The sequence below is a fragment of the Carya illinoinensis genome, chromosome 3, assembly GCF_018687715.1.
Source record: "Carya illinoinensis cultivar Pawnee chromosome 3, C.illinoinensisPawnee_v1, whole genome shotgun sequence".
In the NCBI taxonomy this organism is placed as follows: domain Eukaryota; kingdom Viridiplantae; phylum Streptophyta; class Magnoliopsida; order Fagales; family Juglandaceae; genus Carya; species Carya illinoinensis.
Window position 1 is genome coordinate 3,660,725 of NC_056754.1, and position 141,332 is coordinate 3,802,056.

A 141,332-nucleotide genomic window follows, 5' to 3' on the forward strand; every position below is an offset into this window, starting at 1 on the left:
TTCAGTATCCCCATTGACAATAGCCCTGGGTCGGATGATTTTGGGTCTGGTTTTTTTAGGGTTGGTTGGGATTTGATTAAAGATGATTTATTGGAAGCCATTTATGATTTTTTTCAAAACCATTTGTTTCCTAGATATTTCACGGCTTCTTATATTGTCTTGATTCCCAAGGTGGATAATCCTAGTAGTTTTGATAAATTTAGACCTATTAGTCTTTGTTCGGTGGTGTATAAGATTTGTGCTAAAATTATGGTGGGTTGGATGACAAATTTGCTTAACAAGATGATTTCGCAGGAGTAAGGGGCTTTTATTCCTGGTCGGAGTATTTTTGATAATATTAGTCTTACCCAGGAGATGGTTCATTTGATTCACAAGAAATCTAATGGGGGTAATGTTTTAGTGAAACTTGACATGTCCAAGGCTTATGATAGGGTCGATTGGAATTTTTTGTTACATGTCTTGAAGGCTTTTGGTTTTTCTCCCAATGCTTGTGATCTTTTTAAATCTTGCATATCTACGACTTGGTTTTCAATTATGATGAATTGTACTTCCTTGGGCTTTTTTAAAAGTGAATGCGGGTTGAGGCAAGGCGATCCTCTCTGGCCCTATTTATTCATTATTATGCAGGAGGTGCTCTCTCGCTTACTTAGGAAGTCTTTTGAGAGTGGCAAAATTGGTCAGTTTTCTCAAGGCCGTGGCACCCCGCTATTTCTCATCTTATGTATGCGGATGATATTGTCATTTTTGCTAATGGTGGTAATAGATCCATGAGAAATTTGATGAAAGTCTTAACTCTTTATGAATCTTGGTCTGGTCAAATGCTTAGTAAAGAAAAGAGTGCTATTTATTTCTCAAAAAAAATCACTCATCGCCAGAAATCTTCTATTCTTTACACCACTGGTTTTTCTGAGGGTCTTTTCCCTTTTAATTATTTGGGCGTTCCTATTGTGGTGGGGAGACTCAAAGCTTGTGATTTTGGTGAGTTGATTGGTAAATTTAATAAGAAACTTGCAGGTTGGAAAATGAAAATGCTATCTGTTGGTGGTCGGATTATTCTTCTTAGACATGTCCTCTTGAGCATGGCTATTCATCTTATGGCGGTTTTAAATGTCCCTCATATTGTGCTCAGGACTTTGAATAGGATTATGAGTTCTTTCTTTTGGGGTGATTCTGCCGGTAAAGGAAAAAGAAAATGGGTTTCTTGGAAAAATATATGTATGCCAATTGAGGAAGGTGGTTTGGGTATTCGTGATTTTGCAGATATGCAAAAGGCTCTTCAAATGAAATTTGTTTGGCGTCTTTTTTCAGGTAAGTCTTTATGGGCTGATTTCTTTAGAGTTAAATATATGCGAAACAATCATTTATCTCTTCTGACGCCTACAAAGGGCACTCGGTTTTGGAAATCCATTGTTCATTGTATTCCGGATGTTTTAACTAATTCCAAATGGTTAGTGCGTGAAGGGAACATCTCCTTCTGGTTTGACAATTGGGATGATGGGGGTCCTCTTAGTACCCTGTATCCAGTTATTGAGCAGCCTCTTCTTAAAATTAAAGATTGTCGTATTGATAATAGATGGGATATCCCTTTATTGGAGAGGCTTGTGGGTTATCAAAAAGCCTCTGAATTGTATCAGTTTCTGGCTAGAAGGAAGGATGGACAAGATGTATTAATTTGGTTGAAGGATAGTGATGGAAAATTTTCGACCAGTAGTGCTTGGGATTGTATCCGGGTGAGAGCTGCTCCTTTACCTTGGGCTCAATGGATTTGGCACAACTCTCTTCCTAAGAAAATATCCATTATGATGTGGAATGCTTACAATAATTGTCTGAGTGTTGATGAAAAAATAAGGTTAGTTGGCATTCCTTTGGTTTCTAAGTGTGATTGTTGCCATGTGGGTCATATTGAGGGGTTGAATCACGTGCTTTGCACTGGTGATTTCGCTCGATGTATCTGGTGTATGGCTGCCAATCACGTTGGTGTGCAAATGGGTGTTTTTCCGGACTTGGAAGGAACATATTAATTTTTGGTTTCGTCGGGCAGGTAAGTCCTCTCAACTCCGCATTATTTTTGGTATTCTTCCTTCTATTATTTATTGGCATCTCTGGAATAGGCGATGCAAAGCTTGGTATGATAATAGGGCGGAATCAGTTGCTTCAGTTTGGCAGGCTATTAAACTTTGGATTCGTAAGCTCATGAACTTGAATATGAAAGTTTCTTATGTTTCTAATAAAGATGTTGATATTTTGAACAGATTGGATATTCCTGCGGTTTATCCGAAGCCTAAGATTGTTCGTGCGGTGAGATGGTCAAAACCCTTGCAGGGTTGGGTGAAACTAAACACTGATGGCAGTAGCTTGGAAAATCCTGGGCCAGCAGGTGCTGGGGGTATTATTCATGATAGCTCTGGTAGGCTTCGAGCAACGTTCTCTATTTTTCTAGGCCAGGGTTCTAATAATTTTGCTGAAATAAAAAGTTTGTTGGAGGGAGTTAGGAGGTGTGTTCAGTTAGGTTTTCCTCAGGTTCAGATTGAGACAGATTCTCAGCTTCTAGTTAATTGGATTACTAAAGGTGAGTGTAGTATTTGGTACCTTGAGGATTTTTGGGAGGAATTATTTGCTTATTTATCTTGCATGGAGTACCGTGTGAAGCATGTTTATCGTGAGGGTAATGCTGTGGCAGATTTTCTAGCCAAGAGAGGCTCTAGGGGTGTTGAGTCGGATTGGTATACGGATAATGATCACATGCCGAATCAGTTACGAGGTCTTCTCAGAATGGACAGAATTGGTCTTCCTTATTTGTGCATTTCATAGTTTTTGTCCCAGGTTTGTTTGCTCTTCTCACATCTTATAATTTGTGTCTTTTATTGTATGTGTTTTGTTTTTGCAGGTTGGTTTGGTTTTATGGGTTTTCTAGTTGAGTTTTTGTTCCTTATTTTTGGACCCTTTGTAATTTGTTGGCTTTATAGTTTTGGATTTTTTTGATGACTGGGATTTGTTTTTTGCTATTATTTGTAATTCCCAGGCATCTGAGATGTAACTACGGTTTTCCTAAGCCATAAGTGAGGGCTATCAATAAAATTGGGGTACCGTCCTCTTCTTAGAAAAAAAAAAAAAGAAAAAAAAAACTAATTATCTTTTTAACTAAATGCATCTAAAAAATAGAAATTCAGTATTTATAATATAAAATGCATGCATCACATAATACAACCCACTTCATATTACATTATTTGGTATTTAATTACATTACAAAATACAAAATTACAAGCCATTGTATTATCATTAGTTCAGTCAAAAAGAGCATTTGCACTATTTTACCAGATCCAGATCTCCTTCCCTGCTCCATTTGGATCTTCATAGTCAAAGTATCGACGCACCTAATGAACATCACATGAAACTTTTAGTTATATTCAATATAAAGTTCACTCAATATCCCACTCTTAGAGCACGACGATCATAATAATACTAATAATAATTTAAAGAAAAACTCTCAAATGGCAAACCATCCGACAATGATGTACAAGATCTTTACCTCGTTTCCAATTTAATAATATAATTTATATATATTATTGATAAAAAAAAGTAGCTCATCCAGTGGTAAACAATCAAAAGTATTTCACCAAAACAATGTCGACAAATGTAAAAGGCTACTGAGATGCTGCTAATCACAAAAAAAGTAGTCCCCCAAGAGAAGCGAGTCTATAGAAGGTTATTAAATATATTGGAAATAGGGAGTACATATGTTGTATGGTGAACTGGAACAAAAGTTAGCAGACCCATTATTCTCATCAATAGATTCAACACCATCACATAGCTAGCAATTTTAAATGGAAACATGGTTAATTGAAAAAGAGCCTTATGAATAAGCATCTTAAAAGTTTACTCATCACCGCCCAATGTATGCACAAATCTATTATAAAAGTTTAAAAATAGAGGATGGCAACATGCAACTAAGACTTACCACCAAAGTGGCCGAAGGACCGCATGCAACATGTGGAACCAAAACTAGTCTTGCTAATATATCCTCTGCCTAAAGCAAATTAACAGAAAATCCTGTTTTAATCTGAAAATTAGAAAAGGTGCTTTCTATAGCCGCAATTTCATCAAGATCAGTAATTCAGAGCACAACAAAGTGGTACTATTAGTAAATAATAGTTGTTGTTAAAGAACAAGATAACACCAACAGAAGGGCAAAGTTGTTACATTCCAATAGAAAAAAAAAAATAAGAGAAAACACTAGTGGATGTATGAAAAGGTAGCGAAAAGAGGTGAATTATGGGCTTTGCACCACAATTTTCTTGTCTTTGCAGCTATCCACATACGTTTTGAAGACTATAACTCCATTGTTTTTAAGGGCTTATACAACATATGAATTTTATGCTGCATAAAAAACGTATAACTAGAAGCTGCAATTCATTTGATGCATCCTTCTGAAACTCAAGATCTTGACAGCACCGGGAAGGCAAAGAACTTAAACTCATGGACTTCATAAATAGAAAAATGCTAGCACCGAAAACAAAAAACCCATATTCATATGTTCTTAAACTATGTTTTTTTGTTTGAAAAGTAGATCTCCACAAAATAATACAAGAAACTAATTTTCTAAGAACATCAAAGTCATTTATCAAATCTTCACGATTCAAAAAACAATCCAAAAAAAAAAAAAAACCCAAATACCATAGCACATCAAGGATTCTAACATCTACAAATAAATAGAAAATATAAAGCAAATTAGGGGATCAGATCTAATAGTAGATCTAGAACAAAAAAGCAAAAACAACTCAAAGCCACGTCTAGAGTAGATCTAAGAGTATTAGGGTTTCGGCACTCGGCAGAGGAAGGCTATGGTTTCGACACTTAACAATTCAAAACTCAAACCCATGATAGAAAATACCACACATGGTCGCGGAATCTTGAAGACGTGTGTGTGTGTGTGTGTGTGTGTGTGTGTGTGTGAGAGAGAGAGAGAGAGAGAGAGATGGAGACGACGGAGCAATGGAGGTGATGAAGACAATGACGCGAGAGAGAGATGGAGACGACAGAGCAACAGAGGTGATGAAGGCAGAGGAGGCTAGGGTTTTGGTGTGAGAGTGAGAGTGAGAGAGGACATCGACTCAAGTTGTAGAGAGAGAGAGAGAGAGAGAGATCTGGAGTGTGAATTCTGAGAATCTGAATTCTGAAGGATTTCCCTTTGAATTTTGGCCGTGTCGTTTTGATACGGGTTTAAAATAAAATCTCGAGTACCGGATGTTAAATTTGGATTTCGAATTAAAAATTCGGTACCCAGACAAGATAAAACCAGTTTTAATCATACGGGTACCGATCCAAATATATTTCGGGTCGGAATCCGTAACTGGAAACTTAGTTATCCAGGTTTCGGGCTGAGCTGGACAAAATCCAGTTTGGATGAACAACCCTACTTGTCTTTCTCCTTCCTGAATTGCTTGGATTAAAAATTGTTGAAAGGAGAGACTAATGCGAAAGAAACACTTCACAACTTTGTAAGAAAGTAGATGCTTGTGTTTCTCTTCTTAAGCCATGGATAATTATCACAGCCTTTCGATAAGCATATAATTTCTGCATGTAAGCCACCAATATTCCACCTTATGATAGTTTTTTTTAGATTAATGCTATATACAATCATAAAATGTGTAAGCGTCGTGCAGTCGTTTTGAAAGAGTAAGGTCTATTATTAAAAAAATATTATTTTTTTAATGTAAATTTAGTATTTATTCATTTTTTTTTAAAGTTATTATGTGGGATTTGTATAATCACAATTGTAATTATTATTTTTCTTTTTTTCAACGAATAGTCCAACGGCTTGGAAACTCTGTTTGCTAATGTAATCACAACAAAGAAGCTTTACATGCCGCAAGATTGTAGTATGGAGCTTATGTAGAGAATCATTTACGTTAACAAGGGGGAAAAATGGGCAAAAACAGTTGCAGATCAGGACTGCTAGCTAGAGGCCAGACCACTGCAATAAATTGGTGTTTAATTTAAAGCCATGCTTTCCATTCCCTAGCAAATATTTCACAAGTTCTCAACTTCCCATCACGATAGTCGAGTTTGTGAATGCATTAATACATAAAAATTGTTGAAGCTGACATGAATGTTCCAGTTAGCCTTGTAGTTGGGTGGCTTTCGGAACTCCATGTTCATGGATTAGGATCCATGCTGGGATAATCCATCTAGTTTGAATGATTTGGGTATGAAACTTTGGAACTAGAGACAATTAGATATCTTTGTGCGCATGGAGCGACTTCCACAATTATTGGATTTAATAGTTATGTTTAGATATTGAGTTGAATTGAATTCTCTATGAATAGTAATGAGTTGAGATAATTGATTGAATTTTGTAGAGTCTTCTTAAAATAAGTTTAGATATATTTAAATATTATAATAAGTTTAAATGTATTTATAAAAAGTCGATTGTAAGTTTTACGTGTAAAGAAATTTAATTAAATAATATTTAATGATTTAAAAATTATATATTTAAATGATAAGTTAGGCTAATTCAATTCCTATGAGCTCGACTGTTTCCATGATGCAAACGTAGCTTTAAATCAGACCAACTCAGATAAACTCCACTAGAAAGGACAGAATCTTGCATCCCATCATTTCATGGCTAGGTAAGAACTCATCTTTTTCGATTAGATCATGATAAACGTTTTTACTGTTGGAAATTTGGACCTCCAAATTCACCCCCCTAGGATCTACCCTTTGCAGGAATAACAAGAAAAATAGAGAAATAATAACAACACAAGAAATTTACGTGGAAACTCCAAAACAGGAGAAAAAACCACCAGACCCAAAGAAGAAAATTCACTATGTGAAAAATTGTTACAATCACACAATTTTTCTCCTCATCACACCCACAAAGCTATCCCACTAGTAAATCTTTAACTCTACACCTCTTCCCCTTTTACAAAAGGTTAATAGAGGAATTTAACTAAAGTCAAAAGTTACTGGATAAGCTTTCAACTGGTGCACTTAAACTAAGAGGCTAAGCCTCTTATCTATAACCTCAAAATTCTGCCTTTCACTTATTTCCCACCGGTGTGGGATTACATAAGTCACAAAATTCAACAATCTCCACCTTGTGACTTTGACTGGTCCCACAGCCAAACTTCACCTCAATAAAGATTTTCATAGCTTTCGCTATCATGCTTCACCATAAAAGCATATCCACTCAGAATAAACCAATTCCAAGCATTTCACTTCAGCCCATGTCGAAAATAACCTTGCTGAAAACTATGGTGTAACTTCCACGTTTGGCTCTCCTGGAAGTTCATCAGCCATCGACATGAATTTCCACCACACACCCTGCATCAATGCCAAACCAATGCCTGTGTGCAAACTTGTGGACCCGCTAATATTAACACATCCTCTATCATGGCAACTTTGGGAATTAGCGGCATGCCATGAGGATGTACATGTCTCTTTTTAAAGAGCAAAATCTTCCATGGAGAGAGACACAATATTAGCATCAATATCAGTATCTCCATTTATTGATTTGGAGCCACTTGCCAAACCTGCTCCAGCCCTTGGACAATTTTTCTTGACGTGCCCAGATTGTCCACACTCCCAGCAGACTATTTTTTTCTTCATGGAGTTCTTCATCTTCCCATTTCCAGCTGCTACCATCGCTAAGTTCTCAAGTGAAACATTACTTCCACTACTTATTCTTCTCTCTTCAAAAAAGATTTTACTGGTAACTTCTGAAAAAATTATTTTCTCCTTCCCATGTATCAAAATAGGTTTCATGTGCTCATAGGAAGGTGGAAGAGACCAGATGAGTCTCAAGGCTTGATCCTCATCATCAATTTTAACTCCAATAGCTTCTAGCTCAGCGACAATGCCATTGAGAACGCTTAAATGATCTGAAATAGTTGTACCTTCACTCATCCGCAGTGTATGAAACTGCTCGTTCAGGTACGCACGATTTGAGACGCCCTTTGTCTGATACAACTCTTCAAGTTTTTCCCAGAGTTCCTTTGCCGTAGATATTCCATGCACATTTGCAAGAACATTTTTGGCCAGGCACAGACGTATCGCACTTGCTGTTCTCAAATCCAGATCCTCCCAATCTTCGTCGCTCATTTTAGATCTGCTCCTTTCACCAGTCACACTAGTACCAGTGCTGACTTCAGGTGTTGGTCTGCCCTTCAATGCCTTGTGTAATCCTAATTGAATCAAGACATCCTTGACTTGTACTTGCCACAAGCCAAAATTGATTCTCCCATCAAATTTCTCCACCTCAAATTTGACAAGATTTGAAGGCCTACTTCCTGACATTACTTTGATGAATTTACTGTAGAAATGAATAGTACCTCACTAAGTCAGTTCCCAGGAAAGATTGGAGGGTCACACTGGACATACTTAAAATTTCCAATCTCCTAGACAGAACCTCCTTAGACTGTACGTATCCACACTACCACACCAAAGCTCCACCCCACAAAAAGAGCCTAGTGGCTCTGATACCAATTGTTGGGAATTTGGACCTCCAAATTCACCCCCCCTAGGATCTACCCTTTGCAGGAATAACAAGAAAAATAGAAAAATAATAATAACACAAGAAATTTACGTGGAAACTCCAAAACAGGAGAAAAAACCACTAGACCCAGAGAAGAAAATTTACTATGTGAAAAATTGTTACAATCACACAATTTTTCTCCTCATCACACCCACAAAGCTATCTCACTAGTAAATCTTTAACTCTACACCTCTTCCCTTTTTACAAAAGGTTAATAGAGGAGTTTAATTAAAGTCAAAAATTACTAGATAAGCTTTCAACTGGTGCACTTAAACTAAGAAGCTAAGCCTCTTATTTATAACCTCAAAATTCTGCCTCTCACTTATTTTCCACCAATGTGGGATTACATAAGTCACAAAATTTAACATTTACTACCAATTGCTGTAATGATGGCAGTTGCGCATCATTATCCCTTTGCCGGCCACTTGGGATCAATCAAATTTCATTTTTGGTGTTATCAATCCTACTTTTTTCTGGTCTTTGCGTGGGCTGCAATTTTAAATTTTATTAATTTTTGGCTTTTGCCTACACGATAAATTATTAAATATTTCATTTCAACTTTTTGAAATAATTCTGATTTTGACTAAATTTATAGTAGTATTTTTGTTTATTTACGTATTTAGTATTCATGCAATAATTTAATTTTTTTTATTTTTATAAAAACAAAATCATAATTTCGAATTTTTATACTATTTTAGTTCGATTTACGGTTTCGTAAAATAATTTTAAATTTTATTATTAATTAATAGTTTTTATTTTTATTTTTTGTGTATAGCATCTTTGTTCAATCTCACTCCCTAATCTCTGTTAAATGATCAAACCGGGAGAATAATCCTAGTTCTATCCGACGCCATCTACGCAATCCCGTGATGCTTATGACTCAAACGTATGACCTATTTTAATATGGGTGGTTATAGAGTTACTATCCATTTATTATTTACAAGATATTAGAAATTTTTTTATTTTTTATCATTTTTTAAATATTTTTTTTTAAATCTTTAGCCATTAAAAAAAATTAAACAAATAAATAATTTTACTAATAGTTACTTTCTTAACTATTAAATAAAATAAAAAATCAAAACCAAAATCAAATATAAAACAAATAGTATTATTTTCTTTTCAATATATAATACGTAGCACCAACCTACTATCGATGACATGAATCTAATCTGGGTTGTTACAAAAAAGAACGCCAACCACCGGGGGCCTCCCACATCTTCTATTAACTTCATTTAGATTCAAATCATCTTAATTTATCTTATCTCATTAATATAATTATTTTAAATTTTTACATAAAATATAATAAATAATTTAACTTTTTTAAATTCTAATTTAACGTTCTTAAATTTTAAATTAATAGTAATATTAAAAAATAATATTTTAATAATATTTTATTTAACTTTCATATTCTCATCTAATTTCTTAATCTAAAATTGCTGATTTTTTTTTATCAAGTCATGGCTGATTTAATAACATAAAAGATCTTTCTCACAAAAATTAGAATGTCATGCGATTTGGATAGTGAGATGAGATAGTTTTAAATTAATATTAAAAGTTAAATAAAATATTATTTTTTAATATTATTATTATTTTAAAATTTAAAAAATTAAATTAAAATTTAAAAAATAAATTATTTATTTATTTTTATATAAAAATTTTAAAAAATTATAATAATTAGATGAGATAACGATGGATGGATGGATTCTCAATCCAAGGCGTCTAATGTCCACACTTTCGTGAATTTAATATGAAAATGTGTCTACATGCATGTTTTTATTCCTGTCTATCCATACATATAAATAGCCGGCTCCACATTCATTGACATCTCAATTGTCTGATAGCCTCATCTCCTTCTTCCTAATTACCTGAAAGTACTCCCTCTGCACCAATGGCAGCCCCTTCATCTTTTACGATACCCTCCCACAACAAAGCTTGGGTCTACTCTGAATATGGAAGTGCTGTTGATGTTTTGAAACTTGACCCCAATGTTCCCGTCCCAGAAGTGAAGGACGACCAAGTGCTGGTCAAGGTTGCTGCTGCATCCCTTAATCCTGTCGATTCTAAGAGGATGCGTGGGTATATTAAGGCCACAGACTCCCCTTTACCCGTGAGATATCTTCCCATCTTTCTGATCTTATGCCGTTATGCAACTCTTTGCGTTTTCTTTCTCTCTGTTTTTTTTTTCCCCCCAAGATTTACCTAATGCATTTATGTCATTGAGCTTGATTTGTTCGAGGAGGAACATTTTTTTTTTCAAAGTAGGTAAATTGCACTTAAGCATTCAAAACCAAGGTATTTGCAATCCCTTTTAACCTTTTTTAATTTTATCAATCAATATCCAAGTTATATGATTCATGGTAATCTTTTCGAATAATTCTTTACAAATTTTGTTATATTTAATCTTAATTTTTACATGCTTGTTACATGATTTCAGAAAACAAACAAAAAAATGAGTATATAGTGGGACTTCGGAGGATAAGTTATTCAATTTAAACATAAGAAATATTGTGATTGACATGATAAAGTGAACATTACATCAACCATTCCTTGGTATCACTGCCTTAATATGCTCAGTGGCGAGGATTAATTGTACATCTTCAAAGTATTATATTTTATTGTTTTCTGTTGTTATTTCGTATAGACTGTTCCGGGATATGACATTGCTGGTGTGGTGGTGAAAGTGGGAAGCCGAGTAAAGAATTTCAAGGAGGGAGATGAAGTATATGGGGATATCAATGAGGTAGCTTTAGAGCAACCAAAAAGATTTGGATCTTTGGCCCAATACACTGCCGTGGAAGAGAGATTATTGTCTCTTAAACCCAATAGCCTAAGTTTTGTGGAGGCAGCTAGCCTTCCTCTGGCTATTGAGACTGCCTATGAAGGCCTTGAACGCACAGGATTTTCTGCTGGTAAATCCATCCTTGTTTTGGGAGGTGCTGGTGGAGTTGGGACACAGATTATTCAGGTATACATACACTCTTTCATATTCCATGCCAGAAATTCCTCATGCCAGCCATCCTACAAAATTAATCTTTTGGTCGTTGTTGCAATTTTTATGGTCATTTTACGTATCTCACAATCATCATTAATCTTTTATTAACCTTTATGGATTTAAAGTTACCCTCTTTCCGATCTTACAATCCTTTGTGTATTTGATCATTTCTGTGTGAGGCAGCTAGCAAAGCATGTTTTTGGTGCATCCAAGGTAGCAGCTACTGCAAGCACTGCGAAACTGGAACTGTTGAAGAGTCTGGGAGCTGATTGGGCGATTGATTATACCAAGGAGAAATTTGAAGACTTTCCTGAGAAATTTGACGTAGTATATGATGCAGTTGGTAAGACTCTGAGTTCCCTTGCTTATAAATAAGCATAAGTTAGACAATTCTGACTTCTGAGTGTCATTGCCTTGTGACGATAATCAACCTAAAACAAATTCGTGTCCATTTTGGTTCGACTGACACAAATGTCAATGGTTTTCTCATGATATTTTTTCTTGCCAATATAATTTGAGTTTTGTGTTCTAAAGATTACACATAAGATATTGAAGATTGATTTTAGTGTAAACAATAACAGGGCAGGTTGACAGGGCGGTCAAGGCGGTGAAAGAAGGTGGTCAGGTCGTGACAATAGTAGGTCCAGAAACTCCACCACCAGCAATCATATTTGTACTCACTTCTAAGGGTTCAATCTTAGAGAAGCTGAAACCTTACTTGGAGAGCGGGAAGGTGAAGCCGGTGATAGACCCGAAAAGCCCATTTCCATTTTCTAAGACTGTGGAAGCATTTTCCTATCTGGACACTAACAGAGCTACTGGAAAGGTGGTCGTGTATCCCTTCCCTTGATAGAAAACATGTCAGTTTCAGCAATATATGTAAAATTAGCAAGTCCTCGTCAATGCATTAGGACTAGTAATAAGGGAGTGTGGCTGTCCAATGCCATCCATAGTTATTGATTCTCTAATGCATATATGTTTATGGCTTGTGATGTTCAGCTTTTGCATCCCTACTGTGTCTTTCTAGTTGCTTGTTTTGTGTTGGGTTTTTTTGGTAATGAATAAGGAGGAGGAAAAGAACAATAAGAGTGTAAATTTGCTGTGAGTCGTTCATCTGAAGTTTTCAAATGATGTTTGTTAAAGCCTAATCTGTTGGTGCTGCTTCTAGCTTTTGAAGTGGATATGTGCTTGTGTTTAAGCAATATTTGGAGGCTGAGTATAAAGGGCACCCAGCTCGTGGTATTGAGCATTGTTTCAGCAATATCTGATTACATGACTTCTTGATGTAATACATTTTAAATGATTTCATATATAATTACTTAAAACGTCAATAAATATGATTGAAATAATAAACTCTATAATGAAGAATGGCGTTACTTATTCATAAAGCATGAATCTAGAAAATAATGATCAACGAGTTCACGTAGACCTTCGATTAAGGTGCCTGAAAAGGCAAAAGAAAAGCAAAATGGGCCTGTTCTCGCAGACCATCGCGTCCTACTTTCCGAAGCATATGGGAGTTGAGACTCCTGACAGCTAAGTGGGCTCAGACCGAAATAATAGAAGAAAAGCAAGCTGTGTGGGCCGGATTTTGTTTTTTAGGCCCGAACGACAGAAGAATGTCGTTTGCGGAGGACGACATCTACAACTAAACCGCAGGTGAGATATGTTGTTTTAGAACTGAAAACATGTCGTTGGCCAGGAATAAAAAAAACAATAGACATGGCCTAAAACATTGTCTTATAGTTAAGACAACAGCGTGCAGCTAAACCCCAGGTGCCAAAAGCATGCATGTAGCCTAAAATTAAAAACAATACGGAAAAGCATTTCCTTTTTATGTTCATGTAAAGAACAAGCTAGAAAATGATCGTGAATAAACGACAGAAAAAGGACATCATTGGATATGTTCTTGAAAGATGTCATGAGGAGGCCCATTAACATAAACGGCAGAAAATAAAGGATAAGGTTCTCTGTATGTAAGAGTTCAAGTTCCTGTGTGTAAGCTACATCCATGCATGAAAACTAGGCATTATAAGTATAATGCATCATGTCATGTTATTATAATATATTGATCGACGCGCATGAAGATCATGACTTAAGCGCGCGACAATATGCAAGCACGTTAACTTAAGGTTAATTTGAATAGTAAAAGTATTTCATCTCATGTCATTTCATCTCATTTTATCATTATAACTTTTTAAATTCTTACATAAAATATAAAAATTCTATATGCAATCATTTTTACGGATTTTTTAGGCACTCTATTAATGTGATTGATTGCATTATTTTTTTAATATAAAATAATTATTTTGATTAATCACAACATGCAGTGAAGTGCGTAAAGAATATGTAAAATTAGTGATTATATATAACATAACTCAATATTTTATTAAACTTTTAATTTTTATCTTAACTCATTTTATATCAACTCATTGTCTAAATGTTACCCTAATGTTCACAGATTTTTAACTTCTAATTTTGACAACTACTTGATGATCTGATGAGGCACGTAGTATGTACGTGCAATGAGAACTGATCCCCCGGGGCGATTCATGTAAATTAATTGATGGATGTCTAATTTGACTTCATTGACATAAAACATCATGTCTAGTGATCTATCTAGTTGAAGAAGAGTAATCATACGTACCCCACAATACATTTTACAATATTTTTTACATTAATACATATTATAAATTAAGAGTATATTTATAAAATGATATTATTTTTACAAGGTAGTTTATAAAAATATTTATTTTAAAATATTGTTATATATATAAAATATTGTGAAAAGTAACGTGATTATCAATTTTCTTTAGAGATCCTAGCTAGCTAGTTAGTTGAATAATATAAACGACAAAACATTAATTCCATTTTAATATTGTTACTCCTCTTAATTAATTAAGAATATAGATCATCTACACTCGATTCATGGATAGTTAATTTGAGTTCAGATAGATATTATTGATGCCGATCTTGATCGGTAACTTAATTAATTAGAAAAAATATAGTTGTAAGTACAATTGTGTACTAATTTGTGCATCAATATAATGCGATTGGTCAAAAAGCAGATTTTATTGAAAATAGTGTTAATTTAAATTTTAAGTATGAGTATTGGTACACAGATTAGTGCACGATTGTGCTTGTATATAGCAAAACTCAATTAATTAATGATCTGCTAATGATTTATTGAAGAGTTCTGACCTGCAGTAATGGTAATGATCAAGGTAGCTTGCATATTTTGGAAGTAGTACATGATGATATCTTCAATTCCCATAATATTTATGGTTATTTTCTAATTTTTTAGTCATATATATATAATGCATATTCAAGTATACAACTTCTTATAATATGATATTGGCTGGCCTGATCGTCTGAGTTCAATAAGCAGCATGAGTACTATCCCTGGCGAGTGGAATCCAAACACCAACAATAGTAATCTGATCTTGAGATTTCCAACATTTGTTCTGGGGTCATGATCAATGCCCTTTCAAAGTTGTTTCGGTTTTGTGGATCAGAAGCCAGCGGATAGTCCTCTAGTTTATGAACTTGGGATCTCATTCTGGTGTAAAGCCTCATTGTTGCTACACAATCCTCGTAAGGATCTTGTATCCCAGTTTGAATGTCATACCTGTAGATGTGGACGCTTATGAATTGATCAATACGCTCTTGAATTAACGAAAATTTGACTTGTAGTGAGACAAAAGAAATGAGGAGGAAATGATAATTGCTATTAGTTATGGTACTTGCCCAAGATATGCATGGGTTAAATACTTGAGTGAGTTGCTGCTCAGCTTGGTTGTTTTCATCAATGGAGGATATGTTGCAGTATCCCTGATGTTGTCAGAATTATTAAGATGTCAACAAATTAAATTCTTATCATAGATTGGTGTAATTTATTCAAACAATCTCTACAAATTATCCAAGAGTCCAAAGGGCAATAAAGAAGATCAAGATGAAGGTGGCATTGTGATTAATTTTAGATTGTTAAATCACCATTTGTCTAAAATGGAAACTGATGGAAATATATAGATTTAATTATATTTTAAAAAAATATTTTAGCCATAAAATAATTACAAAAAAATAATCCTATAAACTGACGTGATTTAATATAATTCGTCAGACTATAAAATTATTTTATTGTAAAGTAAATCTAATAGATCACATGAAGTCACGTCAGTTTATGAGAATACCATTATATATATAATTTCTTTATGGTTGTAGCAATTATAGGTGCTACCTAGCCTGCACCATGTGGGGGATGGCTTTTTAGCCCCGCCCCACACCCCCGATAGGCGGGAGTAGGGTCAAAGAGCCATTTGCCCTGCCGGGGCCTACACCAATCCATTGGGTCTAAAAAAAATATTTTTAGGTTTAAATTTATTTATTTATTTTACCCAAATTATAATATAATTTAAATTATAAATTAAAATTTATAAATATAAAAAGAATTTAAACTCATTAAAGTTATATTTTGGATGTAGTAAGTATCATATTGCTTAAATATTACTATTGTATTGCTTTGCCCTCTTATATAAAGGTTGTGAATACAATTTCATATTTTTAATAAATTATATATATCTATATACAATATATTTATATAAAAATATAAAAATATTTTTTGATATATGCGGAGTGGGGGCGGGTCTGCTGGGGTCATCCGGCCCCCCACCCCCACATGGGTAGTAAGTCTCATATTCTTAATACTTTTCTCACTTGTGGGCTAAATTCTCTTAATGAGTAAGTTCGGTATGTGAAATATTTAAATATAATAATATATGAATTCATTACTTATCCTAAGAATTTAAACTGATAAAAAGAAATAAATTTAATTATTTGTATTAGATTTTTAACTTACGTGTTCACGAAAATTAAGCTCCTTCCGGTCAAGGTTCCTTATATTTTCTAAGCTTACAAATATTGCTGTTGATAATTTGTTTTTAAAGGTTCCCAGAAGGAATTCACCTGATCATGATTGCTGGGTATTGAACCTGCAAACGGTCGAGGTCATGATTCAAACCATGACCCACCAGAATTCTGGCCCTTCCGCCTTTGGGTCGAATTTTCCACATTCGTTCCCCATTGCAGAGGAAATCTTGAATTTTCCTCTGCACTTGCCTAAGTGGCATTGCATCCCTTAAATATTCCGGACGAATGCCTGTTGTTTGATACCTATAAGTTTCATGAGAAGGGTTAACCTACTGCATATAATTCGCTATTTATTATAAATAGTTTGAAAATCACCGATATTAAGGATAAGTTTAGAAAGTGAGATGAAATAAAAATTTTGTTAATAGTAATAAAATAGTTTGTGAATAATATTGAGATAGTTTCATGACTTGAGTAATTTTTAGTCTTTGAGAAATGAAATGAAAAAAAAAAAAAAGTTAGAATAAAAAATATTATAAAATTAAAATATTGTTATAATATAGTTCTGTAATATTATTTTTGTTTAGGTATTTGAAAATGTTGTAATTATTTTTTATTTTTTATTTAAAAGTTTAGAAAAATTATAATAATTAGTTTGAAAATTTTGATTTTAGATTATATTTGGGATTAAAATGAGATAATATGCAATAAAATTAAATGAAAATTTTGTATCTCGTGTGAGCCCCAACCCTGCCCTAAGCTTTTGCAGACATATCGTAGTACCTGTAGCTTGTAACCGGAATTGGTGGCTTGACATAAGTATGGAAAATAATGTTTTCAGACTCATCAATCAGGCAGACCCTTGCACACATATCTAGGGAGCCATCACTGCCACCGCCAACCATTTTGCAGGCGAGTGCAACCACTTGTGGCCCTCTTGTTCCACCAGTATCAATAGTTAAATTGTCGCGAACGCCCAAGTTAGCGGCCAAGCTTGCAAGGAGGCCCTAGAAAACGAAATAGCATATTGTGTAAAAAGATATATTTCACAGGTGATCTAACAATTATATATTATGAAAGTTGTAAGGTCATTCATATATAAAGAAAGGAAAAAAAAAAAATTGAGAGGATTAATATATATTTAACAGCATCAACGCTCGAGAATTGGCATCTTTCTTGGTGACTCCCGCGAGCATTCGGGCTATCTAGGATAGCTAAGCAGAATCTGCATCCTCGAATGTTGAAAATATTTCTGCATTCTTGTTTTGGCGATAACCCTGAAAAAAGAAAGTATGATCAATACTACTACGGACTCTCGATTTATCCTAATTAATGAAATCGAGTTATTGGAGCTTCTGCTATATATGCTGGATAATTGCAGTACTTTACCTGTAAGATGTTCCCTTAAAGATTCAAAAGATCTGCAATGTTTCTTGCAGATTCCACAAATAGGTTCATGAACCGAGTGATATGAGGTCTTCATGTGTTCCACTAGGTGCTCAAATTTTTTGAATTGTCTGAAGCACGCTGCGCACTTGTTCCTGTTTTCAATAGTCATCAAGGCGGTACGTATATATTAGCAGTCAGGCGCATTTGGACGTTTGAAATGAAAAGCAAAGTTGAAATATCTATATCATATATAGAGCTAATCTAATTAGTTCAAGATAAATATATATGGTGCACTGCACGTGCGCTAGCTTGTCATGGGGAGAGAGAGAGAGAGAGAGAGAGAGAGAGAGAGAGAGCGCGCCTGAGCCTGAGGTTTTCTGATGACTCAGTTCTGTTGTCCATGATGGTTGCAAAAAATCAGTTGTGTCTATCTAGTAAGAAGAGTAGTGTAGACTTGAGGAAGAAGGTAGGGAAGTGAAGGTATTTATATTAGTCAGGGCCGGGAAGAAAGTACCCTCCAACTTGAGTGTAAGAATTATTCTGGAAGGCCATTCATGTTGCCTGGATTTTGGAGTTTCTTTCTTTCTCTGCCGCATGCAGTTGATCATCATGTGGTATCATCCTATCATATATTGAACATTCGTAGTGATCCAGATGCTTGGGGCCCACCGTTCAACCAGAATAGTTTTCTTGCCACCCGATTCCTCTCTCTCTCTCTCTCTGCGCGCACAGCCAAGATGCCTAGCTATAACTTTCCTTTCAGAGTATGGTTTCTGCCTGCCAAGGTGAATTCTGTATTTAATGACGTGACGTTCTACGCAGCATTTTCATCTGCTTTTATTAATGTTATTGAGGACTACAGTATTTGAGCAAAATGGAACAAAATAATGTTTCTTTTTCTATGCATGAAAGGCACATGAAGCAATATTTCAGCTGACAAATTAAAGTACCGATACTAAGGTTATTCTCTACTTTAAGGACACGAATCTACTTACTAAAAGAAGAAATAAAGTAACAAGAGTCTAGCTGGAACAGCAATATTATTTGTCCCTATGTTAGAGGTCATGTTCTGCGATCGCGAGTAAATAGTTCTACAAACGAATGGATCGGATTGAATTGAAAAATGTACAAATTATACCTTTCGTCTCCACTTTGTGAAAAATCGTTAGGATACCTGTGACTTGATTGGTGAAATAGAATCTCTCTTCAAACGTTCCTGTGTTTGATTTGCATTGAGACGTGGGAGACAGAATATTATATATTAATTGGAATATAGAAAATTTATATTTCCCATAATATTGTCATGAATTGTATTGAGTCACAAACACATACAAAGTCTAGCAATTTTAGCTCATGATTTGCTTTGTAGATCTCTTAGCGCCATCAGAGAGTATATATATATACGGCGCGTCCCAATTCCTAATTCCCGGGAGCCCTCGATTCCCCCTCCCCTCCTTTCTCCGTCGGGGGGCTGGCAATTGACTTGAGATACATGGAGAATGTCAGCAAGCTTGGACTGGGAAGAGCCGGGGCCAATTTTAGATTCGTTCTTGATCATGCTTTGATTAGGATATATATATCCGAAAGAAAAAGTTGCATATATATAAGAAGGGAACATTAATTTATCAATGATTCTGGTCCATGCATACTGCCACGATGACTATTATCATTGGCGTCAGTACTATTCGAATGTCAAACCAAAAACTAAAGAGAAGCTGTTCCTTTCACAGACAGTGATTTGCCGGGGAGATAATCACTGCATCTGCAAGCATGGGGGACCGGAATTTACGTATTCTTTCGTTTCAAAGGAGAGAAAATGGGACAAAATAAAAAGATCACTTCGATCCATGCTATATATGCTGGATATATGGTTGATGTGATCAGATGCGCCCAACCATTGCAGATGCGTGTGGCCAGGAAACGCCCGGCCCGTACGTAATTAATGCTTCAAATAACACGGTCATCATGAAGTCTGTTGGAAATATGTTCTTGAATCATGATGATATAAGAATATTAGCTTTCGAATAAAATAAAAAGGATTAATATCCTGTTTTGGACTTTCTTTAATTAATAGCTCTATAAATTATGAAAGATTTGTGCATGTAACTCTTAAAATGGGAGTGCCCATTGGAAAAGATAGAAGATAAAGTGAAAAACTTTAAATTACTGCCCACTTTAAAACAGTGGGAGTGCTCATGTTCTGAAATATTGAGGACATTAATGATGTTGTTTTAAGCCTTTAAGGAAAGCAATGGTACTGTTAATTTTAATTTGTCTATCAACAGTACAGAACCAATAGTCCAGCCTCATCAATTAAAAGAAAAGGCCGGCCGAAGATTTTTTATTCTTTGAATCAAAATTGTCAAAAGAAAAAGAGGGTGGGAAGAGAATCATGGTTGGAGGAGGCCAGGGGAGTGCCCCAGCCGTCCCTTGAAAGAGGATCCTAGCTAGCTAGGATGATCCATTCTACTTAGTATCTCTGATCATTAAATATATTACCAACGCTAATTTTATAGACTCATCAAATATTTGAGAAAATCGTACGTAGTATATCATGAGATCAGTGACTGATCTTGGAAAATTACACCTTAAAATCCACATTCAACTTCATGATATTGGCTCTAATCAAGTGATCTATTTGAATTGTTTATAAATTTATCGAAAGTCTATATATAAAACACAAAACACCAGAGGCAACATCTTAGTACTGTACGTGTGCATGCCGGCCTGCGTTGAGCAGTACTGTCAACTGTATTGATCAATAACCCATTCATGCACCTAGCTAGAGTCTAGCTCGATCGTAGTGATCATCATGATTGCAAATTAATGTGCAATTATATATTGATCATATATATATAATGTTCACCGGCCGTTATATTCTCCTTCGTTGTCACCATTCATCATGATCATTGTCAATGTACGTAACAACTCCTAATATTGATCCCACTCTTTAATTTCCTTATTCATCATTTTCATATATACCTTTTGATCAGTACTGGCCGGTAAAAAAGGAGATGGAAACCAGAGTTGACTCCTTTGAAGCGTACTACGTGGTCGATCGTGGTGATATATATCATTAATTACGAGGCCATTGTTATATAAATGCTCAAACTTTCTTCGACCAAGAAATACATGATGCATACATGCGTCAATCAACGATCGATCGAGATCTTTAAACATTTGAAAAGATTCAGATTTTTTTTTTTTTTTTTGTTTCTGAGCAGACACATGATAACCTTTTTAAAAAGATAAATGATGCTTCACTGACGAAAGAATGCACGTATGCCACAAGTATGTGCAAAAACAGGATTCTCGGGATCATACTTCTAGTCCTCCGATCCTCAATCACATGCAACTTTATTCCCGTTGACTAAATTCTCCCCACAAGTTCTAGGGTTAGTGACTCACAGTTAACTAGGTATAGAAACGTGCCACGTATATATTCATGTATGCATACTCAGTACGAACGTACTTCGTGTTTTCTCTCTCTGATTGTGGCTAATGATCATCATGAGTGATTATGTCCAAATTAATCTTCATAAAATGTTCTTGGATCACTAACGCACAGTACCCCAAAATATATAACACTGCCCGCGGCATTGCCATCAGCCATAACAAAATATTAATTATACTCGAGATCGATGCATGTTAATTAGAGTACAATTCTTTAACACGAGTTTTTCCTTACTCGGTACAGGCCGCACCCTCACGGCCTGATCATCTAGATCTGCTGATGATGATCTCCATCGATATTCAATGCCATCAGCCAGATCTGTGAATAACAAGTTATTAGCGCGCTATTATATGCATATATACATACATACGTATATACAGGGGCAGAACTAGGATTTGGTATTTTGGGAGATTATTGACAAAGTCGTGTGGTATGTGTGAGTATAAGTAATACATATTTTTGCACATGGTTATATAAAAAATAATAATCATATGTCATAAAATTATATACAAAAAAATATGTCTATAATTTTCTTTAAAATTTTTGAAATTTGCTAAAGACCATTACAAAAAGAAAAGAAAATGAAATATCAACTTAGGATTTCTCCTCCAAATTAAGCTCGATGACGATCTTTCATGGAATAAAATTCATATATTATCATATTTGAAGTGCAATTCTTGACAATTTCTTTCTTAATATAAACTAGCAAATGATATGTAAGAAACCTATCTTCCATTCGAGTACGCAATCTAGTTTTTATAAATTTCATGATAGAAAATGTTTGCTCAGTAGTAGCAGTAGAATCATGAAGAGTTAATGCTAGATGAATTAATTTGTCAATCAAATAATAAATTTTTGACTTTTTTGAAATTGTTAATCCTCTGCATAACTCAGATAATGTAGACATATTTTGAAAATCTAGATGTGTCAGCATATCAAGTTCATAATGCTACAATTGAATTCTCAAAAGGAATTTTTCTTACTCAGTAAAATCATGTGGATAAAACTTATCAACTAAGGAAAAATATAGTTGCAAGCATAATTGTGCACTAATCTGTGCACCAATGTGATGTGATTGATCAAAAAGTAGATTTTATTGAAAAAAGCGTTAATTTAAATTTTAAGTATGAATGAATCAGTATTGGTACACAGATTAGTACGCGACCATGCTTGTATATAGCAAAACTCATCAACTAATTTGCATATATCATCAATTTTAAATTATTTGTATGCACCTTTAAAGTTTAATGCAGCACTAAGAATGAGAAGTTCCATTGTATGGTTGTTAAATTAATTTATTGTTCAATTCTTACAATTGGAAGTCTAGTATAGCAATAAATATATTAATCCTGAAATGATGCTTCATTGTTGTCAATGACTTGTCAACTTGACGATGAGGTTTGGCTCAAGCTCTAGATCCATAGATTTAGAACATTAACAACGAAGATGAAAGGAAATAAAATAAATTTGTTCTTGCAATTAAATAATAATATACATTAGTGCACTATACATGTTTAGATTAACATACCCGAAACTATAAATCTAGTATTACTGGTGGAGACTACTTCAAAAGAAAATCAACCGAAAACTATGGTTTGTATTGCTATGCTTTGGATCTAGCGTTAGTATTGTAGAGAATGAAAAGAAAACTTAAAGAGACGTTGTATAGTAGAAAAAGAGAGAGGTATCGGTGATGGATTGAGTAATTGTGTAAATTGTAATTGTTAGAATAATCACACACCGAAGGCTGCGTAGCCTGTGTAATTGTCATTGTCAGAATGGTTCAAATTAAAATTGTGTTCAGTTAGTACTTAGTAGCATGTCAGATCACTAAAGTCTAGAGTTAGAGTGAGGGTGTTTCCGTGTTTGAGTATTATGTAGAGTCAAGGGTGTTAGGTAAAGTGAAAAGTTAGCCGTTAGAGGCTAGACTGAGGGTGTCCGATGAAGTGAAAAGTTAGAGTGGAGACTACATGAGTATTGTTTGGGGGGGGGGGGGGGGGGGGGGGGGGGGGGAGGGGGGGACAATTTCAGTGAAAGTTTTGGAGACCTGAGTATTTTTCAATTATATAAAGAAAAATTATAATTATTTACATACTATATTAATTTTTTTTTTAAAAAAAAATTGGAGGGCTACCACCCCCTACCTTGTATACATTTCCTTCCCTGCATATATATATATATAGTACTCTTATGTAGTACTTCATGAACGCTTTGAAGTCATTAATTTGCTGCTCTCGCTGATCTCTTCTCTTGCATGCGTTACGTGGTACGTACGTACATGTTTGGATCGAGAATACTGCTCCCATTTGGTCGGAATTGTTCGAGCGACCCCGGCCGGAAGGTACCTGCCTGATTCGATCCACTAGTCCAACTTGAACCGTCTGGTCCAATTATTCGATCCAAAGTTCTTTAAAAGCAATTGATTAGTAACTATATATATATAAATTAATGCACGGCAGGAGTGCATGGACTCTTTCAAAAAAAAAAAGACTTTTGGGATGCATGATTTATAATTTACATATATATATATATATGCATGCATATTGTAATCGACGTTAAATCCTTTTCAGATCCCCAGACTAAACACGTACAGTGTATGCTGATCAACCTTCGACTTTGAGTCTTAATTTTGTGGGTACGTACGTACGTAGGTACGTGCACATGATGATGATGATGATTTACCTGCGCGAAAGACCGATCTAGTACTTAATCATCCACTCATTATAAAATCTTATAATTAAATCTGGTACTATTGGACAGCAACGTTCAAGCTGATCAGTGATTTAAAAAAAAAATATATATATATATATATATAGAATAAGCAAACAATATATCATCATCAAGGAACTTGCATGATTACGACTTTTTAAGACCAAGATCGATCATCTTGAGTATAGTTTCATGTGCATGCAAATTAAACTGTAGCTAGGCATGCATGATGATCACCACACCATGCAATCCAGCTAAAGAAAAGGAAAAATAGCCCAATATATATATATATGATAGATATATACATTATTATATATATATATATATATATATATAGTTTTGCAGTTTATTTTTTAATATAATACTATATGATTATAAATTAATTATAAGCTCCACCTGCATCTTTTTCATCTCCATCGATCGGTCTCTATATATTTTTTATCAGTTTATATTAGCTAGGTGTGGGTACATGGTGATCAAGTACTACTAATTACTTACTTATCTATATATATATATATAGCATTATATAATATGATGATGAATAGGAGTATTAATTAACGTTGATTTATCCGATGGTTGGTGCAATATCAATCTAGATTCCCTACCATGAAATTTAACAGGTCACCTACTGATCATGATCATCGTCGTCGTTAATATATATATGCAATTAATTCTAAGTAAAGTAATTAATCCATTGTTCTAAATCCTATATATTCAATTCGTCTGATACATGAAGTCTACTGAATATGTAATTAATTGTGTGCCACAAGCGCGCAATATATATCGATGATGATCTATCAGGCCGCTCGCCCCACCCTAGCTGTGATCGCATATATACACCACACTAATCTTTAGGTTTGACAGTACTACAGACCCATGCAGCGAAGGTTCCATACCATCAATATATACGTACGCTGCAAAAGGTTTTTTGGACCAGATCGATAAAGATAATGCTTGATCTCGATCTAAATAGGTGAAGTACTGTTCGAACCAGCTAGCCACTCCTATATAAAAAACAAATAAATAAAAAAATACGTACTAATATTTATAATCTTGTCTTCAAGTATATATAATATATAGTTTCAAAGAATATATATATATAGGTGCTTCCAACATTAAAATGATTTATAATACTATTTCTTTTATTTTTTTCAGTCCATTGTTAATTATTAGCTAGTAATTAGTGACCCTACATATATGGATTCTTTCGCTATTCTTTAATAATTAAGAAGTCTATAATATTGCTTTTAAACAGTAAGAAGTCTTTTGTAGCGATTTTAGTTCTTAAAAAAAATATTAAATGCAACAAACGAAGCAAGTGTTACTTCTGATATGGGATATTTGCAGCGCTATTAAGAGCTTTTGCAATGATTAAAATCGCTAGAATTGCTCAAAAGCAACGATCCTAATGGAAATTTTATATTCCATTTCCAGCGTGCTATTTTATTATTTGCAACAAAAATATATCGTTACAATTGATGCTATTTGCAACGTTTTTTAGATATAATTGTAATTAATCAAAAAAGAAAGGATTATAATGTCGAACGTGCAAAGAACTAAAAAAATGCTGTAATTGAAGTATTACAGCATTTTATATTAGTATTTGCAACGATTTTGAGTGTTGCAAAAGACTAAATTTCTTATAATGTTATTATATATTATGGTTGAGGTATTTATCCAACTACTGCTTTATTAATTTGGGAGTACTGCCTTATGGAAATATATTGTTTATAATAATGGTTCAAGTTAAGATCGGACCCTTTCTGGCCATAATAAATATATATATATATATAATATATATATATATATATATAATATATATATATATATATTTATATTGCTATTTATTTCTAGCCCCCGCAAGTATTGGTCATTGGTAAAGAATTGTGGGGGGCAAAGTAGTCTGTTTACTGATTGGTGACAATTAATGGAGCCAATTTAAATTAAAAATAAATTATATTCATATATTTTTGAAAAATTATATTTACAGTTGTGAATGTGCAAGCACAACACAAATATTTTAATAAAAATGAATAAATACGGAATTCATATTAAAAATTTTAATTTTTTTAATGTGGATTCTATTCTTTTTCAAAATAAATGTACAATACTTATATACTCTACGATTATATTTAGTATTACTCTATATATTTTTACACCCTGATTATTAGATGTTAACATCACGTACGTACCCCACTTTCTTAGAGTAGAAACTACACTAAATAAGACCTATATATCGTGCAGGAGAAATTAGTGTAAAAAATTAATTATTTATAATAAATTGGACCGATCAAATAAAAAATAAGAAAATAGTACGTCTTAAGCTTATTATTTTAAATATATAAAAGTGGTACTCATCTATATACGTAATCTCAACGAATTTAAATTTTATTAACTGGCCATGGATAGTTGTCTGTGTTTGGGCCTACGTAGCCGTCCGGTTCAGGGCCCACGTTATATTTTACTTTTAATATTAAGCTAGCTAAACCCAAACAGCACTGGTACTACGGCTGGATGTGGCCCACGTGGAACCTTGAAAAAGCATCTTATCATTAGACTCCAGCAAAAATTAAAAGCTGAAACCTTCTTTTGCCACGTGGTAATTTCCGAAATTCTCAAGCGGACACAATGCGGTCACCTGATCATGTCCGCACGTCGTTTTGGCGTTGAAAAGCCGTTAATCCCGCCAACTTGCAACATCACAGCCAGGATTTTTAAGCAAATTTTCATTATTTTTTATTGGTTTGTAGTTTTTTTCCTTTTGAATCATCCCTCAGTGGGATTGGAGTGGGAGAGAGGTCGCCTTCCTCATTGCTTCAACATTCCAACTCTCTCTGCAACCCCACACCTATACATATAGCATCTGTACATATAGTAAGAACATAAAAATAAAAAAGAAAAAACCCATTTTGTCCCCATCCTTCTCTCGTAATTCTGCCTCCATATCTCATATATAAGCATTCAGAGACATATCATCTCCCCAGGCCTCTCTTCTATCTTTCTCTCTGTACATATATAACACCCAGAGATAGAACTTGAAAAGTCAAAGCCTCTTTGGCCTTCTTTTTCTTGGCACGTTAATGAGGTATGTTTCTTGTATCGTTTGTATATTTTGCTTCTTCTTCTTTTCTTATCTTTTTTTTTTTTTAAAAAATCATTTTTGATACCAAAGTGCATTGACATCTATTTCTAAGGATGACTTATTTACGTGTTTTCTATATTGCATCGTTTGTTTAATTTGCTAGCTTTTGGCCATTGGAGTTTGCTGACTGCGTAACTGTTTCAATTTTCCCCTGAATTATGTTATTCTTTAGTGCTTAGTCATTGAATTTTAAGTACTTCTCTAGCTTTCGAAGAGCCCATTAAATATATATTTCATTCTTTCTGGGTTTTCATGCACCGGATCGAACATTATGTCTTTGTTCGATATATAATAGAAGAATCTGGTAACAAAATTTGTGGGGTGCAAATGGAAGTTGGTGCTTGGTCATTGTACTCTTTTAATATGGTTTTGAACTTGATGTTGGATTGTCGCATTTGCTTTTGATGGGAAAGTCAGCATCATATACATTGAGTTACTAATTCGTAGCTAAGATTTTAATTTGTAATTCATTCTGTATAAACTACACACTACACAGGTCTAGTATGTTGTTTCTCTCTGATAACTGCTTTCGTTTTCTGGTTCATTTTCATCAGTATAGACACAGAGCGATGCCTGGATTAACTATGGATGCAATACATGGGCGGAACAGTGTGCTAGACCAAGAATTTAATGGAAGCCAAACATCGAATGAGGAAAGCTCTCTAAGAAGTCCGCTGAGTACGCAAAGTGCTCAAAGTGATTCCATTGATCTGGCTATTGATGGCGTTTTTGACACCTCTATCGATCACCTGTATCACAATGTTTGTGAGATGCAGAGCTCGGATCAGTCACCCTCAAGGACTAGCTTCGTGTCATACGGGTGGGAATCAAGGATTGATTCAGAATTGCGTCATCTTGTTGGAGCTAGCGAGGAATTTGAGGTAGCAAAGGAGGTGCTCGTAGAAATTAGGGAAATGAGTAATGGAGGTGACTTGACTCCAGAGAAAGAGAACGGTTCTGTTGCTAAAAAGTCGGCAAAGAAGTCTAAGACCCAATTTGCTAGTCCTAAGCAGCTTTCTCGCTTACAATTGGACTCTGGAGCATCAGCAAAATCAAGTCCCAGGAGTAAATCTTCTCACGAGAGGCCTCCCATCGATAAGAGGTATGAGAAGAATCCCAGAAAGGTGAATGCAGTTTTCGCCATGAAAAAGCAGAGAAATGTTGCTTTACTTAAAGAAAAACTTCGGAATGGAGTCGAGGATCCTCTTGTGGCAGGACTAGATAACCCTGAACTTGGCCCGTTCTTGCTTAAACAAACTAGGGATTTGATTACCTCTGGCGCAAAGCCTCAGAAAGCTCTTGTATTGGCTCTCCGGGCATTGAAGTCGTTTGAGATATGTGCAAACGGGAAGCCCAGTTTGGAGCTGGTCATGTGTTTACATGTTTTGGCAGCAATACACTGCAGCTTAGGCAAATACAATGAGGCAATTCCGATTCTTGAGCGCTCAATTGACATCCCAGTAATAGAGGACGGCCCAAATCATGCACTAGCTAAGTTTGCTGGATGCATGCAGTTAGGCGATACTTATGCAATGCTAGGTCAGATCGAGAATTCGATACTGTTTTACACAGCAGGTCTTGAAATCCAGAGGCAAGTATTGGGAGAAACAGACCCTCGATTTGGTGAGACATGTCGCTATATAGCTGAGGCACATGTTCAAGCATTGCAGTTTGATGAGGCCAAGAAGCATTGTCAGATGGCTCTTGACATCCACAGGAAGAATGGTTCTCCTGCATCTCTTGAAGAAGCAGCAGACAGGAGGCTCATGGGACTTATCTGTGATGCAAAGGGAGACTATGAAGCTGCTCTTGAGCACTATGTTTTAGCAAGCATGACCATGGCAGCCAATGGCCAGGAAATAGATGTAGCTTCAATTGATTGCAGCATTGGAGACGCGTATCTATTCTTGGCTCGGTATGATGAAGCGGTATTTTCTTATCAGAAAGCACTCACGGTCTTTAAATCAGCTAAAGGAGAGAATCATCCAGCTGTTGCTTCGGTTTTTGTTCGTTTAGCTGACTTGTACCACAAGATAGGGAAGTTCAAGGAATCCAAATCTTATTGTGAAAATGCACTTCGAATCTATGGAAAGCCTTATCCTGGGATCCCCTCAGAGGAGATTGCCAGCGGTCTTATCGATGTTTCTGCTATCTATCAATCTATGAACGAATTGGAGCGGTCACTCAGACTACTTAAGAAGGCTTTGAAAATATTCGGTGACGCCCCTGGTCAACAAAACACAATTGCAGGAATTGAGGCCCAGATAGGGGTCATGTATTTTATAATGGGGAACTACTCTGACTCATACAACACCTTGGAAAGTGCCATTACCAAGTTTCGGATGAGTGGAGAGAAGAAATCTGCACTGTTTGGGATTGCTCTTAACCAAATGGGACTTGCCTGTGTGCAGCGCTATGCAATAAACGAGGCTGCAGATCTTTTTGAAGAAGCAAGAAGTATACTGGAAAAGGAATATGGGCCATATCATCCAGATACATTAGGGGTCTATAGCAATCTTGCTGGCACTTACGATGCAATGGGAAGGTATGTTATGTTTTATCAAAGTGACTGATGTGAGTTTTTATTGTTTTGCACCATTTGCTCTAATCTTTTCTGCCTCTGCTTTGTTGTTGATCATCGACACAGCATTTTGCAGGGTATACCGTATATCTACACTCGTAAGTATAGATTCTCTTTATTTGAACTTTGTAATAATATTTTTGTGCTTTCCAACTTAAAATTTTGCAGGCTGGATGATGCCATTGGAATTTTGGAATATCTCGTTGGAATGAGAGAAGAGAAGCTAGGAACAGCAAATCCTGATGTGGATGACGAGAGGCGGAGGTTAGCGGAGTTGTTGAGAGAAGCCGGCAGGGTCCGGAACAGGAAAACCAGATCACTAGTTACACTCCTCGACACCAACCCTGACATCATAAACGACAATGGTATTAAGGTATTGTAATGCCCATGATGTATATACATATATGTACATATGCTTGTTTGTAAAAGATCTTTCAGATGAGGGTTAGGTGTGGTTGGTTTTTTTGATGGGTGCTGGGCCTGTTGGCAAATTCGGAAAAAGAAATAAACAATAATAGCAGCTACGAGCATTCTTCCTTTGTATGTCTCCAATCTCCATGTCAAAAAAAAAAAAATTGGTTGAACATCATTTTCTTGTTTTCAATGTTGATGAAACTTCACTTTCTATTATTGGTGCACCCGCTGTCTATTAGCAATTTATGGTAATTCTTTGTTCGGAAAATTTGTACCGAGTTCAATTTTCAACACCCACGAGCTGTGATACAACTCCTGCTATTCAAGATTCCGCCGCGCTGTACTACTAATGTCTAATACCAAGGCAAGTTTAATGCACTGCTTCCAAACCTTTATACACTTGGGTGGTTGTAGATGGACTGCAGTTGTCTCGAGGTGAAAGAAGATCTGTAAACATTCACAGGACTCAAAACTGACTGACAATTTTGATTGATCAACTAAAACTCAATAGCATCCGTGAGTATCCATGTCCTTCCCTTTTTCTGAAAGTTATAAGGATGGAGAATTCCCAACAACAATGAAGCTTCTTTTAGCTTTTTTTCCTTAAAAGATAATTTTTAGTAAATAGAGAAATACATCAGGAAAATAGTACATACGGTACAGAAAATAAAACCAACTTTTGGTCGCCTTGAAAGTTTTAATGTTTTCCTGATTGCAAAATCAAGCTACTAAAACTCAAACTCAAAATTATTATCTCATCATTACATCTTTTTTAAATCTCCATATAAAATATAATAAATAATTCAACTTTTTCAAATTCCAATACAACTTTTTTAAATTCCAAAACAATAATATTATTAAAAATAATATTTTAAACTCTCATATCAAACTCAAAATTCTCATCTCTACCCTAAACCCAGTTCTCGTTTCACACTGCGTATTCAGGGGACTATTCAAAAAGAATTTTTATTACGAGTGATGAAGTAATGAATAACAGAGCTTTACACCTATTCGAAGAAATGCTTCAACGAAATTAAAGTCTGTGTAAAACTCACCATTATATTACTATTGCTTTTCCATATTGAATACAACCACAACAGTATTTATTTATAGGCATATTTATCCTATATTTCAGACTCAATTACATAAAGAAAATAATAATAAAAGTCCTGTATTCGGTTACAAATATATTCGGGAATCTTCTACTTTATTCTAGCACGTCTATTGTGCAATTCTGTTGAGAGTTTGTTGCAGAAGCTTCTTTGGATGCTGAGTCACTATATGCTCTATTAACGAGCAGTATTCATTAACATACTGCAATGTGCTTACAAATTCTTGGGATGATTACAAGCCTCCCGAATTGAAACTGGTGGGTCAGAGAAGGAGCCGTTGAGAATTCGGGTTGCAATCCATAGGTTGGCTGACTCAGTGTAGTGTATGCCATCCCAGCTAATGTGCCTTGATGGATTCTGACATAGATTACCATTAACTATTTCTTTCTTCCCACAATCAATAGCGGATCCATTGTAACTCCCACAACAGAACTCAAATGGATCGACAAAACCTGTCATCATCAAACAGTTAAATATTAGATCTGCAATGGGTAGTGGATTATTATCCCACTGCTACTGATGCTTGTAGATAAAATTAACATTACCTTCATTCTTTGCATTGCTGATCAGTGCATATTTAGCGGAATACATGTCGACATGTGTCAATGCTGCATCAGGGAGCTGTGCCCTCAGTTTAAACACCATGTCCTTGAGCTGCCTGTTGAACTCCTGAGCTATCTCATTTTGAGGCTTCACGCACCCATTCTGATCCAGATTACCAGGCTTTGATCGGTCATTTATAACTCTTATTGGCAAGCAACCGATTGGGCCTGTATTATGTACCCAAAATATTCTTGCACCTTCCTTGTACAATTGCTGAAACAATAACCAAAAGAATGGCTAGAATTATCAGTTATTTTCGAAATTGTTTAATTATAACCATCGGGTGGTGTTTGCTTACATGTACTGCTTGGGACAACTGGCTTAAGATATCAGGGATGGAAAGTCGAACTTGTTCTAAGGTTGTGTATTGAAAACCATAGTACAGATCGTTCTGTCCAATATCAAATATGTAAAGAGCCTTTGAGAAGTCCTTGGGCCTTGGGAGGCTGCTTTTGACTGGTGGGATCTTTCCTGGAGCCAAAATTTACAAATTCAATGCTCATTGTTAGTAAGCTTTCAGGACCACAAAAATACTGTATTTTGAAGCATCTTTTAGCACACAAGGTACAGTGAGTGAGAGAGGGCGTGAGAGAGACTGACGGTCAAGATGATTGTTATACAGAGCTTCTGTTTGAGATTTGAAACGCATGAACTGGGAGATCTGAATCCAGAGATGGAATGGACTATACCCGCCTGGACGAATGGATGAACCTCCTGTTGCAAAATTTGCACCATGCCTGAAATCCGTCCCGATCGAGTCCAAGTATGCACTCAGGTATGGTGATTTCAGCTCCTCGGCTGCACTGAGATCGAGAAATAAGTAAAACTACACAAGCACACATGCATCGTATAGACACCTTTTCCTTTTCGTCAGCTATACACACAGCCAGCATCACTTGGACCCAAACCCAGAATGATCATAACTATTAAGCATGCAAAGTGACGTTCTTATACAATGCTAATTAAGTATTTTAGGCCAAAGAACCATTTCGTGTGAATCTTTGTATTTCCATAACCGATAATTATTTCTCATCAGCCCCTTGCTACATAAGAACTCTTTGCATAAAATGAAACTGCAATCAGAGGATTAGCCCAGTTACCTATAAAATCTAAGATGAGACGGCCATCACAAACCCTTCCCGAAGGATGTCCAAAGAAGGTTTCTCCATTGGGTTCATGAAACTCTGACAATGCGGCGGATATTCCTCCGGTGTCCGAGTTTGAGTCTCCAAAGTTGAATATTGCTGGAAACTTGCATCTCCGTGGACCGCTGCCGCCCAACACCACCGCTGGGAGCACCAAGAAGCCCACAACCACGAGCCGCAACACACCACATAGCCTCATCGAATTTATGGTTGTCCTGGCAATAACCCTTGTCAGTATCAAAAGAGTCTCACTATCATCTTATCTATACTTCCGCGACAAGAGTCCATGTCAGAGTTACCGACATGTTGTGGACTTCGATTTTCCAAGATGCCGGCTTTTGGCATTTGTTTTCAAGTAACGATAAATGTACAACAGTCTTTACAATGTTTTTATAATTGTGCTTTAAAATAGGATATTTATTGATATTATTTTTATAAATTATTTTATAAAAGTATCTTTTTATTTAAAATATAATTATAAAAATAATTATAAAAATAATTATATGTCTATATTTTTTATTGTTTTGTAAGTAAACGTGTAAATTATTTTTTATTTTATTGCCACCAAGAATCTGCTAACAAAAGGTGAATTTGGTGGAATCATATGCCGTTACAATCGTGTATAACCTGTTTCGAATTTTCCATCTCAGCATCTATCTCCAGGTGGTGGATTGTAATAACGATTTTCTTCTATTACAAGTGAGAGTAATCAATAAAATCGACGTCACGTTCTCTTCTTAAAAAAAAAAAAAAAAAAACAGAATTTTTCACCTTAACCTTCTCTATTTTTTTCCCGAAATAAAGGATAAAAATGAGAGAAATATCATTTACATTAATATTGAGTTAAGCATTAATATATTGTACTTACATTATACACTCATTTCAATGCATTGATGCAATATTTCCGATAATTGTGGAATTCTTGTAACACAAAAGTTGATCCAATTGTTACAAATAAGGTCACAACAACATAATATATTAAAAGTCCCATAAAAATGACAAACAATATCGCATTAACATTAACAAAATAAGATGGGAATAGGATGAGAATGCTTAGCATTTTCGAAGACAAAAACCCCATGCCCTATGGTCAAACGGTACCTTATCACCTTGGGTTTAGGGAGGGAACACATTTGTTATGCTTCTTGTTCTCTGTGTAGACTGCAGAGAAAATGAATCCATTGAATGCTCAAACATGCATGGATGGCATATAAGTCCAACACTCACGTGGCCTGCATATCTTTGAAGATATGGGAAGAGGCATAAATTATTAACACCATAAATGGACTTACACAAGCAAATTGGAAGCCAACAAATGCTGCAAGACACTACCAATCTAGCCTCATCATTCTACTTTCAGATATAATGTCAAAGAACTAAATTTCCATCACGGGTGCATTATTATTTTGCCATAAGGGCTGCTGTGTAGCTGTCGTGAACTCCAGGAACTCTTCACGGATGAACAGGGCAAAATAATTGTTGGCAGCCTTTTGCTTTCCACCGGATGAGGAAAATCAACCGTGTAGTGTAGTCCACGGCTTTCGTGTCTAGCAAGAGCACTGCTGACCACGAGCTTTGCACAACAGAAAAGGTTCCTCATTTCACAAGCCTCAAGCCCAACCATTGTTGGAACCCAACCACTTTTAAATAAGTAATCCTCCCAATTTGCCTCCAACTCATCAATCTTTTGCTCTGCAAATTCTAGCCTCGTTGTGGATCGAACAATTCCCACGTATTCCTGTTGTGCCTCCGGTCTGTCTAAAAATCACACAAGATAATTTTAAAGTGATTCAGCAAATTACTTACGTCCACTGAAACCTTTTTTATAGAATTTGTACGAGATTTACAAAATACTCTACAAAATTCTATTTCTCTCTCTCACGTTCCTCTTTCTCTCTTCACCAATTGCACTAATTACACTAACAGAGCTCTCCTTTTATAGGAGAGTAATGGGGGGACACACACCCACTCCTCTTGACCAGAAGAGCCTCTGGAGGTGAGTGGGTAGGTGGATGGTTGGTGAGCATGGGGCGAATGAATCAGTTTGTAAGCATCTTTGTATGACACACTTGGGTGGAGGGTGTGATTGTTGAATAAACCCCCAAGTGTGAAATGGGTTTGGGTTTGCAGCCACCCACCCCATGCTCACCAACCATCCACCCACCCACTCACCTCCAGAGGCTCTTCTGGTCAAGAGGAGTGGGTGTGTGTCCCCCCATTGCTCTCCTATAAAATGAGAGCTCTGCTAGTGTAATTAGTGCAGTGGGTGAAGAAAGAAAGAGGAACGTGAGAGAGAGAAATAGAATTTTGTAGAGTGTTTTGTAAATCTCGTACAAATTCTATAAAAGAGGCTCCAGTGGACGTAAGCAATTTGCTGAACCACTTTAAAATTGTCTTGTGTGATTTTTGGACAGGCCAAACCGGAGCTCTGATACCAATTGTTGTGCCTCCGGCCTGTCCAAAAATCACACAAGACAATTTTAAAGTGGTTCAGCAAATTGCTTACATCCACTAGAGCCTCTTTTATAGAATTTGTACGAGATTTACAAAACACTCTACAAATACGTTCCTCTTTCTCTCTTCACCCACTGCACTAATTACACTAGCAGAGCTCTCCTTTTATAGGAGAGCAATGGGGGAACACACACCCACTCCTCTTGACCAGAAGAGCCTCTGGAGGTGAGTGGGTGGGTGGATGGTTGGTGAGCATGGGGTGGGTGGCTGCAAACCCAAACCCATTTCACACTTGGGGGGTTTATTCAACAATTCCCACATGATTGATTGCAATTCTTTCCTTACTTTCCTTGTCCCTAGCATCACTTTCAAGTGACAAAGGAGCAACTGGTCTAGCCCACCAATTTGAAGCACTAAGATCATGTATAGAGCTCTTCATGTGATCAATTGAGGGCTGGACAGCCCTTCTTGCAAAAACTAGTGCTTCAAGCAAAGAGTTACTAGCAAGTTTGCTTCGTGCAAACCTGTGCATGCAAACTCGCCCGCCACATATAAGCCCCTGACATTTGTCTTCCCCTGGAGCCCAGCACGTACACCCCCACACATGTAATGGGCAGCAGGAACCACTGGAATTGGTTGGTGGGTTAAGTCCACACCATACCGTAGGGACTCAGCAGCAATGTTGGGAAAGTGGGAGAGAATTTTGTGCCTGGGATTGTGACTTATATCGAGGAACACATACTTCTCATTACGCTTTTTAAGCTGGTCGTCTATACTTCTTGCCACCACATCCCTGGGAGCAAGGTCTGCTCTTTCATCATACAAGGGCATGAACCTTTCCATTCCTAAATTGTACAGGATGCCTCCGTCACCCCTAACAACTTCAGTGATGAGAAACGCATTCTCTCGAGACTTAATTGGTTTGATGGGAAGGCCTTCATCAGCTAAGGCAGTTGGGTCGAACTGCACAAATCTTTGCACCAAAATAACACCAACAAATAGTCAAGACTATTAGTTCCTCTTACAGCTTCAAATAAATAAACAGGCACATACATGCACTAAATGGGACCTTCTAATACTAAAATGATTCTTGGGCACGCAAGTGGGGGTGAAATTCGGCTAACTGGTAAGGCAACAGCAGCAAAACTCTTACAAAATCATGAAAAATGATGGCTTAAATTCTTCAAAGCTCCTAAACAGAGGCAATATAGCCTATCCAGAATTGAGTTCTACCCATTGAAAATACAGCATTCAATCACAACTGGGAGATTTATATTAAAGATTTATATTTCCAATTTTATGCACCATGCTGGAAGATGACCTTGCTAATTCAAATGTCACAAAAAAAGGGCATTAGAAGTTTGAAGTTGGGATCTTTGAAACTCTTGCAGAATCCTTGCACGATTATAAATTAATTGTAACACAGCACTTTATATATGTTTTCGGTATGATAGCTATAACAGAGGGTTCTTTAATTTCTGAAGACAGTTGATTAAGCATTATAGTATTATACTCACTCCATATTGGACATCACGGTTAGAGCCCGATGGGCCATGGCCATTCCATCTCCAGTGGTTACCTGTAATGAAGCAGGAAAAAAAAAAACATCGTACTCATGATCGAGCAGGTTTAATACGAGATGGTGGTTTACTATACATATAGGGTCAGGTTCCACCATTTCTCTCTATTATAGTAAGTGTGTATGGAGTTACTACAGTAATAAACAGTGAATTTTCTTTTTGTATGTCAAGTCCGTAGAAATGAACAGTATCAATTTTTTGGTGCAACCGTCCGTGTGAAACAAAACTAATAAGTTCCCCCTCTTTCTTTTTCCTTCTCATTAATTGCATCAGTGCAAAAGTCTTTCATCTCTCTCATTTTTCTCTCTTTCTTTCTTTCTTTATCCAGTAGCCTGTTCTCTAAATTTGAGGCAAAACGCCGGGCAGCAATTCTTCTTCAATGAGCATGAATCAACATTAAAAAAAAAATGACAGAGAAATAATTTAATAAAATTAATAGACAATAGGGTATTGCCAAGTAGAGGTTTTTTTTTAATCTTTGTGGACTTGGTGGGTTGGTGGTCGGTAGGGTAAAACAATAATAATATATTTAGGAGCAGTCCTTACTTACTTTTTAGAAAGAAAAAAGGAATGCAGGAGGTCTAGACCTATGAATTAACACTGAATTTTATGAGAATCGATCAAAAAGACATGAATGAGGCCCGAGAAGTAGAGTATACCACATAATTTATCAACAAATCTTGTAAGATGAAGTACCAAGCGGGTTCTTAGTCTTCGGTATCATCATAGGGATTTTAACGTGCACGCGGGACGAGTGGACAAGTATTTGATACATAATGATTTTTTTTTTTTTTTGAACTTTATTATAATGGATCTATATATATATATATAAAAGGTCAATGGGGTATCTTTATCTTTGTGGACTTGGTGGGTTGGTGGGGTAAAAAAATAATAATATATTTAGGAGCAGTCCTTACTTACTTTTTGGAAAGAAAAAAGGAATGCAAGAGCCCCTAGACATATGAATTTACACTGATTTTTGTTAGAATAGAACAAAGAGAAATAAATAAAGCATAGGAAGTAAAGGTACGCATAGCCAGATCTAATTCTTCATCAAACTGATGGAGAAATGTACGCATTTATTTATTACTATTTATTATTGTAGATCATATAAAATCGAAGATCCGTTTATTAATGTTCATGTTAAAAATATTTAACATGTGGTATCAGAGCTTTAGGTTATAGATTTTTTATGATCTCGATATAATATTACCCATGCCGTATATCACTTTAATATTTCTTTTCGATCATGAAAGATAAAAATACACACTGCTTTGTCCCGATAATATGCATCCATCTGCTACGCCACGCATATGCATAAAATTATAATTTGACTCTGCATATGTATTATTATCGAACGGGTATTCATGATCTGTATATGAAATATATATATATATGTGTGTGTGTGTGTGAAATTGCACATGTGAATTTCTGTATGCATTTGAATTGCTCCCAAAAATTTTAGAAACTCTAAACTGTTCTATGATTAAACCGAATGATATTGTTTTCGGGTTTATTTAAAAAAAAAAAATAGAACACAAATCTGGCCGCTGGGTCTAGTTTTACCACCGTGTGTGTGGTGGCCGTGGCTCTCATCGACTGAGGGAGGTCAAGCGCCAGGAGGAGGTTGAGCTCCTCCTTGTCGACGTCTCTGTAACGGCGGTAGAGGGCTCCATAGCCCACTACCGAGGTGTTTGCATGGTTATTAAAAAAAAAATGGAGAGGATGGACCTCGGCGGCGGATGGTGGTTGGGAATGCCTTGTCGTTCTCCTGTTCTCCTCTTCGCCGGCGAATACCACCATGAGTTACCTGAGATGAAGGTGCTGTGTATTTGTTGAGGGAAGGCATTGGTGCGGCGCTGAGAAATCTGGAGGAAGAAAAGTGATGTGTTTTTCATTTAGGGTTTTATGTTATAGACTTAAGGTTGTGGGCTTTGGGTTGTGGGCTTCGGCCCAGTGCATGACAATACACTGCTTTATGCTATCTGGACTATGAGTTGACTGGGCTAAGCCCAATCCGAGAGAAAAGAAGCAATCGGGCCTATGGGCCACTGATGTGGCCCAGCCCAATAAAAGAACCAAAAAAAAAAAAAAATGGAGAGCAATCGGGCCTGTACACTACCTCCGGCCCAAGTCAACACGTCCAATTGACTTGGTCTCGGACCGGATTGCTGAACCGGTCCGGTTCAGACCCGGACCGGACCGGTCAGATTAAAATATTATTTTAATATTAAAAAAAATGTTATTTATTTATTTTTTATTATTTTTTATATACATGTTATTAATGTTATTTACATGTATGAAAATTTTATTATTAATAAATTTATATGCATGTTATTATTGTTAAATACATGTATTAAATTTTATTAAATGTTATTTGCATGATATTATTGTTAAATACATATATTAAATTTTATTAAATGTCATGTGCATATTATTATTACATACATAAAATACATGTATGAATTGGCTCTTATTATCATGCTATATATAATTATTTATCCAATATGGACAAATGATTTTCATTAAAATTAAAGAAAAACTTGGTTGCCCAAAGGTACAAGATTTTCTTTAATTTTGGTGAACAATCATTAAATTCCATAGTAAGGTGGATATGATAGAGTGAACAATTTTGTGTGTCAAGATCTACTCCCAAAGGAGGGTTTTGATGACACTACTAGTTCATCCATCAAAAGAAAAATTGGAGGGAACAATTATATGTCAAAGTTTACTCCCAAAGGAGAATTCTGATGATACACTTAGTTCATCCACAGAATTTAATATTGGTGAGAACACTTTGTGTATTAAGATCTACTCCCAAAGGAGGGTTTTGATGACACTACTAGTTCATCCATAATTATTTAAATTCTGATTATTGTTTATAAGTATCTAACTCAAAGCATTATGTGACGAATATTTTCTTGCAGTAAATGTACCAACATCATTACATTCACAAACTTCATAAGTTCCTGTTTTGAATGGCTCTAATTTTTCTGAGTGGGTTGAGCGATTCAGATTCACCTTAGGGGTTCTTGACCTGGACTCATCCCTTACAAGTCCAAAACCCCCACCCCTCACTGAAGAGAGTAATGGGGATGAGAAAGAGTCATTCAAACAGTGGGAGAGATCAAACAGGCTGAGTCTAATGTTCATGAAAATGACCATATCTGAAAATATTAAAAATTCACTCCCTAGTGTTGAGGATGCCCAAAGTTTTTTGAAAAATACTGAAGAGAGATTTAAGTCTGCAGATAAGTCTTTAGCAGGAACACTGATGGCTAGACTTACCACCATGAAATATGATGGAGCCAAAGGAATGCAAGAGCATATCCTTGAAATGACAAATATTGCCGCCAGATTACAAACCCTGGGAATGAAAGTAGAGGAGTCCTTTATTGTTCAGTTTGTTCTGAACTCATTGTCACCTCAGTATGGTCCATTCCAGATGCATTATAATTCTATTAAGAATAAATGGAATGTGAATGAGCTGGCAAGTATGATAGTTCAGGAGGAAGTAAGACTGAAACAACAAGGGCATTATTCTGCTAATTTTGTGACCAAAGAAGCTGGAAAGAAAAAGCATCATTATAGTAAAAAGAAACAAATTGGACCACCAAGAGGAAAGGAGCCTGGAAATGTTAATCAGGTTCAACATAGTAGTACCAAATGCTACTGGTGTGGGAAAAATGGACACATGAAATCTGAGTGTCAGAAACGTAAGGCTTGGTTTGAAAAGAAGGGTAAGCCTCTTGCCCTTGTATGTTTTAAATCAAACCTTGTAAATGTTCCTACTAATTCTTGGTGGTTAGATTCAGGTGCTAATGTTCATGTTTCTATAACCATGCAGGGATACCTTACAAGCCAAACACCAAGCCCCAGTGAGCGATTCATTTTTATGGGAAATGAGAATAAGGCTGAAGTTTTGGCCATAGGGACTTTTCGTTTAGTTTTGAGTACTGGTCATTGTTTAGACCTTCATAACACAATTTTTGTGCCTTCTGTGAGGCGTAATTTAATTTCCCTTTCTAGACTGGACTCTGATGGTTATTCATTTTCATTTCACGACGGTAGTTTCAATTTGTTCAGAAACTCTTCATCTATTGGTTCTGGGTTTCTTTCCGATGGTCTTTATCGACTTTGTCTCGATAATACATTTATTCATAATACCTATACTCATAACCATGAAATGTGTATTGGAATTAAAAGAAACATGATGAATGAACATTCTTATGACTTGTGGCATAAGAGATTGGGGCACATCTCCAAAGAAAGGTTAAAGAGATTAGTAAAAGAAGGGATACTTCCGCATTTAGATTTTACTAATCTTGAAGTATGTGTGGATTGCATTAAAGGAAAGCAAACCAAACATACTAAGAAAGGTGCCACAAGAAGTAAAGAGCTTCTTGAAATAATTCACACAGATATATGTGGACCATTCTCTACTGAATGTTTTGGTGGAGAAAATTATTTTATCACCTTTATAGATGATTTTTCACGGTTTGGATATATCTATCTGCTACATGAGAAATCTCAAGCTATTTCAGTATTTGAGGTATTTCTCATGGAGGTGGAAAAGCAGTTAGATAGAAAGGTGAAAATCATCAGATCGGATCGAGGTGGAGAATACTATGGAAAGTATGACGAATCGGGTTGTAACCCTGGCCCATTCGCCAAACTTCTTGAACAACGTGGCATTGTTGCACAGTACACGATGCCAGGGACGCCACAGCAGAACGGTGTTGCTGAAAGGCGTAATCGTACTTTATTGGATATGGTCAGAAGTATGGTAAGTAATTCTACCTTACCCAAATCATTGTGGGGTGAAGCCATTAAGACGACAACTTATATCTTAAATCGGGTTCCTAGTAAGTCAGTTCCAAAAACTCCTTTCGAGCTATGGACTGGTAGGACACCAAGTTTAAGACACATGCATGTTTGGGGTTGCCCAGCAGAAGCGAGACTTTACAACCCACATGAAAAGAAATTGGATCCTAGAACAGTAAGTGGGTACTTTATTGGCTACCCAGAGAGATCCAAATGGTATAGGTTTTACTGTCCTAATCGCAGTCCGAGAATAGTGGAAACAGGAAATGCCAAATTCATTGAACTTGGCGAAATTAGTGGAAAAATAGAACCTAGAGATGTGATCATTGAGGAAGTACGAGTAGATGTTCCCATACCTACATCCTCAGAAAAGATAATAGTTCCTCTAATTGATCATCACAGTGATACATTGGAACAAGAAAATGATCACCCATCTCAAAATGATAATATCACTGATGAACCAAGTTTGGAGTTACCAGAACAGATAGTCTTACGCAGATCTCAGAGAGATCGGAGACCTGCTATTTCAGCAGACTATGTGGTATATCTCCAAGAATCTGAATTTGACATTGGGACAAGTGAAGATCCACTAACATTTTCACAAGCTATAGAGAGATGTAATTCTAGTAAATGGATCGATGCCATGAAAGAAGAGTTGAAATCCATGGATCAAAATCAAGTTTGGGATCTCGTTGAGTTGCCTAAAGGGTGTAAAAGAGTCGGGTGTAAATGGGTCTTTAAGACCAAACGCGACTCTAAAGGCAACGTCGAACGACATAAGGCCAGACTTGTTGCTAAGGGTTTCACCCAAAAAGAAGGCATTGATTACAAAGAGACCTTTTCTCCAGCATCTAAAAATGACTCTTTCAGAATCATTATGGCATTGGTGGCTCATTTTGATTTAGAGTTACACCAGATGGATGTGAAAACAGCTTTTCTAAATGGAAGTTTGGATGAAGTGGTCTACATAGAGCAGCCAGAGGGCTACTCAGAAAAGGGCAAAGATCACCTAGTATGTAGGCTTAAGAAATCAATATACGGGCTTAAGCAAGCTTCCCGACAATGGTACTTAAAGTTCAATGATACCATTACTGCCTTTGGATTTAAAGAAAACATCGTTGATCGATGTATATACCTAAAGGTCAGTGGGAGCAAGTTTATATTTTTGATCCTGTATGTTGATGATATCTTGTTGGCTAGTAGTGATCTTGGCTTACTTTATGAAACCAAGGGTTTTCTATCTAAGAACTTTGAAATGAAAGATATGAGTGAGGCATCCTTTGTGATCGGAATTGAAATCCTCCAGGATCGAAAACAAGGACTATTGAGATTGTCTCAGAAAAATTACATAGAAAGAGTTCTTGAGAGATTTGGCATGAAAAGTTGTTCATCACTTGATACTCCGATATCAAAAGGTGATAAGTTTAGCCTATCACAATGTCCTAAAACTGAGTGGGATCGTAAAGAGATGGCAAAAATCCCCTATGCTTCGGTTGTGGGAAGCTTGATATATGCACAGATTTGCACGAGGCCAGACATTAGTTTTGCAGTTGGCATGCTTAGGCATTACCAGAGTAACCCAGGGATGTCTCATTGGAAAGCAGCAAAGAGGGTATTGCGATATCTGCAAGGAACTAAGGATTACCAGCTTACCTTTAGGAGAACTGACAACTTAGAGGTAACTGGATACTCAGACTCTGATTTTGCCGGTTGTTCTGATAGTAGGAAATCTACTTCTGGATATGTTTTCCTACTAGCCGGTGGAGCGATCTCATGGAAAAGTATGAAGCAAACTATCACTGCTTCATCAACAATGGAGGCTGAGTTTGTGGCATGCTTTGAGGCCACAGTGCATGGTTTATGACTGAGGAACTTTATCTCAGGGCTTGGAGTTGTTGACTCTATAGAAAGGCCGCTGAGAATTTATTGTGATTATTCCTCTGCAGTTTTTTTTTTCCAAAAATGATAGGTATTCTAAAGGTGCTAAACACATGGAGCTCAAATACCTAAGTGTCAAGGAGGAAGTACAGAAACAGACAGTGTCCATAGAACATATTAGTACTACGCTTATGATAGCAGACCCATTAACAAAGGGTCTAGTAGCGAAGCAGTTTAAAGAACATGTTGACAGAATGGGTCTTATGATGTAAACATGTTATTGAGCTCGTAGATGTTTTATTTTATTTTGGACACTTAATGATATCTATTATGGTTGTTTTGTTTCTGTTTTTCTTGTCTTTCCATTTCTTTGTACATTGAATGGTTTGGAAGAATGATGACAAGATAATGTCTGCAACATACATGAATTGGAACCCAAGGCATTACGATATTAGCCTTAATTATCCCAATTAAAGATCATGGAAAATTAGTTGCTGGTGTTGTGGTACATGGAAGGGAATTTGTTGATTATATAACAAAGGACCGCCATGACTCGCATCAGTAGTTGATTTAACATTGATATTATAGAACTCATGTAACATACTTTGAGCTATGAAAGTTTCAGGAAATGAATTTGCGCAGTATGGTTAATTTACTGTAATAAACCCATGAACGGAAAATATTATTTTATGGACGTATGGGCCAAGTGGGAGAATGTAAGAGTTTTATTTAAACTCTATGTCCCACACACCCATCTTAATAGAATTTGAAATAGCTCAAATCTATCAGATTAAAGATGAGTGATAATGAGATAAGAAAAATATTAAGAGATAAGATTAAAAATCTATCTCTAATTATAGTCAAATACAAACTCTTAGATTTCTTGATGGTCAGAAATCTATAAATAGCACTGAGGGATTAAAGGGTTCTCACCTACAACATTAGAATGCCTTTTGTCATCGTGAGACACTTGTAAGGCGAAATTGTTAGGGTGATCCTTCTCTCATAGCCAGATATAATTCTTTATCAAACTAATAGAGAAAGGTACGCATTTATTTATTATTGTTTATTATTGTAGATCATATGAAATCGAAGATCCGTTTATTAATGTTCATGTTAAAAATGTTTAACATCTTTTTCCCAATCTTACAGGTCATGCAGAGTATCAAGGTTCTCAGAAATCTAAAGATGTAAATTTTCCCTATCTCCATTTAATGAGTATTGGAAGCCCCTTGGAACTGTTACTTCATCATGCTTGAGAGATGGCTCCACAAAATATTTTGATTTTGCTGTTATTGGCAGTGGAATTGCTGGCCTTCGCTATGCTCTTGAAGTTGCAAAACATGGATCTGTCGCTGTGAGTACCAAGGCTGAGCCTCATGAGTGCAACACTAATTATGCTCAAGGGGGTGTTAGTGCCGTGCTTTGCCCTTCAGATTCCGTGGAGAGTCACATGCATGACACGATTGTAGCAGGGGCTTATCTATGTGACGAAGAGACTGTCAGAGTTAGTCAAATCTACTAATTTGAGACCACATCATTCATTTATGATGAGTGTTAATCACCACTGCCTCTTGCAGAAAGGTCGAGCCTTTTCTCTAAGCTTGGTTATGTCATCCAGGTTGCCTGTACAGAAGGACCTGATAGAGTCAAGAGAATTGATTGCAATGGGTGCCTCATTTGATCATGGGGAAGATGGAAACTTGCATCTAGCAAGAGAAGGGGGGCACTCTCATCACCGAATCGTTCATGCTGCTGATATGACTGGAAGGGAGATTGAGCGGGCTCTATTAAAAGCAATTGTCGATGATGCAAATATTTGTGTGTTCCAACACCATTTTGCAATAGATTTGCTAACTTGTCAGGTCACTTTTCAACAATTTATTTGGACAAATTTTGTTTTACGTTGTGCTTTATGCTCTCCTATATGCTACCCTTTTGGAAAATGATTTTAGGAAAGCAAATATAAGCGTCTCTTAGATGTGGGATTAAGACACTGTTTCAGTGTTGAACATTCTGTGTCGCCTTCTTATTTCATTACAAATTGAGTAAGACTACGCATCCGCAACTGTACAGCTGCACACTCTGCACACCATACGTGACGTCATTTTTAATTTTTTTTTTTTTAAATTCCAAACGTGCGTTTTAGAAATGTAAAAACCTCATATTTCGGTTGGCTGAAATGAAATAGAAAATTTTGAATTCCTCCCGCGAAACCCCTCCTCCCTCGGCCCGGCGTCACCTTCCTCCGCCCAGCGCCACCGGCGACGCCGTCTCTCTCCCCAGCGACACCGAGCGACGCTAATTCATACAAGAAAGAGGCGCCACTGCCTGGAAATCATTGAACGGAGCAAACAGTTGGAGTGCAAAGACCCCCGTCCCTCGCCGCCGTCGTTGATCATACGGAGGTAAAACATTTTCAGACCAATGAACTTCCATATGGTTACATTCATTTTGTGTACTGGGAGAGGTGAGTTTTGGGTTTTGTCAGATGGATATTTTGGATTAGGGCATAGAAAAAAAAATCAGTTTTTGCACCTCTGGTTTTGACCTTTGTTTTCAATTATTTGGTTTCACATTTTTCCCAGGTGAAGTTTGTGACAATGATCGAACTGAACTTCATGGACGAGATAGACGGCAGCTTCTTCAACCACATCGAGGACCTTGTAGATTTCCCGGTCGAGGACATCGACATCGACGCAGAGACCGGGCTGGGCAGCGCAGACGGAAAATATTTCCCCAGCCTTTGGCAGACCGAGTCAGGGTCATTGCCTGGCTCCGACGCTGTCTTCTCCGCCAACAGTGCCTAGGACCTATCCGCCGAACTCTCCGTTCCGGTGAGTATCTCGGGCTCGTGCACACACATACGACAGCATTTTGGAGGAGCTCTGTGGCTCACGGTGAGGAGAAAAATCCTCTGTTTCAGAGAGCAAAAACAGAGCACTCCCTCCAGTGGTTTTCCGAGGCTGGCACGGTGGTTCGCTTGGTCTTTTGCGGCGTGCTTGGCTACCGTTGATGGTGACCAGATGCGGTGCTATGGTTGCACTTGCTGAACTTCATATATGGCGGCCCAAAGCCACAACTTGCTGCTTTGCTGTGATCCCGAAAGAAAGGTGGCGTGCAGTGGGTCTTTGGGCCTCGATGAGTGGGGGTTGCTATTTCCGGCAAAACCCCTCTTCCGTCGCACTGAAATAAACCACTCAGCGTTAAAGTATGATTTTTGAGAAGCTGTTCTTACTCTCTCTTCAAAAAAAATTTTCGAGTTTTAGAAATCTACAAATATAAGAAAAAAATAACACCAAACCAACTGGGCTGAGAGTGGGACGAAACGATGAGAGCGCATGAAACGGTGAGGCTCGAGATCTGTTGGCGATAAGGAGCAAACGGGTTGGGGGAGGCTCAAGCTTTGTCCAGCGATTTCAAAACAGGTTAGCGAAATGAAAATGACAGGAACGTGCAGCTGGGCAGCTAGGGACTATTTCGTCATTTGCAATGTGACACGTAAGGTGTGTTTCGGGGGTTCTCAAACAGAGGCTGCTCCCAATATTTATTCTTACAAATTATCCGTATAATTGGTGACGTGGAATATGTCCTTAACAGAATCATTCTATTGGGATCCATAGACGAACTTTGATTGGTTTAAAAACGTATTCTGTAACATAACACAAAAAGATGCATGTCTCTCGTATAGTGAGCCCATTAGTAATAAAATTAGGCCAAGCCTAGTCTTATCTGTTCTTATACGGAATGTTAAGAGTAGGCTTGTGGAGTGAACACTCACAAGCCTACTCTAAGTATGCTTCTCCGGAAAGAAACTTCTAATTTTATAAAATCCATATTTTAAGGTCTATTTAATTATACAGATGAGATAAAATGATATGAGATATTTTAAATAATAATAAATAAAAAATTATTATTATATAATTTTATAATATTAATTTTATATTAAAATTTGAAAAAATAAAATTATTTATTATATTTTATATGAAAAATTAAAAAAATTATAATAATAAGTTGAGATGAGATGAGTTTTTTAATTTTATATAACCAATCCGGACCCTAGAGTTTCATATTGTAAGAAAATCCAATCAGGTTTTGTTAATGTAAAATTCAAAAGAGGCTCGTGCAACAAGTCATAAGATTTTAATACGAGAGAAATAAACTTATAACAATAATAAAATAAAAACATTGTTATTTCTAATTATTTAATACCAATAGAAAAGAATAATAAAAAGATAATAAATAATATATTTTTATTCAATATTTTCATAATTTTGTGACGGTGATAAATTTATAAATTAGAATAATTTAATATATAAAACTTACTATCCCTACAAATAAATTTAATAAAAATAATTTAATGCATGAATTTATTTCTACGAAATATTCTCATCACTAAAGAATTTATCAAGATATCCTAAAATTCGGTTAAAAGCACTTTGAATCCGAAAAGTTGAAACAGTCGCGAAGCTCGGGAGAGATGTGGTGGAGAGACTTTATAGCTTTCGGTTCCCGCAACTTTCTTCTTCTTCAGACTTCACTCTTTTTCCATTTCGACTTTCAGGGTCGATTAGGAAACCCTAGCCATTTTCACTGTCATAGAATTTGAAAGAGAGAGAGATGGGGAACTGGGTGCACAAAGAGCCACCACCGCCAATGGTGCTGGTCCCACCTCTCTTCGATTTTCCTCCTCTTGCTGCCCGTACCAGGTTAATCCTAACTCACTCCGATTACCAGTCACAATCATAAAAGGATGTAGCAGTTTTTATTTACGCTTTTCTTTTCTAGTTTATTAATTTGGCCAGTTCAATTCCGCGCGTAAAGTTTAAGCTGACAAAAATTTTTCTGAATTTGATCTCATCTTATTCCAAAAAATAATTCAAATATAAATTTTCAAATTAATCATTAAACTTTTTCAAACTTTTAAATAAAAAATAAAATATTATTCTAATTTTTTCAAATTGTTAATAAAAATAATATTTTTCACTTTTTTTCTTCATTTTATAAAATCTAAAAAATAATCAATTCAATCTCTCTTGTTACTATTCACAAACTCTCTTATCACTATTCAAAAATTTTCATCTCATCTTAATCGCTAAACCTCCCCTCTTAATTTTTATAACGTCTGCATCATTTCATTGAAGGTGCAAGAATTTGAACTTTGAAGGACTGAACTGCATGGAATTCTTGGTCATGTTAATGTTAAAAATCCCTTTGAACGATTTGCTTGGCCAAACGGATTGTTGCTCTGCTTAACAGATATGCCTATATACATATGTCTACAGGATTACCTATATAAATAGATAATCCTGGTAATGGTTTTAGAATTTGCAATAGATTTAAATGACACATCTGTGACGCGATGCAGGATGTTGGAGTCATCGTATAACTTGTTGTTTGGGAAGCTTGCATTGAAATGCCTGTTTGAGGACTATTTTGAAGAAGCAAGGCATTTTAGTACAAGAATCATGCTAAAGCCAATTGATGACCCTCACGTGGATTTGATTGCTACAGTATCCATTAATTTTTTTTCCCCATTTTACCAATTTATGTCGTTCTAGTACAAGACAGATAATTTTAATATATTTTTTTAGTTTTGTTTATTTTATTTTGGATGCTTTTGTTGAAATATGAAGTTTGAAAATCAGAACAAGCAGAAATATTCTCTTAACCATTGATCTATTTAGGTTTCATGTCCAGTCGATTATAAGCCCGAGGAGAAGATTGTAGGAAATGCCCTGTTTCGATGGCAAAGGTATAGTAAAATGATTTCTTGTTCATCACGTCTTATCTGTTTGTTGTACATTCTATTCAAATTATGTTATTGAACAATGCTGTTATAATTTGTTCCATAAGCAGTGATCTTGATGATTCTCATACATTCATGGATCTTTTTGTGTCAAACTCTGATCGGTAAGGAGCATTTATCCGAAGTACATATTTTCGTCTTTAAAAGAGGTTACACCTCACCCCCAATCAGTTTTTCCATTATTTATGCCTTTATTTTTTAAACACTGCTGTGCATGCCTTCACTTCAGGATTTTACAAATGAGGTCGAGCGCTTACTACCCTAAATATGGATTGGGAGCATTTGGCATCTTTCCGTTGCTACTGAAGAAAAGGTGGGTTCCTATCAGCAAAACCGTATATATGGTTTCCCCAGTTAGTTGGCACACAAAAGATCAGATGCACTTCATTGACAAAACTACTAATCCTGCAGAGTATCCTCTGAAGATTATGGTGTTTTAGGATTGAGATACGGCTCGGGAAATTTATCATTTGGAGCCACATTTATGCCTTTATCTTGTAAGTGACCTCAAATTTAGGACGGTAAATTTTCATTTTCTGCATATATAATTTATGAGGCATGGTTCCTTAGAATATATTTTATTGTAAACACACACTTAGGTTTCGTTTGGTTACACAGATGAAATGAGATGAGATGAAATTTAAAAGTTGAATAAAATATTGTTAGAATGTAATTTTTTAATATAATTTTATTTTGGAATTTGAAAATTTTAAATTGTTTATTATATTTTGTTTGGGAATCTAGAAAAGTTGTAATGATTAGATAAGATGAGATGAGATAGTTTGTGAAAACAAACCAGGCATCTTATGGATTTCTGCTCAAACTCTTGGCATAACATTTTTCTGTAGTTTTTATTTCTTGTTTAATCTAAGCGATTAAATTTTAGTCAATTGTTGTTAACCATAAACTATATTTGGAACTGTTGATTCAAAGAACTTATGAAGAGGGTTCGATACAATGGATAAGGCGTGACCCCCTGGCTGCTACAGAGGTTTGGAGGACCCTTTTATTCTTTTTTGCACGTCACTTTGCAACAATTTTTTTTTTTTTTTTTAATTTTTATTGGTGTAAGTATGGTTGGGACTTTGTTTTTAGACACCCGAGACCAATAAAAAAATTTATAACAAAACGTTTTGACAGATCTTGAAAGAACACTTATAAAATAAAACATATCTTGAAAGAACCGGACTAAGTAAATAATTCTTCATCACTCCCCCCCCCCCCCCCCCCCTCTCTCTCTCTCTCCCTTTTCCTGCAATGGAATAGAAGAAAATAGAAACTGATATAACACTTGTGCATTTGAAAATTGAAATAAAAACTATTATCCTATTATCTTATCCATGTTTGCTTCATTTAGCTTTCTGCTTTGCAGCTTTTGAATTCTCTTTGATATGCTCACAACTGAGCATGTTGAATACGAGATGAAAACCTCTCTAAATGTACTTTACTCATCATGCTTTGCAGTGAAAGATGAATGCCCAAAAAGTGCTTGGTTGGTAAGCAAGATGGGAAGACTAACTGCTGGGGTACAATATGAGCCAGAGTGTAAGCTTTACTGAATTAAATCACTTTTGGAAAATCTCAATTTCAGTACATTAAACTTTTTATACTAAATCAATAGTTAGGTTTGAGAGGTTTTTTCTTGATAAGCTATCAAAGGAATGTTTTTCACCCGTGAGAATGCTCTGCATAAATGTGTCATTTGACCTATACGTTGAAGATGATTGTTCTGTAGAGTTCATTAGGGATTTTCGAAATTCCTGCTAGCATTTGATGTTGCATGTGTGATATGAGCACTAGATCACGTGTAATTGGAATTGCAGCAAATCTTAACTGATTTATGTTGTTTATTGTTGTTGCTGATGTATTTTTTAGATGGAAGTAAAGATGGTGCAAAATATAAAAACCTAATGAATTGGAGTTGTGCAATTGGCTATGGAGTTGGATCAAGTAGCCCCTTGAGCCCATCTTTCAATTTTGGTCTGGAACTCACCAAAAGTTCTCAGGTTTCTTTAAGTTCCAATCATTTTTGTATTTGCCCCTGAAACTCTCTCTCCACTCTCTCTCTCTCTACTTATTAATTGTTTCATTAGTATTGCAACTAGGTTCAATACATTGGCTAGAAATTACAAAGATAAAGCATTCACAATGGATCTGTAACCCCTATTCAAGCTGCTCAATGGGAACCCTATTTCTTCAACTGCTGGGCCCATTCTATGTGTAATAATAAGTTATAGAACCTGGAGGAAACATGTACCATGCTATCCTATTGGTGGCTATAATAAAAATTTATCTTGATGTATCAATGACAGACTCTATTTATATATTCCACAATGGCACCTTTAATTATTCCGCACTGGAATTACTGCTGCATGAACCTCCTGCGTTGTGCATTTTCAACTCAGTTTCCTTGACGCCTCTCAAACTACATGCTGTGAAGTGCATCTATACGCTATTTCATTTCAAAGATGTGACTTGTAAATTTGTTTCGCATAATTCTTAATTAATTTTGGATATTGATACAACCTGCAGTTCATTGCCTCATTCTATCAACACGTGATTGTCCAAAGACGGGTATGTTCTCCTGCGTTCTTGTTTTCCTTATCCTTTTCTGCACGGCCCTTTTGTTTCCTATGTTTAAATTGATAATCCCATGTTTGAATGTCTCATTGAAACATTTGATGTAAACTGCTGCTCATTGGATTGCCTACTATTGAGCTACATTGTGGTTGTTGTTTATGGTATGGTTGGTAGGTTAGTTTTCATTAAAGTTTGCTGTACAAGGATGCTCTTATAACCAATAACTGCTAGATATGGTTGGTAGCTTGGTGATGCCTGATCGATGCTGTCAACTTTACCAGGCTTACTTACTAAAAAAAAAAAAAACCTTTACCAGGCTCAAACCTGAGTGGAACAGTAATTGCTTCATGTCTCCTATAATTCAGAACAGTGAATTTTTGATCGAAAAGGATTTGAATAGTTGATTGAGCCCTTTGCATGCATGCTGGAAATGGAATAAGATGCTTATTATCTTGAGGAAGTGCTGAAATTGTGTGAATCATATATGGGAACCTTAGTTTTACCATGGAACCTAACCCAACACCATATACTTAAAAATACGAATACAAAGAACTGAGATTATTTTTTTTTCCGCTTGCTATTTTCTTATTCAAAGTTTTAGTTATTTATTATTTTTTGACAAAATCCAACTGTTTCAACTAAACAGGTCAAGAACCCCCTTGAAGAAGATGAAATAGTTGGAATTACAAATTATATTGACTTTGGCTTTGAGTTACAGACAAGGTATTCAGAATAATAGGACTGATTATAATCGGTGTGATGATATCTGATTTTATCGTTATTTTTTTCTTAAGGATTGATGATGCCAAGATATCAAACAATATCCCTGAGTCCACTTTGCAAGTAGCTGCATCTTGGCAAGCCAATAAAAACTTATTGCTGAAGGTAGCATTTCTGATGCCATCTCGTATTCTCGTGCTTTATAACTATGGATTCTATCTGGTTTGAAAAATATCAAATTCATCTTTGCAGGGAAAGGTGGGACCTTTGAGCTCAACAGTATCATTGGCATTCAAGTCATGGTGGAAACCTTCTTTCACTTTCAACATTTCAGGTGCCTATAGTCGATTGATTGTCATGGATTGATACATTTTTTTACAGCTAAAATCAAAAGGGGGAAATATGGAAATTCTCCTAACTACATGCAATTTGTAATGTCCCTTCCCAAACTATCAATTTTGACAATGTATCCCTAGGCTACCAATAAGTTACAGTCTACCCCTTCCATAAAAAAGGGACACAAATCCCCTAGATAGAAATTGAAAAATTCAAAAAAAAAAAAAAACATATATATATAAAACTAAAAATCATTAAAAATAAAATCTTAGAACGTCCACCCAAGTACCAGACCCTGGGCGTTAGGCCCAAGTGTGGCCAGGCGGTTTCTTTTTGAAAAACAATTTCTTAATTTTTATGCAGAGTATTTGTGTCATCTTTTTTTTTTTTTTTTTAAATATATATATATATATATATAAGAGGGGTGGGCGGCTCAAAACCAGTTTTCCAAATCCATTGGCTTATTTGTATAATCATTTAACTCTTGGTTTTACTTTTATTTTTACGTGCTTCTAGCTTGCAGTAGAATTAAGTCTTAGCACTTGTCAAATTGAAAAAAAAAAAAAAAAGGATTAGGCGTGGGTGATGGGATCCTATAACTAACTGTGTCAAACCCATTATCCTGCAGCTACTAGGGATCGCATTGTTGGAAAGACGGCCTATGGATTTGGGATCCGTGTTGAGAATATTAGAGAAGCCAGGTTTGATTATTTTGTTTGCTTTTTACTTCCTTGATCAATTAATGTTATTGCACGAGCTTGTGATCACTGGCTTATGTTTGTGATCATGGATTGTATTTCAGTTTTTGGGAAAGTGTATCTATCTATCTGTCAGTAACGATGTATCATTTACATTGTTTGGCAGTTATCAAAGAGCCGATCCAAATTTCGTAATGCTTACACCAAGCAAGGAGCACCTTGCAGAGGGTATCGTTTGGAAAAGTGGGAAGCGACCTATGCTCCAATCAGACGTTAATGCGGGAAATTTTGATGGCTTGCCACGGGAATTGAGGCCTTTTGAGAAAATTTTGTAATTGCTTTCTTTGAAGTTTTTAGGGAATTGTATAAGCGGATGGATGGTCGAAGCGGTTTCCTATAAATTATAGGCCTTGGATTCATCGATGTTGGTGAAAATGAAGAATTGGGGTAGGCAGTTATACGATTAGATTATGAATAATATTATATATAATTACTTTTGTATATTCTCTATGCATTCTACTAATATGATTGACTGTATTATTTTTTTTTAATACACAATCAATCATATCAGTAGAGTGGACAAAAAAATATGTAAAAATGACCACACATAAATTTTTTATTAGATTATCTATGGGGAGGGAGGGAGGGAGGCCACTCTCCATTCCGAGGCCCCCATTTTTTTGTCCCCAAATTACTACCATGGTTTGGGCACCATATCTATTTTTCATCCAAAACTAAATAAACTTTTAAAAAAAATTAGAAAAAATATTTGTTGGAGGAAATGAGAAAAAAGGTCTAGAGTTAAGAAATAAGAAAATTTCTATTAATCATCTCCAAACACTATATATATATTTTTTTATTATTTTTTTTTCTTACCAAATGTGTGGTAGAGATAATGAGTAGAAAAATTTAATTAGTTTAAAAGAAATAAAATAAAAAAATAAAAATAAGTAAGAAATGTGACGTGTGGAGATGGTAAGTAAAAAATTTAAGAAATAATTATCGATAAATGAATGCAGGAGGACTAATAAAGATCAAACTAAAGACAGACCTATCCTGGACGTCTAAATAAGAAAGTAAGAGTTTTATGAATTGATAAATGATAATTGAAGTCTTCTTGAAAGTATGTATTGGGGCTTTGTGGGTAAACTCTTCTCGGGTCTAAAGTTTAAATTTTATTGGGTGAAATAAATTTTTATAGACCATTAGATTGAGAGTTTTTATTGAATCACATCAGGTGTATTTGTAAGAAACTTTTTGTTAAAGGGCTATACACTCTTGAGATTAGTATAGACGTTGTTCCTGGTTATCCGGTCTTAATTAAAAAAAAAAGTATATATTTTTTTGAAAAATAGGTAAATCTAAAATTTATATAAAAAAGTACTTTTTAATAATAAATTTTATTTTTTTTTAAAATGGGTTAGAGAAATTTGAATATTCTAAAAATGTATCTGACATTATATTTTTTGCAAACTTTTATCGAAAAAATGGAAAGAAAACGGTTGCCCAGATAAGGAATCAGCCCAAATAAATTTTGTTGAGTTGGAAAGTAGAAAATAAATATTAAAGCGAACACAAATTATATGCCAATGACGATCACACAAACGTGTACGATACAGGCAGGCTCAGAGTCAGGACTCAAAAAGAGTCGAGACTCCATCCTCTCACCGCGGCTGTCCATTAAACGACAACGTAGCTGGACATGGCTGCTTATGCTTCGCTCCTTTCCTCTTTCCACTCTTCTTGTCCACCCTTTTCCTCTCCACTTTCTCGCTCCCCATCCAGAAGATTAGTTTCCTTTCCCTCCGAGACCCTCTCTTCCACTCCCCCTATCCTCTCCTTCCTCCACCACCGACGCCGCAATTACTTTTTTATCCAAAACAGTAACAATAGCAGTGGCAGTTACGCCGCCACCAAACCATCATGCCTCCCCAAGCTCGCACTTTCCAAACTCCCCTTCTCCTCGGCTCTAGATTCACTCCTAGTTCTCTGTGCTTCGCTGGCCTTGTCTTTCTCTCTCTTTCTAGCCGATGTCGATTCCGCTTCGGCATTCGTGGTCAGCACGCCTAGAAAATTGCAGTCCGATGAGCTCGCTACGGTTCGCCTTTTCCAGGAGAATACGCCCTCCGTGGTTTACATCACCAATCTCGCTGTCAGGTATTCTATCTTGCTCCTAAAATTTGTGTCGAAGTTCGGGTTATTGATTCTGCTTCCTTGGCACTGTATACTCTGGGGTGTGTTTGTTTGATCGGTGTGGGACTTTGGTGGTGTGACTTTTAGGCAGGACGCCTTTACGTTGGACGTGTTGGAGGTGCCGCAAGGCTCGGGGTCAGGCTTCGTGTGGGATACAAACGGTCACGTTGTCACCAATTATCATGTGATTCGTGGCGCTTCTGATCTCAAGTTAGATTTGCTTCAGTTCATTCGATGTTTAAGCTTTTTTTGTGCTTAATTTGTTTTTGCTTGTATGTTTATGCTTTGGATTGACAAAGTGTTCTGCTTTAGAATTGACAAAGTGTTATATGAATACTTTTAGAACTGTTCGGTTCATATAAGAAACTGTTGTGTTTCTCGAGGTCGATCTAGGCTAAAGACGGTAAAGGATACAAAAAGAAGGTTCTTTTGTGGGCTTGGAAACATCTCAATCTGGGTTTGCATCAAGAAACTGTATATTGCCTAGAGTTTGAATTCCGTTATGTTTTCCGGAGTTGTACCTGTATGATGGCCCATCAAAGCGAACAAAGTTGCACAGGGAAGAAGTTGCATGGATAAACTTTGTTTTAGATGTTAGATCACGCATTCACAGACAGCTAACGTAATCCTTCCAGGCTATGGGATGGATTGTGTACTCATACCGTTGCTTATAAATTGGCATCTCTTAAAATAAGGGATGGTTATGTTAAATTTGGGGCCTGTATCTGAATCCCTTTAGTCAGCCTTGCAAACTTTCTCAAAATTTTCTTATGGAGATCATGGAACAATTTGCATTTAAGACTGGTTGGCATCTTCAATTGATGGTGGTTTTACTTGTCCTAGATTGATACCTTCTTCTTTGTACATTTAGTTCTTTGCTTGCTATTGAGCACGTGATCCTTTGTGGTTAGAATTGTGGACTATAATAGATGTGTGATGGTAGATCTTGTATTAAGAAATTTCGAAGTGTCATATGAGTTTGACACATTAAAGCTCCATACCGTTCACATTTAAAATGGTGGTAATTATGTACAGGGTGACTCTCGCTGACCAAACAGCTTATGACGCAAAAGTTGTTGGGTTTGACCAAGATAAGGATGTTGCTGTCTTGCGTGTTGATGCGCCTAAAGACAAACTGAGACCTATACCTATTGGGATCTCTGCGGACCTACTGGTTGGTCAAAAGGTCTATGCTATTGGAAACCCTGTGAGTTTTTCTTTTTACTCTGTTGCAAAACAGGTGCTTTGGGCTTTTATATCACTACAGCTTAAAAGATTATTGTTTTCCAGTATTTGAAGGATTACATACAATAATTCATTTTCAACGAGCTAGGGAATACTTAAATTCCCACGTACTTGGGCCATGCCTATTTCTCATCAATAAAAATTTTATTTACTGATAAGGAAATCATATTCAGAATAGCATGAATTATTTCTTTTGCTATTTTCATTCCATTTGTGTGAATATCAGGCATGGGATAATTTTTGTTTGCTTTTCATCTCACCTGTCCAAAAAAGGTGCATAGAAATCCGTCTTTGGCATATCAGAATTAGAGCCTAGCTTTCGATTGGTTGGTGGCTTGAGTTTGTTACCTGGGGGCTGTAGTTTTCTTCAACAGAAGAACATTTAATAAAGACTTTGATTATCATTTAGTATGAAGGTTACTAGTTCCAGTTCATTATATGTCCAAACAATTGAATCATCTGTTTTAATGGTCCTTTTTTTTGCAGTTTGGACTTGACCATACTCTTACAACTGGTGTTATCAGGTAGAAAGCCCATTGGAGTTCGTTTTTTCATTCTATTGTACGTGATAAACAATATTGAGTTTTTTCTCTGAAATGTCCTATTTTTTTTAATCTCATGTATCATTTGTATGTAATCAAAGTTACCTTGATGCTGGTGGAATTGGCTATGATACTTTGGCTGTTTCACATTTTGTGAAGCCTCGTAGAGAAAAATATATTACAAATGTTCATTTCTAAATATCTGCAGTCTAATGGAGAGAGAAAGATGCACATGAACAATTTCAAGCGTGTCTGTGGCTCTCTGTTTAACATATTAGAAACCAATGAATAAGCCAATAGCCCTCATATTGGTCCTGTATTGATATTACATGCCGATGTCCCCTCATGTAGACGTTTCTTCTCATGTTACTTGTAAATTAAGCATGACATATATATAAAAATACATGTTTTCTAATGTATTCTTTATGCTCTCTTTATAGTGGGCTTCGTAGAGAAATCAGTTCTGCTGCCACTGGCCGACCCATTCAGGATGTTATCCAGACAGATGCTGCCATTAATCCTGGTAATAGTGGAGGGCCTCTATTAGATAGTTCTGGAAACCTTATTGGGATAAATACAGCTATATACTCTCCATCTGGTGCGTCCTCTGGAGTTGGATTTTCAATTCCCGTTGACACTGTGAGTTTTTATTTTGACTTTGTTTTTGTTTTTATTTTTGTTATTTATGAGAGAAACTAGGTATAGGCATCATGTAAGATCTAATTGAGACTCATAAGCTCCTTGTTTTAATGTTGTAGACTAAGTCACTAGTGTGATTTTTACATATCCAGGTAGGTGGCATTGTTGACCAGCTGGTGAGATTTGGAAAGGTCACAAGACCAATTTTAGGGATTAAGTTTGCACCTGATCAATCTGTGGAGCAGTTGGGATTAAGTGGGGTGCTTGTTTTAGATGCTCCCATGAATGGTCCAGCTGGTAAAGCGGTGGGTTTTATATCTTTAAGCTTTATCTTACTTTGAAATGCGGAATGCTCATTTTTCTTTAGAAGTTGCTTGTGTTATTGAAATATGTTTGTTGGTTGTTAGGTGAAATGCTATGCTTATTTCTTGTTATACCGACCTAAACTTCTTAAGGTTGAAGGTGGTGTTCATCCATTTAATCAGAGTTGATCGATCTTGCAGGGCCTGCAACCAACTAAACGTGATCCCTATGGTAGACTCATTTTGGGTGACATCATTACATCTGTGAATGGTAAAAAGGTCACCAATGGCAGTGATTTGTACAGAATTCTTGACCAGTGTAAAGTGGGTGATGCGGTATGGCGTTTTCATTTTAATGTTCTTATGCTCTCTCTCTCTCTCTGGGTGGTGGGTGGGAGGGATGGTGTGAGGGAGAGACATTTTTCCTGAATGAAAATCATTTACTCTGATGACAATGTGTCATAGAATTTAGAACCTAATATGTTAATTGCAAGTAGCGAGTGGAAAGCATCATGTATTCACATCAATGTCCATGTATCTTAAAGTACAGCTGAGTTGTGGTAGCCTCCCACCCCCTAGGGATATTATATCAAGAGCGGGATGAATAATTCCATATCATCATGGCTGAGTAATGCATATGAGATAAAGTTATACAAATGAAATGAGATGAAATGGGATAAAAGTGAAAAGTTAAATAAAATATTGTTAAAATATTATTTTTTAATATTATTTTTGTTTTGGCATTGAAAAAGTTGAATTGTTTATTATATTTTGTGTGTGAGAGTTTGGAAAAGTTGTAATGATTATATGATTCTCATCTCATCTTGGTAACCAAACTAGGCCTTAATAGAATTGCTTGAAGACATTTAAGGATGTTTAGTTAGAAAACTCTGGATCTGAAGCCGATTTGATGATTAGTTTTTAAAAATGCATATTTTAATTATTTTGGCATTCAGGTGACTGTGGAGGTATTGCGTGGTGATCACAAGGAGAAGATTCCTGTAATACTTGAGCCAAAGCCTGATGAGTCATGATATACCTAGTCGTCTGGCATGTATAATTTTAGGTACATATATATTGTTTTTGTGCATTAATTGGATCGTGCCAAGGGGTACTGATGTACGTATGTATTTCAACTGCTGTACGACATCTGGTAGTAAAGTTTTCTTATTGCTGAGGGTAAAACTGTGCACAGTAATCTCTTTAGTGGGTATCAATGGAAAGCTAAGGGAAAGAGCTAAAAGTGGTTGTAGTAAGAGCCACACCTATCTGGTCCTGCACTGACTGAACTGCCCAATCTTATGAGTGCTGCAAGCAGTAACCCACCTTGATTAGGCTTGAGTTGTTCCCAATATATTAGTTTCTGTAGGGCAGTAATTTTGGCCCCTGTAGTCAGCGAAGTTGTGAAGTCTTCTCAAATGAAGAACGGCCATTGATTATACCAAAGAAAGAAATGCATGAATATATAAGACCCAATCTCCGATAGGTGCACGCACGAAATAAAAGCAATTGGAAAGCAGGGTTTGAGGAGCTTGGAGGCAACAAAGGAACGAATTTCAGGATAATTCTGAATTTTAGTCATGCGTCGTGATAACCCAGTAACTTCAAATTTGGTGTAATGGAAAACTAAATCCACTTTTGAGAAGTTGATCTTTGCTAACCCAAAATTTTGCAGTCCCTTTTAAGGCTCTCTTTTGTTGTATGTAGGTTGCAAAATTTCTACAAGAGATTACACCCAAATGAGGATTTGAAATTGAAGATGAGATCGGGCTGGAGGAACTAATCAATGCAGGTATCCTTTTGTCATTACCGATTGTTATGAAGTTTGAATAATGGATGTGTTAATGTCTTGTCAAGATGTGGGCCAACTCTGCATTGAAATTTATCCAAAGTCAGCATTGTTTGCCATTCTTTTTCATAATTTTATTGGGGATGGAGAACCACTTCAATTTCTACAATCATCCCAACACAGTTGAAACGTAACGGTATGAAAGTTTAAACTGGAAATGAGCCGGAGGTCCGGTTTTGGATTAGTTTGGTCTGGGACTGGTTCATGATTCTACAAACCGGATAGAATTGGTCCAGTTTCGGTTCCAGTTCTAAGATTTTCGGGACCGGACCGGTTCGTGTTTATATATATAATTAATTTTTAATATTAATAAATATTATATATAAAATAATTATATATTATACTTTATAACATAAAATTATAATATTAAACATAAACATTTGTTTGGTCATATTCTATTAATATAAAATATATATTAATTACATTTTAGGCCTAATAAATTTTCAACTTATTCATTTGAATCATTTTGATAAATACATAATACAGTAGTAATAATAATATATACTGGTATGGTAATTACATTTCGTTTTAATTAATTGGTATACATTAGTATACTAATGTATATTAATACAAATATTATATTAAATCACTATTACTTATTAATATCAAATCACTTTTATATAGTAATACTATTACTATATTTTTTTTATAAGTATTAATACTAATACTATATTAAATAACTATAATTAATTATAATAATATAGTTATACTAAAACCAAAAAGCCGGACTGAACCGGTAAAACCGGAAGTACCGGTTTAGAAAGGTAATCGGTTCTTAAAAATGTAAAACCGGTGTAACCGGTTTGATTTAAAAAATTATACAAAACTGGACCGAATCAGACCGGCGACACCCTTGTGCAGGCGGACAGCATTGCAACTAAAAAACGAAAAATAATAAAGGAAGAGGGGAAGGGGAAACAATGGAGTTGTTGCCGCTATGAAGATGGTTTTGATAGGCAATCCAATGAGATCAAGATTACCATTAGAGAACGCTGCTACAATAAGATGTCTTGAGATTCAATGCAGTGAAACAGGCGTTTGGCTTAATAGGATTGAAAAGATTAAAGTTTACACACACTCAACCTTGGGTGCAGAGATGGTGTGAATGAAATCACGAGTAAAACAAGATAGGATAAAAGCAGAGGATCTGTCATCAATGGTGGCCTGCGAAATCCACGCATTTAGGAAGGCGCATGTAGCTCACGTGATGCCGATAGTAAGAGACACTACGGGACCCATTTCATTATTTTCATATTTAACTTAGATCTGTCGATCCAATACAAAAACTCTTGCGGAATTATTCCTTTTTACTCATGATCAATAGTTGTCATTTTTATCAACTAGGAGCTAAACTTAAACCACACCCCCCCCCCCCCCCCCCCCCCCCCCCCCCCACCAAAAAGAATCGAAGTGTTCATTATTTTTTTCATGGAGCATTTTGATGAACATATCCCTATGTATTGTTTGTAATAATCGAATGAGGCCAGGCAGGATAGTTAAGATGCTAGGAATCTGTCAAAGGAAATTGGGAGGAAAATTGAAATTCAGTCTGAGGACACTCAAGTACTAAATAAAAGAGGCGTTGTTCTACATAACCCAGTTCAAGTTATTCTATAATATATATGCAGAAGAGCCTCATCTTTGCAGGAAGAATGGCCTCTAAAGCGTGTCCTAGAGCTTCCAATGCAGTATCGTGGCCACATCCTTTACCTAACAAGAAACAAAGAAGAAAAATGCAGTAATGAAGAAAAATTAAATTAAAAGGTGCTTATTTCTTTATTGCAGAAAAAGGGAACTAGTTTATCTGGTGCACTTCTAATTGAATGAGCACAGGTGTTTTTATTGAAACATAATTTTAACTCATCAAGCCAATTACAAGAGTACACATAGTAGGTAGAAAACCAAGCTATAGAGCTAGGGCATCAAGACGAGGTGACTCATAATGGTTGATGTTCATACGGATAGAGAGGGAGAAAGACCAAACTCTAGCCCCCACAGCTCAAAGCTTCCTTTAACAAAGTCATAATAGCCACCCTTCAATGCTAGTGTTTTCTTCACCAAACCATCCCTCACAAATGGGTAGGTTAGAAGGTTTCCAAGGGATACATTTACTGCCTCCTGCATCACAATATTGGAACATTCATGGAGATTAAGAATTCACATAACTGTAAATAGTCTGTATTGCAGTCTTTTCATGTAACTTTTTTGATCTTGTACTAACCTTTTCACAATGTCCACAGAGTTCTGGGAGAGGTGCATCCCCAAATTCTGCTTTCACCTTGGACTTGGCAGGCAAAGCGATTCTTACCCAATCTTCTATGAAGTCACTGCACATCCCACTCATAGTTAGTAATCAACATCTTTTGTTTTAATTTCTTGATATTAAAAGTTGTACTTTTTACCAGAAAACAAAGAAATATGTGATTAATGTGTAAGGACTGACTATTTCCTATGCTTGAGCCCTAAATTTTACTGACTTCAAATTACATGGACGACCCACTTAATTCCCCAATCCGAGTTTCAATGTCACATAGCAATCAAACTCAACCAGTCCAAATTAGACTAGAATAAGGAGCAGGATTACTCTGCCAAAATCCCGTTCCACATATCTGCTCTGTTTGTTTTGAGCAAATAGCATGTAAATTAGGTTTTGATACTGATGAGGATGAATAAAAGGCGAATATGGTGAATAAATAAAGCGAAGGCCTTACGTAGAGGGGGGTCCTTCGTCTGGAAAAGACAGAAGCCCCTTAATTCCTCCACAAGCACTGTGTCCAATCACCACAATGTTTTCCACCTGCGGATGATAAGCAAATGCACTGTTAAATCAAAAGGTAACAACTTTTTGTCTTTTTCTTTTTCCTTTTTGCCAGATTAATAGGTAACATACTCAATCGTTAGTGTACTGATCTTACTTCGGCGGTTGTTTTTTTTTTTCCCTCTCTTTTTGATGAATCTAAGGGTTGGGTTTCAATTATTCAACCAACCCCTTATGAACTTATATTTATTATCAATGAAGTTGAACTCAACTGACATTCCTCTCGAGAAAAAGTGCAGTCTTGGATACCTTGAGATGCAAAACCGCGTATTCAACGGCAGCCCCAACTCCTGAGTATCTAGTCTGTTGCAGCAGTAAAAACCGAACAACCCATTTATATAAGAATGTGTAAAAAAACTACCCAGTAAACGGGGGGAAAAAGTGGCTAAAAACAGAGAAAAGAATTACTGAAATAAACATCGACGAGACAATAAGCAATAAAGTGGAGACTCTTCTGGGACCTTATCAAATGGTGGAACCAAGTTGGCAACATTTCGGACCACAAAAGCCTCTCCTGGTTGGAAATGCAGCACATGTGATGGGCAGACCCGGGAGTCGGAGCATGCAAACACCATAAACTAAACAACCAAGAAAATTCATAATGATTACAAGTTCCCATGGAAGAAGAAAAGAGAAGAAATATACCAAAATCTAAACAAGAAAACAGCGATCTATAGCATACTGATAGAGAGTACCTTGGGGCTTTGGCCTTTAGCAAGTTCTCCATACAAATCCGGGTTCTTGCTGCGCGCAGAAGGTACCAAATCAGAAGATAAAGAAAAGCTTAAACAAGTTTGTCGTTTTGATAAAATTACAAGCAAACATGAGATTCTTAAGTATCTGTACGTATGTTTGTGTGTATGTGTACGGAGAGAGAGAGAGAGAGAGAGAGAACTCCTAACTGACTAGCTAGTTCACAATATTTAACGTTGGAAAATGTGAAATATTAGATGTAGATTCCCGCTTGATTACACAGATGATATGAAATGAGATAAGATGTTTTAAATAGTAATAAATAAAATATTGTTATAATATAATTTTTGAATATTAATTTTGTATTGGGATTTGAAAAAGTAAGATTGTTTATTATATTTTGTATTGAGATTTGAAAAAGATGTAATGATGAGTTGAGATGAGATGAGATAAGATTTTTAGTTTTGGTTAACCAAACAAAGACTTACTCGAATTTCTCGTTCTTGAAGTGGATGTAACCGCTTTTGATCTTCTCAATTGGGTTAAAAGGTTTGCCATCAGAAGTTGGGGTCTGTAACTCTGCGGTAATCTGCTCCACTTTTGCAGCCGCTACAGCTTTCAATTCCCCCTTCTCACTGCCACCAACTCGAAGCATATATATAGGCATTAGATAACCAGAGAAAGAAAGGAGCATAACATAATTTGATATCATTACTAGACCGATTAGATCCCGAAAAAAATAGACTGATCGATCGACATAGTCACCTGAGGAGTTTCTTCAGACCCTCAATAGCTTCCTCGTAAGAGTCCTTCCCCATGTCTTCTCTCTGCAAATTCAGTCCAACCAAAAGGAAAGAGTATTATGAAATTATGGAAATAGTGTGTATTGAGAGAGAGAGAGAGAGAGAGAGAGAGAGAGAGAGAGAGAGAGAGAGAGAGAGAGAGAGAGAGAGAGAGATCAGTACTATGCACGAGCGTAAAATACTATTCTCAGCTGGAGGAAAATTAAGGAAATAATACTATTCTCAGCTGGAGGAAAATTAAGGAAATTGTAGCAATGAACTCAGCCTATAAAATGAGATTGGTCGTGCGTTTAACTGAAAAAACGAAATGAATGGAAAACCAAGGAAATTTTGGTGGCAATGAATGGACCTTTTCTTTTAAGAATGTTTGCTTTCTATCCGGCCGGGCTTCCGCGCCAATTAACTAACGGCTCCCACCTTCACGCCCTCCTCATCTTTTATTACATATATATTTTTATTAGAATCAGAAAGACAGATCAGAAGCTAGCGCCTGTTTACTTGGAGAGTCGACAACTTCGACTCTCGTATGAATAATCGATCGGTACCACACATTTTTCAGATACTGACACATAAGCCTAGCTCCTAGGAGAACCAAAGGAGATCAGCGACCAGGTCAAGTACTACTGAACCATGCATGCATGTATGAACAAAGATAATTAATATATTAATGTTATTATTATCCTAATTAAATTTTGATATTTCCAATATATTTGTTAATGGTGTTCAATAATTTTTGTTAAAAAATATAAAACCATCTAAAATATGTATAATTAGAAATTAGAAAATTCAATTAGACTTAACAATATCACTCAACAAGATACGTGAGGATTTATTAATAAAATTTAGGACGGGTCTCTCATGGATAGGGACCTTCGACTATTTTTTAAAAAAAAAAGTATTGCCTTCTCATGATCATCAGTTTAAATGGCACGGTATAGAGGCCGTTCACTTTCAGCCGGGAGGCCAGGGAGTAGAATTCATGAGAGATCAATAATGCAGCATGCAGGCATTCATGAATTAATCAAGCTAGCAATGTGTCCAGTGAGTTAAGTCCTACGTTTTAATTGCTAGCTGTTCCCCTACGTACGCATGCACACGTACGACGCATACAGATAGTAAGATTGAACTTGAAAACACGCATCATGCATGGACAATGCAAACACTCAGAGAGAGAGAGAGAGACGTACCGGCCAAGTAGGGGTGATGATAGGAGCAGGGGCAGCGAAAACAGGCTTGTTCTGGATGAGAGGAGGGGGAGAAGGAGAAGAAGAGCTAAGCCTAGCGAAAACAGAAGGACGTAGTGTAGCTTTTTTGAGAGAAGATTGGGCCGAGGAAGTAGATGAAAGAGTCCAGCTGTTGATGGAAGCTGTCGACATTGCGCAGTACCCCTCAGCTTGTTGGCTAGATTTATCCCCATAAATAGTCACCTATCCCCAGATAATGAAAGCGAAAGCCCACTAAACGAGAGCTTCTTCCCTTGTAGATGAGGTTTGAATGCTGGAGATGAAACAGCATTCCCACGTCAGGTCATGCCCTATTGGGCCAGCTCCCATTCACGCATGCATGTCACTCCTTGCACATATGAATATCGATGCAGACCAGCTTGCTGTAAGCATATGCGTGCGATGGCTTTTAGCCACTTGTCGATAATATTGTGGTCTTGCGGCCAAAGGTTATCGGCTCCGATCCTCTCATGAGAAGATCATGTGTTTCATAAAACTCCACTTTATTTTCTGACAACGATACCAAACTGTTATTTTCCCGCATTGAAGGGGAAATTAATTAGTATAGTAATATCATGTACGTACGTGTATATAATCTTTAGAATTTTTAAGGCCATCTTGACTATAACACGAGGCCAGGTTTGGTTCTTTTGATAGGTGAGCTAGCGCACAATACCATCGCATCGATCAAGAATGAATGATATTTGACGGATATAATCATGCTAAGCCATTGAAGTTAAATGATCAGTAGCAGATCAGCCTTCATTCATATGCTCAATATATATTCTCTTTCCAAAACCAAGTTTTAACTTTTAGAAGGTAGAAGATGCTTCTAATTCCTCGGATGCTAGCTAGCTAATTGTCTTTATCTCCATTTCATAACTGCATAACTGTTTATTTTCTCGATACGGGTGGTAAAAAAAAGGAAAAAAAGTAAAAAAGAAAGAATACTACTACATCCACAAAAAATACTGCTATTTCCCAAAAGAATACTGGTACATCCACAAAGAAAACTGTTTACTACAAGAAGACAAACTTCTGGCCTTCGTTATCCTTGGGTACAGAATTCTAATGGCTTAAAAGGGACAGACTCGATGAGTGATGCTGTGATGGATTGTAGAGATAAGGCCCTATCCTTAAAACATGGTTCTTGTGGCATTGTACATGATCTTATAAATTATGTTGTATCCATTAATGGTGGACTCTTCTATCGATCCATATCGTATATTAAATTGATTGCGAGTAGACATGATATCGTTACCGGCCAATACGATTTGATGGCTCGCGCCCTGGCTTTCCCCAGAAAATTAGTGACATGATCGATCATTTAATTAAAGTCATACTCGCGCGCACTCCCTTGATCTCTACCTACATTCTTCTAGCTAGTTAATTATATGTACATGATGGCACTAGTGCCTTAGGCATACAATTTCTATCATAATTTCTTTTCCAGGCAATTCCTCAAAACCAAGTCTTTTGAGTTGACGATAGGGCCCCATATAATCGTATCAGGGCAAACCGGCCATAAAAATACACCCTTCTCAAATAAAAATAACTAGCGGTTAATTGGTCTAAATCTAGCTAGATCGTTGTAAAACACAGGCGCAACGCAATCAAATACTACTTACCAAACAAACCAACAACACGTACAATTTAATAAATTAGCATGAGCAAGGATGCACGTGTGTGTGGGGAGGTATGTCTGGTGTGTGTGTGTGTGTGTGTGTGTGTGTGTGTGTGTGTGAGAGAGAGAGAGAGAGAGAGAGAGAGAGAGAGAGAGAGAGAGAGAGAGAAGGTAATGCAAACCGAGTATACAATCTGGAGAAAGGCAGCAGTGCTGCCACTGCCAGTATCACACAGCCATTTTCAATTTCCCATATGCTTTGCTTTTTGATCTTCATATATTCAAATACTTCTCTTGAGAATATTGATCAGAAGCTCACAAAAAGATCCAAGAGATCGAGTGAGGAGGGCCAGAGGCCACCAATATATATATGCATGGGACGTGGTTTTATTTGGGAACGATTTGGTTTTCTAAGCTATGGCCAAGCAATAATGTCGACATTATATGTTTTGATATTACCTGCCCAAAAATATTAATGTCGACATTGTTTAACTTCTTGTTGTCATTCTAGTCGTGTTATCTCATCGTTTTTGTGCAGTCAGACCAGGAAATGCTGTTGTCAAAATTGTAATTTTTACCTTTCATCTTTTCTTCAATTAAAAAAAAAAACTAAAATAAAAAATCCAATAAACACAAATTCTTATTAATAATAACTTGTTTTATTCAAATAGAAAAACATTTAGGGTTAGGTTATATGCAACAAGGAAGGAAACCTTAAAAAAAAATGTTATAAATAGACTTAATCTGGAGAGATATAATAAGAATGGTCACATATGTATCTCTTGGAAAGCCCAATTTCTGTTCACAGAGAGAGTAGCACTAACCTTTGGACGGCAATTTCGTCTTTCAATATCGTATTCGTGTCTTTCATAATTATTAGAATCAGACTTGTGATCTTTATACATCTTAATATATATAATATTTTATCTTATTTTGTAACGGAAATTAATTGGTATATGATTGAATTAGGTTGGTCCAATATACTTGAGAATTAAACAAGAAATATGTCGATGACATTGGGATGAATGAAATTCAGGCGCAGTGCGCTACTCAATTCAATAAAAGAGACTTATCCACATAGCCCAGCCATCATATAGCCTAAGGAAGAGCCTCGTTTTTATAGGAATGGGCCAGAATACTCTCAAATATGTCTCACACAACACAAGCACTTCGAAAAAATAGCTTGAGACCTGCCTAAACAAGTCTATAACAACATATCTCATAGAACAATTCTTCTATATATCACCGCCGCACGTAACCAGCGCAAAACCGGCTGATGTAGCATACTGCCAGTCAGCTGATATTTTATTTTTATTTTTTTAAAAAGAGCAGCAGAAAAAGGAAGGAAAATCAATTAACAGAGCCACTGAGCAATTTTGAAGCGAAGAGAAATCATTCAACGTCCCGAGCTCTGAAGGATCCCGTCTAGAGGTTGACGCCGTGGACTGAATCGGTTGTTGCAGTCGCCGTTCGTCACACATTCCAAATCTTAGTCGCTGAACGTCATCGTGGGTTGGATAAACGATCTAAGCCTGCTTCTTATTTCTTCCACTGATTCGGCAAAGACAAAATTTTTTTTTTCTTTTCTTTTATCTGTTGTTCTTATTCTTTCCTTTTACACTCTAGACAACAGTCTTGCTATTCGGTTTCAACGCTATCAATAAGCTGCTCGATTGGTACAACCTCGAGTCAGCCACGGAGGTTTAGAACTTTCCTCATAGAATGACCAACAAACAGAGCCACGTCTAGACTATAATTTCTGGCCTCATCATTCATTCACCCATACAGTGAGTGACAATTCTTTTTAAAACATTTTCTTTTCTTATATACAGGTGAGACACGACCAGCTCTAAGTGGTATGCTGAAGCAAGTTATCTGTGGATATAGCATGACAATTCATTTCTATCATTATTCAGGCTAGTCAAAGAAACGAGAAAGGTAACATCAACAAATACAACAGATTTGACATGCATGAAGATGCATCTTTATTTGGTATATGCTAAATTTCCACAAAGTAATGAACACGATTATTTCAAGTCCGGAAAAGAAAACCTTCAGAACCGAGCCTAAAGGGATTGACTTGAGAATGTACAACAATAAATGACAACTAATGTCTCGACAAGGGCTGCTTGAAAACGCCGAAGTATCAAGGACCCAACAGCCATTACGTTTGGGGTTGTTATTGTGGGCCCTCAACTACTTGGGAGCTAGTCTGATTGGACAGACGGAGAATGCAACGCAACGAGCCCCTTTAGCCAACATAAAGCGCTCATTTTCTGTCAGAGGCCTCTCAATCACCTTCACTACATTTGCATCCTTAAACATTGGAGGAAAGCCACCATCAGAATGTGGCAAGCATTAATAAAGAAAAGAAAGAAATAATAACTTCCCAAATATTAATAGCAATGAAATTTGCTGTTTCTTGAAATTGTATACATTTCAAGTTCATACGTGCGAAGTATGACAAGACAAAGCACTAACCTTCTTTTGTGGTTGGATAGAAGGTCTAACGCTGGCAGTATCGCCAATCACAATTACATTGTTAAGATTCCCCCTTTCATCCCTTTCTGATGGTGAAGATGTTGAATGTCTCCATTGCCCATTAGTGATAAATTTGTAGTAGTACCTTCAGGCAAAATTATATTTAGAAAGAAGTTTAGCTTCAAAAAATATTCCAGACTATGGTATACAACTTAAATTATGCATGTTGTAAACGGTTAGGATGTCCACTAATGAATTGCGAGTGTGCTTAAAGATTGTGATTGAGAACTTCAATTTGTTGAGAATTATCAAAAGCAGATATGCACAGAACACAGCGACCAGAAGCCAAGCTCTCCATTTTGGACTAGATGACTATTTTTTAATATTACGTTTAACAATGTACAATTTGAAAACTTAACTCCCATTCAACCATGTATTAGGGCTTCTTTCATAGATACATGCTGCAGTTCGGAGAATCAGAAACTACAGTTGCATGAACTTCAAAAGTCTTTCAAGCAGTAAATTCAACAAAGATGCCATGAGGCAGATTAATTAGAAAGACTACATTTTAAATCAACATCAGCAATTAAGAGAAAGTACAGAAAGCTTGACACTTACTTTCCTTGCGGGAGTCTAACTTCCACTTCATATCTAGGTCCACCTTTATGGATTGCTTTAATTGGTTCTTTCCAATTTCCAGTAAAATCTCCAACCAAATTTACATCTTCTCCCTATAAAGTACACATACAAGAAGCACCATCAAGACCTAATGTTCCATAACAAAAACAATTATAGCAGATATAACAGTTTAAAACCTCCATGATCTCAACTTCGTTCAAAGAATTACCGATAAATTAATAATAATAATAATAAGCCTTCATTCAAAGAATTACTTCTAGCCAAGAGAGCAACAGGAAAGAGAAACTGTGACATTGTCCCTTCATTTCAGGCAATCAAGATTTTTTTTCTTTAAAAGCACAATGAAGATGAAAATGAGATTTTCCCTTACCTCTTGCCCATTCCACACAAAGGTCACAGCATGTGTAGCAGGACCATCATGACTGCCTTTTTCCACCATAGCTATAAGATCCCATGTTGCCCAAGCAATTGCTGGTCTGTATAAAGATTTTATTTAGATGCTTTGTCAAGTTAAAGGGTCCTGATAGCGATAATTAAAACTTTGTTCTTTTTTGTTTGCCATTACCATTTTGGGTGAAAAATCCACCAAACCAGTTAATAAAAAATTATCTAACTAAGAAATAAATCCTAGAAGCTAAAACAGGCTATAATTCGCATATGCATATAAGAGCTCTCGAAAATAATAAAAATAAAATTAATGACAGATGATAGAGACCCTCAGCTACAAGTCAATTATGTCCCATAGGAGTTTTTAAGTCATAGCTGAAAGGAGCCAGAATACTTTGATTGTTATCTCTTAGGTTCTTCATGCAAACCATGACGAAATGCTACTTGGCATTGCCAACAATACAGCACAAACATGCAGGAAGGTAGCAAGAATAACCTGTCAGGTCTGCAAGAATGCAACCCAGTGACAAAATTATAAGCTGCATGAAGGGAAGTGTCCGTCATCCAATGCAGGTATGCAATCACACAAGCTGGCGATCGATCAAAACCAGTTGTACAAGTAACAAAAACACGATGGTTCTTTTTTAACAAGCGTAATAGAAGCCCCACGCAAAATGGTAACTTCTTCCTCATATCAAAGGAGTCTCCATCCCTACAAAAGAAAACCAAGGCAAATTTACCGTACAGCAATCAGCTAGGAAGCCTCAAGAGTGGTAAAAATTTAAGTATGACCTACTCAAAGTTCCCATTTCCATTTCTAAAAGCGTGAAGACATCAAATAAGAAGAAAATGTACAGAAACAAGCCAAGTGTAGAATACTTTCAAAAAGTCAATCCACAACTAAATTTCTTTCTGATTAAGCATCAGTGAGTGCTCACAGATAACCACAAGTACACACACTCAGCATAAGGATACTGTTAGAAGAAGCAGTATCCTGATAATTTGGGAAACTTCTTTTCTTAAGAAGTACACGCACACAGAAAATGACATAGCTAACAAATACATATTATTGTATAAGCATGGGGATATATATTTGCAGACTGCCATGGTACCCCTTGGTTACCTTATAGGATAGCTTATCAGGAGAATATTGGATTTTTGGCATGATTCATTGATTGACGTGGAATTAATCCCCCAATTTTCAGCTTCAGTTCCACTTTGGAAATTCAGGATGGCAGTCACACCCTGAAACAGAAATTTGAAAGCTCCTATAAGAGAGAAATGGATTGGAAAAAAAAAGGCCCTTGCAAGGAGCATTCGTTGAACATGATAATGATCTGCATATGCAAATTAATTGCAGGCAATATCCAAAAAACACTTGCCCATTCAAACAGAAATTTAAAAAGATGTACAGAAAGAGAAGCAATATGCCATGGAAAGCAACAAGTGTAACAGACAAAGGTGCTACTTACAGCAACATCTGACAAAGTCTCTATGTCAGCTTCTGTTTGAATACATGATCCCACGTATATTTGCTCTGTAACCTAAAAATAAAAACAGCAAAAAAGTGAATGTAACATAAGTGATGTGCTAACAGACTAAGGTACTATTTGGCCACATGAAATTCTCATCTCAAACATAAAATTCTCATCTCATGATTACAACTTTTTCAAATCCTCATACAAAATATAATAAACAATTCAATTTTTCTTAACTTTTTCAAATCCCAATACAATAATAATATTTTAATATTTATCTTAAAACTCAAAATTCTCATCAGAAAAATATCAGTGGCCAAGCAGAACCTAAAAGTTATCATCATCAAAAGCATAACATTGAAGCAAGATCCACAAATTAGTCAAAACTGTACACCATCCAGTCCTGTTTCCTTTTTTTTCGTATAGAATTTAAAAATTGATGAACATCACACCTTGCTATAGCGCATGCCAAGCGAGTGATTATAATATAGCTCCCCTTTAGAACGATCCAATGCCTTAACATATTCCTCGAGAGGAAAATTCCCATGAGCCCATTCTCCATCTCCCGACTCTTCTTCAGAAAATATACAAACAAGTTCACTTAGGGATTGAGAAAGAATATTTTTCTGCAGTTGTGATTGAATTTGTCCATTTTGACCACTCAAAAGTTTCCATCCTTGGGATGTAAGAAACTTTGAAGAAAACATGACAAATCCAGAATTCCCATTACTGTTAGAAGATGTTTGCAAATTTGATGCCAATATACTCTTGTTCCAGCTGGCAACAGACACTCGACCTCTATTGAATAGTATATCAAGATCACCCAGATGTAATTGTTGAATCGGAAATGGAGAGTAGGGCCTCTCAAGAATTAGGCTAAATGATCCTGTATTCTCCTTCAGCATCCTCCTGAAGACACCAAAGACTGAACAAATAAAAACAAAAAAAATAATGAACATATCTTTAACAATTATTTCATTAAGTAACTTTGCATTATATAGAGGCTAGCTTAGCTACTGAAATAAATGCAATGTTAACTGTTAATTGAAGTCCATAGAAGTTCTCCACATTGAAGATTTGAAATCCAATCAACAAACACCACATATTGGGACAAGGCTCTGTTAAGGGGAGTCCATATAAGTTCTCCACGTTGATAGAAAGCTAATCCAAGAACAGTACAACAACGATGGGCAATACTGTACAGTTGAGGTATATTGGTGTAAGAAAGCACAGTGGAAATATCTCAAGCACAGCTTATTGAGTTGCTCCACAAGTTTATCCAGTTTAGCAAAACATCAAACGTCTCCTCTTAGAAGTGAAGTGTACCATGTAGAATAGACTAGAGTAACACTCAACACATCCACAGCCTAAATACTATTTCAAGAGAGAACAAAAAGAGAAAGGGCTTTCATATATCAGATAATCCAAAAAACCAATTGAGGGGATCTATATATAGCCCACCCCACACAGTTGGCCTTTAATGCCAGCCTTCAACTGTCAAATAAATGGCAGTACAGGCAAGTAACGCATGGCTTAAAACCATGCGTTATACACAGGAGAGGAGGGGGTCTGCCCCACGTGGGCGCCCCTCCATTTAACAATTGGCCTCAACAAGCATTGAACGTAATTTTTTTTTTTTTTTTTTTTATAACCTTGGGTGTCCGGGTCAGCTTACGCGCACCTCGACTAATCCCAAGGGGCCCTGAAGTTAACGACCAGGTAAATCCTCCAGTGGCCCTGAGGGGACTCGAACTAGTGACCATTGGGGAGCAAACCCAAGGCCTGACCAATTGAGCTACCCCTCAGGGTTTTGAACGTAATTAACCACGGCACAATCCCAAAGCAGTCATCTCAGCACAATGAATTAATAGAGTAACCAAAGTCCCAACGACCAAACCCTTACTGCAGGTTCCAGCTCTGTCATTATCCACTTCTATTAGATTATCACTCCTTAGCATAGTGTCATCTACGCAACAAAGAGAGCGGGTAAGGCAGTCCCAAAACAAACAGAGGAATTAAACTGAGTATCGCATACTGCCCCAACTTAAAATCTAACGAAACGATAAAATTGAAGAAGAGAGAAACTAATTCTAATATAGATGCCATTTTGTGTATGATTCAACCAAAATAAAAGAATTCACAAATTTATTTATTGAAAACAAATAAATCCTTTTCATACTGTGTATCACCGAAGTCCTTGATCTCCATAAGCCTACCGCCAGACGAATCGCTAGCCTTTTTCAAATTGTCACCCACCATGATTATCCTCGACTTCTCTGCATTACTCTACAGTCTCAAACAAAGAAAAAAAAAGGTCGTTATCATAATTTTAGAGAATCTTAGAGCTCGAAAATTGGAAAAGAGACGGAAATACCCCTCTCTTGAGAGAGTGAACGAAGACTTTGCCGTCGACGGAGAGAGCGAATCGGATACCGAGTGGTTTTTCAAGAGTGACCATGTACTCGTTCAGGTTCATCTTGAGAGAAGAAGAAGAGCCACCGGACACTGCGATAACCGTCGACCTGACGGTTCCACCATTGGAACGAAGCTTCTCTTTTCTAGCACCAAGCATCCCGATAGCTCCACTGTATGAGGAGCACAGATCCTTCCCCCAAAACGAGGAGGACATTGAAGGACGATGGAAAGCTCTGCAACTAGAAGCTTGCAGAGAGGGCATCTTGGAAAAGGCAATTTTTATAGGTTTTCTCTAACTACGAAGCTCTAGTATGAGTGAATTTAGAGGTTACTCTACTCGAGCTGGTGCTGGTTCTTGGGAAGTTGGGAGAGAGGAAGGGAAGCCACAGTGCTGGGCCAGGAAATTCAAGGTCCACGTGGCTCTATGGAGGGGCCCCCTTTTCTTAGACTATTAGTTGCCTCAATATACTTTAGTTAAAATTTATCTAAAAAATTCATTTTTATAAATTTTAACTAACTATTTTTCATAACATCAAATAATAAATTTAATTTTATCACTATTCTATTCAAATATTAATTTTCAATTTTTCATTATTTTAATTCTATTGAATATTATCAATCAAAATTATTTTTTTATTTTTATTATTTAATTTTTAAAACACTACTAAGAAATTAAAAAAATTAATTTAACGGAAGACAGAGTTGCACATCATTTACATATGTGCGGGTGGTTTGGGTTAATTTTTTAGTTGTTAAATTTTCTTTATAATGCATACAATAATTCAAACAAAAGCAGTGAAATGAAGAAGTTGACTCTATATGGATCTCAGTAGCCTCAATGAAACATTTCTTTCTTTTGCAATCTTTAAGCACATCTAAAACCCCAAACCAAAAAGTTTATTTCTTTTTCCTATTGAGCGAGAGGGTAGAGGTAGTGGGAGATAAATTATTTTAGTTTGAAAATAATATTTAGCCAGCTCAAAGAGCTTACTAGATTTGGCCAGCCAAATAACTTCAAGCTATAATTATTGTTCATTTGTTAAGTCCGTTAAAATGATTTATTGTGCACCTTGGCTAAATTTTGGCCAAATCTTAACTTTGTTAAATTCACTACTAATGCTCTTAGCTTTTCAAACACTTTTTAATTGGAGTTGTAAGAGAACTAGTAGTGGATTATTCATTTTTATCATTATCTTTAAATTTGAATGACATGTTTTTAAATTCATCTATATTAGCTTATACATTTCTAAGTTTTTGCATAATTATGAATAATGACTCTTCAAGTTTGAAGAATCACTTTTCACTCTCCAAATATTATTTTTAATGTTTTTTCTCTCTCTTATCTATTAAAATCAACTTTGTGAAATTTGTATTAAGATGATTTTGATATATGAAATTTGTATTAAGTTAATGATACAAAGTATTTTTTAGTACATATTAATATTTATTGATAAAATTGATCATTTTGATATATGAAATTAGTAATATTTAGATATATGAAATTGATATTTTTAAACACATGGTGCTAATTGTAAAATATGTAAATAATAATAATATTTTTTTATTATTTGGTTCAAAAATACATAATACAATGTGAAAGTTTTTATTGATATGCATAATCAATTTTTAAAAGATGTAATTTTAAATATGCATATGGAGAAACCAATATTAGTGCTCTAACATGTTATACAAACTATAAATCTAACATTAACATAATACGAAATTAGAAGATAGAAGATTTAAATTTGATGTGAACAGATTAGGTCAAAACAGGTTAATTCATTAAGATATGATTTATAAACTAACCAATTTATTTAATATGAAATTAATATGTTTTGACTTGTTTAGAATTTATTTTAAAATTAAAATTTATTATTATTATTATTATTTTGATAAAAATGCATATTGCATTCATTGAAATTGATATTTTATTTTTGTTAAGTTGTAATATTGATATTTTTCAATATTCTTACATTTTTATTGTTGAAATTATAATTTTAGACCAATGCACATATTTATTATTGTATGATTCATAATATTGATTTTATTATATATTAAAATTTGCAAACTATTGACATATATTTTTTAAGATATTGTAGTTATTAATAAATATAGATTTTAACTTTTATGTAAAATTAAAAGTTAAAATATATATTAATAAGATCAAATGAATTATACTTTTAGTTCAACTTATTTACATGAAACAAACGGGTTTAAATTTTAAATAGGTCATATTGTATTAATATATTTCTAATTAATTATTAAACGGATTAAAACAAATGATACGATATAACCAGCGCGTTATCTAAACAAGTCGGGTTTGAATTTAAAATATTGACACGTTTAGCTTAAGCATTAACAGGTTAAATTTGAATTGACCTGTATAATTAAATATTTATGATTTGATACGAACAATACCGAAAACATGATTTGCCAATGACTTTCCTGCAATGACATGTAAAAAAGTCCCAAAAAAAAAAGAACACAAGATTTCTGGGCCATTCATACTTGACGTGGCAACATTTGATAGGAGGCACTTGTTAGTTGTAGATTTAATGAAGAGATGCCGAGTAGCTGAAGAAAATGAAAATCTTTTTAACAACGATGATTTTCTCCTCTCCAAAACTAGAGGTGGGCTCTGACTCCCCACCTCCGACCCCAACTCTTATTCTAATTAGAGTTGAAGTTCAATTCCAATCGGAGGTCGGAGTAACTCACAGGATTCACCAATTTAGTGTTTATACTTTTCTTACCGCTATAGATTAAAAAATCAAACAAAAACTTAAAAACATGCAAAAAGAAATCCTAGACAAAAATAGAAAATTGCATTTGTATAAAAAAAATGCATGGATTAAAGGTGGGGGGGGGGGGGGGGGGGGGGAGAGAGAGAGAGAGAGAGAGAGAGAGAGATTATAAAAAATAAAACCTCACAACAACAACGATAAGAATAAAACAAACCGCAAGGTGCAAAAGATCTCACCTAACCTCCCAAAATCAAACCCAGTAATTGTCCAAATTCCAAAAACCCACGAAACACACTGATTAAGATGCAAGGAGAAGGCAACATCGTACAAATTTGCAAGGCTTGGCATTGGACTCGAGGTGGTGCTCCTTGTCGGCTATGGCTCCTGCGCTGGAGAGATTGAGATTTGAGAGACCTTCACGTTCGCGTGAGGTATGGGGAAAGAGAGAATGTAAGCACAAAGAATGAGAAAGAGAATTGTTTTGTGGGGTCTGGTGAAATTGGGGACGAGTGAAAATAGTTTGGGGTTGGGGTACGTTGGTATGATGTCATTTCAGTTAAAAACCTCAAAAAATATTTGTTCTATTTGGGGGGGGCTCGAACTCTAATAGCGGGGTTTAATAAAAAAGAAATGATATTTGTAGTCGTAGTTGTGTAAGCGGCGTACAGTTACTTTAAAAAAATAAATTAATATGGAACCCACATGAAAAAAAAACTAACTTTTTAATCATGGACCCCACTCTTTTTCAAAACGATTGCGCGGCGTTTACAATTCCACGACTGTATGTAGCATTGCTCTTAATAAAAACATCAACAACTATTAGGTCAATGAAGCATCCTTTTTCTATTTTATAATATTAAATATAGTAAGTATATCTATCGGTATCGGAATCTCTGACTTGCTCACCTCCAAACTCCGACTCAGAGTCAGAACAGATGTTAACCAGAGTTGGAGTCGCCAGAGTTTTTGCCTACCCCTACATATAACTCTTAAAAAGATTTATAATTTTATTATCATACATTATTTAAATATAAAATATTTTTTGATTTTAGATTTTTATCTAATTATTATTCATACACTAAAGTCAATACATGCAATTTTTATAAACTTTAAATAAAAAATAAAATGAAAAAAGAACAATTCAATTAAAAATACATTCAAACAGTTTTTAAAATTTATCTATTAACTTTTATAAATTTAAATATAATACTTATTTTAAAATAAAATTTTAATCAACCTTTACTTTTTTTTTTTTCAAAACTCAATATAACATTTTTACCCAAATCATTTTATTACTGTTCACAAAATTTCGAGATACTTCAAACATCTAAACATTCATAAATATTAATACGGCGAACTTGAGACTCGTGATTCTTGTTAAATTTTGTATTTGGTCTTTAAAAATGGTTGATAATTAAGAGAGAGTCTAGATAGAGAAGTCATGTAGTCTTAAACGTGAAAAACTAAATTAAATAGATTATTGAATAAAAAAAATAGATGAAAAAAATTCGTGGCTAGATATCATGCATACATTCACAAGAATTAATAATTGTAAATCCACTATAAAAATATTTATATGTTATAAAAACACAGAAGTTCTCTTTTTTCTCTGATTACTACGAGCTAAAAGGCAAGCAGATAAGTGAAATAAGATAGAAGTTCATTTCATTCTATCTTATTTCAATATCCAAATATCATAAATATAAATATTTTTAAATTTCGAATTTTCAACTTTTGTCATATAACTATTATCTAATCATAATTACAAATTTTTCAAACTTTTAAACAAATAATAATAATAATAATAATAATTCAATTATTTCAAACTTCAAAACAAAAATAATATTGAAAAAAATATTCTAAAAATATTTTAACTTTAAAATATTTTTATTCCATAAAATATCTTTACTCAAATTATTTTACTACTATTTACATATCATCTCATCTCATTTCACTATCTAAATCGCAAGTAAACAAGCATAAGTTTTGATACAGGAAAGTTTATATATTACCATGGTTTTATCATTGAGTTTTGCAACAAACAAGCTAGTTTGGTGTGCAACACACCACTTATTGTGAGATCCATTATAATTTAAAAAAATAAATAAAAAGATCAATAATTTTTTAGCACAATTAACTCGAAGACTTCCACATTAATAGTGTGTTGGGTGTATTAAAAAAATGTGTACCAAATAGATTTTCTCTTAATCATTAAAGCAAAATGTAATTTTTTTTTTTATCAGTAAATCTATGTCCACTTCAGTATGTGAGCTGGATTTGTGTATATCTCATTCTATCTTATTTCAATATCCAAATATCATAAATATAAACATTTTTCAATTTTGAATTTTCAACTTTTGTCATATAACCATTATCTAATCATAATTACATTTTTTCCAACTTTTAAACAAAATAATAATAATAATAATAATAATAATTCAATTATTTCAAACTTCAAAACAAAAATAATATTAAAAAAATATTTTAAAAATATTTTAATTTTATAAAATATCTTTACTCAAGCTATTTCACAACTATTCACGTATAATCTCATCTCATTTCACTATCTAAACCGTAAGTAGACAAGGATAAATTTTAATATAGGAAAGTTTATATATTGTCATGGTTTTATCATTGAGTTTTGCAACAAACAAGCTAGTCTGGTGTGCAACACACCACTTACTGTGAGATTCATTATAATTTAAAAATATAAATAAAAAGATCAATAATTTTTTAGCACAATTAACTCGAAGACTTCCACATTAATAGTGTGTTGGGTGTATTAAAAAAATGTGTACCAAATAGATTTTCTCTTAATCATTAATGCAAAATGTAATTTTTTTTTTTTATCAGTAAATATGTCCACTTCAGTATGTGAGCTTTCTTTGTATAGGATTTGTGTATAAATAATAAATCTAACACTTCTCTTGCATAAAATGTTATTCATTAATTTGATGTGTTAAAAGTAATTAATTAATGCAGAATGGACCTCCCTAGCTGCAAAGCCCATTCATAACATCTTGAATATTATATATATAGCATCTAAATAGATATTATATATCAATGTGGCAGTTATTGATACGTCTCCCATGTTAGTCATTAAAAAACGTTGTTAAACTTTATGTCGTGTGCCTTGTAAATGAATTTATACAGGTATCACGTTAAACATGCAACAACTACTAGATCAATTTTCCTTGAGATTTACTCAAAGTTGGTAGATTCCATTGAGATGCCTCGTGTCAAAATATTATTGGCAATTGTCAAATGGAAATATATATATATATATACAAAGAGTACTCGAATTCCAAACCGTTGACCAACTACTTGAATAAAGGCCAGGTCGAACCATTGTTTAAGCTTTCTTTCAAAAAGCAAGATCCTAACTTCTCGGATTAAAAGCAACACGATGCTACTTCAAGCACGTACTGGATGCGTGTTTCCTGGCAAATATGACGAAGAAAATAACTCATCAAATGCCTACTCGTAAGTCAATCAACGGTCTAGAAATGACAATCGGGGGGAGACTGACTTCACTTGAGCTTGCTTCGGGAACACATGGTGATCAGCAAATAAATTTATGGGGTTGGGGTCCAAATCCTATCCATTGATTTGTTGGTTTCACACTCCAACTAACAACGAACGTATATATGGCGTCATGAAGGGATACATGATCAGATATATGGTCAGTGACTTTTGGGCCTAATGAGGCCCATATCTGGGCCAGGATAAGATCTGACCTCCAACTCAAATGTATTTTTACAAGATTACTTATTAAAGTTGGTAGTTGTGCATTAATCTTCAAAATTAAGGCTGCGGCTCCGTTTCTTTTCATGCACGCACGCTGAACGCGTTGAAGCATTTCGGCCAGCATGTAGCTGAGTTTTATGTGTGCTTTTGGACCGTGGATGATTAGTCGTTTGTCAGGCCGTTCTCTAGAAGCATATATATTAATATAATCAACTACCACCGATCGATCGAGAACCTCGTATCCGCGTATAACTAGGCCAAAATTAGGTGTCAATGTCATGCAATTCGGCCGCAAATAGCAATTAATATTAGCGTGAAACATGCCCATAAAGATTTCAATGAATGAATATGGTTTTAACTTTTGCCGATGATCAAAAGTTGCGTGTACCCGCATATACGCGCCTTTGATCGTCTGTTCCTGCATATACAAGCTTTCCTTTTTAATTTTGATTAGGTCGTGTCTGTCTGCATCATGTAAGTTACCGATCTTAAAATCTCAGCACTTGAGAATTGTATTTATAACTATGTCTCCAACTTTCCAACATGCAACACCCGCATAATGCATTCAAGTAAGGACCATTTTTGGCTTGAATTAAATCCATCCTTGATCGGTTGCTATATACAGTCCAATATATTAGGAGATGAAAAAGAATATTAGAGCACACATTTTTTTATAATATTGATAGACATTGATGAAGGGTAACATGCATGATGATGAGATTTATACATGTACTTGGACAACTTGTTTATTTGATGCGCATCTTTGGTCAGGGGAGATAAGATCATGACACTAGTACCGGACCCACCATATACTTCAACTTTCTTTTGAACTTGGGTGATCATAGTAAATTTGTGGCCCCCATTCGATTCTATATATGCAAAATGCACGATCCAGGAAATACCGACATTTTCCACATAATTCAAACCCCGCTCATTCTGCCACGTGTATATATATATATGTGTGTTATGAGATCTACGTGTTGTTGTTTTTTTTAATTACAAAAAAGAATTTTGGATAAAAAATTGTATAATATCTCAGTCCGATGGATATATAGCATTTATAAAACAAGATACATGTTAGAGCCTTGGTTTTCAAAAGGCCAGCTGATGATAATTAATTATAGATTAACAACGCGATGATGACGATCGTTTTCTTTCCACCTTTCACATTCCATTTCGCTGTTCGATCGAACCCATCAAGCAATTTCTTTTGACATTAGAGGTTTACATTCGATTTTCTTTTGCTGCTGATCTGCATGCCCTTTCACTCCGGCTCGGTGGCTTCCAAAGAAAATGGGGGCACAATCCCACCAGTCCTAACCCTGAACTGCAATCATTATGTCTATTAATTATTATTCCTGATTTCTCATTACAATAATTACAGGCTACCGGTGCTTCTCCGTCCCTGAAATATTTCGTAGCCAATTTATATTGTTATATATGGTTATGAAATATATAAATATCATGTAATTATTTTAAAAAATAGTAAAATTTATAATTAAAAAATTATTATTTTTATATAGATCTCATATTAATTCATTTTTTTTAAAAAATTACGATTGTAAAAATTATTTTTTACCTATTTAATATAATATTTTACACTGAAATTATTTTTCTAGCTTATTATATGTGAACAGAAATAAGTGTTGTGGCAGTCTCCACTGAACTATGTGGGCCAAAACATTGGCTGAATGAGGTGCAGGTTCATAGTCATGAACAGAACTTACAGATCAACAATATATATAGGTATATTTTTTAATTGCATGCGCTTAATTTTTCTTCCACCATTCATTTTGAGATCATTAAATAAGCATCTTGCTTCACTGTCGTGCATTCAAGTTGATATTTTTACATCGCAGCCCACCAGCCCTTCACCAACGACAAATTCTATACTTAATATACTATATATATATTTTATATATATAAATTTAACTGTATATTACAATGGAGTGGAATTCAGCAGATCAAATTATAAAAGATTTAATGAGGGGGGGAATAAAAAAAGAAAGAAAAAGGACGAATGTATATATATGATCATGAAAAGATAACATTGTACATGAAATATCTCGTGAAAATTTGGTAAGAACCAAAGTAATTTACACAATCACGTAAAAACTCTATCACCATTAATTTCCTAACCCTTTTTCATGAGTCTTTCCCACCCCCACCCTGATCTGGCCTCCCTTTTTTCCGTGTAAGCACCAAGCTGTAAGCAAGCAATCGCATTTCAAGGGCAACCAACCCAACTTCTCCACAATCCATATTTATTTAAAAGAGAAAACAAAATATAACCTAATTAAACAATAAATTAATGAAAAGAAAAAGAAGTAGGTCAAACAAAACTCGAGAGGATCCGTAAAATCTCATCAGAAAGGAGGGAAGGTCTTGCCTAACGCACCCACGCTAGTCCAGAAACCGACCAAGTCTTGCCTGTATGGCAAGTATGTCCGCCTCTTGCCCCCCTCCCTCATCGCCCTGTTCCTCACGTAGAAAGCTTCGTGTGCCGACGACATGGTTTCCTTCGACACGGCCTTCTTCGGTACCTTCTTTTCCAGCTTCGAATGATCCAGTTCGGCCTTCTCGGCTCTAATCTCAGCTTCCTTCTTCGGCGTCAAGAACACCAACGATTCCTTGCCTTCGCTGTTGCATCTGCGAAGAAAACTCGAGAGCCTCCAGCGTTTTGATGCCGACGCCGGTCCAGTTCCGGTGGAACTGCTTTTCTTGCATTTGCTGGGGGAGGCTTTGGCCGAGCTGTTGTTACTACTATTCGGAGTCCAAATACAGTAGGTTCCGGGAGGGACCCCATCCAGCCCGTCCTCCACCTCTTCCTCCGAAGACGTCGAAAACGTCGACGACGTTTGATCGCGTTCCTCTCCGAACAGCTGCTTTAGCGGAACCCGGACGGACAGCACATCGTGACCCTCTGCCTCCTCTGGATCGCACGTTTCATTGATTTTCTGTTGACTCTTCTCCGCGAAGAGGTTGCGATTGAATATAGGGAAAACCGGACCTATGTGGCCGTCGATGACGGCCACATCGTCGACCCTACGAACCGAAACGAATTCGAAGTCGTCATCGTTGTCCTCTGGTTCTTCGCCCCGATAATCATCACCAAGTTGTCGCTGCCGGTCCCCAACACCGTCAAACTCGCGGGTTACTTCAGCCGCTATGGCTGCGAGTCTATCCGAAGAGTAGCTGTTAAAGCTGGGACATGCTGAAAGTTCGGAACTTTCTCCTTGCATTTGGAGCTTAATTTTTACACCGCTTGCTTCGTCTCTCGAACTCCTTTTCGATCTTCTTCGTGGTCTTCTGCTTCTCGTGTCTGTAAATCTCTGGGGGTTGATTCTTCTTGACCTGATCTGTGTTGTGTTAGGGAAATGAAGGAAAATAATTAAGAAGATATGGTTAACGGGTCCCTATATATATCAAGGTGGGTGGGTAGTGCGTGATTAATTGATGATGTTAAACAAAATAGTGATATATGAACAAAAAAAAAAAAGGGTAGCCCAAGTGTTGGCGCGTGAATCCAGAAGATATCAAAATGGTTTGACATTAGTACTTCTTTCCGTCGATCTTACGTTAAACGTAGCGAGTTCCCACGTGTCTTATGAATCTATTTCGGTTTTTGGGTTTACGAATTAAAGAAAAAATTATATAAGTAGCATTGTAGAGTCGTTTCGGGTATTTGTTTTTGAAAAAGTTGAACAAATTTGAAATTTATATAAAAAATAATAATTTTTTTATAAGTGATCTTACCTTTTTCAAAATGAGTACGATGAAATTGCATGTTTCAAAATTATATATAATATTATCATTAATATAAAAAACATATATTTATATTTTTAATAATATTAAATGTATGAATACAGTTGTTGGATCATCTGAAATTTACTGCTTATACGATGCTCTTGACGTGGCACAATCATGCAGTGTTACCTGCCTTTTTAATAAAAAAACACAAAAAGATTATATTCAAACTAAAAGGGGTCCAAAAATATAAAAAGTAAAAAAAAAAAAAATGAAACTATTAATTTTTTCTATCATTTTTATGATTTTTTTAATAAATCACTTATAATTACATTAAAAATACCATCCAAACAATATGTTTCAGATGGTTAAGTAGTATTATTATCTTAAAAGTATTAGCTCTTTTTTGATATTTAAGCTTCTTATTTCCATTAATTCAAGAACCTCATCAATCCTATTAATATACGTGTGTGTATGTAGATTAATCGGCTGCGCGCATGGGAAGGCCTTGTAATGGTTTTCGTGCTGCACGTGCCAACTAATTCATTTCTTTGAAGGTCAAACTTTACGTGTTTTTAAAAAAATTATTATTTTTTTCTTAAAATTTCAATTAAAGGCAAAGTGTATATATATTTATAACGATTATATGATCTGCATCGACGGTTGAGGATGATGTTCGAGAACATACATTAAACTTTCCAGTTGAATTGATCAACAGCCACTTAATTCCCATGGGAAGAGACAAATTATTTAGATCATGGGGATAAAGATAAAGTTGACAAGAAAAAGCCAATCGAGTTAGCACAGGTCGGTCGCGTAATAATTCTAAAAAGAAGGAGGTTAATGTCATTGCCAGCCAAACCGCAGACTTTCTAGAAATTAAGAAAATCCTGTAGAATGCATAGACCACAAATAATTATAAATAACAGCGCGTATACATACGCATACCATGACTTAATTACTCGATGGAGGATAGAGATCAATACATATTAAAACCACTATATATATACTGTTTGGCAAGTATAGACAACTTGCAAAATGTGGAGTATTTAAATTATTTTTTATTATACTGATAATTACAATTATCAAAATATCACATGTTTTATTATATTTAAATATATATATCTTTCCCTTAAATGGAGAGCTTTTATTTTTTATTTTTATTTTTTATAGACAGAAAGATTTAATTAATTACCAACCAAAGAAATTATATATATATGATCTGTTAGTACCACTAGTTATGATTAATCTTAGTTCATGGGTATGCATATATATATATATATATATGGGTGAACGTTTTGCTGTCAATTTAATGTATTGTATTATATACAGTAGTACGTAAGTGCTGACCTATATGCGTACAGCTCTTTATAATAATAAAAAATTATACTATATATATACATATATAATTCTCTTAATTTGATAACTTATAACATGCATTCATCACTTCTATCTCGATCCCCTTAATTATTTGGAAATTATGCTTTAGATATAATTAATATACGTATATTAATTAATTAGAACAATCTAAGTAATTTAATTAAGTGACGCTTATAAAAATTAGTATAATTATATGATACATACATGACGAGCTAAAAGGCCCTACGCACGTACCTAAAACTGCTGGTAAAAGGGATGCTGAAAACGCTTTCTAAAGGGCTAGCTTTTACATTCATTTTGAGATCGAGTGGGAAATTTCTAAATTTTCAAGAACTCTATGATCTCATGCTAGCTTCACAGCTAAATTGCCCTTTTATGATCCAAAAAATCGTATAGTACGTGGCGACATGTATATATGTTATTAATTTCTTTATGTAGGTAGTATTAAAGTTGAATATTCATGCGATCGATGTCCTTTTTATCCTCTAATATTATAATTATAAGCACCATGCACTTACAAAAGTATGAACAGCTAGCAGTATGCGCATGCATTATATTTGTTATATATAAGGGTGCATGATCTAAAGGGACTGTAGATATATTTTAATTAGAGTACTCCAACGTCACCCGTACGACGATGTCTTCTATGTATCTTTCGAAATTTCACTGTACTAATTCATATTAGCTAGATAACTCTGCCTCTCATGTTAACATCGAAGTATAGATTGGTCATGACTCATGAGCCTATCCCCTGTCTATTTTGAAAAAAGAAAAAGAAGGCCGATTTGTCCGTGCCTTATTTTAAACAAGGAGTGAATATGATAACGTTAATTAATCCGAAATATATAAATTATTTCATTATATACATATATATATATATATATGGAGTTTTGCTATATATAAGCACAATCACGTATTAATCTATATATCAATACTGATTAATTCATATTTAAAATTTAAATTAATACTATTTTTAATAAAAAAAATTTTAATTAATTACATCATATTGATGTATAAATTAATATATAATTATGTTTGTAATTATGTATGCGTAAGCAATGGGTTGGTGTCATTGCAAGGCATGCAAAAAAAATGAGATGACAGACGAATACTAATTACAGTAATCGATCGCAAGATGTCAGCAGTTTCCCACTCGTGAACCAAACCAATGATATTCCTTTTATATGGTAAATCGTTTTAAAGCTGGCTGGCTTGGAAAAAAGGTTTTCTTCTTTTTTTGACCTTCTAGATTAGGCCGGTGATCAGAATATTATTGGTGGGAATTTAACTGCTGGAATAAAGATTTTCTCGCATTTACAGGATTAACAACAATATATCAACATTGTACAGAAACGTACGCTGGCTGGCCTAAACCCTGTGGTACTTGAGATTCCACACGTACAAATTAAAGTCATGAGCTGATTTTCAAGCTTCCGGCAAGTGCGAGAGCTGTCCCTTGAAGTGGGGAAATGATCAACCTAAATGGGGCCCCGTTGTCACTGCGCGCTGTCCATTATAATGCAAGTTCCACGCACGCACGTACGCAAGCAAAAATATCTCGCATCCAAGTAATTGCAATATTGTCACCTAAACAAAAAGGATTGAAATTAATGTTTCTAATTTTATATATATTCTCTATGCTAATACTTCCATATTTTGGGCTTTCGCGCCGGAAAAGGAGTTTATTAACGTTATCATATGACCATAGCTGGATGCTAAATGAAGTGATCACAAAATATTACACAGCTCCAACTAGTCTTCTCAGGAAATCCAGGCGAAAATGGTGGAGCCAGCAGCTGGCCCCTTTTGTTTTGATGCATGCGGATGGTAAATTAATCCTTAATTTGTGCTGCCTATAACATTTCATGGTATTTCATAATCTTGGACCATACCACCAAAGATTACTAAGCATGAGCAATGCTATGTGCAGTTCTCAAATGGAGATTGCAATGCAAGTTTACGTAATTTTATATTTAATTTTTTTTAAAATTACAAAAATTTTCATCTTAAAATAATTTTTTTTTCATTTAATAAAATGCATGCACATGCAGTCTCCAAATACAGATTGCAAATAGAATTTTTCTATTAAGCATATAATACCATTCATTTCATATTATCAGTGATCACAGATTAATTATGGGATCACTACTTTTGCATTATATGTTGCTAAGAACCAAGAGAGTTTCTATATATCCGCATGATATACATCAGAATGATCATCAGGTTCATTAGCTCACTGTATATATATAGCACTGCATCGATCCCTCATCCTCATTATTATTGTCCTCTCCGCTTCTGTCATCACACGCCCGGCCGAATATCAGTGCCTGCTACTGAAGATTTAACAAACTCCATAAAATTAATTACATGTCGATCGAAGTGCCTTTCTTGTCGGACACCAGTATTGTACGTATCTTTTTACCTGACCAATTAGTTCCTCGTTCAAATTAGACGTACGTACTGCATGTGATGGCATACATGCATATTGATTTCTTCATCAATATTCATCTCCCGATCGATCTTAGTTACTGAAGATATATGCTCTTAATTTGTAAAGCCTTCACGATCCATATATTGATATAGTTTTTAAACTTGGAATCTCTTAAATCCAACTGTTCTATGGAAATGCGGTATTGTTAGCCATCACAGGACACATGAGTGCATGCCAACGATGAAGTGTGTATATATATAATTTTCATTGTAAGGCCCTCACATGCATGAGTTGATCACCTCCCCGAGTTACTGTAGTAAGGATTCGGGGAGGCGCCTCCAAGCTGGCATGCTTAATGAATTTTAAATTAGTCTCTGCATCAAGCTGGTTCATATGATCATCTCCACATAAGTACAAATATCATCTTCACAGCGTGATCATGAAATTAGCAGAACCGTAGATCAGCAGGGAATCAAGTGTATATTCACCTTAACTTACAGAGACCTTTACAATGGAGATCAGCGCGACTCGAAGGTTTCTTACATTGCGTCTCATAGAATGTATGATTTCTATCATACAGTACGTGCGAACCTTGTCCACCTATCGATTGTTTTCCTATATATCCTGAAACCATTTCAACATTCAGCTAGAAATAAAAAACCATATATAGTTAATAAATAAAGAAAATGATAAACTAGAACAACATTTATAAGACGTACTCGAACTGGAAGTAGTACTCACATCGATCTAAAGATGGATCTTCTTCAAACAGAAGGTTAAATATATATGCATGTTCTATATAGCTCTAAGTAATCCATATCGAAATTATATAATCATGCTCACATAAATATATAACCTGAATTAGCTACGTATAACACACACACACACACACATATATGATCAACTTGATACTAAATTCTATATGGCATGGTGCCATAATTTAATATAATGCTGGGAGCTGGATGCAGATCATCACCGTTTAAAACAAGAGGGATCGAGGCCAGGTTTTGCTTCGTATCGCATTTCATGATTCTTGTCATGTGTGTGTGTGTCTCTCTCTCGATCTCTCTCAAGCAACTGATCAGCAAGTATGAGCTTCGATTGGGACCTCGACAAGATCATGATCAGGCCAGGAGGGTTTTCCCTAAATTGCTTGGCTTCAAGTGTTGGCATGTACGTGCCTGGCCTTAGTAATGCCAGCTAGTACTTGTACTGCCTAGCTATTCTCGTAACCTTGGTACCTAGCTAGCCAATAATTATAGATAATTGTTATAAATATAAAGGGATTACATAAAATAAATTCACAAACTGACGTGGTTTCATAAAATCTATTAAATCTACTTTATAATAAAAATAACTTTATAAGCTGACATATTATATTAAACCACATCAACTTATGAGTTTACTCTTATATAATTTATTTATAGCTAAAGTATTTTCCATAATTATATAGTACCACTCAAAATAATTTACTCGGTCTATATATACTTAAAAAGTCAGTCACTGACAGAATTATATTGTCGATTCGAAACATGCCTATTTTTTTTTTCAAACTTTCTTTTATAAGCTTAATTTCAACTTTGAGTAATTATTTTTATTCAAAGAATGAATGAATCCGCTGTTTTAGGGCTTACAGAGTTCTCGTGGACTTTAGTCATAACCATGCATTTGGATATTAATAATATAATATAGTCATGATAGTTTTTTTTTTGTTGGCATCCATTGACTTGATCATGATTGTTGCTTAGAAACGGGAGATCAAATTCTTCACGGGCGCCATTATTTACTAAATTAATTAAAAAATTTTGTTGGGTTATTAAAGATTTTATTTGCATTTTGACTCAACTTTATAGTACCAAATGTATAAGTACAAAGAAAAAAACAATTAGTTCGAGAATTATCTTATAGAGGCGACAATTGCGTTAATGAGGCAACCTGCTTTGTCTCAGCAGATTCTGTACTACTTTTGTAACGGTTGTAGGCTTCTAGTCTCAATTTTGTAAAATTTTTAATATATTTTATTTATCTATTAATTTTCCATATAAGAAAACTGGGAGAGATTCGATCGCTGGACCTAAGACTCGTACAGTTGGATACAGATAGACGCAGAGACACATTGGACAGAGAGAGAGAGACAGAGAGAGACACCCTGAAAACTGAAAACCTTCATCGTCGTCCCGTCTTCATGACCATCAAGAGTTCAGGTCGAACTACAGCTGAATCGACGTTGTCTTGTCAGAGCTCGGGTTGCTATTCTCCTAGACCCGTCCGATTCAGTTCTGATTCGATGTACTTCCTACTGAAACCCTAGGTCCGTCTGTAATCCGGCCCGATTAATTCTACTGCTTTTATTTGTTTAGTTATTTACTTACTTTTTATTCTGTCGATTTAATTTTTCAAAAAGTAGTAGTAATAATAATAATAATAAGGAAATATTTCAATCACAATTCATTGCTTTGTTGATTCGTTGAGCATGAAAGTTATGTTCTACTTTTGGAATCAATTCAATGTTTCGAAATGAAATGCTTCTATTGAATTAGGTGAAATTGGAAATTGAGTGATTGCAACTTTAAGTTGGGCATTTGGGATGGGCTTGGAGTTGAATTTTTTGGTCTTTGCTATCTATTTACTTGTGATTATTTTGCTTTAGGAAATCGAAATGTAAAGTGCTATTTTTTGTTGATCATTGCTGTAAGCATTGTTGGAAGTCAAATTCGGGGTTATGCTAACAACGGCTGCTTTAGATACTGGTTTTTCTTATCTGCCTCTGGATAGAAATCAGGGAGTGTTTGGCATTTGTTCTTAGAGGGAGATTTTATGATTTAAAGTCAGATTAATTGCCTAAGAGTAAGCCGGTGTCTGTTGATGTTGCTGGTGATGTGGCTCTTTGGGCAGTACCGTTTGGTTACCGTTGTGCCAGTGCAATCTGGAATTTAGAAATTTAGTTTATAATGAAAGTTTAATGGAAATTCTCTGGGTAAAATATGTTTTTCCCATGTGCACGAAAATAGTGTTTTGGGGTCAATTTCATTTCAGAGTTTGATTGATTGCCTTGAAACCGTTTTGGTTGCAATTCTATAATTCATTTTTTATGTCAGCATCCCTTTAATGCATGGAGAGCGCAATGGCGAAATACTTTGATCAAGTCCCTTCATTGAAGAAGTATTTTTTAATTAGAGAAAGTTCCCAACTCATTTTATTGGTTGATGAATTAAGATTTTCTCATGAGAATTCAATATTTGGAAAACTGGGAACGAGGGACAGAATCTCAAAAACACACACAAAAGGGAGAAATTTTTGCATAATTATTGAAATCACTCCCTGTTCATGCACATTTTTTTTCCCTGAAACCACAAGATTGTGGAGTTCAATCAGTTCTTTACACTGTTTCCTATTGGAGTCACAAACTAGTGTAGGGCCGTAGGCAATGTCATCCTTCTGTATATGTTTGTCCATTCTGGTGTTGAATGCATCTATTATGTTTATTATATTTCAAAATTATGCCAAAATCATTATTTTAAACCGTTTAATGGTCAATTGTTTCTGCTTCAGCTTCCATACCATTTTTTTCCATTAGTACTTCTGTACCACTCTAGTGACTGCCTTTATAATTTTGTAGGAGTTAGAAATATTAATTTGTCATATTCTTCTTGCAAATTATACACTAACGTTTGAGTTAGTGTTGGGAGCATTGTTTATAGTATTGGATAGTTTTATCATGTGGCTCTGCTGGGGACATTAGGGATGGGGTTGACAAATCATTAAATAGACTGCAGTGTGTTGACTTTGACATATTTGAATCATCAAATCCTGTATGCACTGTTATCAGTCATTGCTTCTTGAGAGTTCTTGTAAATATTGGCCATTCTGACTTTAGGAGATCTTGTATACAAAATTGTTGATGAAATCACTGGATACACTTACTATTTTGTGTTGAATAAAGGGAAAATGCTGCCAAATTGGAAGAAACCCCACATCAAGTTGACGACACGTACCTCCTTGGCGTACATTTTATTCATGTTCTCTGGAACATTTAGGATCAAAGAGGGTGTTAATGGTTCTATGTAATAAGAAACCATGGAGTATGTATCAGAGAAAAGATTTCCTGTCAATGCAAAGGATTATAAGTTATATGAAGAAGTTGGTGAAGGAGTCAGTGCCACTGTATACAGGGCTCTCTGTATTCCACGCAATCAGATAGTTGCAATTAAGGTTCTTGATCTGGAAAAGTGCAATAATGACATGGTATGTGCTTATTTATGTACGTTGTCATATTTATTTATCAAAAAAAAATTTATGTACGTTATCATATAAATTTTGTCTTTATATTTAGTTGATATCTGATATTTGGCACACATTTGTATTTTGGTTTGCACTTGTTATGCTTGCAATGTGATGGGATGTAGCAAATATCTAGTAGAGCACTTACATTTTGGAGCATTTTCTTAGAGAATCGACTGAAAAATTGTTGAATCAATTGCTCATGTTTGAAAGGCCTATCTGATAAATCTATTCTAGGTAGAAACATTATTAATGGAACTTCTTTTAATGTAACTTTTTTTTTTTTTGATAGATAAAAGAGATTTTATTCATAGTAAATAGGCCTAGCCCAAGTACACAGGTAGTATAAAAGAGAATAAACCTAAGTACAATCTAAAGCAGAAACAATACTAAGGAAAAGCATTACAAATGTTGATATCCCTCAAAAGATTATTCACCCAAAAGTTTAAAGTGTTGAAGAAAAAGTCCCTAAATTCCATCCTTGTGCGTTCACGATCTTCAAAACACCTTCCATTTCTCTCAAGCCATAAACACCAGAATAAGCACAGGGGAATCATTCTCCACTCCTCTGTACTTCGTCCATTTCCAGCTGCACCTTGCCCCAGCAAGCCAAAAAATCCACCACACGAAAAGGCATTACCCAATCGATACCTACCTTGACAAATAACTCATTCCACAAAGCCGTTGCCATTTCACAATGAAGAAACAAATGTTTGACAGATTCACTATCATTTTTACACATGGTGCACCAGTCCATCACATAAAAGCCCCTTTTCCTCAAATTATCTGTAGTTAAAACTTTCTCAAGCGACACCAACCAGCCAAAAAATGCAACTTTATTGGGCACTTTAGCTTTCCAAATACATTTCCAGGGAAATGTTATGTTACCAAGACTAGTTAAGACCTTGTAATAGGATTTCACAGAAAATCTGCTTTTAGAATCATGAGTCCACTACAACATATCATCCCTGGTTTGATCAATCTTAGAATCATAAAGGATAGCATAGAAATCAGCAGCTTCACTCACTTCCCAGTCTTGTAAGTCTCTAGAGAATTCCACATTCCAGTTTAACATGTTATTAGAAAACAAGTAAGAATCCGTCATAGCAGCCCCTTTACATGTAGCAATCCTGAAAAGGTGAGGAAATGCTAATTTAAAAGCTAAATCACCGCACCAAACATCATGCCAAAAAGAGATGTTAGATCCCGTTCCCACTTTGAGATTAGTGTTTTTGACAAAGTCCCCCCATCCCATTCGAATGGACTTCCATAGACCTACCCCAAACACCCCTTTTATTTCATTAGTACACCAGTTCCCCCAAATCCTTCCATATTTAGCATCAACAATCTGTTTCCACAAAGCAGTATTCTCATTGTTATATCTCCAAAGCCACTTCCCAAGAAGAGCTTTATTAAAAAGTTTCAAATTCCGCACACCCAAACCTCCACAAGTCACCAGAGTACAAACCTTTTTCCAATTCACCAAGTGAAGTTTTCTTTCCTCCCCAATACCATCTCATAAGAAATTTCGAAAAATCCTCTCAATGAGTTTTACCACCCTCACTGGAATAGGAGAAAGAGAGAGGAAATAAGTAGGTAAATTAGACAATGTGCTTTTAATTAATGTAACTCTACCCCCTTTGGATAAATAGATCTTTTTCCAGCCAGCTAATCTCCTTTCAATCTTCTCAATCACCCCATCCCAAATAGACACAGAATTATGAGGAGCCCCCAAAGGTAATCCAAGGTATTTCATAGGTAGAGAAGAAACTTTGCAGCCCATAATGTTAGCCAAATCATATATATTGTTGACTGAACCCATAGGAACGATTTCAGACTTATTTAGATTTATTCTAAGTCCAGAAACAGCTTCAAAACATAACAATAAAGCTCTTAAGGCTTGAAGATGATCCGGGTTAGCATCACTGAAAAGTAAAGTGTCATCTGCGAAGAGAAGATGAGAAACGGTGATGCAGCCCCTAGCAACATCTCCCATCTTAAAGCCCGACACGAAACCTCCATCAATTGCCAATTCAATCATACGACTCAATGCATCAATGACTAGGACAAATAGAAAAGGAGACAACGGATCTCCTTGCCTTAAGCCACGAGAACTACTGAGTTATGGCTTGTACATAGATGTTAGGTTGAGAGAACTCTGTACTTCAATTGCTCATGTTTGAAAGGCCTATCTGATAAATCTATTCTAGGTAGAAACATTATTAATGGAACTTCTTTTAATGTAACTTTTTTTTTTTTTTTTTGATAGATAAAAGAGATTTTATTCATAGTAAATAGGCCTAGCCCAAGTACACAGGTATTATACAAGAAAATAAACCTAAGTACAATTTAAAGCAGAAACAGTACTAAGGAAAAGCATTTCAAATGTTGATATCCCTCAAAAGATTATTCACCCAAAAGTTTAAAGTGTTGAAGAAAAAGTCCCTAAATTCCATCCTTGTGCATTCACGATCTTCAAAACACCTCCCATTTCTCTCAAGCCATAAACACCAGAATAAGCACAGGGGAATCATTCTCCACTCCTATCCACTCCTACTGATGGTGGACAGATGGGCTTGGAGGATATAACTTTGGATGGATTTTTTCAAGAAAATCAGTTAAGTAGATTGGAGGAACCCACTCCTTTGAATTTTTGCTTGCCACCTCAACCGAATGTGTCGGAGTGGGTTTTTCACAAGGTAAAAGAGATACAGAAAATAGTGGGGCTTGAATGCGATGGGTATGAAGAGCAGTTCATGGCCTTGTTTACACCAATTGAGGCGGGGCATAAACAAAAAAATAGGGATGAGTCTAAGAAGCACTGGGAGCTCAAAAGACTGACTTGGTCTATGAAGATGAAGGGCAGCGCTAGCAGGGGGAGGATAAAAGGGAAGGGGCAGACCGTTCCTCTATGAAACCAAAAATTGTGACTTGGAATGTCCGTGGGCTTAATGATGTGGATAAGTGCATGCGGATTAGAAATATGATAAGGGAATGGAAAGTGGATATTGTATGTTTGCAAGAAACTAAATTGCAGTGTATTGATAGGGGAATTGTGTGAAGTTTATGGAGCGGGGTCCATGTGGATTGGGCTTATTTGGCCTCAAATGGGGTGTTAGGAGGAATTGTGGTGTTGTGGGATAGACGTGTTGTAGAAAGGGTCGATGAGTTTATTGGAAATTATACGGTGGCATGCTCGTTTAAGAGTGTAGCCGATAACTACCTTTGGGCTTTTGCAGGTGTTTATGGCGCCAATTCAAACACAGAAAGAAGCTTGTTATGGGATGAACTTGCTGGGATTCACAACTGGTTGGATCTCCCCTAGTGTATACGAGGAGATTTCAATATTGTGAGATTCCCAAGTGAAGCATTGGGAAGTAGAAGAGTACGACCAGCAATGGAGGCTTTCTCGGAGTGTATCTTTGACCTGAACTTGGTGGACTTGCCTTTAGCTGGTGGTACCTCTACTTGGTCTAATAATCAGTCATGGTCCCGACTAGACCGGTTTCTAATTTCACCAGAATGGGAAAACCGTTATCCTGAGGTCTGGCAGAAGCGGTTGTCCCGTATTGGTTCGGATCATTGGCCGATTATGCTTGATTGTGGAGGCATTCCGAAGGGTCGGCGGCCTTTTAAATTTGAGAATATGTGGTTGAAAGCGGAAGGATTTGTGGATAGGGTTAAACAATGGTGGTCTTCCTACCAGTTCCAAGGTACTCCTAGTTTCATTTTTGCAGCAAAACTGAAAGCTCTCAAAAAAGATGTACAAGTATGGAACTTGGAATCATTTGGCAATGTAGGGGAAACAAAAAAGCAAAGTTGCTGGAAATTCAGGAGATTGAGAGACTTCAAGAGGTACAACACCTCACTTAGGCGGAACAAGAGAGGAAAGTTGAGCTGGTTGCAGAAGTTGAAAGGTTGATCCTATTAGAAGAGGTGTCTTGGCGTCAAAAATCAAGGGCATTATGGTTGAGAGAAGGGGATCGGAGCACGGGTTTCTTCCACAGAATTGCAAATTCACACAGGAGAAATAATAATATTGAGATGTTGAAAGTGGATGGAGTGGAGTGTAGAGATGAACAGGTAATCCACAATCATGTTGTGGAATTCTTTTTTTTGATAAGTAATAAAAGCTTCATTAAGATAAAGATGGGCATAGCCCAGGTACACTGGAGGTATACATGAACATACACCTATTTAAGAACTAGAAACAGAAGCAAGAAAATCATGGCAGCTTAGGCCATTAAAATCTAAAGCAATGGCCCACAGAAAAAAAGTCTTCCATAAGAAACACCAAAACTCTTCCGAGGAACGTTGTGGAAGAGTTCCTGTGTGGAATTCTAAAGTCTAAAGTCTTCCATAAGAATTCCACAATCATGTTGTGGAATTCTATGAGAACCTACTAAAGGAGCAGGTGGGATGGCGGCCTCGAATGGGCTGGTTTTTAACACCATTGGGTTTTGTGAGACATCAAGACTAGAAAGGGACTTTGAAGAGAGAGAGGTCTGTGAAGTTGTGAGGAAAATGGCTAAAGACAAGGTACCAGGACCGGATGGTTTCTCTATGGGTTTCTTTTAAGAGTGCTGGGAAATTATTAAGGAAGACTTAATGAAGGTCTTTAAGGAGTTTTTCAGGGTTGGAAGATTTGAAAAAAGCCTTAATATCACGTTCCTTGCACTGATACCTAAGAAGGTGGGGGAGACGGAGATTAAGGATTTCAGGCCTATTAGTCTTGTGAGTGGGGTGTATAAGATAATTGCTAAGGTACTTGCTAACAGATTGAGTGAGGTGATGGGGGAGATTGTCACGCAACCCCAAAATGCTTTTGTTAAAGGAAGACAAATCTTGGATGCGGTGTTAATTGCTAATGAATGCCTTGATAGTAGACTGAAAGACCGGAAAACAGGGGTCATGTGTAAACTCGATATGGAAAAGGCATATGATCATGTCAATTGGGATTTCCTCCTTCATTTACTAAGGAGGTGTGGTTTTGGGGAGTGGTGGAGGGCTTGGATCCGTTGGTGTATTTCTTCGGCAAAATTCTCTGTTTTGTTGAATGGAGTGTCAGTAGGTTTCTTCCAGAGCTCATGTGGATTGAGACAAGGGGATCCGTTATCTCCCTTGTTATTCGTCATAGTCATGGAGGCGCTAAGCAGGATGATAATGGCATTGGTTGCGAACAGTGTTATAACAGGTTTCCCGATCAGAACCCCGAATAGGGGTATTATTAATATTTCCCATTTATTATTTGCATATGATACCTTGATTATGTGCGAAGCTAACCAAAGGCAGATGCAAGCGCTAAAGGTCCTACTTTTTTGCTTTGAGGCAGTCTCTGGTTTGAAGGTAAATTTGGACAAATCAGAACTGGTGCCAATTGGGATAGTCCCTAATACTCGTCTCTTGGCACGAACTTTGGGTTGCAAGATAGCTTCTTTCCCTATGACATATTTGGGACTTCCACTGGGGAACACTTCGAGGGCTTATGCGATATGGGATACAGTGTTAGAAAATAGAGCAGCGTTTGGCGGGGTGGAAAAGAATGTATTTGTCTAAAGGAGGTAGGATTACTTTGATAAAAAGTACTCTATCTAATCTACCCACCTACTTCTTATCTCTATTTCCTATACCAGCAAGTGTGGCAAACCGCATTGAGAAGCTCCAACGTGATTTTCTGTGGGGGGGATTGGGGGAGGAGTTCAAGTTTCACTTGGTTAAGTGGAAACAGGTGTGCCGCTTGATCCTGGGGGGAGGGCTGGGAGTTAGAAACCTAAGGGTCTTTAATTGGGCACTGTTAGGCAAATGATTATGGAGATTTTCCAGGGAACCAGACTCGCTATGGAAATTAGTTATTGAAAAGAAATATGGCGGCTTATGGGGAGACTGGTGCTCTAGAGAAGCTAGAGGGGCTCATGGAGTTGGGTTGTGGAAACACATTAAAAGATGATGGGAAGTCTTTAATCGCTTTGTTAAGCTCCAGGTGGGTACAGGATCCAGGATTAAATTCTGGAGTGACGTGTGGTGTGAAAGGAGGGCCCTAAAAGATTTGTATCCCTCTCTCTTCCAATTGGCAAGTGCAAAGGATATATCAGTGGCGGATGCTATGGAGGTCTCGGGGGGACGGATTACTTGGAATATAAACTTTGGTAGGGCAGTACAGGATTGAGAGATAAGTAACATTGCAGATTTCTGCAGCTTTATATACTCCATAAGATTAAACAGCCAGCAAGAAGATGTCATGTGGTGGACGCCAACAAGAAAATGTATTTTCTCTGTAAATTCTTTCTATAAGGCTCTCACCCCAGAGCCCAATTCTCATTTTCCATGGAGAAAGATCTGGTGTCACAAGGCACCTCCAAAAGCTTCATTCTTTGCCTGGACAGCAGCCTTGGGTAAGATTCTTACCATTGATAATCTAAGGAAAAGAAGGATCATTATCGCAGATTGGTGTTGTATGTGCAAAGGAGGGGGGGAGTTGGTAGATCATCTTCTACTACATTGTGATGTGGCAAGGACTTTATGGAATGAGGTGTTCGTTCGTTCAGCAATGGTTTGGGTGATGCCCAAAATAGTTGAGGCAGCTTTGGCCAGTTGGCCAACCATAAGAGGCAGGCAACCGATTAAAACTATGTGGAGCATGATCCCTATTTGTATCTTGTGGTGTTTGTGGCGGGAGCGCATTGAGAGGAATTTCGAAGACCAGGAAAGATTGTTAGAGGAGCTTAAACTGTTATTTTTTAGAACTCTTTGTAGATGGGCCTTAGCTGTAGATTTTAATTGCATGGCCTTTCGAGATTTTCTTGCCTCTAATGTGCCCACTTAGGTGGGACATCGAAGTTGTATTTCAGGCGTTGTCATTCTTTGATCAATAAAATTTATTTATTCATCAAAAAACTACTGAAAAAACCAGCCGGACAGCCATTCACCAAAATAGAAAACTTGGTCGTCGAAATACAATATCTTATCCAAGAGTACCATTTCTCCCCAAAACCAAATCTCTTAAGCAAATAAAGAAGAAAATCCTAATTGACATGGTCAAAAGCCTTTTCCATGTCTAATTTAACTGAGATTCCAGATTGACCCGTCCTTATTCTGCTTTCCAAACACTCATGAGCAATAAGTTTCGAGTTCAAGAATTTGTCCTCCCTTCACAAACGCATTTTGAGGCTTTGTAATAATATTATCCATAGCCATACTGAGGCGGTTGGCTAACACCTTAGAGAGGTTCTTATAAACCCCGTTAACCAAGCTGATTGGTCGAAAATCCCTTATTTCAACAGCACCCGCCTTCTTAGGGATAAGAGCTAAAAAAGTAGTATTAAAACTCTTTTCAAATTTGCTGAAGGAGTAAAATTCTTCAAAAACTTTCATAACGTCATCCTGTCATCCTTCACAGTATCCCAACAAGCTCGGAAAAATGCCATGGAAAAACCATCGGGACCCGGTGCTTTATCCTTAGACATGCCCCTAACCACATCTAGAACTTTGTCTTCCTCAAAAGGCCTCTCCAACCAAATTGCAGTTTGATTATCAATGGAGTAAAAAACCAGCCCCTCTAACTTGGGCCTCCAAGAGAAGTCTTCCCGAAAAAGTTTCTCATAAAAATTCACAATGTGCTCTTCTATCTCCTCCTTATCACAAATCACATTATCGTCAACATGGAGGACTTCTATGGCATTATTTCTGCAATGAGAATTAGCCATTCTATGAAAGAATTTCGTACATTTGTCTTCTTCCTTAAGCCATAAAATCCTGGATTTTTGCCTCCAAGAAATTTCTTTCATAATAATAAATTTATTAATATCCGCTGACACCCTTGCCTTCAATTCCTTTTCATCACTAGAAATTGTACCCCTCAACTCCTTTTCCTCCAAATTATTCAACTAATGTCAAAAACAATAGATTACCCTGCTTTTTAAGTCATGCATGCCATACTGATGCTTACCTTAACATTTTCAACTGCTTAACCTGATATATAATTATTTGGAAGTTACTGTCACATTGAGATGCATTTTACTTATATTTTTCAATTATGCAGGATGGTATCCGGCGAGAGGTACAGACGATGACCTTGATTGATCATCCAAATGTGCTACGGGCACATTGCTCTTTCACTTCTGGCCACAGCCTTTGGGTTGTGATGCCATACATGGCTGGTGGGTCCTGCCTTCATATAATGAAATCTGCTTTTCCTGAAGGTTTCGAGGAACCTGTTATAGCTACTTTATTGCGTGAGGTTCTGAAAGCTCTTGTTTATCTTCATTTCCATGGTTACATCCATAGAGATGTGAAGGTAACGTACTGCACCCGCTTGTATCATTCTTATGCTAAGAAATGTTTGTGCCTTATTTCTGCGGCACAGCACCATTTACTACTTTATTGTTTCCACTACAAGTAGTAGTCAACAATTAATGCCGTGTCTTACAAGAAAAAAAGATTCAAGAGTAGTTTCCTAAAAACTAGCGTTCATGACATCATATAATGCTTGGGAGAATTGTCTTTTCTCTGAGAAGAGATGTGAAGTTAACACTGCACCTGGTTCTGTCATTCTTCTCGTGATAATCAATAATATTTGTGCCTTATTTATGCAGCACAGCACCTTAATATCTTGTTGTTTCCACTACAAGTAGTTGACTGTTAATGCCATGTCTTGTAACAAATATATGAAAATAGTTTCCTAAATCGAAGAGTTCTTGACATCATATGATACTCAGGAGACTTCCTTTTCAGACTAGATGAGCTATACTTCTTGGTATTGTGTTAAATCTCTGTGTTGCCGTATGCAGCATATGACAATTGAGATTTATATATCAGTTTTATCGTCTGTATGACAGTTGGGATATATATATATATATACCATATTTACTTCCATTTTTTTATCATTTTTTTCTGATAAAAAAACTCTTTTATATTTTCCCATAGATTTCTCTGTGTTTTTCTTATTAATATCCTTAACTCTGGTTTCCAGGCTGGGAATATCTTACTTGATTCTAATGGTGCAATCAAGTTAGGTGATTTTGGGGTATCAGCTGGCATGTTTGATACTGGAGATAGGCAACGTTCCAGAAATACTTTTGTTGGGACTCCATGCTGGTATATTTCTTTTGATCTTGCTGCCCTTGGGCCTTCCATGATTTTCTACTTTTTGAGATCCCACCAGAGTCGGTTGAATTTTTATATCATGGGTTGAAACTGTTTTTGTTTTGTTTTCCTTGGTCAGGATGGCTCCTGAAGTTATGCAGCAATTGCATGGTTATGACTTCAAGTCAGTGGTTTGCTTCTCCTATCTATGTTTTTTGCCCCTTTTCTCCCAGTTGCCTAATCTTATTTTTTTTTCCAATCTTTGTAAATAGAGCGGATATATGGTCATTTGGAATAACAGCACTTGAGCTTGCTCATGGCCATGCCCCATTTTCCAAGTACCCGCCAATGAAAGTATATTTCTGAGTTCTTCCAACTTACAATGCTTTTGCATACTGCATATATTTTGCGTATTTTTGCTGGATAAGTTCACAATTTAATCTTTTGGTCTTCTTTATTTATCATTGCAGGTTTTGCTGATGACTTTACAAAATGCACCTCCAGGTTTGGACTATGAAAGAGACAAAAGATTTTCTAAGGTATGTACTGTTTACTAGAATCTTTCTGACAGCTAGTGCTCTTGAATATTGTTATTGAAGGGTTTTAATTTTTCCAGTCTTTCAAAGAGATGGTAGCCACTTGCTTAGTGAAGGATCCAAAGAAACGTCCAACTGCAGAAAAACTATTAAAGCACCCTTTCTTTAAACAAGCACGCGCAAATGAATATCTTGCTCGTGGTATTCTTGATGGTCTTGCTCTTTTAGGTGATCGTTTTAGATTGCTGAAGGTATCTTGCACAACTCTCTTTTGTAAACTGTGTCTCAGGCGCGGCATTACCTTTGATATAATTGCTTGAATTGGAATTTCTGTTTCAGGCAAAAGAGGCTGATCTTCTTGTGCAGAACAAAGCTCTATATGGGGATAAGGAGCAGTTATCACAGGTGACAATTCTTCAAAATCATTGTCCAGAACAAATAGCTTTTCATTCAACTCTCACATATTCCTTCCTTTCTTCCCTTTCCCATTATTTGAGGCTTTATGATGTGGAATGGGCATTTAATTCATCCTTTCTAAAATGAGCTTCTTCTTTGGACGGTAGTCGTTGGACCTAGTGACATATCCTGCCCTCAACAGACTAGGGGTTCAAATTATTACGAAGGAAAGAAAATCTGGCGAAGTCATAGTAGAATGTTCCATGTTGTGTTCTCTCTCTCTCTCTCTCTCTCTCTCTCTCTCTCTCTCTCTCTCTCTCTCTCTCTCTCTCTCTCTGTGTGCTTACCCACTTTATGAGGTCGTGGGAGGACCTCCAAAAGAGGATAGTAAACAAGACATGATCTTGACGATAACTCGTGTGGCAAAAGACACAAAAATCTGCACTTTTGCATATTTCAAAGATGTTTGAGACTCTATTTTATTGTAGGTCATAGAATACATTCCCACTCTATAAAACTCACATAGATTATAAATTAGCTTAGCTTGATCAAGTTTTGTTTTTTATTTTATTTATTTTTAAAATTTCGTTTCTTCCCTATAAAAGAAAAATATACATTTCTTTAGATCTATACTTTTCTAGGGAAACAAATACTCAACCTTATCTTAATTTCATTTGATAAAATATTTTTTATGTTATTATTAAATATCAGTTGGAGGAAAAACTGGATCAAATCAGACTTTTTTACTTTAGCTATTTAAGTTCATAAAATTTATTTTAACTATGTTTAGGGATTGGCCCCTTCACTTGGGTGAGCGCCTTGTGCCTTAAGGTTACTTTTCACCTTTGACAACACCAGGTCAAGCTTAAGGCTTACTGGATGATTTTACTTATCCTAGAATTTTTCTACCTACCTCATTTCTTGTTTTCCCTCATTCTTTACTGATTGTTTTGAGAATTGATGTTTATATTCATAATCACTTATGCCTTTGTGCGCAAGCATGAAGAAGGTTTTTTTCAAATATAGAAGCTTATTTATCCTGAGCTTTTATGATTTTCTTGTATCTTTTCCTATTTCTAATAAGATGTTCCTCTTGTATACATCTTGTATTCTTGGTCTACACACTCTGTGCTTTTTAATATTTGATTATTTGTAGAAAAAATTTGAGTGAACTCATAAATGCAAATACTTGTTACTTTGCAGCAAGAGTACATTCGAGGCATAAGTGCCTGGAATTTCAACCTTGAAGATTTAAAAACTCAGGCTGCCCTTGTAAGTGGTGTCAATGACTGTTTTATTTAATCATGTAATTTCGCGATTCCTTTGAAAAGGGTTTCTTTGGTATACTGGGGCTATATTTTACCTTATTTTAGCACTTTATTGCTCACAGATTCGGGATGATGGCATGCCAAATTCTGAAGATCCAGATACTAGTAAGAAGCTGAAAGATGGGTATGATGGTGTTGGGTTCCCAGCTGATAGTCTGTCCCAGGAAAGGGTCAACCATCCAAATGCTCACCAGAATGATGAGGTATTATGACCATTGCTGAAATACACTCCTTTTTCTCTCAGTTAATTGCATTTAAGTTCAAAAATTCCCTTGAATATTTGAATTATAGTTCATTCTTACATATGTTTGACATATGCCTTTTTCAGGATGGATTAAATGATATTCATGATTTGAAGAGTTCACTCCCTTCCTTTCCTGTGAAACCTCTGCAAGCACTTAAGTATGACTTCTTTTTGGCCCTCCTATTGTGTTGTATTTTTTTTTTGGAAAATGGAATTATATTACCATTAATGAAATCACTACAATCTGGATTCAACCAGTACTTCTTGTCTTACTACCTCAGGGACATCTTGCCACCATATCACCATATCCTCTACACATTTCGCACATTGGGCAAGCTTATGGGCGACATCTGTTGCTTCTCTGCATACATGGACAGCTTCAAAACTGTTAAAAACATTGAGCCACTCCTTATTGTCTTCAATTTGGGGTCCCTGACAAGAAAGATTTGTGGAAGATTTGAGGACTTCAATAGTTAATAAAGAATTTCTCTGAATAAGAATAAGGGTATACCATGATGATAAATGGACTGCAAGCCCCTCAAAATTGCTACAGTTTCAATATCTTTAACTTCATCCATCCCATACTCGATCATACTTAAAGCCATAACCACACTAAGCTTCTCATCTCTGGAAATTCTCCCTCTGATTTTTAGATGTTAGAAAAGGTCGCACCATCCACATTTAACTTTAAAACTGCTTTGGTGGCAGCTGGGGGCTGCCAGTTCCCAAAGCAGCAGTAAGAAACACAGCCATTCCCCCTGCAGATTGTTTTTATGCAGTTGCCATACTAACATACTGAAACTTGAATGACAATGAGAATCAAAATCATTCAAGGGGCTAAATTTTTTCCAAGCCACCCTAGCATGGTCAGGAAAACAATGCATGGCAGTCTTCTACTTGTGTCCTCAGAAGTCACAGTCCTGACTATTCGAAGTTGATCTCTTGGCCAACTAAATAATTTTTTTCCTGAACAAGCATATTGAAAATATCTTAATTGCACTTGGTGATAGAGAAGTGCTTTATTATGCTAATAAATAGTTCATTGCATAATTTTTTTTTTAATATTTCCAGATATTATCTGCCTCTATTTTTTTTTTTTTTTGGCATTGCACTAAATTAGAGGACAATAAATTTAGCAGTCTGATTTTTGTCAGTGCTGCAATTCATACTTCATTGAAGCAACTGTTTCTTTTAATGCAGAGGTTGTTTTGATGTTTGTGAGGATGATGTTATTGTGAGTAGTCCAAGAGCTGTGGATCAAGAAAATGGAAGAAATGAGTGTGATAGTTCAGGACAGAGTTGTATTTTACCACAGCATGTAATTTCTGAGCATAAAAAAGTTATGAGCAGTTCAGTACTATCAGAGAATGCTCTATCTCCTAAAAAGTTTGTTGGTGATGAGGACAGGTGAGCCACTTTTAAAAATTTGAACTTTGATATTATTGTTGTTGCTCTTCTTCTTCTTCTTCTGTTGCTGGTCATAATATATACCTGCAGTGGTACTACAATCTTTCTGTGCATGGTTTTGTATTGTTGCTATATGAATTACGTTTTTTGTCAAACTTTTCTTCTTTTCATTTTTCTTGCTTGATAGATGGGTTGTGTGGAGCTGTATATGTTTTCAATTACTCCTAGTATTTATAGGGTTCCATTCTAAGTTGAAAGTAATAATTCAGAAACATGGTTCTTGTTTGGAGCTTTGTCTTACTGAAATACTAGGTTGTGAAACATAAGTTGTGAATTTCGTGGTAACATGCACTCAGTATGTATTGCCTTGTCCAGTTGTTACATATAAATGTCCTCCTTTGGACATGGCTTTTTTTCAGTTCTGTGTGTGATGTGAAATGTCAAACGCATGATATATCCTTAGTAAATATGTATTTTTAGAAACTGAATTGCAACATTCATGTGGCACTGTAATGTAGGTGAGCATAAGTTGTAAATAATGAAGTGATCATTTGCATTAAAGGTAGCCCAATGAATAGTATGTGGTGGGGTTGCTTGGTCCTACAATACCACAACTTTGTATAAAAACTATAATAATATTTCTCTATTGGCACTGAGCGTCCGGGACAATGTTCCGAGTCCCAACTAATTCTAGGGTGGTGTAAAAATTATAATCATAAACTACTATTGCAGTTTATGTCAAGACTTTTTTAAGCACATTGAAAAAAGGTTATAAGAATAGTAGCGATTGCAAATACACCTACACCCTTCACTTATTTTGCTAGAACGCTTGAGGCCTCATCTTGAAGTCTGTTTGGACACCCACTGGGTGGTAACCAAGAAACCATGGTGAGTATTAACTCTTGACTTGATTGGAACTGAACTGGTTGGAGACGCTGTTGTGACAGGAATTTTACATTGTCAGCATTATCCTTTCATTAAAAGTGTGCTTGCTGTTTGGATGTGCAACATTATGTCATCTTGTAGTTTATTAAAAAAAATTTATTTGTTGTCGATCCTATACTTCTTTTTAACCATTCTTATGCATGCGAGTTAAAAGCATTGGATTCCGTTCAGTGTAAATGACTCCTGTCTTGAAACTGTTATAAAGGGATTATCTACATTCAAAATTTCAAGCCGAGCATAACTACAGCGGTTCGTTATTGTATCGTCAGAAAAAAGATGCCAATAAGATTTCATCTGGTATGTCTACTGCAATTTTCTTGCTTTTAACTCAACCCTATATGCAATCAAAGATGCTATCAAGATTTTAATGCTACATTACTCATATGGTATTACTGCATATGCTTATGCAGCCGAGGATACGTCAGAAGGATCGGTTGTACAGCGTAGAGGGCGCTTTAAAGTCACTTCAGCTGACCTCAGCCCAAAGGTATAAATGCATTCATAGGCTATATCACTAATCAACCCAACTCATCCCCTGGTCAGCATATGGATTCCATCAATCTGATATCATATCTCAAAAGCAGCCTATTGTATTTAAGTTTTTAATCTGTGGCCTGATAAGTGTTTGTGGGAATGGCTTTTGGAACTCGTTGACCTTCTCAGACTGGTTATCTGGGTCATATGTAATTTATCTATATTCCCTTATACTTGGGTTGCTTATCTTTTCACACTTCTGAAATTATCTTTAACTATATGCAGAAAACAGATTGATCATAGTTGTCACTTGGGGAGCTTTGGGTTGGAACTAGCCTTTATGTGACACTATGCTGAGATCTGAAAGGAATATGAGTGAAATTAGCATATATAGTTTGCATAGCAGAGATCGTTACATTGTATGATTATTGTTTTCAGTGGCACTGCTACTTAGTGTATGGTCATCTTGCGGATAGGCATCAGCGTATGGTGTCTTTTTTTTTGGCGGTTGTCTCAGTTTTAAGGTTGTGTTATATTTTGTGTGCAACAGACACGCTCATCTCAATGTGAAGCACTGCTTCTGATGCAAGGTTTTTCTTTTGGTTTGAATTTATTGACCATCTTTTTCTTGCTTAGCATCCTTGAGGTTTTAACATCAATCATTGTGGATTTTCTCAAAACTTTCCTTGTGAACTTCGCCTATGATATATAATTGTGACTATTTTGATTAAATTGTCATGATGCTTGAATTTTTATCCTTTAGGCAATGGCTTTATAACCATTGCTATTTTTTCTGCATGCAGGGTCCTACGAACTGCATGAATTGCCCAGTTTCTGGAGGTTCAACCAGTCCAACAAAGACTAACCTTAAATCTGCCTCATTTCTCCCGTCTCTGCAATGTATTCTGCAGCAGAACAGCATGCAAAGGGTACGTTTATATTTATATATATAACTTCCCTACATTGTAGAGATATTATGTCTGAAAATAGTCCATTATTTTCTTCTTATATCTTGACAGGAAGAACTTATTAAATTGATCAAGTATGTGGAACAAACCTCTGGTATGTGTCTCACCTTGATCATTCAAATCTTTTCTGCTTTATCCTACGAGCACTGATTTTGTTGGATTTAACCCCCATTTTGCTTGATACAGGCAAGCAACCAGAACCAGAGCTACTAGTTGCTGTCACAAGCGACCTGCTGCAGGTATTTTCTTTTGATGGAACAGTTAAAATGATCTCTTGCTAAATGCAATAAAATGTACAATAGTATTGTACTTTAAGCAGTAATTTGTTGTTTTTTTTAGCAAAAAGTAAAAGATAAGGTCATAGAAGTAGACATTCACCTATGGCATATATAGAGCGAGAATGTATGTTATCACCTGAAACTATCTAGTGGAAATGAGATTGAGAATTTGGTTTAGATGTGGCCAGCTGACATCCTCATGGCCTTATACTGATGGTTCTTTTAGTGGGAGATTAAATTAATGGGGTGTCTTGTTTTTAATGGGCGGGAGATCAAATTAATGGGGTGTCTTGTTTTTAATGGGCTAAGGGCTTGTTTGGGGTTGTGGTAGGAGTCTTAAAAAATGTTTAAAGAAATGAGATTGAGAATTTGGTTTAGATGTGGCCAGCTGACATCCTCATGGCCTTATGCTGATGGTTCTTTTAGTGGGAGATTAAATTAATGGGGTGTCTTGTTTTTAATGGGCTAAGGGCTTGTTTGGAGTTGCGGTAGGAGTCTTAAAAAGTGTTTAAATAGCTTTCAAATATTAGGTTGTTTGGGTGTTACATATTAAAATACTTTTTAATCTCAAATAAGCTAAAAAGTACGTTTGAGGAAAATCATCACTTTTATGCTTTTTCTCAAACGTGCTCTTTCAGACAATCTGGAATGTAGTTCCAATTTTAAAAATTCTATCAATGGACGAAAATGCTCATACAACTTTCAAATAACTATAGCTTTCAAACTTTTAAAGATTTGATCATAATTTTAAAAAAATCAAATGACCACCATTTTTACGTCAAAAAGTACTCTTTTAATTTGTTTCAAAACATATGTAACATGTTTGAAAGTGTTTTAAACATAAGGTTACCAAACAGTAAATAATTTTTTAATAATATAACTTATTACTTAAACTATAAGTTATAAGCTCTAAAGCTAGAATCTATATTTCTCACTACAATCCCAAACATGTACTAAATGTCCATGACTTTTTACTTTCATTTGTAAACCCTAGTTGGGTACTTCTCATGTATACTTGCTTTATAGTTGTATGGTAGTGCATGGGGGGAATGGTGTTCTTTAGAGGGTAGGGGGTCATATGGAGTATGCCTGTGGAAATTCATAAGAAAGGGATGGAATGATTTTGAAAAACATCTAAAGTTTGAGGTGGGTGATGGAGTACGAATCCGCTTTTGGTTAGATGTTTGGAGTGGGGAGAGTCCTCTTTATAAGGAGCGTGGAGTGGGGGAAATTTGGAACTTTTTTGTATTCTCTATGTTTCAATGGTTTTCTGCTATTGTTCTAAAGGGTGGGAATGTTCATGAGTTTCTACTTTCTTTATAGCCTACTAGAATGTAACTAGGTGTCTCATTTTGTATACTTCCTGTGTACTTGGGCATTGCCTAGTTTCTTCATATTCAATAAAGATTATTACTTATCAAAAAAAAAAAAAAATACAACTTTCAAACTTTTAAAGATATGGTCATAATTTAAAAAAAAAAAATTCAAATGATCGTCATTTCTACTTTAGAAAGCATTTTTTTAATTTGTATTTGAAAGTGTTTTAAACATAAGGTTACTAAACAGTAAATAACTTTTTAATAATATAACTTATTACTTAAGCTATAAGTTATAAGCCTTAAATCTATAAGGTATATTTCTTACTGTAATCCCAAACATGTACTAAATGTCCATGACTTTTTACTTTCGGTTGTAAACCCTAGTTGGGTACTTCTCATGTATACATCCTATATACTTGGTCTTTGCCCGCTTTTATGAATAAAACTTCTTGATTACTATTTTTTTTTTTAAATAATGGGGTGTCTATCCTAGAATTTGAGAATAGGTGGGACTAATAGGATGATTCACTTATGCACATATAATTTCTCTTGTAAAATGGTTTCATCATTTAACTTATTATGAGGGAAGACATGGTCCAGTATTTTACTTGTTAAAATGTAGCCAGTATTTTAGACAACAGTTGCATGCCGTTTGGTTAATTGATCTTAAATTTGAGCACCGTGCAGATGTCCCCTGCCACTTCTAGGGAGAAAGAGCTGCAATATCAAGTGAATCATCTGCAACAAAGGTACTAGATGAATCTCTAATGACTTCTGACTACATATTTTCACTATGTAATCTCTTAACTCTAACTGAATCTCATCTTCAATGTCAGTCTTGAGAGCCTTGTTGAGGAATTGCGGATACATAAGATGAAAAATGCCCAGGTATGTATGCATAAGCTGGATTAAGTTTGCTTTGTTGGCCTGTCAGACTCCAATTTTATCATGAAGTTATCAATTGCGAATGACAATAATTGCTGTGATTTTTTTCCTGTCCACATCTTTTATCATTGTCGTAACACCTTAGGCCACATGCAGGCATCAAAATATCAGAACAAATTGAGACCTATGACATACTTGTACCCATTTTTGTGTTTGCTGCCGACATGTCTCTTTGTTCTGATCTTGTGAGATCTGCATGTGGCTAAGTGTGATACATCTGACTAGAACAGACATGTATAAAAACACTAGTCATATCACAGTTGTTTGTATCTGACCGTAAGATAGAATAAGGGTGATGTTGAGATGTTCTTAAAACACGATCAATCATAAACAATCATTAGTTCAAATATGAAATTGAAATTTGATACGCAATTCAGGGACCAAAATTTTATTTTAACAATAAAAAATAGTAGTTTCACTCATTCCTGCCCAATTTTGCCCATGTTGCATTTGATTTTCACTCAACTGTTTCAGACCAATGTGTTGAATCGATGTTTTATCAAATAATGGTGCCTAGAAGCCACTACTGACATTTCTTCCTGTGCAAACCATTATAACAAAGTAACCAACCTACACTTGCACCCTAAATGCCACTCTATCAAAGGTAATGCATGCAACAAGCACACAGACAGTGTATTTCATTTGACATAAAAAGCAGCATGGCTGCCTGCCTAAGTCGGTTTTTGATAGTTGAGACATGTTGGAATGTTCAACAGGAGGCGAATGTTCTTACCTGGTGGCAGTTATTTATGCTTTAATTCCCTACTTCTGAATTACAAATAATGCCATGATTACATGTATGCCCCTGCATGTCTTAAATTATTGATGTGTTGGTTGTAAGTGATGCTTTAATTATCTAATTTATTGTTGATAATGATATTGTGTTGTGTCTTGTAATGTGCCTCTTATCCCAATTTGTCAGCATGATATGGGAATGGTGGACTGAATTTGACTTTGTCTTCAATTTTCCACTGATCAGTCCATCTTGTAATGGGGTGTGCAGTTAGAAAGACAATTAAATGCATTGGTCAACAAAGAAGAAAAGTTTTGAAAAGTGGATGAAGCACAGCGTTGTTTTTCAAATCACTGCCACCTTGCGACCAGCAAGAAGCAGAATGATGTTTTTCATATCACCGCCACCTTGTGACCAAAAAGAAGCACAAACTTATGCGTAGGTGAGTGATGAGACGCACAAAATTTACCAAAACACCTGATTGTTTTCTTCAATGGCTAAGTGAGGATCTCTAAGATACTTCTGAGAGAGAGGTATAGGGCATTTTTTATTGTATTCTAGTGTATCATACGTGTGAAGGTGTGTTAAGCCAGAGACGCAATTTTGAAATCTTGCTGCTCGATTCAAACTGTGTAACATGTAATCTACTTACTGCATAATGTAATTATATTACGGTCTCTCTCTCTCTCTCTCTCTCTCTCTCCAATTCGATGAGTTGGCTTTCCTGACGCATCAACTCCATGTATCCCACAATAGAGTTTTGTATGGATGAGTTTGCTGGATTCTTCATGAATATTACGGGAGCCAAGGTTTATCGGTCAGCTAGAACCTTTTTTTTCTTTTTTTTTTGGGGGGGGGGGGGGGGGGGGGGGGGGGGAACCCCTAGTTCCTATGTCATCTTATCGTTAAGGATAGCAGCAGTGTCATTTTCTCACTAGGATGCTTTCGTTTCTTATCAATATCTGCTGCCTAGCCAACGTCCAAATCTATTCAAGTTCGGGTTCAATTACGAAGCCCATGCAAGTTGTAAACCGGTCTATTATTTTTTCATCTACTTATTTTTATAAGCTAAATCGAGCTTATAAGTTTATAACACGAACCTTAAACGCTACTCATGCGAACTTGTTGAGCTCAATGCTGTATCGCAGTAATCCAGTTGGCTTAAGTGGTAAAGGGCCTTGGTCTTGGTGACATGTTCCCTCTAAATCTGAGGTTTGAATCCTCTTAACTCTTGGGTGCAAACAATTTTTAGGAACCAGCAAACTGAAAAAACTCATTAAACAATAATCGAAATTACGGGTAACTGTTAAGTTACACATTGGGAAGTTGTACGTTGCTAATTCTGAACTAAAATGTAACAAAAGAGTAATCATCAATCTGCAAAATGCTGGAAGGATCACTCCAGGATTATAAAAACAAAATCAAAGGGTTTGAGCAAAATAGTTTTGAGTTCAGCTACGAAATGCTACCAGAGGCGGTTGTCAATCACAGCAGAAACAATTCCCCTGAGTGTCTCCTGCATAAAATCGTGAAATAATGAGTTACATACCATATCATTTATCCAGAAAAAGAGGTAAATATGTCTTTGAATGGTACCACAGAATGGTCCTTGAGTCCAAGAGAAAGCACCAACGATTTGGGGGAGCCAGAGGTGCTGCACACAGAACAAGACGCAATCCATTTATTAGTGATTCAGGTAAGATTCTAAGGATACAGGCATCCAGGCCACAAATTAATATTACATTTGGATGTCACTTACAGCCAGCCTATTGAGATTCTATTAATGCCACCAGTGCTACTTGTAGGTGAAAAGAGAGATGTATACCTTATTATAGAGATTGACAAACATAGTTTTACAACTTTCACCAGAAGTCCTCAGAGGATTTTATTTATCATTATTATTTATTATTTATAAGCGTCCTCGAAGGAAAGTTTGGTTTGTTATAGATTTTAGCTATGAGAGTTTTATCCGAATGAACTTATCTAACATGGTGAACTAAAACATACCTGATGTGTTCAATTAATTTACGAGCACATGCCGGTAGCATTGGCTGCATTTATTGTGGTGGATCAATATCAGAAAAAGTTGGCAACTATTTATCAAACACGGACTAGAACACAGGTTATCTCACCTCATCTCGTTTTCCAAATATTGAAGACACGTTGAATGTTGGCTCGATTGACACCCCTTCCTCCTTCCTACAAATGAAGAAATAGATCTCAGAAGCTCCTTTGGCAAGAATAATCATTTTAATAGTTTAATGGGACTGTGGAAGCCACGGCAAAGGAAGTTACAGAACTGTTGATCAATCACTCGCATTTTTTACTTGTTACATCCAGAATCTTAAAAGAATTAAGTTCTCCCCTCAGCTTTGTTGACCTTGGTCAATGCTATACAGTAGAACTTCTGGAATGGTCAAGTTTTCAAGTGACATAATTTTTTTCCCTCTCCACTAGTTATTTTTCGAATTTATATTTCATTAAAAAGGTGTAGATAAGATCATATCCTTATTCTACTTCACAAAGATGAAAGATAAAGAAGCAGAGTTCTTTGGAGTGAAAACTATGTAATTCTCCCAGGTCAACAAGAACTTATCTAATGTAAAAGAACTCGATTCTGTCACCTCTTCTAGGCCGATTACTGGAGGACATGATACAGCTATAATGTGCGTTCAATGTACTACTCCATTATACAGGAAAGTTTTATTTTATAGTATAAATAACAAGAGTTTCTATCGTGAGCCTTGGAGTCAATAACTGGCAAGGTCTTGGACCCAGCAAAAATGGAATGTACGAATTACTAGCAAATCTAAATTGGATAGAAACAGAAGGATACTCTACTTTGCACGATTGCTTTAGAAGATAAATGAAAAGAATAAGCACACCTGGCATGCAGTATTGTTCCCATAGCTCCTATTTGAGTTGCAACAACCTAAAAGTTTTTCAAGCATTAGGATTGAAGTTTTGAACACAAACATGAAGGCCTCAAACCCCTCCTCTTTTTCTTCTTTTTCCAGGGAAAAAATCCAATGGGAAGATGAACCTCAAACTTACGAGAAAATGGTCATCGTAACTGCAAAGGACAACATCTGTTTTGTTCCCCTGAAAGAAAGCAAGCAGAGGCAACTGGAATAATTAATAATAAACTCAATGACCATACTTTCTGTTGGGAAATAGATTCGGGTAGTTGAAACCGAAACGCATAACAATACAGAAAACCTCTATAAATGTGAATAAAGCTTATAATTTTTGGTTTTTGATAAGAAGTGAAAGAAGCTTATATAATGTCACACACTCTTTGTTAGATCAGGAAGGTTAAATGCCACCTGTCTCGCCTACCTTTTCTTTTGATAAGTAAAAGTAAAACGTTATTGAAAGTAAAAGGCATAGCCCAAGCACAGGAAGTATACACAGAATACACCTAATATCCACTAAGCACTAGTGATGGATACAAGCAAATTATTAAAGTTGTCTCCATTACAAGCAATGACCAAAGCCCAGGAAAATAGTGTGTTAAAAAAGAATCTCTTCAGCTTGTCCAAGGAATGCTCCCGGTCTCCAAAGCACCTATCATTAACTGTCTCAGTTACTTTAGCAAGGCTTACCTTTGGATTCAGTTAACTCCATGAATCACAAAAGGATCCCCAATCATGCATAGCAAGGACTATGCATTTGCAGTTTTATTGTATTCCTTTTTCCTAATATAGATACGCATATAGACAATACCTTGAACAAAAACATCATCATCATCAAGACAACGTGAGGTGGAAATTTAACAAAATAAAGTCTCGCGTGTTTTTTTTTTTCCCTCTCATGCACCAAAAATACATGCTTGTATAAAAAAGAACGAAATTAGATGCCATGACATATGGAAGGCAATATCCTAAACTTAAAGTCGAACTTCAAGATATGCAATCAAGTCAAAACAAAGTTCTCCTTTCCATTATGGTTGAAATCACACATAACTGTCACTCCATCAAGGAAATTCATAGTCAAGTATTCTAAAAAACAACCGAGGTAATAGGTATTAAGTACCATAACGGTACTTTCACTCCATAATCGTGTCTTAAATTCCATAGCCCCGTACTTCAAATCACACCTAAGCTTATCGGCCTACATAATCACGTCTTAAATTCCATAACCCCATACTTCAAATCACCAAAGCTTATTGGCCAAAAATAGAATTACGAGGAATATGAATAGCCAATTGGTAGCAGGAACGCATGAGAATGAAACTAGAATCCAGATTTGGGCGCTGAAGCAAACAGGCGATGGGCAATAAGGTTGCTTTAGTTTTCAGGCCCTCTTAGTTCAAAAAATAAAAAACGTGAAGTATTTTACCTTGATATCCAACGAGAGGCTCTTGTGGGTGACCGGGAAGCGCGGGACCGAGCTGCCCATAACACCAACACAGGCACGGGCGGAGAGAGAGAGAGAGAGAGAGAGAGAGAGAGAGAGAGAGAGAGAGAAGGATTGAGGAACAGGAAAGAGTCTTGGGAGCGAACTGAGAGGTAATCCCCGAGTAAGTCTGGGCCATGCAATTAAGAGCAAGCAACTAAATTTACAAAAGCCCAGCCCATTTCTTAGCGAGGTAAAAACAGAACCCAGCCCAGTTGTTTCAGCTCCTATAAAAAACCCTTTATGGAGTCCAGTTGGTTAGCTCCAGCCCCGACATCCTGTCTAAAAATCTGACTACTTTTCTAGATTGCTCTCTAAATGAGAAGAAGAAATAGAAAAATAAAAAGAAGGCGAACGGTGGTTCGTTAGTTGACAATGGAATGCGTGGATGGGGAGCATGGTTTTGGGGTAAGTTCCCAGCGGACATCGTTCTCTCAACAAACACAGTAAGCCATCCCGTGCATACTGGTCATTCAACACGTGAGTGACAGCCCCCCCTACTTACCCACTTAGCCGTTCTTTCTAGCCTAGCCGAGCCGGCACCGCCCATTCCACCTTTTTTTCACTTTTTAACCCAAGAGTCAACTACTTTAGTCACTTCTCTAAACACGACACAGAAAGAGAGACGTTACACTTACCGAAAATTGGTTACCGATAGGCTAAATCATCTTTTTATTTATTTAGTTATTTTACATATTTTTTAATCATTTTAAAAAAAATATTAAAATTTATAAAATATGATCTTAATCATTAAATAAAAAATAATAAAAACAAAATTCGATAGAAATTTTCGTTAGAAAACTTATGTGGAAATAATATTTCTCATACTGAAAAAATACTTGATGATGTATATCTAATTAATCAAGACAATCCAGCCCCATAACTCTGTCAAGATGAATGTTTTAGCCATAAATGTTTATTACAAAAATAAATTTATAAATTAAAATAATTTGACATCTTACGTTAAATTATAAAAAAAATTTATTAAAAAATAAATCTAATATATATATCATATGAAATCATATCAGTTTATCTGTATATTTTATGAAATCACTTAAATCATAGAACACAACCAACAACAAGCAAAGTACTAGTATTGGCTTATTCATCTTTATCTTTATTTTCAAATTTGAATAATGTCTTTAAATTCATCTACATTAACTTATGCATCTCTATAGTTTTGCATATCTATGAATAGTGATTTTTCAAGTTAGAATCACTTTTCACTCTCCAAATATTATTTTTAATATTTTTCTCTCTCCTACCCATTAAAATCAACATTGTGAAATTTTTATTAAGAATATTTTAATATATGAAATTTGTATTAAATTGATGATACAATGTGTTTTTTAGTACATATTAATATTTATTGATAAATTGATCATTTTGATATATGAAATTAGTAATATTTAGATATATAAAATTGATATTTTTAAACACATGGTATGCTAATTGCAAAATATATAAATAATAATAATTTTAATAAAAAATAAAAAATAATAATATTTCATTATTATTTGATTCAAAATACATAATCTAATATAAAAATTTTCTTGATATGTAAAATTAATTTTCAAAATAAATAATTTTAAAGATGCTTATAGAAATACCAATACTAGTAAGTAACAACCACTTTTGAGTCAAATTGAATCTATCTATTTCTACTGACATCTTTCCTTAGATAATGTTACATATATTAGGTACTGATAGTAAGTACTCCTCCATTAATTTTCAACGAGTTTTGCTATATACAAATACAGTCGCATATTAATCTGTGTACTAATATTGATTTATTCATACTTAAAATTTAAATTAATATTATTTTTAATAAAATCTATTTTTTAATCAATTACATCACATTAATACATAGATTAATACATAATTATACTTATAACTATCTTCTTCCATTTTCAACTTATGTATTGCGTTAACCTACCACTACGATGGGGGAGAGTAGTCAACATATTGCTTCGGACTTTCGTCTGCGCCAGGAAAGGAAAGAAATTTGGGAGGTAAAAAAAAACAAAAAACAAAAGGGTTCCTTGATCGGGCTCCGAGAGATTTCCTTGCGTCGTGTGTTAGGGTTATTATTTTATTATTATTTATTTATTACTCATAAGATATTAGAAATTTTTTTTTATTTTTAAAAATTTTTTTCAACATCTTTAGAGAAAAAATTAAAAAAATATATAATTTTATTAATAATTACTTCTTTAATAATATTAAAAAAAATTAAATATAATAAAAATAATTAATAAGTAGGAGAATAGTAGCAACCTATCATTTTCCGCGCGATGGAAAGGCAAACCAACCAGTTGCAGTGCTGGGTCCAAAATGAAGTTCTAGAAAGCTTATAGTGCACGTATCTGTCAATCACTCCTTTACTATGATATCTTTCCCTGTTGATAGTCAAAGTTCCTGTAAGCACGCTCGGGCTTTTGGAAGTTGGAACACCCACCCTCTTCATTTTTATTTATAAGAAGAAGAATGAACACGAGAGAAATAGTTATTTGGCTGCTAAGCTAGCCAAGATTGAGCAGCTTAACCCCAGCCAATTCCACGCGCGCTCTTTAAACTATAGAAGCTGAGGAATAAAGGTGCCGTTTGCATGACTCTCGGTAGATTCTCTCTCTGTTGTGGCTGTAACCTCTCTAGTCTATCCCATAAAGCTTGTCATCTTTATTTGGAGCAAGATACTGATTGAATCTTTCATCAGAATATGGGGATTTTGGGGTCAGAAGAGAGCATGAGGGTGGAGTTGGAGGAACTCCGGCTGATGTTGGTGGCCTGTGCAGGCCTGCAAAGGAGGAAAGATGAGGAACAATTCAAAGGAGCACGTGTTTCCTCCATGGGTATGGACATCGATGATGCAGACAAGTTGGTCTGTGTCACCAGTGGCGTCTCTTATTTAGGTCTCGCTATTGTAAACAAGCTTTTGGTTCGTGGCTACTCCGTCCGGATTATTGTTGAAAATCAAGGTAATTTTCTGATAATACTATGTTTGATTGTTAGATCGATCGGAACTATCCCAGCATAATGATACAGCATGTACCGAGTTCAGTTCAGTTTTAAGGTTCTGGTTTCTTTGAGCACTGTTTGGTTCTCTTTTTTTTTTTTTTTTTTTTTTGACAAATCAAAGAAAACATGGAACCCCGATGAGGTTTGAATTTGCTTCCTTTCTTGTTTCAGCTCGTGTTATCCGGTAAGTATAGAAGAAAATTCGACTTAATCATTAGATTTCCAATTACTTGCATTTAGTCGACTGTGTTAATTTTTTTCAAGTGTTTTTAGTTGCTCTTTTTCGAAGTAATCATTTGATATGCACTATCATTACCTTTTTTTTCCCAGATTAGCAAAGAAATTGAATGACGTGTATAATTTTCGTTCATGAACATGCAGAGGACATAAATAAATTGAGGGAGATGGAAAGCTCGGGAGAGATGATGACAGGTAGCAATAACCTATCAGCAGTTATGGCGAAGTTAACTGAGATTGAAAGCTTGACAGAAGCATTCCAGGGGTGTCGTGGCGTCCTTCACACCTCTGCATTCACCGACCCTGCTGGACTTTCCGGCTACACGGTGAGCTTTCTCTTTAACACGTCATTTTTCTCTCTGTTTTTTTTTTTTTTGGCTTGCCCTTTTAGTCTGCCATTTCACAGTACAAGGTTCACGTAGATCCTACCTACCTATACCAAGTTGTCAAGCAAACAGCTTTAATGTCTTGGTCTCTAAACGTCGGCACCTACCTCACACATTACATAGGATTTTCTACCTATGATCATGGTCCCTTTGTATAAATGCATAGATGTATACAGAAGGCAAAAGTTGAACCAAAATGGTCCACCTGACTCAACTTGCCAACAGCCTCCGGTACCAATCACATTTTCAAACTCCCCCTCGTCTCTCTTTGCTTGTCTCTCTTGGGTTGTACTACATATTTTGGAATCATCAACCGATTTTCATAGCTAGCTCGCAAACAAATTGCAACACGAAAAACAAATGGCGCCCAATTTCAGTCAACGTCATCGACATAAAATTTCCATAATATACCGGTGACAAAGCCAACTGAAAGAGGGCGAGAGCAGACTCTGCTGACCGGTCTATAAAAAAAGATAATCATAAGCACAGATTGGAGCTTGCCCAAGCGGGTCAACGCAGAACTTCCAAATGCTTTCGTTCAAAGTTTGGTGGGACAATAACATATGCCACGCTAAGAGTCGAGACAAAACTTAAATCTCTTCAAGACCATCTGTTATATTTATTAACCATCTGTTATGGTCCAAGACGAGAATTAACCATTCCCACTTGTTATAAAACTAAAATAAGTAATTTGATCAGCTTATGAAATTATTTACTTGTCACTTATTCTTCTCTTCAAGACCCTACAAGCTTATTTTGAAATGCAGAAATCAATGGCTGAGATAGAAGTAAGGGCCTGCGAGAATGTGATGAGAGCATGCGCAAGAACACCATCGGTAAGAAAGTGTGTTCTGACATCCTCGCTCTTAGCTTGCGTCTGGCGGGGGAAAAACCAGTGTGATCTCTCTCCCGTGGTTAACGATGACTGCTGGAGTGATGAATCATTCTGCACAGAAAATAAGGTACTACCTTCGTGCATCCAGGCCATGATTTATTGGTGATCGAAGCAAAACTCGCTTAACCCAAAAGGTATTGTATCCTTGATTTTGATTTTCTAAAACATGGCAGCTGTGGTATTCCTTGGGTAAGCTGAGGGCAGAGAAGGCGGCATGGAGAGTAGCAAAGGAGACGGGGCTACAACTGGCCACCATATGCCCAGCTCTCGTTACTGGTCCCGAATTTTGTCCTAGAAATCCAACGGCAACAATTGCTTATCTTAAAGGTATCGTCTCACTTTCTGTCCCGAGAAAATGAAAAATTTGCCAGGTTGAAGATTGAATTTGTTTAGGGAGATTGCTGGAAAAATATTTGAATCAAATCACTTAATAAACAGAGGTTGTATAAAAATGTAGGCGCACAAGAGATGTACTCAAACGGCACGCTGGCAACAGTGGATGTAAGCAAATTGGCAGCAGCAGAAGCATGTGTTTATGATGCAATGGACAAGAATGCAGGCGGCAGATACATTTGCTTCGATGATGTTGTTGACAGAGACAGAGCAGAAAAGTTAGCTCGAGAAGCAGGGGTGCCAACAAACAAGATCTGCGGGAATTCAGATTCTGAAGATGTTCAGGCTCGGTTTCGGTTGTCGAATGAGAAGCTTTCTAGTCTCATGTCAAGAACACTCCGATGCTGTTATGGTGAATGCTAAGAGATCGATTTTACGTCCCTTTTCAAGTCACCCTCTCACTCACTTTATACATATTAATTAGAGAGAGCATTAGACATCCTCCTACTATTCACACAATCTCCACACACCATATTTTTTTAATTTTTATTATTTTTTTCTTTTATCAAATATTTAATATATGAATAATGAATAAAAAAATTAAATTAATTTAAGAAGAATAAACTCAAAAATAATTAAAATGTGCCCTTCGAAGGATGCATTTTGGGAGAGAGAATGAAAGTCCAACAGTTTTTCGCACATTTGCAGTTGCTCTAAACTATTATTTTTCAAGTAAAAACTAATGAAATAAGAGCTTACGTTCATTGCAAGAAACCCCAAAATCACATGAGATATTAAAAGATAGTGGGAAGAGGAAAGCATTAATCTACTGGTATCTACCAAAGCAATGATAAGCCAACAAAAATCAAGTGAACGTTTGCTTTATAGCTCTAACCAAAACCAGTTCCGCTCATATAAGATCCTTACGATGTAATAAAAAAAACACGGGCACGAGTAAACGAATCGTTAAAAACAAATAGCAGCGAAAGTAATTAAAAAAAGATGCTTAGGGGCTCAGAGAGTTGCTGTCTCTGCTCAAGGAAGAGATTGTTGAAGGCTCTTCTCATACAAGAGGTGTCAGAAATCTAAAATGCACTCTTCATCTTTGCCCCGTTAAAGAGTAAAATAACTTTAAAATTCGATCAAAACAAAGTTAAATCTGAGACTGGTAAGAAACAGTCAAACAGAAGATGAAGACGAAAACCATAGAAAGAGAGACGACTGCCGACCTAGGGTTTCGAATCTGACCGGGATGGATATTGCTTTATAGAATTTATAGATTGTTTTTGGGCTTTGACGGCATTTAAAACCAAGCAATCTCTATCGAGCCCAGACCAAAGAGATTCCGAGGGCACCGTAATTTGATGAAAGCCCAATGGTCCCAATTAAAAAGAACCGAAATTAAACATTTCCACAAAATAAAATAGAATGAGGCTTGAAAAATTGTCATTCCTTTTTATAATTAGACTTCTAATATTAGGATAAAATATTGTAAGCCCAATATGGCATTCCAAGCCCAGCTCAAGGGTGGGATTCTCATAAGGAGTAAAGGAGGGGATAAAAGGCTGAGAAAAATAAAAAGTGTTAAGAGGAAAAGAGGAGATGTGACATATAAGAAATGAGATATGATATAAAGAAAAAATGGACAAAGAATAAAGGGAAAGGACGAGATGACTTTAGAGAGGTTAGACCAAGACTGCTACTTCGATTTCTCTTTTAGCTTCTTCAACCTAGCTGTGGGAGCTCTAGAGACAAGATCTCTACTAAAAAATAGATTTATAATCTCTATTATACAGCGAAAATGAGAAACCATTTGAAATTATAAAACAATCATATTATAGTGAATTATCTTCTCCAAACGACTCGTGGACATAAGTAGTATACCGAATCACATAAATTTATATATTTTCATCTCTTTTATTTTTCTTACATTTATTTCCTACATATTGCCATGGATATACGTATGGAAGTCGTAGAACCACACCGAATCACTGTTGGGGGTCCCATACCACACCAATTAAGGTCCAAGTTATCACAACGGGTCAAAAAGGACTATTTCTCCCGTTCCAACCAATTGTGTAATTTTTGAGTATTAACAGTTACCATAATTCCTTTTATAATTTCAAAGCAGCTTCCGATGCTATCTTATTAACTATTATGAACAATCTGACTATCAAATTATCTAAGTATTAACTTAACCTCTGAATTTAAAACATAATATATAAATCAGTACCCATTTTAAGCTTTGATAGTTAATATGAATGAAAAATAGATGATATAACATAATATTATTCAACAGTTGGTCTTAAAAGAGGGGATAAATGATAACTTATAATTTAAATTGGGAGATGAAATGACAACTTTGATAATCCAGTGGATATATTAGAAAATAGGTTATAGTTCGAGGGGAAAAAACTTAATTTGCATAATATGTCTTCTGACACCAACACGAGTCATGACTGACAAGACTTTGAATTTTTACACAAATTTGACCGTCTATTTCCTTTCTTCTGTTACTCAAGCTGTCATACCGTCCATTCTCCCCTCTCCTTTCTTGCCTTTTAGTTTCTTTGTCTCGGCAGCTTTCCCTCGGGGTAATTGCATAATGCATTGGCTTGAATAAAGTCTTAATCTATTCGGGAGAGAAACATATATACGATAGCTAGAACTATTAAAGACCAAACGTGAGCAATGACAGCTATAGCAATCCACTCTAGGAAATGGAATGAATTTGATGATAATGACAGGAACTTCTCTGGAATATTGGATCTACCACATCATTCAAAAGCTCTGCTCGCTTGAAACTGGAATACGCAAACACGTATGGCATGTAGAGATTTCCTCAAGGCTGACGCCGGGGCTGCTAAATCAGTCGGAGAGCTCCTTGATCTACACTCTTATTAATGATTCTTGAAGTTGTATGGATCTGATTTGTTGTAGTCAGGATATGAATTAACACATAAGATTGCATACAAAGTAACAATCTACAATGTCACCGGCCAAGATGATCTGGTGGAACCATGACCGCATTGTCTCGGTGATTTCTGATTAGTTTAGATGAAGTTGAATGTGGATGCACGTGCATGACTCATGAAGATCGCGCAACAAACCAAACAGCAGGAAGTGGAAAAAGGGCATGGTAGAAGAGGAACACTTCCCTATATTCCCTGTCATCGGTACTCATGAAACTAGTGCCCATCTGATACACTGATACAGTACTTAGATCTCTCTCTCTCTCTCTCTCTCTCTCTCTCTCTCTCTCTCTCTCTCTCTATTTTGATTCCCCTGAGTATTATATTAGAAAATCTTTTGCTTTAATTAAGAAAGGTTTGGAAGTAACTAAAATAGGTTAAAAAGGGTACAATATACTTGGATATAATACATATTCACCCACACACACACACACAGAGATCAGAGAGAGAGAGAGAGAGAGAGAGATTCAGATTGCAGAAATGCTGGATAAACAAGAGTTAAATCATCTGGGCACTTCAGATCAGATCGAAGTTCTGTTACTCCTATATAGATCAGAGAGCACTCACCAAAATCGATTGTGAATTCGTCCTTGATCACATGTAATAAATATTTTTAGCTAGCAGACCGCTGGGCAAAGACAACTATATTGAAGAGGCAGTGATCGAGTCCATCTGCATTGGCCTCTCCACCAATTAACCTTGTGCCCAGGTAATTAAATTCTTCATTACGGATAAATCATTATATCCCTTGTTCACATTTGCATGCAACTTTGTGATCTCTGCTTGAAATGCTATCTAGCTAGACAGTTCCGTATCCATTTTCATGCAATCTAGTTCTAAACCATTTGCACTGGGAAAAATCGGTTTGAGTATGCACGTTAATTGACTTCTGAAACAAACATCTTTTCCATGATTGCTGCATTAGCTGCTGCTGGATCCAACTAATGCTTACAAGTGGTATTGCGGGCTTGTGTAGGATGAGGTTCACTGTCAGCTTCTTCAAAGCGAAACTCTCCCTCTTTTCCTCTAACTGTCATGTTCATTTCAATGGAAATGACCCAATATTTGAGCATGGATCTGTCTGATCTTTTCAATTCGTTGTTTTCTGGTACTCATTGATCAGTCACCTTGTATGCAAGTGACCTATGTTCACTTTGATTAAATCCATGTCAGGTGCTTGTAGTTGGCATAAAATTTCAAGCCAAGAATGAATCGAAACCTTACAAGGAATATAGGAAACTAAGACTTTCTTTAGATCAAGAATATATTAATTGTTTGGCTCAACTGAACTGATACTACCAGAAAACTTCTATCTAACTGGGGATGATCAAACATTTAGTGGATCTGTTCCAACCAAAACAGGAATGGTCTAAGATTATGGACTCATAATCTCTAGCTAATTTGAAGATAGAGTCAGATTCCATGACTATTTTACAGACCATAATAATGTTGTGTGTATTCTAATAATATGAGTTAACTAAACCAATTGTTTTCTGTCTTCCTTCTAAAAATCTTGGTCTTGGAACTAGCCAGTACTTCTTGATCGAGTGGCTGACAAAGTTCCCAAGGGGGGTCTGGGGTTCAGGCATAAGCATCATCCAACATGACGATTGCTTTAAAATAGTTTTGCTAACTCCTGGAGGTGGCAGTAAAATCAAGTCAACTTTGATAGCATAGCTAGGATCAAGTTGTTTTATGGAAAATGCTATTTGAACTTATAATTTTGACTGATAAAAGTTGCCGATTAATTTTTTTATTTTTTACAAAATTTTAATTAACAATTAAGAAAGTAATTATTAGTAAATTGATATTTTTTAAAATTATTTAAATACATATAAAAATAATTAAAATAAAAAAAAAATACATTTACACTGATCGGTCAGATTTGATCGGTCCTTCATCGGTTACTCTAGCACCTTCCTTATTTTATATTCTGCTTTCTTATTGTGGGTCCACTACTGCATCAAAATCATATTTTTAAGCGAATTGTTTTCTATCCTTCCTTCTAAAGTTGACCCTAATTTCGTGTTCATATACACCAATATCATTTTTAATAGTTTCTTACTATTTTACTAGGTAGCCCAATGGGCTTCATAACGGATGACGAATATTTTTAATTTTTAATAGCATCCGTATTCTGATCTTCGAAATTGAATGGTGAGGTTATTTTAATATTTTTCCCGGATTTGGATCTCACTTTGATTTTGACAGCACATTCAAAAGTGCTTCTCGTTGTTTTTTTTTTTTTTCAATGAAACATGGCCCTTGATATTTTGAAAGGGTTATGCTAAATTGATATTTTTACATATTTTTTTATATATATTTTATTGATACAATTGATTAAAATAATTATTTTATATTAAAAAAATATGATGTAAGTAATTACATTAATGAAATGTAAAAAAAATACGTAAAAATGATTAGATATAAAATTTTTAATTTAAAACATTTAAGAAAATGATAGGATACATAGACCTACACTTGAGTGTACCATGATGGTTTAGATTTGAAAGAATAATTTATAAAAATGCACTGAAATTGAGATGACACTAACAATCATATGAAAATAAAGTGAAAAAATCATAGAAAAAATGTCATATTAAGAATAAATACTGGATAGTTAATATTGATTGTCTGGCTAATAATAAACCAATTAACCCTATGGGAATGGAAAGTACTCTGGAGACTTTGACAATTAGAACAGGTATTGCAATTTTCAATTCATTACCCAAGTTAAAGACCCACAAAAGAACTTTTTAAAAGGGTGGTTGGGAATATAAGATTTTTTTTAAGAACAATTTGGAAAACATAATGACAACAGTTGAGGGAAAAAATAAAAAAATAAAGGTTGATGTTGTTCTTTGACAATTCAATGGTGAAGATGAAAGAGTATGCACATAAAGACAGGCCAAGCATTGTTGCAAAGCTAAATTAGGCATGAAGCATGAAATGATCATTTAGCTTATGAAAATGAAGTGAGGGAAAGTTTTTCACCAACTTGGCCTCTGCTTGGTGTGTATCGTCTCATTCACATTCCCCTTATCAATCTTACCTTCTTCTTTTTTAATTCTAGGAAAAACATGCATACATACAACCACTCTAGTCACCACAACTCAAATCTTTTACAGCAGTTTACGTTACCATTTTGTCCCTTTACTCACACCAACTCCTAAACCCCAACTTGCCCATCATTTAGAGGTGGAGCTGGCAAAGGCATTCATATCAGCATAAAGCCCCCTTTAATTGGTTGTTTATCTGCCAAAGCAGCATGGTTTTAGTGAATGTCTCTCTCCCAGAGTTTAGAATAATGCTTTTTTCTATAATGGAGTGTGGGAATCTTGGTGCCTGTTTATGGTCAATCACCGAGTCCCAAAGTTTAAAGTAGAATGCCTCTTAAGTAGCAACACTCAACTACAAGTACCCAAAATCGCTTTAAGAGAGTAGTGACCCAGTCCCAGAAAATTACATTTCTCTGTCCCTCTCTAAAATTACATTGACCCTTTTACCCTTTTCAGAATTAATCGGATAAAATGCATGAAGTCTTTTGATTTCCTGTACGTATGACATCAAAAGCAGAAGCTCCTTGGAATTCTTTTTAGTGCCAAGTTAGTAAGGTTACAGGCTAGCAGCTACGGAGAACGAGAGAAACACGGAGGGAAGAGCGAAAGAATTCAGTGTCTTTTTCATCTTTGGCAGGCTTGAAACTTGATCAAGAAAATCAAATGGACGATGAGAACCCACCTCGTGTTTCACGTAAAAATGGGAACCACGAGGCCCCAAGGGCCGGACCCACGAGGAAGGGCAGGTACACCACCGATGATGATGGAGATCAGATCAAGTGTTCTGGCAAGCATTGCAGAGCATGCACTGCCGGGTTGGTAGCCGACTGCGTGGCCCTCTGTTGCTGCCCGTTCGCGGTGGTGGAATTTCTTGCTCTTGCGCTTGTGAAAGTCCCGTGGATGGTGGGGAGGAGATGCCTGGGATTGGGAAGAAAGAAGGGTCAGAGGCCGGAGATGAAGAGGAAATGCAAGAGAAGTGAGGGTGACTGCGTGGTGGAGAGGGATGGGAATGTGAGAAAGAGGAGGGCGGTGGAGGGAATGCCAGAAATTGCATCAGGGTTTGATGAAGAAGAGAGGATGGACAGTGGTAGTGCCAGGTTTGAAGCTGAGAGGGTTTGGCTGGAGCTGTACCAGGTTGGTCATTTGGGTTTTGGGAGAGTTTCCTTCACCGGTATTCAAATTTCTGGGTAAGGGCAATAAGGGAAGGAAACCAATATGGTAAATACATTATTATTTAGAAGTCTTTGAAGCATTACCCCATGGCTTTGGGGTTATTATAAGTGTTACAGCTCGAGATTAAGCTTGGCCTTGCTAATGAAATGAAGTGATTTTCTATGATTCTGCAAGTATATGTTGGCTCGGAAAACTTGAGTCATGTTTTGATCTCCTGTTTTCCTTTGATCACTAATCCCAATTTGTTTAGAACATTGAAGTTTTAGTTGTCCTTCAGACATGATAACAAAAGGCCAACCTCCCGTATGTTTTCCTTAAATCAACAAGACTATAAGCATGCACCAGAAAACAAGTACTTTAGGCAAAGGTGGCATTGCATTAGGTAGTATATATCCGTGTGGTTATTTCGTGGGTGCAAAACCCAATTTGTTGGCCTTTTTTCTTTTAACGAGTTACAGAGGCAAGATAGCAAGATTCAAGATTACTCAAAAACGGCAAGAAAGGGGGACAATCCATCAAAACCAATATACAGCAGTCAGCATGCTGCCAATATCGAGAGTTAGGGCAACTTGTTGATTTGCTATTTAGTTTCTTTTTCTTTGTTTGGTTTGGAAGAAAGTTTGGACAGTGAAAGAACAAGTACTCCATTAACCTTATTGGATAAGAGTTGGAGAGTGTGTGATGAAAAGTTCAAATATTTTTACGGTTTGTTGAATCTAAGTAAGTTGGGCACAAATCTCTCTCTCTCTCTCAAACAAAGAGGGTGAAAAAGAAAGAATGCAGATCTTAATCGTGTTCTTCTCATATAATAGGATCTTACATTTGACTCAAAGATGATTTAAGGGTTGAATTCAATTTAGAGGGACTGAAGAAAAAGAAAAGCCATCTCATCATCTAATTAACCTACTATTATCTTTTATTTTTAATCAAATCAAAACCATATAAAAATATAGAACCACTTACAGTCCAAACAAGGTAAGGTCTTATTGAGATGATCATTTGCCAACACAGGTTTTGGCATTTAGATATTGCCAATTGGGTAGATTGAACAAATAAGAGATCAAGAATTTTTATTGGTTTATGAAGTGGGGATTCAACATAAAAATTATTTGTATAAGATAAGGGTGTACAAATAAGTAAGATAATTTATTTATTTTTAATGCGGATATGACTTTTAAGGAATCAATTTTAAGAGAAATGATTTCCCTATAACATGATTCTATAAAAGAAAAGCCATACATTGACGTGGTTGAATGTACTACGTTAGATTGTAAAATTATTTTTATTAAAAATTAAATCTAATATATCATATAAAATTGTGTCAATTTATGAATTTAATTTTATAAGATCTATTCTTAATTATAACTTCTCCAATTTTAATAAAACTTATAAAGTTAAACAAAGCTTGGCCATTTAAAAAGAAAACAAGAAGTCACAAATCTAAAAATAAAATATCTTAGTCATAAAAGAATTATATAAAAATAAATTTAAAAATTATTGTTACAATATAATATATTAGATTATAAAGTTATTTTTATTATTAAATAGACTTAATTAATTTTATAAAACTATATCAATTTATAAATTTATTTTATATACTCTATTTGTCTGACGCAGCAGTTATCAACCTAAAATAGTGCTTACATAGGGAATTCGAAATCGAATCTCCATTTGGCATTTAACAATCACCTCATAAAAAGAAGAAAAAGAAAAATTAAAACTTTTCATTTTGTTTGTATTAATATAAAAGTTAAAATTGTAATTATATAAAACATTATTAAATGTTCTCGTAATATGAATGGTGTGATACTACGACGTTTTTATAATAATTAAAATTATTTCACGGCTCACAATCGGACAGAAAATGACAGACGCCCCGCCATTTCCGCTGGCAAACGAGGACACCTCATTTAAAAAAAGTTGCCGGGTGGCAGATAAACAAAGCGAGGTACATTTTAGCAATTAGATATTTACTTGGCAATAACTTGAACCTTGATGCCCAATGCGCCCTTAAGGCGCACAGTGGGGCCCCCCGTCCTTTCCAAAACGAACGAAGGCGGTGCAGCTTTTCCACCAGAGACTTCGGGAAGCGGAGAATAGCGAGTTGGACTGAGTGAGTGACTCATTGAGTTGGCGGAACAAGAAGAAGATGCAGCGCGAGCGAACTCGGATAATGGTTGGAGTGAACGAGTCGACGATCAAAGGATATCCACACGCGTCGATAAGCAGCAGAGGAGCATTCGAGTGGATTCTCCAGAAGATCGTTCGCTCCAATACCTGTGGCTTCAAGCTTATCTTCCTTCACGTCCAAGTCCCTGACGAAGACGGTTCATTTTCTCTCTCTCTCTGTGTGATTGTTTGCTTTATATACTCTGTTTGGTTGCCGAGAAACCGGAGAAATGTACAAGGAAAGGGGAAATCGAAACCTAATTATTCTCCTAAACGCCGAGAAAGGATTTGTATTTTGTTTGAAGTCTCTAAAATTTGAAACCGAACTATTCCCAGCGATGTTAAGGTTTTCTGCATCTAATTCGTGTTTAGATAATGTCGATGAACTTGTTGTGGTGTTTCTATAAACTAATTCGATCATTTTCTAACCTTTGCATTCATAAATGTCGATTTTCTGTTTGGTTTGGAAGAAGTGAGGAAAATTTGCAGTTCTTCTGAATTCTTTATTTATATACGGGATGAAGGAAAAGCGCCAGCTTATCAATTTGCGTATATATAATATATACTTGTGTGTGTGTGTACATACTGAAGAAATTGCCTTGGAAATTCGGTTAAAGTAACCGAATTTGTATTAGAGATAACAAAGGTGCCTCTAATTGGGAAAGGTATGGAGGGAAGGTGCGTAAACTGGGTAGACTGATGGTTTGGTCGTGTTCAATGGTGAATGCACCATAGTTGAGGGTTCATTAACTGAATTTGGAGGTGCCCTATCAGAGACGCAGGGTGATTCAAGAAACTTGAGCTGCAGTAGTGTTACGCCCGTGATTGATTATGGATTTTCATCAGCAGCAAGAATACGCTATAGGTCCTTATCCTAAATTGATCTGGGAAGCTCATCCATTGCCAATGAAAAGATAAAAGGACTTAATAACGATCCCTAATATAAACCTGTCGTTATAGGAAACTCACTCACAAAACCTCTACCAGTTACAACTTTATTGTACCTATTCTTAATCATATTAATATAATTTAGAGGAATTCCTTTCTATCCCAAAATCTGCTTCATCATCTCTTTAAGTACCCATCATATGCTTTATGTAAGTCGGTAGAGACCAATGGAGATCTTTACTCGTTTCTCTGCATTTCTCCGTTAAAAGCCTCAGTGACAAAATAGCTTCCACGGTCAACTTGCATAATACCAAATCAATTCTTCGATACTGTTTTCTTGTCTAACATTTTTGCCTGGCATGCAAGTCCTTATTTTATTCCATGTGCTGATCCATGTCTGCAAATCTACAGCATCTTGTGTGAACAAAATCACCGGGTAATTATGGTATGTTGTAACTTGTTTCTGCTAGGTTTTGATGACACAGATAGCATTTATGCCTCACCTGATGATTTTAAAAGCATGGAGCGCAAGGGCAGGGCAAGAGGGCTTCAGCTGCTGGAGTACTTTGTCACTAGATGTCATGAAATTGGGGTACTGACGTACATCTGTTTTGGATCTCTCTCTCTCTCTCTCTCTCTCTCTCTCTCTCTCTCTCTCTCTCCTGCACCCTTGCACACACATTTATAGAGCCACTTAAGGAATTACATTTGTGCTAACTTTTTATTTTAGATGGGATTACATAGTATTTATTAACAAGAGTAATATTATATACAGTTATAGAGTGTGCAAATTCTATACACTCATTTTTAAAAAAGTTAATTTTTTTATACAGGCCCCAGATTTTTCCTATTTTTTTCGAAATGAGTGCATTACTCACTCCAGCACTGTATAGATCATTGTCCTATTAGCAATGTTTATATTGACATACTTGTAGGTTTCATGTGAGGCATGGATCAAGCAAGGTGATCCAAAGGAAGTAATCTGCCATGAGGTGAAGCGAGTCCGGCCTGATTTTCTGGTCGTGGGAAGCCGCGGTCTTGGCCCGTTCCAAAGGTATACCAAGTTCCCCCCTACCAAATTCATGAAAATATGACGTTGTAGTACATACTCTCGAGTCCTGGATATGCTTGTCGTCTTGGGAGGGTTCCCTGCTACATCTTAAAATACTATATGATATTTTGAAAACTAAAATAATTCCTGTACTGCTTTGCAGGGTTTTTGTGGGAACTGTAAGCGAATTTTGCGTGAAGCATGCTGAATGCCCGGTGCTCACAATCAAACGCAGTGCAGATGAGGCTCCTCAGGACCCTGTTGATGACTGATTGCCCTCTGAAATGTTTTTGATTTGTTTCATTCTGTTAATAGGCTTGTGACACTAGCATGAGCATCTCTTGTTAAATACTTGTATGAGTTGTTTTATCCAAAATAGTCATATGGAGGAGCTTTGTTCTCTGTGATCTGGATGGGTTAATTATGCTAAAATAATAATAATTAAAAAAAAAAAAACCCCTTTTCGGTAGGAGGTGAAAATAGTGTGGCTGCTTGTAGCCTCTGAGAGTCTGAAGTTTCCCCAGAACTGGCCAACTCTAGGCCCTGACAAGTGAGTAAATGATCTCCCTTCAAATCACAATTCTTTTGTTGATTATTCTGAAAGGGAATCGTCATTGTACAGCGATGGACAAAATCTGGAAAGATAGAGAAACTAGGCACCCGGGCCAAACACGGAATCTCTCTCTTGTTCACTACTCTTCAATGCAGTTGAAATTGACACTGGCCGCTTCAAAAGGACTGGTTTGTAGTGAGTGATTGGAGGCTTCCTCAGCATCAGAGCTCCTTATAAGGGAAACCCTAGCACAGAAATTATTAGAGAAATTATCTGTTTCCGATTCGTTCAACACCCCAAACTTTGCAATAAATTCTGATAATATCAGCAGTAGAAGGCAAAGAGGATCCTCGGCCAAATGCCACCAATAGCACTGTAGGAGAACCTTTTCCCTTAGTGTTATCAGATGTGTTCCAACAGGTTGTTTTGATTTATCTGACTTTACATCTGGTTTATCGGCAGTTCTATTGGGTTTAGCTTCGTGAAACCCAACTTTGTTATTTTTCCTCGCATCTGGTTTTCCGGCAACCCACTTGATTTGGTTTCATGTGTCTCTACTTCTTTGTTCTTTTTCCCCATCCTTTCTTTCTCAGCAGCTTTCTTCGTCTTAGCTTCATGTCTGTGCTTATTTTATCATGGTCCATGTCCTTCGCTTTGATCCATGTCTAGTTTTTTTGTGGTTGGTATAATTCCGGTCTTTACTCAATGACAGTCTAGATTCGCTCTCTTTCTACCAGGTTGACACTTTTTGTACGCGGTCCATCGCGATAGACTAAACTTTCAAGGGATTAATGAGTGGGATCCGCTCTTGTTTTGCAGTTTGAGGATTGGAAATATCAGATAGCTCCAGCCCCAGATCAAGCTCCTGGGAGAGTTTCTTACGAAATCTCTTATCATCGCACTTCCGAATTGGAGGGGACCTAGTAAGTTGACCTGCAGCCCTGATCGGCCGCTCCCCTAAACGAGCTTCACTGGGAACTTCGAGGGACACCTTTTCTATTGCTTTCTTTTTGTGTCCCTAACTTAGACTAGTGAAGGGAAGGGACAATCCGGACAAGTACTTGTTGTTCTTCCCTTCCCTTGATAAAGCAAGCGTTTCAATTTGTCCTTCGGCCTCGCCTCACCTTACCTTTCCGAATTTTACCAACCCTTTTTGTTGACACAGGTTTATCGTCAGTTAGTTCTTTACTTCAACCACAATCAACTTCAACGGTGATGCCTTCACTTTTCTTCCTTCCAAAAGAGGGGCTCTTCCTAGTTTATTCCTTGCTCCCGCTGCCATCATTTTCGAAACTTGAGACTTTGCTATCAATAAATGGACCCAACATTTAGAACCTCCTCAAAGTCCCCGTAGCAGAAGTTGCATCATTGCCACCATAATGATCAGTTTGATCATTACCCCTTCCGTAGCCAAATCCTCATCCTCGACTTCTTTACGTTCATTCACATCCTTACTTTTGGCCGAAGCATCAATGTTCCCTTCCATCATCTTAGCAATACTTTCCCGCTTCCTTCTTTGATACAGCCTATCCTCTGAATTCTCCAACCACTTCTATATCACGGTTTGACCTGTTTGGCCAAACTTGGGACTTTCAAGTAAAGAAATCCACTCTTCTGTGAATGGCTTTCGAATCAAGACTTCCATCGAGGTACGTAGATCCACTACGTAGATCATTGCCACCATAATGATCAGTTTGATCATTACCCCTTCCGTAGCCAAATCCTCATCCTCGACTTCTTTACGTTCATTCACATCCTTACTTTTGGCCGAAGCATCAATGTTCCCTTCCACCATCTCAACAATACTTTCCCGCTTCCTTCTTTGATACAGCCTATCCTCTGAATTCCCTGACCACTTCTATATCACGGTTTGACCTGTTTAGCCAAACTTGGGGCTTTCAAGTAAAGAAATCCACTCTTCTGTGAATGGCTTTCGAATCAAGACTTCCATCGAGGTACGTAGATCCACTACCCCCTGATTCAAATTGTCTTCGAGGCCTGGAATTGATTGTGGTTCATAATAATGGGCAAACAAACTCCCCATTTGCATGATTAAAAGCTGCCAGGCGACTCTATAACACCCTAAGCCCAAGCGCACTGCGTATGGAAATAGTCTATGCAATATGTTTTGTTGACGCTATAAAAATTGCTCAATAGGCCGGAGGGAGAGAGAGTCTTTCCCAACCCACTGATGCGATCCAGGCATCTATCGGTGTTGTTTAAAGCTCTCGTTAGTCTTCCGGCACAGCCATATAATGTCGATGCGTACAAGGTAGAGAAAATAGAGAAAAATAGACACACAGATTTACTTAATTCGGCACTAGGCTTACGTCCACAAAAGTTTGGCGAAGGGAAATTCACTATAATATTCTTATCTACATACTCATGACCTTTCTTCTCTCACTGTACAAGGAAAGTTATGAATATGTTTTCTGGAAAGAAATGCCTACGCCGAAGTCCTCTAGAGTTGAAGAGGAAGGCCGAAGGAGAAGAAGCCTTCTAGGCCCTCCATTGGAGGTTTTTTTATATATCTTTTTATTGAGTGCGCCAATCTACAGTGATGGGACTCTACCCCTTTGCGTGAGCCAACTTCCTTTCCTTTCCCATTTCCTTCTCACTTGCTTTGAGGCCTCCATTTGCCTGCCCCGTATCCTTGTCCTCGTCCCCCCTTGTCCTCTAGCACCTAACTAGGTGGGCTAAGCCTAAGCCCTAAGACCTGGTATTTTACCCCTCTCACATGTTTAATTTCAGCAATAAGGACCACTGGTTCTGACAAAATGTTTGAAACATTCCCAATTCTGCATCAGGTATAAGAACTCCATTCTGGATTCCAGCATTCGCTACCAATGGTCTATCAAGTCCGTTTCGATTCTCTTTTGTCACACAATAACAAGTCATCTCTACCTCTAAAAGCACAGCCATTTCCATATACCTTTAAAAGCACAACCATTTCTGTAGCCCTTGCACAACATAAACAAAGCTCTTCGAGTTACTTTACCTCGACATCTCTTTGAAATTCTCCTAAAAGGGCTTCAATTGAGAATGTTGGCACTAAGCAAAGGTGCCATCCCCAAAGTATGTCACAACTTTTAACTTAGCTGCATAATTTGAAACATCCAAAGATCAATGGGGCGCGTAACCATGGACAATTAAAATATAATTTTTTTTAATTTAAAAAATTTAAATTATGTTTTGTGTTTTATTTGAAAATTTTGAACAATTGTAATGATTAGATAAAAATATTAAAGATTTAAAATTAAAAAGTATTTATATTTAAATGATATTTGAAAAAGAAATGAGATAGTTGAAAGGTGATGAAGTGAAACCTATTCCCAAACAACCCCTCACTCTTAGCCACTCGAGTATTAACCACTTCATTCAAATGGCAGTCATCCAACGGCACCACCATCAAGTACAACTATCCCAACCATTAGCTAATCTGTAGCGCTTCATTCTTTCCATTCAATATCCCATTCTTGTCGTTTTTGTTCTATTCAGCCAATTCCTTACTGCTTGCTTTTTATCCCGCCCTGCCTGATCATCAGTCATACCCCATCTTTAGGGCCCGTTTGGTTCCTGAACTGTACTCAGCTCAGCTAAGTTCAGTTCACTTTTAAACCTCTTCTACCTTCCAAATAGCCCAAGTGAACTGGCTTCATACGTGAATTCGGTGAGTTTTGTTCATGTAGATGGACAAACAAAAGCTAATAACACATCTTAATTTTTTTTCCCATAACTCTCTCTCTTCCATCAACTTTATCACTCTCTCTGCCAACAAGCCATCATCTCTCTCTTTCTCTCTCTCTCACGTTTCTTTCTTCCAGCCAGCACAAATCTTTTTTTTTTTTACAAATTATCATTGCAGGTTGGTATGAAGGGGGACAAGCACTACCAATGAATAGTCATGGGTCCTTCTAACTTTACAAATTTCCATAAATATATCTAAATTCATCCTAATATCTAAACACACTTTAAATTTATCTTAAATGAACTCAACAAAATTCATTCTATCATTTCAACTCACTATTATTCATAAAAAAACTGAGTTCAACTCAACTAAACAAAACATCTAAACGCAACCTTAATCTCACCATCAACAATCATTTCCATTTGAAGAAGCTATAATCCCATTCACTAGGGGCCCCCTGCGGTCCGCCAATACTATCTTTTAAGGGGTTTCTCTCCAGGGAGTCAGGAACTCGTAGGTTATCAAGAGGCGTGGGGTAACTTTGATAATCACGTTTTATGTAGTCACTAAAATCTTTCTATAAAAAATCACGTTTATGTATTTACCTAAAGACCCAAACTTGGGGCTACCATGCCATGCTGCTTTAGCCTCGTAATAAAAAAGAGAGTATTTATAGGTGCAGAGTATGTAAAGACAAACCCATTTGAAGTTTTTTTTTTTTTTTTTTTTTAACACAATAAACCTTTTTGTTGCCTTCCTTCAATTGCAGGAAAATAATGTGGTAGAGCGACAGGTCCTAAAGATCATTAGAAAATGGACCTCTGCACTACGACTAGTTGCGAAAGAAATTGCTACGACAGTTCAACCCAAGCATAGGCCTGCATTCTAAGCACAGCATGAAGACATACAGCCCGATTCCATCCAATTCGTCCTATGACCAGACTTATTACTAACAATCTCTCTGTTTTTTTTTTTCCTTTAATATATAAATATCGTACGTGCTATATAAATATCGTACGAAGCACGTCGCATGCACGAAGAAATTTCGTTCTTTACGTGCATCTAATACGTCTTCGCTTTCCTTACTAGTTTCTAGTTAAAGTATCAGCTCCCCTATATTGTCTTCACACTTTATGAAGCAAGTTTTGCTCTACCATCACTTCTCGAGGTATGATCTGACTCCAACGAAACAAACTAGAAGGTCCTGCTCCTCAGGAGGCACTCAGCAACAAGTCACAACGAAAGATTATCTGTAGGAAAGATTAAAAAGAACTTGAGGAAAGGAAAGAAAAGGAGATTTCAATTATCTTGACCATAAATTAAACATAAGTGATACTAAACAGTACAAGGTAAAACTTCCAATCTGATTACTTATTCCAAATGATGTGGAAAAATGGGGAAACCAAGGATTACATGCAGAATGTTTGGTATGAATTCAGAGTGTCACTAGCATCCCGATGACTGCAAGAGGTTATTCATTATCGATCAAATCTTCCTAAAGTAACAAGCATGGAAACATTGGAAAGTGACTATTTTGGAGATTCCATCATCATAAGTTGTTTGGCTGGCCTAATATCGTGTGTGTATATATATATATTCCTACTCACTTCTCAAACTAATTCTAGTTGCCTCCAGATAAAACAGATGAAAACCTGGAATGGAGAAGATAATTCCTTAATATTTTTTCCAATCACATTCCCACTCTTATATTAAAAGTTCTGCATGATGTTGCCACTCACATGCTTCATTGTGCATTGATATGCACATATGTTAGCATTACTAAAAAGGCAAGGATCTTACTGTGCAACGCATCGGTTCCTTCTCTGTATTCATTGTCCCCCACAAACAACCTTTAAGTAATGTGATTAAGGGCTGGTTTGGTTACACAAAACCAAACTATCTCATCTTATCTCATATAATTATTACAACTTCTCAAATTCCCATACAAAATTTTTTTTTGATAAATAAATAATTATATTGATCAAAGAATGGCAAAAAGCCTGAATTACAACTCTGATACCCCACCTAAGTGGATACATTAGAGGCAAGAAAATCTCGAAGGGCCATGCCATTAAAATCTACAGCAATGGCCCAACTACAAAGAGTTCTAAAAAAAAGAAATTTAAGCTCCTCTATAGATCTTTCCTTGTCCTCGAAAGTCCGCTCGTTGCGCTCCCTCCACAAACTCCACAAGATGCAAATAGGGATCATCTTCCACATAGCTCTGATCGGTTGTCTGCCTCTTATGCTAGGCCAACTAGCCAACGTTGCCTCCACCGTTTTTGGCATCACCCAAACCATTTCCAAACGAACGAACACTTCATTCCATAGAGTCCTTGCTACCTCGCAATGTAACAGAAGATGATTTACCGATTCTCCCTCTCCTTTGCACATGCAACACCAGTCTGCGATAATGATCCTTCTTTTCCTTAGATTATCAGTGGTAAGAATCTTGCCCAAAGAGGCTGTCCATACAAAGAAAGAGGCTTTTGGAGGTGCCTTGTGACTCCAGATCTTTCTCCAAGGGAAATGAGAGTTGGACTCTGGGGTGAGAGCCTTATAGAAAGACTTGACCGAGAAATTTCCTTTTCTTGCTGGAATCCACCACATGATATCCTCTTGCTGGCTGTTAACTCTTATAGCATAAATAAAACTGTAAAAATCAACAATGCTACTCATCTCCCAATCCTGAACTGCTCTATCGAAATTAATGCTCCAAGAAATCTGTCCCCCCGACACCTCCATAGCATCTGCCACTGATAAATCCTTTACACTTGCCATTTGAAAAAGAGAGGGGTACAAGTCTTTTAAAGCCCTACTATCACACCATATGTCCTTCCAGAATTTAATCCTGGTTCCTGTACCCACCTGAAGCTTAACAAAGCGGTTGAACACCTCCCAGCCTCTTCTGATGTGTTTCCACAATCCAACTCCATGAGCCCCACTAACTTCCCTAGTACACCACTCTCCCCATAAGCCTCCATATTTCTTTTCAATGACCAATTTCCATAGAGAATCTGGTTCCATGGCAAATCTCCATAGCCATTTGCCTAATAGTGCCCGGTTAAAAACCCTTAGGTTCCTAACTCCCAGACCTCCCCCCGGGATAGAGCGGCATACCTGTTTCCATTTAACCAAATGAAACTTGAATTCATCCCCCAAACCCCCCCACAGAAAATCTCGTTGGAGCTTCTCGATACGGGTTGCCACACTTGCTGGTATCGGGAATAGAGATAAGAAATATGTAGGTAAGTTAGATAATGTACTTTTTATCAAAATATAAAAATATATTATAATAAACAATACAACTTTTTCAAATTTCAAAACAAAACTAATTTTAAAAAATTATATTATAAAAATATTTTATTTAACTTTCAATAAAATATCTCATCTCATCTCATCTGAACTGTGTAATAAAACGAGGCCTAACTCTCCCCATGGTAATTCATTATCCCAAACAAACAGTCAACATATTACAAATTATATAAACAATGTCCCCCACACACATATAGACTCTAAAGAGAAGCACAAAATTATTGTATTTCTAAAGATATATAATTAATACACCCTAACAAGTATAAATTTAAAAGTAAAGGTCTTGAGGATTATTTGGCGAATTATGATTGTAGGTGGGTGCATAAGAAAAACAACAGATTCATGCATCACAAACATTGGACCAAAGCTTTCAGTCACCAGCTCGAATTGGTTCACCGCGTGAGTTTGTTCTGTGTATGCATAACAAAGATCGATTCCCAACCACAAAATGTCCAGAGGGAGATAACTTACTCATTGTATGTATTTGGGGATTTCACCTTTTCGTAGAAGGGAAAGAGAGTACTCAGCAGTGTCAATAAGGTCATCAATGTTGTGCAGGGATCTCTCCTCAGAACCCAACATGAAAATAGCACGAACCTGTGCCTTCTTAGCCAGTCTTGCTGCTAAATTCATTGGCAAACTTCGGGAGTTGAGGCTCCGTAATATCTGGCGATAAAGAGAAAGAACTCGTCCTCTATTCCTCGCCATATCCTCAGCTGTTGCCCATATAAGACCATTTGACATCTCTCTGCACCGCATAATCAAAGAGAATGAGAGTGTACCATGCACTTGTGTTCAAAGGAATTGATAGGGTTTAATTATTCTAATTTAAAAAAGACTTAAATGTTATAGTAATTGAACAATATTCCAATACAGTATGTGAATCCTTTAATCTGAAGGAAAGTTACTCAAACAGTTTTGTGCACCACTATGACTAAGCTTGTAATTCAGACAAAATTTAATAGCCAACCAGTTAGGTTATGGAACTGAAAGTCAATATCTCAAGTATATTTAAAGTAATGAATAAACAGATTTTTTTTTTTTTTTTTTTTTTTGTATAAGA

At 36.2% G+C, this 141,332-nt stretch overlaps 14 protein-coding genes, 1 non-coding gene and 1 pseudogene across 22 annotated transcripts in view; 8 read left to right on the forward strand and 8 right to left on the reverse strand.

Moving 5' to 3' along the window:
- The first annotated feature begins 10,348 nt into the window (after positions 1–10,348).
- On the forward strand, positions 10,349–12,673 carry LOC122302580 (2-methylene-furan-3-one reductase-like). The gene is made up of 4 exons (XM_043113895.1): positions 10,349–10,640; positions 11,175–11,498; positions 11,709–11,868; positions 12,107–12,673. The coding sequence occupies exons 1-4, from the start codon at positions 10,422–10,424 to the stop codon at positions 12,373–12,375; spliced, it is 972 nt and encodes a 323-aa protein (XP_042969829.1). The 5' UTR covers positions 10,349–10,421; the 3' UTR covers positions 12,376–12,673.
- Positions 12,674–26,747: 14,074 nt separating this feature from the next.
- On the forward strand, positions 26,748–30,209 carry LOC122302581 (protein KINESIN LIGHT CHAIN-RELATED 2). 3 transcript variants are annotated; one of them, XM_043113899.1, is made up of 4 exons: positions 26,748–27,028; positions 27,645–29,630; positions 29,733–29,743; positions 29,835–29,963. In XM_043113899.1, exons 1-4 carry the CDS (start codon positions 27,024–27,026, stop codon positions 29,876–29,878), a joined length of 2,046 nt encoding a protein of 681 aa, XP_042969833.1. In that variant the 5' UTR covers positions 26,748–27,023; the 3' UTR covers positions 29,879–29,963. The 3 variants fall into 3 exon arrangements, with proteins under 3 accessions (XP_042969833.1, XP_042969831.1, XP_042969830.1); XM_043113897.1 differs by lacking the exon at positions 29,733–29,743 and having other exon boundaries at positions 26,758–27,028; positions 27,640–29,630; positions 29,835–30,209; XM_043113896.1 differs by lacking the exon at positions 29,733–29,743 and having other exon boundaries at positions 26,758–27,028; positions 29,835–30,209.
- A 904-nt stretch (positions 30,210–31,113) lies between these two features.
- LOC122302588 (GDSL esterase/lipase At3g27950) lies at positions 31,114–34,858 on the reverse strand. Its single transcript, XM_043113908.1, has 6 exons — positions 34,042–34,858; positions 32,896–33,155; positions 32,396–32,593; positions 32,094–32,266; positions 31,738–32,008; positions 31,114–31,644 (listed from the first exon to the last, which is right to left on the reverse strand). Exons 1-6 carry the CDS (start codon positions 34,071–34,073, stop codon positions 31,406–31,408), a joined length of 1,173 nt encoding a protein of 390 aa, XP_042969842.1. The 5' UTR covers positions 34,074–34,858; the 3' UTR covers positions 31,114–31,405.
- A 696-nt stretch (positions 34,859–35,554) lies between these two features.
- On the reverse strand, positions 35,555–38,823 carry LOC122302193 (annotated as a pseudogene).
- Positions 38,824–48,074: 9,251 nt separating this feature from the next.
- LOC122302587 lies at positions 48,075–54,322 on the forward strand. Its single transcript, XM_043113907.1, has 14 exons — positions 48,075–48,385; positions 49,045–49,189; positions 49,364–49,431; positions 49,536–49,589; positions 49,715–49,798; positions 49,897–49,982; positions 50,950–51,030; positions 51,361–51,491; positions 52,018–52,059; positions 52,712–52,788; positions 52,860–52,950; positions 53,038–53,119; positions 53,750–53,822; positions 53,986–54,322. Exons 1-14 carry the CDS (start codon positions 48,297–48,299, stop codon positions 54,152–54,154), a joined length of 1,272 nt encoding a protein of 423 aa, XP_042969841.1. The 5' UTR covers positions 48,075–48,296; the 3' UTR covers positions 54,155–54,322.
- A 1,081-nt stretch (positions 54,323–55,403) lies between these two features.
- On the forward strand, positions 55,404–60,648 carry LOC122302585 (protease Do-like 1, chloroplastic). Of its 2 annotated transcripts, XM_043113906.1 has the most exons (9): positions 55,404–55,976; positions 56,100–56,222; positions 57,048–57,219; positions 57,744–57,781; positions 58,240–58,438; positions 58,591–58,743; positions 58,942–59,076; positions 59,697–59,806; positions 60,448–60,648. In XM_043113906.1, exons 1-8 carry the CDS (start codon positions 55,522–55,524, stop codon positions 59,772–59,774), a joined length of 1,353 nt encoding a protein of 450 aa, XP_042969840.1. In that variant the 5' UTR covers positions 55,404–55,521; the 3' UTR covers positions 59,775–59,806; positions 60,448–60,648. The 2 variants fall into 2 exon arrangements, with proteins under 2 accessions (XP_042969840.1, XP_042969839.1); XM_043113905.1 differs by lacking the exon at positions 60,448–60,648 and having other exon boundaries at positions 59,697–59,925.
- A 1,454-nt stretch (positions 60,649–62,102) lies between these two features.
- On the reverse strand, positions 62,103–66,308 carry LOC122302590 (carbonic anhydrase 2-like). The gene is made up of 10 exons (XM_043113911.1): positions 66,091–66,308; positions 64,866–64,927; positions 64,589–64,735; positions 64,103–64,151; positions 63,869–63,985; positions 63,657–63,710; positions 63,301–63,386; positions 62,811–62,916; positions 62,549–62,707; positions 62,103–62,299 (listed from the first exon to the last, which is right to left on the reverse strand). The coding sequence occupies exons 1-10, from the start codon at positions 66,277–66,279 to the stop codon at positions 62,261–62,263; spliced, it is 1,008 nt and encodes a 335-aa protein (XP_042969845.1). The 5' UTR covers positions 66,280–66,308; the 3' UTR covers positions 62,103–62,260.
- Positions 66,309–69,711: 3,403 nt separating this feature from the next.
- Positions 69,712–75,590, reverse strand: LOC122302583 (phosphoglucan phosphatase LSF1, chloroplastic). Its single transcript, XM_043113903.1, has 10 exons — positions 75,110–75,590; positions 74,915–75,021; positions 73,188–73,644; positions 72,730–72,801; positions 72,381–72,502; positions 71,754–71,969; positions 71,241–71,346; positions 70,850–70,962; positions 70,232–70,376; positions 69,712–70,066 (listed from the first exon to the last, which is right to left on the reverse strand). The coding sequence occupies exons 1-10, from the start codon at positions 75,410–75,412 to the stop codon at positions 69,947–69,949; spliced, it is 1,761 nt and encodes a 586-aa protein (XP_042969837.1). The 5' UTR covers positions 75,413–75,590; the 3' UTR covers positions 69,712–69,946.
- Positions 75,591–84,007: 8,417 nt separating this feature from the next.
- On the reverse strand, positions 84,008–84,883 carry LOC122302194. The gene has a single exon (XM_043113333.1). The coding sequence runs from the start codon at positions 84,881–84,883 to the stop codon at positions 84,008–84,010; it is 876 nt and encodes a 291-aa protein (XP_042969267.1).
- Positions 84,884–91,263: 6,380 nt separating this feature from the next.
- On the forward strand, positions 91,264–112,811 carry LOC122302582 (serine/threonine-protein kinase BLUS1-like). Of its 3 annotated transcripts, none has more exons than XM_043113902.1 (21): positions 91,264–91,510; positions 93,143–93,444; positions 101,519–101,773; positions 102,449–102,573; positions 102,701–102,745; positions 102,834–102,915; positions 103,032–103,100; positions 103,178–103,348; positions 103,437–103,502; positions 104,697–104,765; positions 104,884–105,024; positions 105,150–105,223; positions 106,266–106,472; positions 107,623–107,714; positions 107,828–107,904; positions 108,695–108,820; positions 108,911–108,953; positions 109,046–109,098; positions 111,144–111,205; positions 111,293–111,344; positions 112,381–112,811. In XM_043113902.1, exons 2-21 carry the CDS (start codon positions 93,277–93,279, stop codon positions 112,390–112,392), a joined length of 1,989 nt encoding a protein of 662 aa, XP_042969836.1. In that variant the 5' UTR covers positions 91,264–91,510; positions 93,143–93,276; the 3' UTR covers positions 112,393–112,811. The 3 variants fall into 3 exon arrangements, with proteins under 3 accessions (XP_042969836.1, XP_042969835.1, XP_042969834.1); XM_043113901.1 differs by having other exon boundaries at positions 112,324–112,437; XM_043113900.1 differs by having other exon boundaries at positions 91,265–91,510; positions 112,405–112,811.
- Positions 112,812–113,379: 568 nt separating this feature from the next.
- Positions 113,380–116,719, reverse strand: LOC122302597 (proteasome assembly chaperone 3). The gene is made up of 7 exons (XM_043113921.1): positions 116,476–116,719; positions 115,189–115,236; positions 115,020–115,066; positions 114,267–114,333; positions 114,142–114,185; positions 113,731–113,788; positions 113,380–113,650 (listed from the first exon to the last, which is right to left on the reverse strand). Exons 1-7 carry the CDS (start codon positions 116,533–116,535, stop codon positions 113,600–113,602), a joined length of 375 nt encoding a protein of 124 aa, XP_042969855.1. The 5' UTR covers positions 116,536–116,719; the 3' UTR covers positions 113,380–113,599.
- Positions 116,720–118,936: 2,217 nt separating this feature from the next.
- Positions 118,937–121,900, forward strand: LOC122302589 (cinnamoyl-CoA reductase-like SNL6). Its single transcript, XM_043113909.1, has 6 exons — positions 118,937–119,150; positions 119,249–119,510; positions 119,932–120,113; positions 120,941–121,135; positions 121,242–121,395; positions 121,526–121,900. The coding sequence occupies exons 2-6, from the start codon at positions 119,252–119,254 to the stop codon at positions 121,822–121,824; spliced, it is 1,089 nt and encodes a 362-aa protein (XP_042969843.1). The 5' UTR covers positions 118,937–119,150; positions 119,249–119,251; the 3' UTR covers positions 121,825–121,900.
- A 512-nt stretch (positions 121,901–122,412) lies between these two features.
- LOC122305942 lies at positions 122,413–122,511 on the reverse strand. Its single transcript, XR_006241370.1, has one exon. It is a non-coding gene; the product is annotated as a small nucleolar RNA snoR1 (small nucleolar RNA).
- A 2,128-nt stretch (positions 122,512–124,639) lies between these two features.
- LOC122302596 lies at positions 124,640–128,770 on the forward strand. Its single transcript, XM_043113920.1, has 2 exons — positions 124,640–125,082; positions 127,889–128,770. Exon 2 carries the CDS (start codon positions 128,096–128,098, stop codon positions 128,621–128,623), a length of 528 nt encoding a protein of 175 aa, XP_042969854.1. The 5' UTR covers positions 124,640–125,082; positions 127,889–128,095; the 3' UTR covers positions 128,624–128,770.
- Positions 128,771–130,570: 1,800 nt separating this feature from the next.
- LOC122302594 (universal stress protein A-like protein) lies at positions 130,571–133,120 on the forward strand. Of its 2 annotated transcripts, none has more exons than XM_043113919.1 (4): positions 130,571–130,932; positions 132,148–132,254; positions 132,598–132,716; positions 132,877–133,120. In XM_043113919.1, the coding sequence occupies exons 1-4, from the start codon at positions 130,755–130,757 to the stop codon at positions 132,983–132,985; spliced, it is 513 nt and encodes a 170-aa protein (XP_042969853.1). In that variant the 5' UTR covers positions 130,571–130,754; the 3' UTR covers positions 132,986–133,120. The 2 variants fall into 2 exon arrangements, with proteins under 2 accessions (XP_042969853.1, XP_042969852.1); XM_043113918.1 differs by having other exon boundaries at positions 130,575–130,932; positions 132,133–132,254.
- Positions 133,121–137,814: 4,694 nt separating this feature from the next.
- The window catches only part of LOC122302598, a 5,241-nt gene continuing 1,723 nt past the window's right edge, over positions 137,815–141,332 (reverse strand). The window contains exons 2-3 of one of the 2 annotated variants that reach the window (XM_043113922.1): positions 140,741–141,017; positions 137,815–138,204 (exon numbers count right to left, since the gene is read on the reverse strand). In XM_043113922.1, coding sequence (XP_042969856.1) covers positions 140,741–141,013 — 273 coding nt within the window. In that variant the 5' untranslated portion in view covers positions 141,014–141,017 and the 3' untranslated portion in view covers positions 137,815–138,204. Of the gene's footprint in view, positions 138,205–139,248; positions 140,170–140,740; positions 141,018–141,332 lie in introns of those variants that run through there. The other variant, XM_043113923.1, reaches the window with a different exon arrangement.

What these genes read in the sequence shown, in the direction of transcription:
- LOC122302594 (XM_043113918.1), top strand. Translation starts at nt 130,755, where the DNA reads ATGCAGCGCGAGCGAACTCGGATAATGGTTGGAGTGAACGAGTCGACG. An exon ending in CCAAGTCCCTGACGAAGACG is followed by an intron (nt 130,933 to 132,132) that starts GTTCATTTTCTC and finishes TGTTTCTGCTAG; the next exon opens with GTTTTGATGACACAGATAGC. An exon ending in CTAGATGTCATGAAATTGGG is followed by an intron (nt 132,255 to 132,597) that starts GTACTGACGTAC and finishes ACATACTTGTAG; the next exon opens with GTTTCATGTGAGGCATGGAT.
- LOC122302582 (XM_043113900.1), top strand. Translation starts at nt 93,277, where the DNA reads ATGGAGTATGTATCAGAGAAAAGATTTCCTGTCAATGCAAAGGATTAT. An exon ending in AAACCTCTGCAAGCACTTAA is followed by an intron (nt 105,224 to 106,265) that starts GTATGACTTCTT and finishes CTTTTAATGCAG; the next exon opens with AGGTTGTTTTGATGTTTGTG. An exon ending in TTTGTTGGTGATGAGGACAG is followed by an intron (nt 106,473 to 107,622) that starts GTGAGCCACTTT and finishes ACTGTTATAAAG; the next exon opens with GGATTATCTACATTCAAAAT.
- LOC122302588 (XM_043113908.1), bottom strand. Translation starts at nt 34,073, where the DNA reads ATGTGTTCCCTCCCTAAACCCAAGGTGATAAG. An exon ending in TCTCATCTTAGATTTTATAG is followed by an intron (nt 32,594 to 32,895) that starts GTAACTGGGCTA and finishes ATCTCAGTGCAG; the next exon opens with CCGAGGAGCTGAAATCACCA. An exon ending in CAGCAATGCAAAGAATGAAG is followed by an intron (nt 31,645 to 31,737) that starts GTAATGTTAATT and finishes TGATGATGACAG; the next exon opens with GTTTTGTCGATCCATTTGAG.
- LOC122302585 (XM_043113906.1), top strand. Translation starts at nt 55,522, where the DNA reads ATGGCTGCTTATGCTTCGCTCCTTTCCTCTTTCCACTCTTCTTGTCCA. An exon ending in ATGGTCCAGCTGGTAAAGCG is followed by an intron (nt 58,744 to 58,941) that starts GTGGGTTTTATA and finishes TCGATCTTGCAG; the next exon opens with GGCCTGCAACCAACTAAACG. An exon ending in AGTGTAAAGTGGGTGATGCG is followed by an intron (nt 59,077 to 59,696) that starts GTATGGCGTTTT and finishes TTTGGCATTCAG; the next exon opens with GTGACTGTGGAGGTATTGCG.
- LOC122302581 (XM_043113896.1), top strand. An exon ending in ACTTACGATGCAATGGGAAG is followed by an intron (nt 29,631 to 29,834) that starts GTATGTTATGTT and finishes AAAATTTTGCAG; the next exon opens with GCTGGATGATGCCATTGGAA.
- LOC122302590 (XM_043113911.1), bottom strand. Translation starts at nt 66,279, where the DNA reads ATGTCGACAGCTTCCATCAACAGCTGGACTCTTTCATCTACTTCCTCG. An exon ending in ACGCGGTTTTGCATCTCAAG is followed by an intron (nt 63,387 to 63,656) that starts GTATCCAAGACT and finishes TATCATCCGCAG; the next exon opens with GTGGAAAACATTGTGGTGAT. An exon ending in GACGAAGGACCCCCCTCTAC is followed by an intron (nt 62,917 to 63,300) that starts GTAAGGCCTTCG and finishes TGGGATGTGCAG; the next exon opens with TGACTTCATAGAAGATTGGG.
- LOC122302583 (XM_043113903.1), bottom strand. Translation starts at nt 75,412, where the DNA reads ATGCCCTCTCTGCAAGCTTCTAGTTGCAGAGCTTTCCATCGTCCTTCA. An exon ending in AAGGACTTCGGTGATACACA is followed by an intron (nt 73,645 to 74,914) that starts GTATGAAAAGGA and finishes TGGTGTCTTCAG; the next exon opens with GAGGATGCTGAAGGAGAATA. An exon ending in CTGATAAGCTATCCTATAAG is followed by an intron (nt 71,970 to 72,380) that starts GTAACCAAGGGG and finishes TTTCTTTTGTAG; the next exon opens with GGATGGAGACTCCTTTGATA.
- LOC122302596 (XM_043113920.1), top strand. Translation starts at nt 128,096, where the DNA reads ATGGACGATGAGAACCCACCTCGTGTTTCACGTAAAAATGGGAACCAC.
- LOC122302597 (XM_043113921.1), bottom strand. Translation starts at nt 116,535, where the DNA reads ATGGGCAGCTCGGTCCCGCGCTTCCCGGTCACCCACAAGAGCCTCTCG. An exon ending in GGAACAATACTGCATGCCAG is followed by an intron (nt 114,334 to 115,019) that starts GTGTGCTTATTC and finishes CTTCATTTGTAG; the next exon opens with GAAGGAGGAAGGGGTGTCAA. An exon ending in TATTTGGAAAACGAGATGAG is followed by an intron (nt 114,186 to 114,266) that starts GTGAGATAACCT and finishes CAATAAATGCAG; the next exon opens with CCAATGCTACCGGCATGTGC.
- LOC122302194 (XM_043113333.1), bottom strand. Translation starts at nt 84,883, where the DNA reads ATGCAAGGAGAAAGTTCCGAACTTTCAGCATGTCCCAGCTTTAACAGC.
- LOC122302587 (XM_043113907.1), top strand. Translation starts at nt 48,297, where the DNA reads ATGGGGAACTGGGTGCACAAAGAGCCACCACCGCCAATGGTGCTGGTC. An exon ending in GCCCTGTTTCGATGGCAAAG is followed by an intron (nt 49,432 to 49,535) that starts GTATAGTAAAAT and finishes TTCCATAAGCAG; the next exon opens with TGATCTTGATGATTCTCATA. An exon ending in AACTCACCAAAAGTTCTCAG is followed by an intron (nt 51,492 to 52,017) that starts GTTTCTTTAAGT and finishes TACAACCTGCAG; the next exon opens with TTCATTGCCTCATTCTATCA.
- LOC122302580 (XM_043113895.1), top strand. Translation starts at nt 10,422, where the DNA reads ATGGCAGCCCCTTCATCTTTTACGATACCCTCCCACAACAAAGCTTGG. An exon ending in TTGGGACACAGATTATTCAG is followed by an intron (nt 11,499 to 11,708) that starts GTATACATACAC and finishes TGTGTGAGGCAG; the next exon opens with CTAGCAAAGCATGTTTTTGG. An exon ending in CGTAGTATATGATGCAGTTG is followed by an intron (nt 11,869 to 12,106) that starts GTAAGACTCTGA and finishes AAACAATAACAG; the next exon opens with GGCAGGTTGACAGGGCGGTC.
- LOC122302589 (XM_043113909.1), top strand. Translation starts at nt 119,252, where the DNA reads ATGGGGATTTTGGGGTCAGAAGAGAGCATGAGGGTGGAGTTGGAGGAA. An exon ending in GATTATTGTTGAAAATCAAG is followed by an intron (nt 119,511 to 119,931) that starts GTAATTTTCTGA and finishes ATGAACATGCAG; the next exon opens with AGGACATAAATAAATTGAGG. An exon ending in CATTCTGCACAGAAAATAAG is followed by an intron (nt 121,136 to 121,241) that starts GTACTACCTTCG and finishes AAAACATGGCAG; the next exon opens with CTGTGGTATTCCTTGGGTAA.